Source organism: Lethenteron reissneri, chromosome 60 (genome assembly GCF_015708825.2).
Source record: "Lethenteron reissneri isolate LAM-NWPU_2019-01 chromosome 60, ASM1570882v1, whole genome shotgun sequence".
Classification (NCBI taxonomy): Eukaryota; Metazoa; Chordata; class Hyperoartia; order Petromyzontiformes; family Petromyzontidae; genus Lethenteron; species Lethenteron reissneri.
Genome location: NC_083838.1, coordinates 3,812,410 through 3,934,684, shown reverse-complemented (window position 1 = coordinate 3,934,684; position 122,275 = coordinate 3,812,410). Strand labels below are relative to the sequence as shown.

Genomic DNA, 122,275 nt, shown 5'->3' with positions numbered 1-122,275 from the left:
AAAATGCACAACTTTAAATTATTATAGACAACACGTTCTACTTGATTAAATAGACTTTTTAATAAATGTTTTCTCCTCCAACATCAGAGTGCAGCGCCATATTAAATACGCACTACAATGACAATAGTTTAAAGCGATTTGAAGCATCTTTGATTTGGGGGGGGGGGCAGAGCTTTGTGACGTCATAATTGAGGGGGGGGTCTGACTTTTTGTGACGTCATTTATGGACGGCCCCTAACTCCACCAATCACGATCACGCTGCCCTCAATTATGGTCGTTTGTAGTTCTAAAAGGGGCGCGTTGTTCTCATCGTTGAACGCACTTTGACGCAGTCCGCATTGTCATCAAACACATTCCTGCGGAGGGAGCTGGTAGGAACGTTGGGTTGCTCGGTCAATGGCCAGGGTCAACGGCGGCGTGGTGTATTCCGCAAATATGGTTGACTGTGAGGGTGGGCACAAGCCGGCGTGAGTAGGTTAAACGTTGAGTTTTATAAGGCACCACGGGGTGACCAGCCCCTCCCCACCCAGCCCCACCCCTCCACCCCCCCACCCAGCCCCACCCTCCCCACCCAGCCCCACCCTCCCCACCCAGCCCCATCCTCCCACCCAGCCCCACCCCTCCCACCCTCCACCCAGCCCCACCCCCCACCCAGCCCCACCCTCCCCACCCAGCCCCACCCAGCCCCACCCGCCCCACCCAGCCCCACCCTCCCCACCCTCCCCACCCAGCCCCTCCCCACCCTCCCCACCCTCCCCACCCAGCCCTCCCCACCCTCCCCACCCTCCCCACCCAGCCCCTCCCCACCCTCCCCACACAGCCTCTCCCCACCCTCCTCTCCCCACCCAGCCCCTCCCCACCCAGCCCCTCCCCACCCTCCCTCCCCACCCAGCCCCTCCCTGCACGACGGACGGACGGACGCAATAATCTCCTGTGGGCTGGTGTAACCAGGAGGTTCCTACCAGTATATGTCTATACTAGCTGTACTACCCGGCTTCGCCCGGGACTTGTATCACCACGGCCGGCCGCCTTTGTCTCCCCAGTGGCGATGTTAATACGCCACACCAGTTACTCGTTTTGCGGCTGAGTCCCTCCCTCACCACTCTCCCTCCCTCACCACTCTCCCTCCCTCACCACTCTCCCTCCCTCACCACTCACGCACGGCCGCCTTTGTCTCCCCAGTGGCGATGTTAATACGCCACACCAGTTACTCGTTTGAGGCTGAGTCGACCTAGGGGAGGTTCAAATAATCGTCACCGGTGGTGGCCGTGAGCGGGAATGGAACTCGGTTCGCCGGGTTTGTAGCGCAGCGTAGCGTTAACCACTACACCCACCGCTCCTCACACACCACACACGCACAGACACACACATAGACACACACACAGACACACGCAGACACACACAGACAGACACACACACACAGACACACAGACAGCACGCTAACCACTACACTACCGCTCCCCACACACCACACACGCACACACACAGACACACAGACACAGACAGCACGCTAAGCACTACACTACCGTTCCCCCTACACAACACACGCGCGCGCGTCCATAGGTACACATACACGCGCTTGCTGCAGACACACACGACTGTCAGGGTGCGTACGGCAGTAAACGACTGAAAAAAGAAAGCGGCAATGCTGCGCGAGGAACGCCTTAGACCTGCAACACATTTGTGTAATGCGAGCGTAAACACACAAACACAAACACATACAAACACATACACACACATACATACACACAAATACACACAAACACATACACACACACATACATATACACAAAAACATAGACAATGCACACACACATACATGCAGACACACAGACAGACACATAACACACATACATACACACAGATACATACACAGAAACACATACACACAATACATAGACACACACATACATACACATCCACAGACGTACATACACACATACATACAGACACGCAGACATACACATAAACACATACAAAAAAACCCACATACATACACACACACACACACAAACACATACACACACATACATACACACATGCATACAGACACACAGACATACACAAACATATACAAACATACACATGACCCGGCTTCGCCCGGGACTTGGATCCACCACGCCCGGCCGCCTTTGTCTCCCCAGTGCCGATGTTAATACGCCACACCAGTTACTCGTTTGAGGCTGAGTCGACCTAGGGGAGGTTCAAATAATCGTCACCGGTGGTGGCCGTGAGCGGGAATCGAACTCGGTTCGCCGGGTTGGTAGCGCAGCGTAGCGTTAAGCACTACACCCACCGCTCCTCACACACCACACACGCACAGACACACACACAGACACACACACAGACACACGCAGACACACACAGACAGACACACACAGCACGCTAAGCACTACACTACCGCTCCCCACACACCACACACAGACACACACACAGACACACACACAGACACAGACAGCACGCTAAGCACTACACTACCGTTCCCCCTACACAACACACGCGCGCGCGTCCATAGGTACACATACACGCGCTTGCTGCAGACACACACGACTTTCAGGGTGCGCACGGCAGTAAACGACTGCAATAATAAAGCGGCAATGCTGCGCGAGGAACGCCTTAGACCTGCAACACATTTGTGTAATGCGAGCGTAAACACACAAACACATACACACACATACACACACACACACATACACAATACACACACACATACACATACACACACAGACACACAGACATAGACATAAACACATTAAAAAACCCACATATATACAACAACAACAACCGCCATTCGCCACTAAGTGGCGGTGACGTCACCACGATGCTTGTGCCAGGCCAAGTGCACCTTGAGGCCACGTGAAGTGTCGAAAGCCCGCTGGCAGGAGGTCACGGGGCAGACCCAGCAGGTGCCACGGGTCGACTGACCGAGATGACCGAGATGACTGGCTGATGCACCACCTGTGCCCCCTACTGTGCCAACTTGCTGTGCTTTAGCCACCCGGCGCTCCGCTCGTTGTTGTGAGCGTCGCTCCTCCGCCCTCCGTTGTTGTTGGAGGGCGACTGCCTCCAACTGCCCAGTAGCGTCCTTCACGAGCCTCCTCCACTGAGGCCGATCTTGACACCGCTGGTACCAGTCATCGGCAAGTCCACTCAGCTCCACGTCCTCCTGTACCACATCACTCCATCTCTTCTCCAGCCCGTGCCGCGCCCGTCTAGCCCCCTCGATCCGGCCGAACAAAAGCTGTTTAGGCATGCGGTGGCTGGGCATGCGGGCTACATGACCCAGCCAACGCAGCCTTGCCTGCCGGAGGAGCTCACTGATGGGACTTTGCCCAGATCTTTCAAGGATTTATATACACACACAGACATACACACAAACACATACACACATACATACACAGAGACAAACACACACACACAAACACACACATACATACACACAAACACACACACAAACACATACACAATACACACACACATACATACATGCAGACACACAGACACACACATAACACACATACGTACACACGCATACATACACAGAAACACATACACACACGTACATACACACATACATACAGACAGACACGCAGACATACACATAAAGACATACAAAAAAACCGACATACATACACACAAACACATACACACACACATAGAGACACACAGACATACACATAAACACATACACACATACACATGACCCGGCTTCGCCCGGGACTTGGATCCACGATGGCCAGCCGCCTTTGTCTCCCCAGTGACGATGTTCACACACGACAGCAGTTACGCGTTTGAGGCTGAGTCGACCTAGGGGAGGCCCAGGTCCGTTTCAAATAATCGTCAGCGGTGGTGGGCGTGAGTTGGAATGGAACTGGGGTCGCTCAACCAGCTTAATGACTATTTGTACAAAGAACATATAAAGAATCGATTATAATAACCAGGCTACAGTCCACATTATAGACTGGCAGTACACGCACTCAGCTTCATAAGCAGGCTAGAGTGTACATGATAGAGTGGCAGTACGCTCACCGAGTTTAATAAGCAGGCTACAGTCTACATGATAGACTGGCAGTACGCTGACCCAGCTTAATGACTATTTGTACAGTGAACATTTAAGTAATCGATTGTTGGCGCGTTGGGTTTAAAAGTAATATAAATTGCACACATTGTGGTGGGGGTGGAGTGAATAGTAGGAAAAACTTTGATGAATTTACCTCAGAGTGGCGTGGTGGGTGTCGAGGCCTAGTAGCGTGCAGAGCCTGCGGCCTCGCCAAAATTGTCCAGCCGGCAAAGGCAGGGTACGGGTGGCGTGCCTTCCCCCCCCCTCAGCGCTCCAACAATACTGTGTAATGGCTATTATTTAATTATTTACGGAGCCTATGAAAGTGGTGAAGGCGTGGCTAGCCGTTGGCAGGGGCAACCGCCGTCCAATGAAACTGCAGCCCTTGGCGAAGGCGTCGCTAGCCGTTGCCAGGTCCAATGAAAGCGGCGAAGGCGTCGCTAGCCGTTGCCAGGGGCAACCGCCGTCCAATGAAAGTGCGTATGGTCCGAAATCCACACACAGACAGACAGACATGCACGATTTTATATATATATAGATCAGTCAAATCCTGAAGTGAAAACGCGGGCATCTCATTTACGTACAATTATCACAGCAGGGGGTTGTGGTGTCGGCTGCGAGTGACCATGTAGATTTCAATTAGTTCGTCCCCGTGCAAACTCCTCCACTCGCTCCACCAAGCGCCCGCTTGATGACAATGCTGGGGCCGCTTGGCACGCGCCTCCCAGTGAATTGCCTGCGGATGTTGTTGCCGCAGTGCTCAGACTTCCCTTGTAAATTAGCCGGGAAACTGGATGAACGGGACCAATCAAAGAGATAATCACTCAATCGCACAATGAGAGCGAGCACGTGTGAGTGGTGACGTCACTGGACACGCTTCATAAAAGCTGCGACGGGGGCAGCAGCAGTCGTTGTTCAAGTTGCAGACGTCGCTTTCAGGTCTCTGTGCCGCCGCTGTGTTGGGGAAGACGCCTCGTGCTGTGGGGCTCTCTGTGCGACGCGTGGGGTTTACCTGGGTTCGATGAGAGCAGAGCGCAGCACTGGCTGAGGTTTAGACCCAACAAATTGTGTTTGTTGTACTCAAATTTTAAATGATGTTGATTCGCTCAAAACACCGGTGGGATAAGTAGTGAACTGTTTTTTGTCCTTTGTAAACGTGGCACTTTTTACTGTTTGGCTGTGTCGGGTGGTGGAGGGTTACGACACATTTATAAATAACGCGATCTAACCCAAAAACCTTTAATTATGAAATTGTGTTTGGCACAAAACTGGGGGTGCTACGTGGTGGTGTTCGGTCGTTTTGCCATTCATAACATGGTGTGTAGAGGTGAGGTGCCGTGTGCATGATTTGAAGACCGTATTGTTGTTTGTCGTGTCCTCGCAGATTTCTCTTGCGTACTGACTCGACCGTGCATCTCCTCTGCCAAGATGTGCGACCTGCATGCAGCCACCCTGAAGCTCCTGTCCATCTTCCATGAGCTCGCCCACGACAACGCTGTCAAAGATTGTCTGAAGAAGGGAAAGTTCAGGAGCTTCCTGAAGGGGGATAAGGGCAAGAGTCTCATCCAGGTGAGACGTGGCTTTTTTGATATTCGTCTGGACCAGTCCCCATGCTCATGATCCCATTTTGAGTCTCCGGTTTTATTTTTTTAACGTCCGTGTTCTGCATAATAAAGGTTTCTGGATTGGACCGCGCAAATAACAGGTCCCTGCGGGGTGGGCTGGTAGGAACGAATAACCAAAGAATATAAACATAATGTATTATTACACTTGTTTAGCCAGGAAAGCCCCACTGAGTCTGAAGGTTTTTGAAGGGTCATGCCACGTTTGCAGTAGGGGGCGATGTTGCTACACCTAATCGGACATCGGACGGACGATATAATCTATTGTCGGCTGGTTCACTTCGTTCCTACCAGTATATAAATGCCCGTTAAACTCGACACGGCCAAATTGGTGTGGGTGGTTATGTAAAGCGTGCCGATCGGTTGCTGCTTTAGCACACTGGTGTGAAAAGCTGGCAACATGTACTTGTAGAGTACGACGTTTCGCTGGTTTCTAAAATCGCATTTGAGGCGCTAGCCATAATTGTGCCAAGTGGCGTTTCGGCCTTGTAGAGATGGTTTCTGATGGGGCCTAATCCGGGGCGAATACCAGTAAGGGATTAATGTCGTCTTAAAGGCTCGAATGGATCCTGTTTAATTCTGAGACTGCAGTACATATTGTTGTGGTTGGCTTTGTTAATCAACATGCTAGACTTGCCTGCATTAGCATGTAATTAAACCGTGTCTCACTTGATTGCTAGAGATTTCACCCGTTCTGCAGTCGGTCCAGTTCCAGGCTTGTCTAATTCTTGCTGTTGTGATTCCATTTCAGAATCCCGTGGATGGGTTCGTGGTGAGCCGCATCCTGAGGGACCTTGGCGATGACAAAGATGGAGAAGTCGACTTCCTCGAGTTCGTGATCACCATCGCGGCCTTAAAATTCTGCTGCCACCCCAACTTCCGAGCGCACCACGAGCGGAATGGCAGGATCCACGCGCTGACCGCATTCAAGAGTAACGCGGCTGTTTGAATGATACGGATACTATGAAATAAACATTTGATCGCATCAACGTGGCGTGCTTGTGACTTGGTACTCTGGTTATAAAAAGTTCTGCAGTGGTTACTCGTGTGCTGTCTGTAGCAATGTCCACGATGGGCGGCTACCAGGATAAGTCTGGCGATCAGGAATCCGTTAACCTAGTTGTGTTTTTCATAACTGGAAGGCTAAATCAAATTAACTAGATCTGTTCGACGTAAGCTAGGGTGCACTCAACTTTATACGTGATTGCTTTAACAAGATATGCGCAATAGCAACAGCACGTATCTAAATATGACCAAGATGGTTATCTGTGTTTACAACCTCAACATTACTATAATCGTAAAAGCTCAGTTCCCACGACTCGCATAACTGCAACCAACGTGTGCTGTGGAAGGTGTCTTGAGGGCTGGTTTCCAGCCAAATTTGGGGCCGTTCAGAGTCTGAAATGGGAGGGGGGGGGTAGAAATGAGATTGGTTGCACATTTTTGTTTGCTATTTTTTTCAGGGTTTCTGCACGTTCATTTGAATAATAAAATAACGAGTTGTGCATATTAGCAGAGTTTTCGAAATTTTGCCCAAGACCCCAGAAAGCACGGTGTTTGCATGTTTCCCTCGAACATGCCAAGTATGAAATTCAGGGAATGGTTGGACACGTGAATGTGTTTATAGATGACCTCTGAGATGTTGGTGCATGTCCTTGTCTTCCGTTATTGTGGGAATGTGACGGAAGGGTTTAAGTCAGCTTCGTTCATACCGAATTCCTTTCATCCCACATGACTGAACTTCACCTTGACTTAAATGTTTTGATTATTGAGTGATGGTTTCATGTGTAACGCCTACTGAAACTGTACATAACACGACTTTCCAATTGTAATACAAGGCCTAAAAAACAACTAATTAAACGTAGTTGGGGGAACAAACAATTACACTGAAGGAAACCATGAACTAAAGGTAATTCTAACACTTGAAAGTTATCTCGAGAGCTGCTCACCCTGTTGAAATTGCGGTTGGGCCAAGAAATGCATCGATGAGTAGAATTTACTCGTGACGGTTCAATTAAATAATTATTATACTTGCAAATACAATTGAGTTTGAGACTTTATTCCGAATAAAACTAATGTATACTGATAATATTTAAGAACTATAAAACCAACCCGTACAAAGACAATCTGCGTCTCAAAAACCTCTCGGGTACTTCCAGACATGGTTGAAAGTTGAAGTTTGGTACATGGGTAGTTTTAAGACACTAGGAAACATCTGAAAATTCGAGATTTTTAATTTTAAGGCCCCAAAATCTCGATGTGAAGTGCCCTAAAACATGTTTGTGCGTGTCATATAGAAACTTCAAAATATAATATTGTGGGGTTTTCTTGTTTCATAGAGCGTTAAACAGCAAATAAAATGAAGGGAGAACCATTGTCCAATCTTTAATTGCTTTTGAGGTATTTCAGATTCAAGAGGTTTTGAACGAAAAAAACGCGTTTTATGCTGTTCAAATCTGATTCATAAATAAAACGTAAAAAAATATTAGCCTTCCCTCGGAGTATTAAGTTAATTAATTTTTGAGTAGTTAGTGTCTGATCGTAGATAAAAATTGTAAAAAAAATCATTTGAGGTGAATTATTATACTCTGGTTCTTTGAGTAAAGTCACGTAGATATATTTTTTTTTTATAAAAGAAACACGACGTTTCGATCGCATCACAAGCGTCCATCATCAGGTTCATTATTATATTTATTGAAAACTTTTCCTAGCAAAGGCAGGCTTTATTAACTCGTGATATAAAATCTTTTGCCAAGCTAAATATTAATCCGGGCTCTTTTCTCAGCCACGCGGGGGCAACACGAGTCTTGCCGCCTGTGACGGCATCCCAGTGCCGAATGGGAGACGCGTGCTTTGGGGCCGTCCATAAATGACGTCACGCACTTGGGGGGGGGGGGGGGTCAGACATTTGTGACGATGTGTGACGAGGGGGAGGGGGTTGAGAAATGTGACGTCACATCAAAATGCACAACTTTAAATTATTATAGACAACACGTTCTACTTGATTAAATAGACTTTTTAATAAATGTTTTCTCCTCCAACATCAGAGTGCAGCGCCATATTAAATACGCACTACAATGACAATAGTTTAAAGCGATTTGAAGCATCTTTGATTTGGGGGGGGGGGGCAGAGCTTTGTGACGTCATAATTGAGGGGGGGTCTGACTTTTTGTGACGTCATTTATGGACGGCCCCTAACTCCACCAATCACGATCACGCTGCCCTCAATTATGGTCGTTTGTAGTTCTAAAAGGGGCGCGTTGTTCTCATCGTTGAACGCAGTTTGACGCAGTCCGCATTGTCATCAAACACATTCCTGCGGAGGGAGCTGGTAGGAACGTTGGGTTGCTCGGTCAATGGCCAGGGTCAACGGCGGCGTGGTGTATTCCGCAAATATGGTTGACTGTGAGGGTGGGCACAAGCCGGCGTGAGTAGGTTAAACGTTGAGTTTTATAAGGGCACCACGGGGTGACCAGCCCCTCCCCACCCAGCCCCACCCCTCCACCCCCCCACCCAGCCCCACCCTCCCCACCCAGCCCCACCCTCCCCACCCAGCCCCATCCTCCCCACCCAGCCCCACCCCTCCCACCCTCCACCCAGCCCCACCCCCCACCCAGCCCCACCCTCCCCACCCAGCCCCACCCAGCCCCACCCGCCCCACCCAGCCCCACCCTCCCCACCCTCCCCACCCAGCCCCTCCCCACCCTCCCCACCCTCCCCACCCTCCCCACCCTCCCCACCCTCCCCACCCTCCCCACCCAGCCCCTCCCCACCCTCCCCACACAGCCTCTCCCCACCCTCCTCTCCCCACCCAGCCCCTCCCCACCCAGCCCCTCCCCACCCTCCCCTCCCCACCCAGCCCCTCCCTGCACGACGGACGGACGGACGCAATAATCTCCTGTGGGCTGGTGTAGCCAGGAGGTTCCTACCAGTATATGTCTATACTAGCTGTACTACCCGGCTTCGCCCGGGACTTGTATCCACCACGGCCGGCCGCCTTTGTCTCCCCAGTGGCGATGTTAATACGCCACACCAGTTACTCGTTTTGCGGCTGAGTCCCTCCCTCAGCACTCTCCCTCCCTCACCACTCTCCCTCCCTCACCACTCACGCACGGCCGCCTTTGTCTCCCCAGTGGCGATGTTAATACGCCACACCAGTAACTCGTTTGAGGCTGAGTCGACCTAGGGGAGGTTCAAATAATCGTCACCGGTGGTGGCCGTGAGCGGGAATGGAACTCGGTTCGCCGGGTTTGTAGCGCAGCGTAACGTTAACCACTACACCCACCGCTCCTCACACACCACACACGCACAGACACACACATAGACACACACACAGACACACGCAGACACACACAGACAGACACACACACACAGACACACAGACAGCACGCTAACCACTACACTACCGCTCCCCACACACCACACACGCACACACACAGACACACAGACACAGACAGCACGCTAAGCACTACACTACCGTTCCCCCTACACAACACACGCGCGCGCGTCCATAGGTACACATACACGCGCTTGCTGCAGACACACACGACTGTCAGGGTGCGTACGGCAGTAAACGACTGAAAAAAGAAAGCGGCAATGCTGCGCGAGGAACGCCTTAGACCTGCAACATATTTGTGTAATGCGAGCGTAAACACACAAACACAAACACATACAAACACATACACACACATACATACACACAAACACATACATATACACAAAAACATAGACAATGCACACACACATACATGCAGACACACAGACAGACACATAACACACATACATACACACAGATACATACACAGAAACACATACACACAATACATAGACACACACATACATACACATCCACAGACGTACATACACACATACATACAGACACGCAGACATACACATAAACACATACAAAAAAACCCACATACATACACACACACATACACACAAACACATACACACACATACATACACACATGCATACAGACACACAGACATACACAAACATATACACACATACACATGACCCGGCTTCGCCCGGGACTTGGATCCACCACGCCCGGCCGCCTTTGTCTCCCCAGTGCCGATGTTAATACGCCACACCAGTTACTCGTTTGAGGCTGAGTCGACCTAGGGGAGGTTCAAATAATCGTCACCGGTGGTGGCCGTGAGCGGGAATCGAACTCGGTTCGCCGGGTTGGTAGCGCAGCGTAGCGTTAAGCACTACACCCACCGCTCCTCACACACCACACACGCACAGACACACACACAGACACACACACAAACACAGACAGCACGCTAAGCACTACACTACCGCTCCCCACACACCACACACGCACACACACAGACACACAGACACAGACAGCACGCTAAGCACTACACTACCGTTCCCCCTACACAACACACGCGCGCGCGTCCATAGGTACACATACACGCGCTTGCTGCAGACACACACGACTGTCAGGGTGCGTACGGCAGTAAACGACTGAAAAAAGAAAGCGGCAATGCTGCGCGAGGAACGCCTTAGACCTGCAACACATTTGTGTAATGCGAGCGTAAACACACAAACACATACAAACACATACACACACACATACATGCACATACACACAAACACATACACACACATACACACAAACACATACACAATACACACAGACATACACATACACAATACACACAGACATACATGCAGACAGAGACACACAGAGACACACATACATACACAGAAACACATACACACACGTACATACACACATACATACAGACACACAGACATAGACATAAACACATTAAAAAACCCACATATATACACACACAGACATACACACAAACACATACACACACATACATACACACATACATACACAGAGACAAACACACACACACAAACACACACATACATACACACAAACACACACATACATACACAACACACACACACATACATGCAGACACACAGACACACACATAACACACATACGTACACACGCATACATACACATACATACACACACATATACATGCACACAAACACATGCACACACGTACATACACACATACATACAGACACGCAGACATACACATAAAGACATACAAAAAAACCGACATACATACACACAAACACATACACACACACATAGAGACACACAGACATACACATAAACACATACACACATACACATGACCCGGCTTCGCCCGGGACTTGGATCCACGATGGCCGGCCGCCTTTGTCTCCCCAGTGACGATGTTCACACACGACAGCAGTTACGCGTTTGAGGCTGAGTCGACCTAGGGGAGGCCCAGGTCCGTTTCAAATAATCGTCAGCGGTGGTGGGCGTGAGTTGGAATGGAACTGGGGTCGCTCAACCAGCTTAATGACTATTTGTACAAAGAACATATAAAGAATCGATTATAATAACCAGGCTACAGTCCACATTATAGACTGGCAGTACACGCACTCAGCTTCATAAGCAGGCTAGAGTGTACATGATAGAGTGGCAGTACGCTCACCGAGTTTAATAAGCAGGCTACAGTCTACATGATAGACTGGCAGTACGCTGACCCAGCTTAATGACTATTTGTACAGTGAACATTTAAGTAATCGATTGTTGGCGCGTTGGGTTTAAAAGTAATATAAATTGCACACATTGTGGTGGGGGTGGAGTGAATAGTAGGAAAAACTTTGATGAATTTACCTCAGAGTGGCGTGGTGGGTGTCGAGGCCTAGTAGCGTGCAGAGCCTGCGGCCTCGCCAAAATTGTCCAGCCGGCAAAGGCAGGGTACGGGTGGCGTGCCTTCCCCCCCCCTCAGCGCTCCAACAATACTGTGTAATGGCTATTATTTAATTATTTACGGAGCCTATGAAAGTGGTGAAGGCGTGGCTAGCCGTTGGCAGGGGCAACCGCCGTCCAATGAAACTGCAGCCCTTGGCGAAGGCGTCGCTAGCCGTTGCCAGGTCCAATGAAAGCGGCGAAGGCGTCGCTAGCCGTTGCCAGGGGCAACCGCCGTCCAATGAAAGTGCGTATGGTCCGAAATCCACACACAGACAGACAGACATGCACGATTTTATATATATATAGATCAGTCAAATCCTGAAGTGAAAACGCGGGCATCTCATTTACGTACAATTATCACAGCAGGGCGTTGTGGTGTCGGCTGCGAGTGACCATGTAGATTTCAATTAGTTCGTCCCCGTGCAAACTCCTCCACTCGCTCCACCAAGCGCCCGCTTGATGACAATGCTGGGGCCGCTTGGCACGCGCCTCCCAGTGAATTGCCTGCGGATGTTGTTGCCGCAGTGCTCAGACTTCCCTTGTAAATTAGCCGGGAAACTGGATGAACGGGACCAATCAAAGAGATAATCACTCAATCGCACAATGAGAGCGAGCACGTGTGAGTGGTGACGTCACTGGACACGCTTCATAAAAGCTGCGACGGGGGCAGCAGCAGTCGTTGTTCAAGTTGCAGACGTCGCTTTCAGGTCTCTGTGCCGCCGCTGTGTTGGGGAAGACGCCTCGTGCTGTGGGGCTCTCTGTGCGACGCGTGGGGTTTACCTGGGTTCGATGAGAGCAGAGCGCAGCACTGGCTGAGGTTTAGACCCAACAAATTGTGTTTGTTGTACTCAAATTTTAAATGATGTTGATTCGCTCAAAACACCGGTGGGATAAGTAGTGAACTGTTTTTTGTCCTTTGTAAACGTGGCACTTTTTACTGTTTGGCTGTGTCGGGTGGTGGAGGGTTACGACACATTTATAAATAACGCGATCTAACCCAAAAACCTTTAATTATGAAATTGTGTTTGGCACAAAACTGGGGGTGCTACGTGGTGGTGTTCGGTCGTTTTGCCATTCATAACATGGTGTGTAGAGGTGAGGTGCCGTGTGCATGATTTGAAGACCGTATTGTTGTTTGTCGTGTCCTCGCAGATTTCTCTTGCGTACTGACTCGACCGTGCATCTCCTCTGCCAAGATGTGCGACCTGCATGCAGCCACCCTGAAGCTCCTGTCCATCTTCCATGAGCTCGCCCACGACAACGCTGTCAAAGATTGTCTGAAGAAGGGAAAGTTCAGGAGCTTCCTGAAGGGGGATAAGGGCAAGAGTCTCATCCAGGTGAGACGTGGCTTTTTTGATATTCGTCTGGACCAGTCCCCATGCTCATGATCCCATTTTGAGTCTCCGGTTTTATTTTTTTAGTTTGTATTTTTTTAACGTCCGTGTTCTGCATAATAAAGGTTTCTGGATTGGACCGCGCAAATAACAGGTCCCTGCGGGGTGGGCTGGTAGGAACGAATAACCAAAGAATATAAACATAATGTATTATTACACTTGTTTAGCCAGGAAAGCCCCACTGTCTAAAGGTTTTTGAAGGGTCCTGCCACGTGTTTGCAGTAGGGGGCGATGTTGCTACACCTAATCGGACATCGGACGGACGATATAATCTATTGTCGGCTGGTTCACTTCGTTCCTACCAGTATATAAATGCCCGTTAAACTCGACACGGCCAAATTGGTGTGGGTGGTTATGTAAAGCGTGCCGATCGGTTGCTGCTTCAGCACACTGGTGTGAAAAGCTGGCAACATGTACTTGTAGAGTACGACGTTTCGCTGGTTTCTAAAATCGCATTTGAGGCGCTAGCCATAATTGTGCCAAGTGGCGTTTCGGCCTTGTAGAGATGGTTTCTGATGGGGCCTAATCCGGGGCGAATACCAGTAAGGGATTAATGTCGTCTTAAAGGCTCGAATGGATCCTGTTTAATTCTGAGACTGCAGTACATATTGTTGTGGTTGGCTTTGTTAATCAACATGCTAGACTTGCCTGCATTAGCATGTAATTAAACCGTGTCTCACTTGATTGCTAGAGATTTCACCCGTTCTGCAGTCGGTCCAGTTCCAGGCTTGTCTAATTCTTGCTGTTGTGATTCCATTTCAGAATCCCGTGGATGGGTTCGTGGTGAGCCGCATCCTGAGGGACCTTGGCGATGACAAAGATGGAGAAGTCGAGTTCGTGATCACCATCGCGGCCTTAAAATTCTGCTGCCACCCCAACTTCCGAGCGCACCACGAGCGGAATGGCAGGATCCACGCGCTGACCGCATTCAAGAGTAACGCGGCTGTTTGAATGATACGGATACTATGAAATAAACATTTGATCGCATCAACGTGGCGTGCTTGTGACTTGGTACTCTGGTTATAAAAAGTTCTGCAGTGGTTACTCGTGTGCTGTCTGTAGCAATGTCCACGATGGGCGGCTACCAGGATAAGTCTGGCGATCAGGAATCCGTTTACCTAGTTGTGTTTTTCATAACTGGAAGGATTAATCAAATTAACTAGATCTCTTCGACGTAAGCTAGGGTGCACTCAACTTTATACGTGATTGCTTTAACAAGATATGCGCAATAGCAACAGCGCGTATCTAAATATGACCAAGATGGTTATCTGTGTTTACAACCTCAACATTACTATAATCGTAAAAGCTCAGTTCCCACGACTCGCATAACTGCAACCAACGTGTGCTGTGGAAGGTGTCTTGAGGGCTGGTTTCCAGCCAAATTTGGGGCCGTTCAGAGTCTGAAATGGGAGGGGGGGGGGGTAGAAATGAGATTGGTTGCACATTTTTGTTTACAATTTTTTTCAGGGTTTCTGCACGTTCATTTGAATAATAAAATAACGAGTTGTGCATATTAGCAGAGTTTTCGAAATTTCGCCCAAGACCCCAGAAAGCACGGTGTTTGCATGTTTCCCTCGAACATGCCAAGTATGAAATTCAGGGAATGGTTGGACACGTGAATGTGTTTATAGATGACCTCTGAGATGTTGGTGCATGTCCTTGTCTTCCGTTATTGTGGGAATGTGACGGAAGGGTTTAAGTCCGCTTCGTTCATACCGAATTCCTTTCATCCCACATGACTGAACTTCACCTTGACTTAAATGTTGTGATGGTTTCATGTGTAACGCCTACTGAAACTGTACATAACACGACTTTCCAATTGTAATACAAGGCCTAAAAAACAACTAATTAAACGTAGTTGGGGGAACAAACAATTACACTGAAGGAAACCATGAACTAAAGGTAATTTTAACACTTGAAAGTTATCTCGAGAGCTGCTCACCCTGTTGAAATTGCGGTTGGGCCAAGAAATGCATCGATGAGTAGAATTTACTCGTGACGGTTCAATTAAATAATTATACTTGCAAATACAATTGAGTTTGAGACTTTATTCCGAATAAAACTAATGTATACTGATAATATTTAAGAACTATAAAACCAACCCGTACAAAGACAATCTGCGTCTCAAAAACCTCTCGGGTACTTCCAGACATGGTTGAAAGTTGAAGTTTGGTACATGGGTAGTTTTAAGACACTAGGAAACATCTGAAAATTCGAGATTTTTCATTTTAAGGCCCCAAAATCTCGATGTGAAGTGCCCTAAAACATGTTTGTGCGTGTCATACAGAAACTTCAAAATATAATATTGTGGGGTTTTCTTGTTTCATAGAGCGTTAAACAGCAAATAAAATGAAGGGAGAACCATTGTCCAATCTTTAATTGCTTTTGAGGTATTTCAGATTCAAGAGGTTTTGAACGAAAAAAACGCGTTTTATGCTGTTCAAATCTGATTCATAAATAAAACGTAAAAAAATATTAGCCTTCCCTCGGAGTATTAAGTTAATTAATTTTTGAGTAGTTAGTGTCTGATCGTAGATAAAAATTGTAAAAAAAATCATTTGAGGTGAATTATTATACTCTGGTTCTTTGAGTAAAGTCACGTAGATATATTTTTTTTTTTATAAAAGAAACACGACGTTTCGATCGCATCACACGCGTCCATCATCAGGTTCATTATTATATTTATTGAAAACTTTTCCTAGCAAAGGCAGGCTTTATTAACTCGTGATATAAAATCTTTTGCCAAGCTAAATATTAATCCGGGCTCTTTTCTCAGCCACGCGGGGGCAACACGAGTCTTGCCGCCTGTGACGGCATCCCAGTGCCGAATGGGAGACGCGTGCTTTGGGGCCGTCCATAAATGACGTCACGCACTTGGGGGGGGGGGGGGGTCAGACATTTGTGACGATGTGTGACGAGGGGGAGGGGGTTGAGAAATGTGACGTCACATCAAAATGCACAACTTTAAATTATTATAGACAACACGTTCTACTTGATTAAATAGACTTTTTAATAAATGTTTTCTCCTCCAACATCAGAGTGCAGCGCCATATTAAATACGCACTACAATGACAATAGTTTAAAGCGATTTGAAGCATCTTTGATTTGGGGGGGGGCAGAGCTTTGTGACGTCATAATTGAGGGGGGGTCTGACTTTTTGTGACGTCATTTAGGGACGGCCCCTAACTCCACCAATCACGATCACGCTGCCCTCAATTATGGTCGTTTGTAGTTCTAAAAGGGGCGCGTTGTTCTCATCGTTGAACGCACTTTGACGCAGTCCGCATTGTCATCAAACACATTCCTGCGGAGGGAGCTGGTAGGAACGTTGGGTTGCTCGGTCAATGGCCAGGGTCAACGGCGGCGTGGTGTATTCCGCAAATATGGTTGACTGTGAGGGTGGGCACAAGCCGGCGTGAGTAGGTTAAACGTTGAGTTTTATAAGGGCACCACGGGGTGACCAGCCCCTCCCCACCCAGCCCCACCCCTCCACCCCCCCACCCAGCCCCACCCTCCCCACCCAGCCCCACCCTCCCCACCCAGCCCCATCCTCCCCACCCAGCCCCACCCCTCCCACCCTCCACCCAGCCCCACCCCCACCCAGCCCCACCCTCCCCACCCAGCCCCACCCAGCCCCACCCGCCCCACCCAGCCCCACCCTCCCCACCCTCCCCACCCTCCCCACCCAGCCCCTCCCCACCCTCCCCACCCTCCCCACCCAGCCCCTCCCCACCCTCCCCACACAGCCTCTCCCCACCCTCCTCTCCCCACCCAGCCCCTCCCCACCCAGCCCCTCCCCACCCTCCCCTCCCCACCCAGCCCCTCCCTGCACGACGGACGGACGGACGCAATAATCTCCTGTGGGCTGGTGTAACCAGGAGGTTCCTACCAGTATATGTCTATACTAGCTGTACTACCCGGCTTCGCCCGGGACTTGTATCCACCACGGCCGGCCGCCTTTGTCTCCCCAGTGGCGATATTAATACGCCACACCAGTTACTCGTTTTGCGGCTGAGTCCCTCCCTCACCACTCTCCCTCCCTCACCACTCTCCCTCCCTCACCACTCTCCCTCCCTCACCACTCACGCACGGCCGCCTTTGTCTCCCCAGTGGCGATGTTAATACGCCACACCAGTTACTCGTTTGAGGCTGAGTCGACCTAGGGGAGGTTCAAATAATCGTCACCGGTGGTGGCCGTGAGCGGGAATGGAACTCGGTTCGCCGGGTTTGTAGCGCAGCGTAGCGTTAACCACTACACCCACCGCTCCTCACACACCACACACGCACAGACACACACATAGACACACACACAGACACACGCAGACACACACAGACAGACACACACACACAGACACACAGACAGCACGCTAACCACTACACTACCGCTCCCCACACACCACACACGCACACACACAGACACACAGACACAGACAGCACGCTAAGCACTACACTACCGTTCCCCCTACACAACACACGCGCGCGCGTCCATAGGTACACATACACGCACTTGCTGCAGACACACACGACTGTCAGGGTGCGTACGGCAGTAAACGACTGAAAAAAGAAAGCGGCAATGCTGCGCGAGGAACGCCTTAGACCTGCAACACATTTGTGTAATGCGAGCGTAAACACACAAACACAAACACATACAAACACATACACACACATACATACACACAAATACACACAAACACATACACACACACATACATATACACAAAAACATAGACAATGCACACACACATACATGCAGACACACAGACAGACACATAACACACATACATACACACAGATACATACACAGAAACACATACACACAATACATAGACACACACATACATACACATCCACAGACGTACATACACACATACATACAGACACGCAGACATACACATAAACACATACAAAAAAAACCCACATACATACACACACACATACACACAAACACATACACACACATACATACACACATGCATACAGACACACAGACATACACAAACATATACACACATACACATGACCCGGCTTCGCCCGGGACTTGGATCCACCACGCCCGGCCGCCTTTGTCTCCCCAGTGCCGATGTTAATACGCCACACCAGTTACTCGTTTGAGGCTGAGTCGACCTAGGGGAGGTTCAAATAATCGTCACCGGTGGTGGCCGTGAGCGGGAATCGAACTCGGTTCGCCGGGTTGGTAGCGCAGCGTAGCGTTAAGCACTACACCCACCGCTCCTCACACACCACACACGCACAGACACACACACAGACACACACACAGACACACGCAGACACACACAGACAGACACACACAGCACGCTAAGCACTACACTACCGCTCCCCACACACCACACACAGACACACACACAGACACACACACAGACACACACAGCACGCTAAGCACTACACTACCGTTCCCCCTACACAACACACGCGCGCGCGTCCATAGGTACACATACACGCGCTTGCTGCAGACACACACGACTTTCAGGGTGCGCACGGCAGTAAACGACTGCAATAATAAAGCGGCAATGCTGCGCGAGGAACGCCTTAGACCTGCAACACATTTGTGTAATGCGAGCGTAAACACACAAACACATACAAACACATACACACACATACACACACACACATACACACAGACATACACAGAGACACACATACATACACAAAAACACATACACACACACATACATACACACACATACACACACGTACATACACACACACACATACAGACACACAGACATAGACATAAACACATTAAAAAACCCACATATATACACACACAGACATACACACAAACACATACACACATACATACACAGAGACAAACACACACACACAAACACACACATACATACACACAAACACACACACAAACACATACACAATACACACACACATACATACATGCAGACACACAGACACACACATAACACACATACGTACACACGCATACATACACAGAAACACATACACACACGTACATACACACATACATACAGACACGCAGACATACACATAAAGACATACAAAAAAACCGACATACATACACACAAACAGACACACAGACATACACATAAACAGATACACACATACACATGACCCGGCTTCGCCCGGGACTTGGATCCACGATGGCCGGCCGCCTTTGTCTCCCCAGTGACGATGTTCACACACGACAGCAGTTACGCGTTTGAGGCTGAGTCGACCTAGGGGAGGCCCAGGTCCGTTTCAAATAATCGTCAGCGGTGGTGGGCGTGAGTTGGAATGGAACTGGGGTCGCTCAACCAGCTTAATGACTATTTGTACAAAGAACATATAAAGAATCGATTATAATAACCAGGCTACAGTCCACATTATAGACTGGCAGTACACGCACTCAGCTTCATAAGCAGGCTAGAGTGTACATGATAGAGTGGCAGTACGCTCACCGAGTTTAATAAGCAGGCTACAGTCTACATGATAGACTGGCAGTACGCTGACCCAGCTTAATGACTATTTGTACAGTGAACATTTAAGTAATCGATTGTTGGCGCGTTGGGTTTAAAAGTAATATAAATTGCACACATTGTGGTGGGGGTGGAGTGAATAGTAGGAAAAACTTTGATGAATTTACCTCAGAGTGGCGTGGTGGGTGTCGAGGCCTAGTAGCGTGCAGAGCCTGCGGCCTCGCCAAAATTGTCCAGCCGGCAAAGGCAGGGTACGGGTGGCGTGCCTTCCCCCCCCCTCAGCGCTCCAACAATACTGTGTAATGGCTATTATTTAATTATTTACGGAGCCTATGAAAGTGGTGAAGGCGTGGCTAGCCGTTGGCAGGGGCAACCGCCGTCCAATGAAACTGCAGCCCTTGGCGAAGGCGTCGCTAGCCGTTGCCAGGTCCAATGAAAGCGGCGAAGGCGTCGCTAGCCGTTGCCAGGGGCAACCGCCGTCCAATGAAAGTGCGTATGGTCCGAAATCCACACACAGACAGACAGACATGCACGATTTTATATATATATAGATCAGTCAAATCCTGAAGTGAAAACGCGGGCATCTCATTTACGTACAATTATCACAGCAGGGGGTTGTGGTGTCGGCTGCGAGTGACCATGTAGATTTCAATTAGTTCGTCCCCGTGCAAACTCCTCCACTCGCTCCACCAAGCGCCCGCTTGATGACAATGCTGGGGCCGCTTGGCACGCGCCTCCCAGTGAATTGCCTGCGGATGTTGTTGCCGCAGTGCTCAGACTTCCCTTGTAAATTAGCCGGGAAACTGGATGAACGGGACCAATCAAAGAGATAATCACTCAATCGCACAATGAGAGCGAGCACGTGTGAGTGGTGACGTCACTGGACACGCTTCATAAAAGCTGCGACGGGGGCAGCAGCAGTCGTTGTTCAAGTTGTAGACGTCGCTTTCAGGTCTCTGTGCCGCCGCTGTGTTGGGGAAGACGCCTCGTGCTGTGGGGCTCTCTGTGCGACGCGTGGGGTTTACCTGGGTTCGATGAGAGCAGAGCGCAGCACTGGCTGAGGTTTAGACCCAACAAATTGTGTTTGTTGTACTCAAATTTTAAATGATGTTGATTCGCTCAAAACACCGGTGGGATAAGTAGTGAACTGTTTTTTGTCCTTTGTAAACGTGGCACTTTTTACTGTTTGGCTGTGTCGGGTGGTGGAGGGTTACGACACATTTATAAATAACGCGATCTAACCCAAAAACCTTTTGTTAAAAAATTGTGTTTGGCACAAAACTGGGGGTGCTACGTGGTGGTGTTCGGTCGTTTTGCCATTCATAACATGGTGTGTAGAGGTGAGGTGCCGTGTGCATGATTTGAAGACCGTATTGTTGTTTGTCGTGTCCTCGCAGATTTCTCTTGCGTACTGACTCGACCGTGCATCTCCTCTGCCAAGATGTGCGACCTGCATGCAGCCACCCTGAAGCTCCTGTCCATCTTCCATGAGCTCGCCCACGACAACGCTGTCAAAGATTGTCTGAAGAAGGGAAAGTTCAGGAGCTTCCTGAAGGGGGATAAGGGCAAGAGTCTCATCCAGGTGAGACGTGGCTTTTTTGATATTCGTCTGGACCAGTCCCCATGCTCATGATCCCATTTTGAGTCTCCGGTTTTATTTTTTTAGTTTGTATTTTTTTAACGTCCGTGTTCTGCATAATAAAGGTTTCTGGATTGGACCGCGCAAATAACAGGTCCCTGCGGGGTGGGCTGGTAGGAACGAATAACCAAAGAATATAAACATAATGTATTATTACACTCGTTTAGCCAGGAAAGCCCCACTGAGTCTAAAGGTTTTTGAAGGGTCCTGCCACGTGTTTGCAGTAGGGGGCGATGTTGCTACACCTAATCGGACATCGGACGGACGATATAATCTATTGTCGGCTGGTTCACTTCGTTCCTACCAGTATATAAATGCCCGTTAAACTCGACACGGCCAAATTGGTGTGGGTGGTTATGTAAAGCGTGCCGATCGGTTGCTGCTTTAGCACACTGGTGTGAAAAGCTGGCAACATGTACTTGTAGAGTACGACGTTTCGCTGGTTTCTAAAATCGCATTTGAGGCGCTAGCCATAATTGTGCCAAGTGGCGTTTCGGCCTTGTAGAGATGGTTTCTGATGGGGCCTAATCCGGGGCGAATACCAGTAAGGGATTAATGTCGTCTTAAAGGCTCGAATGGATCCTGTTTAATTCTGAGACTGCAGTACATATTGTTGTGGTTGGCTTTGTTAATCAACATGCTAGACTTGCCTGCATTAGCATGTAATTAAACCGTGTCTCACTTGATTGCTAGAGATTTCACCCGTTCTGCAGTCGGTCCAGTTCCAGGCTTGTCTAATTCTTGCTGTTGTGATTCCATTTCAGAATCCCGTGGATGGGTTCGTGGTGAGCCGCATCCTGAGGGACCTTGGCGATGACAAAGATGGAGAAGTCGACTTCCTCGAGTTCGTGATCACCATCGCGGCCTTAAAATTCTGCTGCCACCCCAACTTCCGAGCGCACCACGAGCGGAATGGCAGGATCCACGCGCTGACCGCATTCAAGAGTAACGCGGCTGTTTGAATGATACGGATACTATGAAATAAACATTTGATCGCATCAACGTGGCGTGCTTGTGACTTGGTACTCTGGTTATAAAAAGTTCTGCAGTGGTTACTCGTGTGCTGTCTGTAGCAATGTCCACGATGGGCGGCTACCAGGATAAGTCTGGCGATCAGGAATCCGTTTACCTAGTTGTGTTTTTCATAACTGGAAGGATTAATCAAATTAACTAGATCTCTTCGACGTAAGCTAGGGTGCACTCAACTTTATACGTGATTGCTTTAACAAGATATGCGCAATAGCAACAGCACGTATCTAAATATGACCAAGATGGTTATCTGTGTTTACAACCTCAACATTACTATAATCGTAAAAGCTCAGTTCCCACGACTCGCATAACTGCAACCAACGTGTGCTGTGGAAGGTGTCTTGAGGGCTGGTTTCCAGCCAAATTTGGGGCCGTTCAGAGTCTGAAATGGGAGGGGGGGGGGGGTAGAAATGAGATTGGTTGCACATTTTTGTTTACAATTTTTTTCAGGGTTTCTGCACGTTCATTTGAATAATAAAATAACGAGTTGTGCATATTAGCAGAGTTTTCGAAATTTCGCCCAAGACCCCAGAAAGCACGGTGTTTGCATGTTTCCCTCGAACATGCCAAGTATGAAATTCAGGGAATGGTTGGACACGTGAATGTGTTTATAGATGACCTCTGAGATGTTGGTGCATGTCCTTGTCTTCCGTTATTGTGGGAATGTGACGAAAGGGTTTAAGTCCGCTTCGTTCATACCGAATTCCTTTCATCCCACATGACTGAACTTCACCTTGACTTAAGTGTTTTGATTATTGAGCGATGGTTTCATGTGTAACGTCTACTGAAACGGTGTACATAACACGACTTTCCAATTGTAATACAAGGCCTAAAACTCAACTAATTAGATGTATTTGAAAAAATTACACTGAAGGAAACTATAAACTAAAGGTAATTCTAACGCTTGAAAGTTCGCTCGAGAGCTGCTCACCCTGTTGAAATTGCGGTTGGGCCAAGCAATGCATCAATGAGTAGAATTTACTCGTGACGGTTCAATTAAATTATTATTATACTTGCAAATACAATTGAGTTTGAGACTTTTTTCCGATTCTAGATTTGAAGCTTTCGTGACTGCAATGATTCATATTCTTAGGTTTTTTCGGTAAAGTCACGTAGGTAAAACATTAAAATTAATAAAAGTGAAATAAAATAAAAATCACGACGTTTCGGAGGCAACACAAGCTTCCGTCTTCAGGTGGAACCGTCACAGCCACGACAGCTGTATCAAGTTAATGAGAGATTGCAGGAGCTACCACTCCGTTTATATAATGGTTGGAGAGGGGGGGGGGGAGGGCCAAGTACTTTATTCCGAATAAAACAAATGTATACTGATAATATTTAAGAACTATAAAACCAATCTATACAGACAATCTGCGTCTCAAAAACCTCTCGGGTACTTCCAGACATGGTAGAAAGTTGAAGTTTGGTACATGGGTAGTTTAAAGACAATAGGAAACATCTGAAAATCCGAGATTTTTCATTTTAAGGCCCCCAAATCTCGATTTGAAGTGCCCTAAAACATGTTTGTGCGTGTCGTACAGAAACTTTAAAATATAATTGTGTTTTTGTTTTGTTTCGGAGCGTTAAACGGCAAGTAAAAAAGGGAGAACCATTATCCTATCTTTGATTGTTTTTGAGATATTTCAGATTCAAGTGGTTTTGAACGAAAAAAATACACATTTTATGATGTTCAAATCTAATTAATAAAAAAAACCGTAAACGATGTGAGCTTTCCCTCTTAAGTTCATTCATTTTTGAGTAGTTAGTGTCTGATCGTAGATAAAAATTGTAAAAAAAATCATTTGAGGTGAATTATTATACTCTGGTTCTTTGAGTAAAGTCACGTAGATAGATTTTTTTAAATAAAAGAAACACGACGTTTCGGTCGCAACACAAGCGTCCGTCATCAGGTTCATTCTTATATTTATTTAAAACTTTTCCTAGCAAAGGCAGGCTTTATGAACTCGTGATATAAAATCTTTTGCCAAGCTAAATATTAATCGGGGCTCTGTTCTTTTCTCAGCCACGCGGGGGCAACACGAGTCTTGCCGCCTGTGACGAAATCCCAGCGCCGAATGGGAAACGCGTGCTTTGGGGCCGTCCATAAATGACGTCACGCACGTAGGGGGGGGGGGATCAGACATTTGTGACGATGTGTGACGAGGGGGGGGGGGGGTTGAGAAATGTGACGTCACATCAAAATGCACAACTTTAACTTATTATAGACAACACGTTCTACTTAATTAAATAGACTTTTTAATAAATGTTTTCTCCTACAACATCAGAGTGCAGCGCCATATTAAATACGCACTACAATGACAATAGTTTAAAGCGATTTGAAGCATTGGGGCAGAGCTTTGTGACGCCATAATTGAAGGGGGTCTGACTCTTTATGACGTCATTTATGGACGGCCCCTAACTCCACCAATCACGATCACGCTGCCCTCAATTATGGTCGTTTGTAGTTCTAAAAGGGGCACGTTGTTCTCATCGTTGAACGCAGTTTGACGCAGTCCGCATTGTCATCAAACACATTCCTGCGGAGGGAGCTGGTAGGAACGTTGGGTTGCTCGGTCAATGGCCAGGGTCAACGGCGGCGTGGTGTATTCCGAAAATATTGCCAACTGTGAGGGCGGGCACAAGCCGGCGTGAGTAGGTTACACGTTGAGTTTTATAAGGGCACCACGGGGTGACCAGCCCCTCCCCACCCAGCCCCACCCCTTCCACCCCCCACCCAGCCCCACCCTCCCCACCCAGCCCCACCCCTCCCACCCCCCACCCAGCCCTACCCTCCCCACCCAGCCCCACCCAGCCCCACCCGCCCCACCCTCCCCACCCAGCCCCTCCCCACCCTCCCCACCCAGCCACTCCCCACCCTCCCCTCCCCATCCAGCCCCTCCCCACCCTCCCCTCCCCACCCAGCCCCTCCCCACCCTCCCCTCCCCACCCAGCCCCTCCCTCCCCTCCCCACCCAGCCCCTCCCTCCCCATTCAGCCCCTCCCTGCACGACGGACGGACGGACACAATAATCCCCTGTTGGCTGGTGTAACCAGGAGGTTCCTACCAGTATATGTACGTATCAGTGAAATCCTGAAGTGAAAACGCGGGCATCTCATTTACGTACAATTATCACAGCAGGGGGTTGTGGTGTCGGCTGCGAGTGACCATGTAGATTTCAATTAATTCGTTCCCGTGCAAACTCCTCCACTCCCTCCATCAAGAGCCCGCTTGATGACAATGCTGGGGCCGCTTGATGACAATGCTGGGCCCGCTTGGCACGCGCCTCCCAGTGAATTGCCTGTTGATGTTGTTGCCGCAGTGCTCAGACTTTCCTTGTAAATCAGCCGGGAAACTGGATGAACGGGACCAATCAAAGAGATAATCACTCGATCGCACAATGAGAGCGAGCACGTGTGAGTGGTGACGTCACTGGACAAGCTTCATAAAAGCCGCGACGGGGGCAGCAGCAGTCGTTGTTCAAGTTGCAGACGTCGCTTTCAGGTGTCTGTGCCGCCGCTGTGTTGGGGAAGACGCCTCGTGCTGTGGGGATCTCTGTGCGACGCGTGGGTTTTACTTGGGTCCGATGAGAGCAGTGCGCAGCGCTGGCTGAGGTTTAGACCCAGCAAATTGTGTTTGGAACAAAGCTGGGGGTTGCTACGTGATTATGTTCGGTCTTCTTCTTGGTTCTTTCGGTAAAGTCACGTAGAATGGAAAAAATAAAAAACATAATAAAATAATTTTTATTACGTTTTGGCCACAACGCAAGCAGCCGTCCTCAGGTGGCGAGCAGGTCTGTCGCGTAGACTGTCTTCTCGACATTTCAGACTGTCTTCTCGACAGACCTGCTCTCCACCTGAGGACGGCTGCTTGCGTTGTGGCCGAAACGTCGTGAGAATTATTTAATTAGGTTTATTTTTATTATTTTATTATTTCCATTCTACGTGACTTTGTGGCTGAGGGTTTAGACCCAACAAATTGTTTGTTGTACTCAAATTTTAAATGATGTTGATTCACTCAAAACACCGGTGGGTTAAAGTAGTGAACTGTTTGTCCTTTGTAAACGTGGCACGTTTTACTGTTTGGCTGTCGGGTGGTGGAGGGTTACGACACATTTATAAATAACGCGATCTAGCCCAAAAACCTTTTGTTATGAAATTGTGTTTGGCACAAAGCTGGGGGTGCTACGTGGTTTTCGGTCGTTTTGCAAGTCATAACATTGTGGTGTGTAGAGGTGAGGTGCCATGTGTGTGATTTGAAAACCGTCTCGTTTGTCGTGTCCTCGCAGATTTCTCTTGTGTACCGACTCGACCGTGCATCTCCTCTGCCAAGATGAGCGACCTCCATGCAGCCACCCTGAAGCTCCTGTCCATCTTCAATGAGCTCGCCCACGACAACGCTGTCAAAGATTGTCTGAAGAAGGAAAAGTTCAGGAGCTTCCTGAAGGGGGATAAGGGCAAGAGTCTGATCCAGGTGAGATGCCTATTTCATTTTCACATAGACGAGTCCATCCATTTATCGTCCCATTTTTATTTATTTGGGATCGTGCCTTTCCAATCTCCCCTTTCTGACCATGTACGCATACAGTCCACTGCTCCAAATGAGGGCGTTTCTCACTCGTTTGGTTTACACAAATGTTGCCAATATTGGCAGTGCGAGTTTAACCTGGGCGCATGCAAGGTGGGTTAAAAGCGTGTCGTAGAACCGTGAAATTCCTGCTCTAGTCATCTCCCTATGGCCTATAACGCCGGCTGTCCATGCAGTCGCCTGTCCCAACTGATATCATGCCTTGCTTAAAGGTCGAGCACAATATCATCTCAACCCATTTAGTTAACACTGCTTTTCGAGGAAAGGCGTGTTCAAGCGTACTCGTGGCACATACTCATTATCTTTGCATACTACATCGATGTGTATCGAATGTTCATAGGCTCCGGTTTCGGCAGGCATGTGGCGCAACTTCTGACCGTTTTTCAGTAATTTTTGAGTTTCATGCTCAATTTTCATCCCCTCCTAACCAATATTACATCTTCCACTCCTAAAGATAATCCTGTCCGACTCTGTAGTCTTGGGTAGTTCACCTGTGCCAAATCCCGTGTTTTAATCTCGTGTGCACATTTTTTATCCGCCATTTGCCTGAAGCATGCGTTTGTGGATGGTGCGAGGTGCATTGCGATACGTTTTCTCTATGCGCTGGGTTTGCTCTGCGTGTGCAACCGTTGTGAGCCTACCAAGCACCAGTTTTACTTGCTAAATATTTTGCCGATGTTCTGCAATCTGTCGCCTAAATCCAGGCGAACTCCTTGTCCTCTCCTTGCTGTTGTGCTTCCATTCAGAATCCCGTGGATGGGTTCGTGGTGAGCCGCATCCTGCGGGACCTTGGCGATGACAAAGATGGGCAAGTCGACTTCCTCGAGTTCGTGATCACCATCGCGGCCTTGAAATTCTGCTGCCACCCAAACTTCCGAGCGCACCACGAGCGGAATGGCAGGACCCACGCGCTGACCGCATTCAAAGAGTAACGCAGCTGTTTGAATGATACGGATACTATGAAATAAACATTATGATCGCATCAACGTTTCGTGCTTGTCATTTGGTACTCTGGTTATAGACAGTTCTGCAGTGGTCTCTATGCACTGCCGATTGCAATGGACAACTACCAATACTGAACATGCCACCAATACTGAACATGCCACCAATAGATTTCTTGCTTGCAGTTCTGTGGCTTGGTAACTGAAAAGGAAGCATACATTCATACCTCCAATTGGCCCTCCCTTTGCGTTTTCGTGGGCTAAATCGTTGAGTTGCAAGTGGTATGGGTTTCATTTGACTCGTTTAGCCTATCCTAAACAAACCAATGGTGTGGTATCACGTGATACATCAACTAGCCAAGTTTATTCTAGATTTGACGCTTTCGTGACTGCAAGGATTCTTACTCTTAGGTTTTTTTGGTTAAAGTCGTGTAGGTAAAAAAAATATGTAACAATAATAAAATGGCCACGTTACCCGGCTTCGCACGGGTCTCCGTACATAAAGGCTTGGGGGGGGGGGGGGGGCTAATTGAAAGCAGCTGAACCTTGCCACTGCAACAATATCCCTGTTGGTTCTACTATTCATGTCATTGCAGTAGCCATGTAAACAATAGAAACGAATGGATCAGAAGCGTAGACAAAGTGCGGGTAGTTGTGAATAAGCAGACTTTATCCAATAGGCTCCAGGGTTGGATGCTGTGTTTGCCGCAATTGCAGTGCTGTTTGTACGCTGCTTTGCCTATTGGTGGGCTTGAGGTTCACTCGCTGCAGCCATTGCAGTACTTGTAAAACGACATAAATTAGTGTAAACCAAGACCGTAATTATAATATACATTCCCCCCCCCCCCCCCCAATATTCAAATATGCTCAAAGTCCTCCCCAATATATTGCTGTAACAATTATAACCCGTAAAAACAAAGTTTTTCACTATAAAACGAGACGGTCTTCAAAATCACGCGCACGGCACCTCACTTTACGCACAATGTTACGAATCGCAAAACGACGGAACATCGTGGCACCCCAGCTTTGTTCCAAACACACTTTCATAACAAAGGTTTTTGGGTTAGATCGCGTTATTTATAAATGTGTTATAACCCTCCACCACCTGACAGCTAAACAGTAATAAGTATAACCAGTAAAAACATAGTTTTTCACTATAAATCCTTTATATGCGTGGCGGCTAGTCTTCTCGTCCTCTGGCTTGATGGCTGCCACCTATGGGTCAGATGATTGCATTGCACCATTAAGCAATTGGTAATTTAATATATTTTTGTCCTAAAAAGTGTACAATTTTGGAAAAGATTTTCACGAACATTAATTGTCTCGCACAACGAGTCTGGAAAATGTCAGTTCGTTGAATCACGGGAAGTGGGTTAAAAAAACGACCGAAAGATTTGCACGGTCGTAAGCAAGCAACCGAACTTAATATAAAGGATTTAAAAATGATATTATATGCAAATAAAAACAACAATTTGCTAAACCTTCGCCACTATCTGGACTTGTCTTCATAGAAATCAATGCGTAGATTTCTGTTTATATGATTGTGGTTATGGGTTGGACTTTATTAATCCACTAGCTGTACCACCTGGCTTCAGCCGGGACTTGGATCCACCACGCCCGGCCGCCTTTGTCTCCCCAGTGGCGATGTTCACACACCACACCAGTTACTCGTTTGAAGCCGAGTCGACCTAGGGGAGGCCTATGACCGGTTGAAATAATCGTCACGGGTGGTGGCCGTGAGCGGGAATCGAACTCGGGTCGCCGGGTTCGTAGCGCTGCGCGCTAACCACCACTACAATGAGTTACGCTTCCACATGCGCGGGTCACGTGACATTTGACATCACAGCTCACTTGCCGTGCAAAAAATATATGCATTATTGAGCTCCCCCCCCCCAAAAAAAATGTATATTTTTTTATAATTTTTACATGGTGTACAGTCTGGAAAGTACCCACATGGCAAATTTCAAGTTTGTTGCATGTCGGGAAGTACGCTAAACATTTGGAACGGACACACATTCACAAATTTCCCTTTTATATATATAGATAGATTGTCAACACCTTGTGTCTGTTGGTAAAATGTTTTTTTTTTTACAACCACAATATAACGCCACACATTTCCTGTGAACCTGCAACAGCCACGTTTCCACAACTGTTACCACAACATTGTGTAGGCATAGCCACCACTGCAACCAACATGCTTGTCATGGAAGGTAGTCTGGTGGTGTCTCCCACCAAATAATTTAACATGAACATTGGAACATTCATATTTTTGACAATTTATGCACGTTCATTTAAAGTTAAAATAAAAATAACTAATGTTAGCTGACGTTTCGCACAATTTCCCCACGCATATGTTTGGTGTTACGCATGCTTCCCTAAAACGTACCAAGCACGAGACAGATCACATGACTTCCGGGACCTGTGACCTTAACACGGTACAAGTCAACTTCATTCCTTTCATCCTGCAGGGCTGAATGAATACCTCACTCAAACCAGTTGTAATTAATATCCACTTATTGATGCATTCCTTGGCTCAACCCTCATTTCAACATGATTAGGGAAGCGCTTTTAAAATAATTTGAAGTGTTTGTATTATCTTAAGTCAATATCAAGTTACTTTGCGTGTATTTTTAGGCCTTGCAGTACAAGTCTAAGGAGTGTGGCGTTACATATACAAGTGTTCCAATAAGTTACACCATATTAAACTATCGCTCAATAAAAGAACAGGTTTAAATTAATGAGGCATTATTCTACAAGAAAAATGTTAAGTTTGAATGAAGCAGACGTGCATCGTTTTTTGGTCATCTACACACATGAAGACAAGGCCATGCATGGCCCCAAAGCCATTTGATAAAAGAAAAAAAAACATGTGTCCAGCCATGATATATTTACACGATCTAACGCCCCCCCCCCCCAAAACCTGTATTATGGATATTGGTCGCAGAAGCCTACAGATTTAAACCGTTATGCTCTAGATCTCCAACGTTGTACTCAATGGAAAAAGGTTCCAAACCAATAACTTGCTAGGGAGTTTTTCGTAGTGAGAAAAGCAAGGTAATATCCATAACAAATCTGCATGATCTTTTACTTTAAAAAAAGGTACCGAAACTAGCATTTAAATTTTTTTTGCCAATCTCATTCATAAATCCCATCTCAGATACTTGAAGTTTCCAGATTTGGCGAGGACGCCATCGGGTCACCTTCATTAGCACACCTCGATTGTGCCTAGGCAGTAAAACGTTGCGATTACGGCAATTGTGATGGACGTGGGTACATGCTCACAATGGTTAGCGTTAGAGTGTGGTTGTAAAGAGCCATCGTGGTAATGTTTGTGCACGTGGGTGTATCGTACCTAGGATTAACTTGTCACAACTGCAAAACACTTTCCAGCATGAAACCACAACTGTAAACCGGGCATGTTCCATATCGCTAGACACCTGGTAGCTTTCCATTCGCAATGGCCACGGTGGGCTCGGATGGAGACTATTCCAGTCGCATTTATACCCAAATTATCAAAGTCACAAGCACGCCACGTTGATGCGACCAAATGTTTATTTCATAGTATCCGTATCATTCAAACAGCCGCGTCGCTCTTGAATGCGGTCAGCGCGTGGGTCCGGCCATTCCGCGCGTGGTGCGCTCGGAAGTTGGGGTGGCAGCAGAATTTCAAGGCCGCGATGGTGATCACGAACTCGAGGAAGTCGACTTGCCCATCTTTGTCATCGCCAAGGTCCCTCAGGATGCGGCTCACCACGAACCCATCCACGGGATTCTGAATGGAATCACAACAGCAAGAGTTAGGAAAAAAAAGACTGGACTTAAGCGGACAGATTGCAAAGGACTGCAGAACACGGGTGAAATGTACAGCAATCAAGTGGTACACTGGTTAATTGCGTGGGGAGGCAGGTCATTCCAATGTGTGTTGATTAACAGAGCAGCCAACAATAGATGCTGAATATTCTCAGAACACAATGCAAGTAGATTAACTGCGAATGCCAACCAACAATTAAGCAACCCATTGCAGTATTAACAGGATCCATTGCAACCTATAGGACTAGATCTACTTTCCTTTTCTGCTCTTTGCACAGGATTCAGGCAGTCCCATTCCCTTCACCCCACACAGGAAAATGTTCTTCACAATTCTGGCCGTAGGCCGATGAAACGGATTGTATCGCCAGATAAACATCGTACTCAAATTGTAAATGTTAATAGTGGACCCTCAACCACATCAGTGTCCTAAAGTGGTGACAAACCTTCCGAATTGGCCGCGTCGCGTTTAAACGATACATTTATACGTTCTTGGTTCTTTCGGTAAAGTCACGTAGAAGGGAAATAATAAAAATAAAACAAAATAAAATAATTCTCACAAGGGTTCGGCCACAACGCAAGCAGCCGTCCTCAGGTGAAGAACAGGTCTGTCGGAAAGACAGCATCTGAGATTTATTTTATAATGTTTTATTTTTATTATTTTATTATTTCCCTTCTACGTGACTTTACCGAAAGAACCAAGAAGCTCAATCCCTGCAGTCACGAAAGCTTTAAATCGGAATGACACATTTATAATTAGGAGATCGCAAAAAAACGCCCTTTTTATTATGCAGAACAGAGTTACAGGTACAAGCTCAGAAATATAACCAGAGACTCCAAAATGGGATAATTAACCGGAGCGACGGGTCCAGACGAATATTAAAAGCCACGTCTCACCTGGATCAGACTCTTGCCCTTATCCCCCTTCAGAAAGCTCCTGAACTTCTCCTTCTTCAGACAATCTTTGACGGCGTTGTCGTGGGCGAGCTCATGGAAGGTGGACAGGAGCTTCAGCGTGGCTGCATGGAGGTCGCTCATCTTTGTAGGAGGAGATTTCACGGTCGAGTCCGTACACGAATAGAATCTGCGAGGACACGACAGACAAGACAACGGAACAGACGTTAGTCCCGTGAAGACAACGCACACGGCACCACATTTCACGCATCACAATGCGATGGCCCATAACACGACCTCAAGCCTGGCAACATCAAGTAGCGCCAGCTTTGCTCTAGACTCTAGAACTTTCCCCCCCGTCTGGCCTCATCAGCTGGGCACTGCTCTCACCGAACCCAGGCAAAACCCACGCGTTGCACCGAGCCCAATTACACAAAGCAGTTGCACCAGCAGAAGCGGCGGCACCGATTTAAAATGTATTCATTTCTCAATCATGGGCAGGCCTCTGCCTTGAACAGCCAAAAATAACAGGAAGAACAGGAGAACGCAGGACCATAACCCGAACAGGGGATCCTTTTGTAACAATCATAACCATTACAGAAAATACACCATTTGCTGCGGCACAGAGACCTGAACGTGACGTCTGCAACTTCAACAACAACGGCAGCTGCCCCCCTGTCGCAGCTTTTATGAAGCAAGGCCAGTGACGTCACCACTCACACCTGCTCGCTCTCATTGCGCGATCGAGTGATGAGTTCATTTGATTTGGGCCCGTCTAGCCAGTTTCCCGGCTCATTTACAAGGAAAGTCGTTGATGCGTGAGCACAGCGGCAGCGGCAGCAACAACGTCAACAGATAATTAACTTGGAGGCGCGTGCCACGCGGCGCCGCCATTGTCATCAAGCAGGCGCTTGATGGAGAGAGGAGTGGATGAGTTTGCACGGGACGAATTCAGCTTAAATCAATCTTCGTCGTCACTCGCAGCCAAGACCACGGCCTCTGCAGTGACTAAAATGACAATTAAATGAGATGCCCGCGTTTTCACTTCAGAATTTGATTGAGACTGAAGTATGCACGTGGGCCTGCCGTGGTGTCATGGTTTGCTCACTGGATGTGTAATGCTGTAGAGCATTGTAACGAGGCACACCACAAGTATTTGATCATACTCTTTGGTTTTTTCGGTAAAGTCACGTAGGTTAAAAAAATATACAAATAAATTAAAATGACTTTACCGAAAAATAAACAAAGAGTATGGATCCTTGCAGTCACGAAAACTTCAAATCTAGAAGTATTTGATCAGTTTGTTTTGCCAGCAGTAGCTTGACCAAGTAGTTACAAGGCTGCATATTTACCTTACACCTCCTGCATGTCAGACCAGAGAAAATGAACTCGGATTATTATTGTCAAACAGCCGGTTAACTGGCTAAACGGGACCAAATCAAATAAACTCATCACTCAATCGAGCAAAGCGAGCGAGCAGGTGTGACTGATGACGTCACTGGTCGCGCTTCATAAAAGCCGCGACGGAGGCAGCAAAGGTTGTTGTTGAAGCTGCAGTCGTCACGTTCAGGTCTCTGGGCGGCCGTTGGTTGGTGGGTTGTGTTTGGAATCAAAGCTGGGGGTTGATACGTGATGATGTTCGGTCTTCTTCTTGGTTCTTTCGGTAAAGTCCCGTAGAATGGAAATAATAAAATAATAACAATTAAACATAATAAAATAATTCTCGAGAGAATTATTTTATTATGTTTTTATAATTTTATTATTTCCATTCTACGTGACTTTACCGAAAGAACCAAGAATATGAATCCCTGCAGTCACGAAAGCTTTAAATCGAGATGTTCGGTCGTTTTGCGGTTCTTCACATTGTGGTGTGTAAGTGAGGTGCCGTGTGCGTGATTTGAAGACTGCGACGTAGGCAGCTGCTCTTGTTATTGAAGTTGCAGACGTCGCCTTCAGGTCTCTGCGTGCGGCTACCACTGCTGTGTTGGGGAAGATGCTTTGTGTAGCGGGGGTCTCTACAACGCGAGGGTTTTATCTGGGTTCGGCGAGAGCAGTTCCCTGGCTGAGGGTCGGGCCGTACGGGAAAATTGTTTGTTTTGTGGTTCAGCACAGTGGTGCATGAGGTGCCGTGTTTCATTGCCTTCACGGGCGTGAAGTCCGTCTTGCCGTCTGTCGTGTCCTCTGCAGATTCCTCTTGCGTACCGACTCGACCGTGCATCTCCTCTGCCAAGATGTGCGACCTGCATGCAGCCACCCTGAAGCTCCTGTCCATCTTCAATGAACTCGCCCACGACAACGCTGTCAAAGATTGTCTGAAGAAGGAAAAGTTCAGGAGCTTCCTGAAGGGGGATAAGGGCAAGAGTCTGATCCAGGTGAGACGTGGCTTTTGATATTCGTCTGGACCAGTCCCTCCCGTTAACACCATTTTGGAGTCTGGTTTTATCATTGAGCTTGTAGCCTTTAACATCCATTTTTCTGCGCAATTTTTCCTTTGGGTTGGAAGTCTCATGGTGTAAATGCTTACCCCGAGGTCTCTGCTCTGATGGTGCGTTGTCTTTGAGTTGTGCGTCCTCTGGTCCAACATCATGTGCGACTGGACTCCTAACAAAAGCTGTCTCTGGTGTGGACCAATCAATTTCAAGGACGGTGCATACATGATCAGAGTTGTCTTTTTGTTTGCCTTTTGACCACAAGTGTTGTGGTTAATGCAAACATGATCTCTTTGTGTAAAGGTGTCAGTTTTGTTGCCAGATGAAAGGGGGGAAAACCTATTGCTATAAATGGATCGTTAAACCCGACCGCCAAATTCGTAAGGTTTGTCGCGTAAACAAAACGTGCCAATTAGTTACTCCTCGCCAATGTGGAGCGCAAACTCGCCTTTTTATAATTTCAATTTTGCTGGTAATTGCAATCGGCTTCATCGGGCGACAGCCAGAAATGTGACTAAAGTCCTGTTAACATCTTCTTGGTTCTTTCGGTAAAGTCACGTAGAAGGGAAGACTGTCAAGAAGACAGTCTGAATGACTGTCTTCTCGACAGACCTGTTCACCTGAGGACGGCTGCTTGCGTTGTGGCCGAAACGGCGTGAGAATTTTATTATATTTTATTTTTATTATTTTATTACTTCCCTTCTACGTGACTTTGCCGAAAGAACCAAGAAGATTAATCTCTGCTGTCACGAAAGCTTTAAATCCTCTTAACATCTTAAGAGGGGATAAAGGTGACGTCATCGCTCTGCTTATCAGATGCGAAGACGGGTGGGTTAATGTCGTCTTACAAGTTACAATGGATTGTGTTCATCTGAAAATGCAGTACCTGTGTTTATCTGGGCATATGCAGTTTATATTAACTGCTCGCATTTGTTATCGACATGTAGTGAAATCCCCTGCATTGGCTTGCAATTAAACCACGTATCACTTGATTGCTATAGCTTTTACCCATGTTCCGCAGTTTTAGCACTCGTTCCAGGTCTAGTTTTTTCTAACTCTTGCTGCTGCGATTTCCTTTTCAGAATCCCGTTGATGGGTTCGTGGTGAGCCGCATCCTGAGGGACCTTGGCGATGACAAAGATGGGCAAGTCGACTTCCTCGAGTTCGTGATCACCATCGCGGCCTTGAAATTCTGCTGCCACCCAAACTTCCGAGCGCACCACGAGCGGAATGGCAGGACCCACGCGCTGACCGCATTCCAAGTGTAACGCGGCTGTATGATATGCGTACTATGAAATAAATCTGATGGTTGCATCAACGTGGTGGGCTTGTGGCTTTGCATTGTGGGTATATAAACTACTGCAATGGTCTCCCTGTATTGCTGCTGCAATAGACGACTACCATCAGTAGTCGTGTAATACTGAACGTGCCAGGAATGGATTCCATTGCTTGCAGTTCTGTGGCTCTATAACTGAAAGGATTCCTAAAGTGTGACCCAAGTAATTGGTAGGATGGGCTGCCCGGTTCTAGTTTGTACCTCCAATTGGAACTCCCTTTCCATTTTCTTGATAAATATTTGAATTGTATGTGATATGGATTCTTTGTACGTTTATTGACCAAGGTAACCTATCCTAAACATACAGATGCATTAACAATCGTATTACCAACACCACGTGTTTGGTCAAATATTTCCAACAAACTGCAAGAGCAACAATCCCACAACTTATCATAACCACAACATTGTATAGAGCCACCACTGCAACCAAAGGTGCTTGCCATGGAAGGTGGACTAATGGTGTTTCCTGCAAAATCGGGACTTCCAAACGTATGCAGTGCAGGCGTCATTGGTGAGCGTGAACATTGACAAATTCATATTTTTGACAATTTAGGCACGTTCATTTGAAGTTAAAACAACATTGTTAGCAAAACAACATTGTTAGCTGACCCAAAGAAAGCTTTCGTGACTGCAGGAATTCATATTGAGTAAAGATTTGGCTTCATCCCAGAGTTGACCTAGCAGAACAGCCCAGCTCTCTGTCCACACCCTGCTTATAACCACTCCGGCGTGGCCGGCTATTTTTTCTCTTATCATTTTTCTATTTGTGGCTTTACCGAAAGACCCAATTCCTGCAGGCACAAAGGCTTTAAGTCAAGCTTTAGACGTTTCACACTTTCCCTCAGTCTCGTGTGTGACTGCATGTTTCCCTCAAACGTACCAAGTATGAGACTGAGCAGATGGCCTTTGGGACATGGTGCTGCATGGCCGTCTTGATTTATTGTGGCAATGTGACCACAAGGATATAGGTCTGCTTCAAACTTAATTCATTCCATCGGCAGCATTGCGAATACTTCACCTGAACCCGTTTGAATTCTCGATTAAAATCCACTTGATGCATTCCTTGGCTCAACCGTCATTACAAGAGGATTTGGAAAATGAGGCAATTTGAAGTGTTTGTAATGTCTTAACTATCTTGAGTTACATTTCGATTTAAAACTATCCTGACTGCAGGGATTCATTCTTGGTTCTTTTGGTAAAGTCACGTAGAAGGAAAATAATACAAATTAAACAATCTCACGACGTTTCGATTGCAACAGGCAATTTTCTTGCCGTGGTTTTCACACCTGATGATTGCTTGTGTTGCAATCGAAACTTCGTGAGAATTTTAATGTTTTAATTTAATTATTTTATTACTTCCCTTCCACATGACTTTACCGAAAGACCCAAAAATATCTGAATTTGATTTAAACAATTTTTTTCCTTGCAGTACAATTATAAAAAGTGTGGTTACATATTAAAATGCGTTCAAATAGGAGTCGCACCATAAACTATAGCTCAATACAGCTAAAAATGCATGGGGCATTGTTCTGCAGGAATAACACGTTCCTTCGGAGTGGGCAGGTAGGAACTTGGTTGGACAGCGCATTCGTGCGATCCGTGTCACGCGGCACAAGCGGCGTGGGGCGGCGCGTCACGTGGTGATGAGACCGCCTGAAGCGCTCTACGAAATACAAATCGAGGGTGTGGCTATGCACGACAGACAGACAAATAATCTCTGGTGGGCAGTGTGGAACTGTTGTTCCTACCTGTATGAAGTTTGAATGAAGCAGACTTGCATCGGTATTTTTTGGTCATTCCCACAAATGAAGACAAGAGCATGCACGTGTAGTGGCATAAAATAATAGTAACGTAGCAGCATAGCGCTGGCTGCTGGCAGGGAAGGGGATCTGTGGCTTTGGCAGCCCTGACGTCAGCCCTGACGTCCCCAGGCCATGTTATTCACGACAGGGGGATCTCGGGGAAATGTCACAAGGGGCACACCAAGAAAGGGGATGTGGCCAGAGGCGGGGGCCAGGTCCTCTGACAGTCTAAGGGCCCAGATTTGAAGCTTTCGTAACTGCAAGGATTCATATTCTTAGGTTTTTTCGGTAAAGTCACGTAGGTAAAAAATTAAAATTAATAAAAGTAAAAAAAAAATTTAAAGATCACGTTTCGATAGCTGATACGGCTGTCGTGCTGTGACGGTCCCACCTGAAGACGGAAGCTTGTGTTGCCTCCGAAACGTCGTGATTTTTATTTATTTATTTATTCCTTTTATTCTTTAAATTTTTTACCTACGTTACTTTACCGAAAAAACCTAAGAATAGTATAAGGGCCCCTGTAGGGGACCTCGGGGCTGTCATACGGAGTGAGATCCCCGTTGTGCTACTGAAGTCTTCACCATTCTTCTCGTCGTTTTTCATTCTTCACCATCTCGTCTCCGTCTTTACCATCTCGGGGCGTCACCAGTCAGGCAGCCTACCAACTATTCTTTGGTTCTTTCGGTAAAGTCACGTATAAAGATAAAATAATAAATTTAATCATAGCATACTACGACGTTTCGATTGCAACACAAGCAATCATCATCAGGTATAAAAGAAATAGCAACAAAAATCTAACCAGAAAACTATAGACAGACACACAAGCAGACAGACATCACAAGGACACAGAGAGAGAGAACACGTATCGGCACAAAGAGAGAGGTCGTCTCTGTGACGAGACCTTAAATATAGAGAGGGGGCGGGGGCGGAGAGAGGGAGGGGGCAGAGAAAAAATGTGCATGTCAATGAGTGGACAACAACGTGGTATGGTACACAAGCTTGAAAATTACGAGAAAGACACACCAAAATAAAATAACCTAGTAAAATATCGAAATGTAATGTAATCCAACACAGAGAGTCGGTCATAGGACTTATTATAAAAGTGGTAATCCCCGATGGTACTTGTTGATAAATAAGCGCCTCTAACTCTTAATGTTTGTTAGTGTCGAATTGGTCACTACACATGCCCTCAGCCATCTGAAAAAAAAAGTGCAACTGTCATGCTCTAGATCTCCAATATGTATACTCTTTGGTTCTTTCAGTAAACTCACATAGGTATAAATAAAATAAATCACGAAGTTTCAGGCGCAACACAAGCGTCTGTCATCAGGTGGGAAAGCATGGTCTGGTGTGGAGGCAGACTGTTCTAAAATGTTTGAAATGGGTGTAGCTCACGGGTTATAAAGTGGCCGGGGCTAGTGATGTTAATGTGAGAAAACACATTCCTGCAGAGGGAGCTGGTAAGAACGTTGGGTTGCTCGGTCAATGGCCAGGGTCAACGGCGGCGTGGTGTATTCTGCAAATATGGCCGACTGAGGGCAGGCACAAGCCGGCGTGAGTAGGTTAAACGTTCAGTTTAAGGGCACCACGGGGTGATCAGCCCCTCCCCACCCCTACGTGCACGACGGACACAATAATCCCCTATGGCAGCGGTCGGGAACCTATGGCTCGCAAGCCATATATGGCTCTTCCATTGATGGCATATGGCTCCCAGACAATTGAGTTGAAAAAAATAATGAAAAAACAAAATATCAGTTTGGAACTGATTCTAAAATACTTGTGATATTGTTTAATAATACTGTGTAATTTTAAAGTAAACAGAAATTAGTTTTGAAGATAAATTTCACGGGTCACGCCTGCATGAAACTCAACCTCACCACGTATGAACCAGACAAGGCCATCAGCAAAACCATGCAGCACCAGAAGTCGCATTAAAAGTAAGACATATTTAATTTATTATACGTTAAAAATACTATATGGCTCTCAATGAAATATATTTAGAAATATTTGGCTTTTATGGCTCTCCCAGTCAAAAAGGTTCCCGACCCCTGCCCTATGGGCTGGTGTAACCAGGAGGTTCCTACCAGTATCAGCATAGGAGAGCGGCTTCGACGAGGAAGTGCAACCAAACGGGTGCAAGCCAATGAGCATGCGAGCATGATAGATGCGAGAGATATAGGATGGATCAAGATAAGTATGTGACGCGAGGGAAAAGCTCAAAACCAAACCCATGATTTGCTGGGGACTTTGGCAGTGTGCAACGTAAGGGCAAATCCATAATTATTTGAATTGTAAAGAACGTGCCGAAACCAGCATTGAAAGAAAGTATTGGCCAATTGTTCACGAACCCCCATTTCAGATACTTGAAAAGTCCAGATTTGGCAGGGATAATCAGGTGAAGTTGATTGTGCTCAAGCAGTAAAGTGTTGCAATTATGGCAATGTGGGCGCGATTACATGCTCACATCACGGCCAACATGGTAGTGTTGGGACACTGGGTGTATCGTACCTACATTAATTTGTCAGCTTTATATATAAATTAAAAAAACTTTCCATCATGAAACCACAGCAGTAAACAGGCAGACTCCTGGCACGGTTCATCTAGCCAAAATGCCTGGTAGTTGCCCATCGTAAATGGCAGTGCATGGCGACCACCGCAGTCGTGTCCATATTTAAAGTACCAAGTCACAAGCACTGCATGTTGCGATCAAGATTTATTTCATAATATCCGTATCATTCAAACAGTCGCGTCGCTCTTGAATGCGGTCAGCGCGTGGGTCCTGCCATTCCGCTCGTGGTGCGCTCGGAAGTTGGGGTGGCAGCAGAATTTCAAGGCCGCGATGGTGATCACGAACTCGAGGAAGTCGACTTGCCCATCTTTGTCATCGCCAAGGTCCCGCAGGATGCGGCTCACCACGAACCCATCCACGGGATTCTGATAAGGAAATCGCAACAGCAAGGAGTTAGAAAATTAACCCGTAAAAACTAAGTTTTTCACTATAAATTCTTTATATGCGTGGCGGCTAGAGTCCTCTGGCTTGAGATGGCTGCCACCTAGGGGTCAGATGATTGCCTGCCACCATTAAGCAATTGGTAATTCAATCTTATTTTTTTTTTTTTACCTAAAGTGTCAAATTTGGAAACAAATTTTCACGAACATTAATTGTCACGCACAACGAGTCTGTGTGGAAAATGTCAGCTCGATTGGATCACGGGAAGTGGGTTAAAAAACGACCGAAAGATTTGCACGGTCGTAAGCAAGCAAGCGAACTTAATATAAAGGATTCAATTAAAGAGTTAAAAAAGGTCCACATTTGTTTAGGTGACAAACCTTACTAATTGGGTGCATGGTGTTTAAAGCGACATGTATATTTCACGCCATCCAAACAAAAAAACACTTGATTGTGCTGAACGGAGATTCGAGGGTCCAAGCTAATAATTAAAAGGCAGTCGAAAATGGGACGATTAGAGGGACTCGTCCATACGATCAATCAAAAATCACGTCTCACCTGGATCAGACTCTTGCCCTTATCCCCCTTCAGGAAGCGCCTGAACTTTTCCTTCTTCAGACAATCTTTGACAGCGTTGTCGTGGGCGAGCTCATGGAAGATGGACAGGAGCTTCAGGGTGGCTGCATGGAGGTCGCTCATCTTGGCAGAGGAGATGCACGGTCGAGTCGGTACGAAAGAAGAATCTGCGAGGACACGGCAGAGCGAGACATTTCAGTCCCCAGAAGAAAACACACGAGGCATCTCATTTTACGCATCATTATGTGATGGACCACAAAACTACCTTAATCCTACTTTGGTTTTTTCGGTAAAGTCACGTAAGTAATAAAAACAACTACATTAAATCACGACGTTTCGGAAGCAACACAAGCCGCAATCTTCAGGTGGAACCGCCACAGCAAAATTACTGTAGTGAAGAAAAAAGTTATTTTTTTACCTACGTGACAAACCAAAGAGTATGGATCCTTGCAGTCACGAAAACTTCAAATCTGGAATTACCTTAATCCTAGCAATAGCACACGGAGCACCAGATTCCGTCCCTTCTAGCATCATCCTGGGCAGTGCACCGCTCTCACCGAACCCAAGTAAACACCACGCCCGGCAAAGATCCCCACAACACGAGGCATATTCCCCAACACAGCCGCTGTAGCAGCAGCGCGAGCACCTGAAAGCGACGTCTGCAGATGCACCACCAACTTGTCCTGCCACTGTCGCGGCTTTTATGAAGCGCGGCCAGTGACGTCGCCAATCACAGCTGCTCGCGCTCATTGCGCGATCGAGTGACCAGTTTCATTGATTGGTTCCGTTAATCCGGTTTCCCGGCTCAATTACAAGGGAATTCCGTGATGCGTGAGCACAGCAACAGCGTAAAGAGACAATGAGCTGGGAGGCGCGTGCCACGATGCTGCGCCATTGTCATCAAGCGGGCGTTTGATGGAGAGAGGCGTGGAGGAGTTTGCACGGAGACGAATTAAAGGTAATTCTGCATCGTTACTCGCAGCCCAGACCACCGCCTCCGCAGTGCCGACATTACAAGTAAATGAGATGCTTGCGTTTTAACCTCAGAATTTGATTGAGACAGGCGTATGCACGTGGGTCTGCCGTGGTGTCATGGTTTGTTCACTGGATGTGTCATGCAGAGGTCTTTGGTTTCATCTCCCAGAGCGGCAAGTTACAATAAAGCCCACCCATCAATACTCTTAGGTTTATTCGGTAAAGTCACGTAGGTAAAAAAAACTAACATTAAAAAGTAAAATAAAATGAAATAAAAATCACGACGTTTCGGAGGCGACACAAGCTTTCGTCTTCAGGTGGTACCGTCACAGCCACGAAAGCCGTATCAAGTAAATGAGAGATTGCAAGAGCCACCACTCCGTTTATATAATGGTTGGAGAAGGTGGTGGGGCAAGGGCCGCATACTTTTTATTAATATGGTAAGGTGAGGCTTAAGACTAAGAATAGACTGCATAACAAACTGAGCCTTTGTTTGGAGAGGCACGGCTTGTGACTCAACCTGTGACAGGGAGACACCACTAAACATGGTAAAACTGTAATAGTTGTCTGTTAAATAAGATTGGCAAATAAGTGTAGTTAAATCTTTTTTGCATGGTTAATCACATCTTTCCAATGATTACTCAGTTTGTAACCGTCATCACGGTTGAAATTATGTCTGCGTTTGTATATTTGTATGGCTTCGTGTACAAACCTTTGATGGTAGCCAGGAGGTTTGCAGAGAACCTCGGTCTCGGAAAATACAATTGCATGAGAGCCCACCGAGTTGTAGCAATGATCGGCAACGGCCGAAGAATCAGTTCTGCCGTGTTTCAGATCTGACTTGTGCTCGCGGACACGATCAGAAACATGACGTTTCGTTTCTCCAATGTAGCAATCACCACAAATGCAACTCAATTTGTAGACTCCAGGATACTGTAAGTCAGGCAACGACATCCTTCACAGATGGAATCAAATCACGGATGTTATGCACTGTACTGAATCGGACTTGGATCTTATGCTTGTTTAGAATTTTGGAGATCTTTTTGGTCACGCCTGCTATGTATGGCAACGTGATAGTTTTGGTCGGAGTTTCATGTGGCTGTTTCTGCATGGTGGGAGAAACAGCTTGGCGGATAGTGCGGTCAGAGTATCCGTTCATCCTGAGGGCCCGATGTACATGTCTTAATTCACCGGCCAGGTGGTGTTGGTCAGAAATGCCATGGGCTCTGTGGTATACCGTTTTGATGAGAGAATTCTTTTGAGATGGGTGGTGGTGGGAATCCGGTTTCAAGTAGGAATCTGTGTGGGTGGCTTTCCTGTAGACAGAATGTCCCAAGGATCCGTCAGGCCTCCTCTCAAACAGAATATCCAAGAATGGTAGTTTACCGTCTTTCTCCACTTCCATGGTGAATCTGATGGATGGGTGTCTAGAATTGATGTGGTTCAAGAAGTGGTTCAATGCTGGGAGGCCATGTGGCCAGATGACGAAAGTGTCGTCCACATACCTCTTCCACAAGGAAGGACGCAGGGTGGATGTCTGGATGGCGTCTGATTCAAACTTTTCCATGAACATGTTGGCATTTAACATTTAATGTTAACACAAAAAATGTCACCTTCCGATTGGAACCACGTTGATTACATGACTTCTGCTTCTGCTGACTCAATGTCAGCCAAATGCAAAGCTAACCTGATTTCTAAATTCAACCTCCTATCTAAGAAGAAACCAGAGCCACACATCGCAAAGCTGGATGTTAACAAGACCGTGATTAATCAGAGTAACATCCCAATTTCTGACAATCTAAAAACGGTACTGGCGGTGGGTCGGGAGCAAGCTTCACACCGGATCGTGCCAGGCGACACAACCGAGTCCGGGATGCCTTTAAGGAGAACGTGCCAGAAGCGGTGACTATGGAATCATACTGTTAGGTTTTTTCGGTAAAGTCACGTAGGTAAAAATTAACCCGTAAAAACAAAGTTTTTCACTATATAAATCCTTTATGTGCGTGGCATCGGTTTCATTTTTTTATTCATTTCTGTTTTTATTGAGTAAGAGTTTCATTTTTATCACATTGGTATTTTAAATTAAATATAAGGAAAGTCGTATATAAGGATTATAAGGTTTTCAGTTGTTGTATGATTGTTTATATTGTACATTTTTGTTGTTTTCTTGAATAATTTGCTGTGTTTAGGAAAAATATATGATTGTGTTAGTGAAAAAAAATTTTCTCCTAAAAAGTGGAAAATTTTGGAACAAAAATTTTCACGAAAATAAATTGTCACGCACAACGAGTCTGTGTGCAAAATGTCAGCTCGATTGGATCACGGGAAGTGGGTTAAAAACGACCGAAAGATTTGCACGGTCGTAAGCGCTGCAAGCAAGCAAGTGAACTTAATATAAAGGATTTTAAAAAGTAAAAATAAAATAATAAAAATAAAAAATAATAAAAGTAATAATTACTTTTATTAACTTTTATTTTTATTTTTTTAACCTACGTGACTTTACCGAAAAAACATAACAGTATGAATCCTTGCAGTCACGAAAGCTTCAAATCTAGAATGACTGTGGAACGCTCGATTTTTGTGCGAACTGGCGTTATAGGAATGCTGCAATTTGAGCCCATGGACCTATTTTGTTTGACAGCTCTGCCGGGCGGGCAGGGCCTTTGATGTCAGCTTCGGGACCAGCAATTTACTGCAACGCTTTCTGACACGCTTTGATGAGAAGGCAGGTGAAAGGCCTCTCTCTCTGCTCAAGCTGCATTTGCTGTCAGAATTGAACACGAAAATGGTGAGGGTCTTTCTGTACAATGAATCGCTGCCGGATCATGATGTGGAGGTGTGGCTACGACGGAATTTCCATCTGTTGTCGACCTGCAAACGTGTCCAGGACTCACTGGGCATCTGAACTGGTTGGGTTTTACCTGGGTTCTGCGAGGACAGTGCGTGTCGCTGCCGCGTGGCTGAGAATGAAAAGGGTCTGGATTGATCTCAGCTTGGCACAAGGTTTCATAATGTTTTTGGTGTTTTATCTTTTTCTTGAATGTAATGGGATCATATTGTGACCACTGTATTTGACGCAATTCACATTGTCTTCAACGGTGAGTTTTAACAATCTCAATTCATATTTTCTGCTCTGACATACTGGAGGTGTCAGGTAAAGACCCATCCTTGTGATTACTTTGTCAAGGTACTGCTGGCAAAACATACCCATCAAATACTTGCGGTGTTTACATTGATGGGTGGGCATTATTGTAACTTGCCGCTCTGGGAGATGAAACCAAAGACCTCTGCATGACACATCCAGTGAACAAACCATGACACCACGGCAAACCCACGTGCATACGCCTGTCTCAATCAAATTCTGAGGTTAAAACGCAAGCATCTCATTTACTTGTAATGTCGGCACTGCGGAGGCGGTGGTCTGGGCTGCGAGTAACGATGCAGAATTACCTTTAATTCGTCTCCGTGCAAACTCCTCCACGCCTCTCTCCATCAAACGCCCGCTTGATGACAATGGCGCAGCATCGTGGCACGCGCCTCCCAGCTCATTGTCTCTTTACGCTGTTGCTGTGCTCACGCATCACGGAATTCCCTTGTAATTGAGCCGGGAAACCGGATTAACGGAACCAATCAATGAAACCCGTCACTCGATCGCGCAATGAGCGCGAGCAGCTGTCAGTGGTGACGTCACTGGCCGCGCTTCATAAAAGCCGCGACAGCGGCAGCAGAAGTTGTTGGTGCATCTGCAGACGTTGTTTTCAGGTGCCCGCGCCGCTGCTAACGTGTCTGTGTTGGGGAATATGCCTCGTGTTGTGGGGATATTTGCCAGGCGTGGTGCTTACTTGGGTTCGGTGAGAGCGGTGCATTGCCCAGAATGATGCTAGAAGGGACGGAATCTGGTGTTCCCTGTGATATTGCTAGGATTAAGGTAATTCTAGACTTGAAGTTTTCGTGACTGCAAGGATCCATACTCTTTGGTTTTTTCGGTAAAGTCACGTAGGTAAAAATAATAAACTTTTTACTCGCTACTGTAATTTTGCTGTGGCGGTTCCACCTGAAGATGAAGACTTTGTGTTGCTTCCGAAACGTCGTGATTGAAATTTTTTAGTTCTCTTATATCTTTTTTTACCTACGTGACTTTACCGAAAAAACCGTAGGGTTAAGGTACTTTTGTGGTCGTCACAAAATGATGATGCCTCCGTGTATCTTCTGGAGACTGAAATCTGTCTCGTGTCCTCGCAGATTCCTCTCGCTTGCCGACTCGACCGTGCATCTCCTGCCAAGATGAGCGACCTCCATGCAGCCACCCTGAAGCTCATGTCCATCTTCACCTGAGCTCGCCCACGACAACGCCGTCAAAGATTGTCTGAAGAAGGAAAAGTTCAGGAGCTTCCTGAAGGGGGATAAGGGCAAGAGTCTGATCCAGGTGAGACGTGGTTTTGAATCTTCATTTGGACGTGTCCCTCTGTTAATCGTCCCATTTTGGACTCTGCCTTTATTTTTTAGCTTGGACCCTCAAATCTCCGTTCAGCGCAATCGTTTATTTTGGATGGCGTAAAATATGCATGTCGTTAAAAACAATGCAGCCAATTACGATGGTTTGTCACCTAAACCAAATGTGGAACTTTTTTACTATTTAATGACCCCGTTGTGGTTAAGAGTAAGCTAGCAACATTAGCAATTTGAGTACACCGTTTCTTTGCCGACCCAATTGGTTTCATCAGGCAATGCCGGATTTGTCAGTCTGAGGGTAAAGGGAATGTCATTGGGCCCAATCCGGTCAGAAAACCAGAGGGTTTTAAGCCGGTCCTGTCGGTTACGATGGATCATGTTAAAATTGAATGCAGTACTTGTTGGCATATTCGGTTAATCCACAAACCTCATGGTGATCTGTGCATATGCAGTACTAATATCGGCTGCTCCGTTAATCAACATGCAGTGGAATGACCTGCATATGCACGCGATTTAACGAGTGTCTCCCTTAATTGTTATACATTTATCTGCGGTCTGTCATTCGGTGCAGTCTTTTCTAACTCTTGCTGTTGTGATTCCCTTTTCAGAATCCCGTGGATGGGTTCGTGGTGAGCCGCATCCTGCGGGACCTTGGCGATGACAAAGATGGGCAAGTCGACTTCCTCGAGTTCGTGATCACGATCGCGGCCTTGAAGTTCTGCTGCCACCCCAACTTCCGAGCGCACCACGAGCGGAATGGCAGGACCCACGCGCTGACCGCATTCAAAGAGTAACGCGTCTGGTGCATGATACAGATACTATGAAATAAACATTTGATCGCAACATGCAGTGCTTGTGACTTGGTACTTTAAATATAGACACACCTGCGGTGGTCGCCATGCACTGCCATTTACGATGGGCAACTACCAGGCATTGTCTGGCTATATGAAACGTGCCAGAAGTCTGCCTGTTCACTGCTGTGGTTTCATGATGAAAAGTTTTTTGGTATATAAAGCTGACAAAATTAATGCAGGTACAATGCACCACGTGTCCAAACATGACCATGTTGGCGGTTTTGACAACCACCATTTAACGCCAGCCATTGTGAGCATGTAGTCACCGCCACAAATTGCCATCGCAACACTTTAGTGCATGGGCACAATCAAGGTGACCTTATGGTGTCCCTGCCAAATCGGTACACTTCAAGTATCTGAAATGGGGTTTGTGAACAAGATTGGCTAAACTTAATTCAATGCTGGTTTCGGCACGTTCTTTTAAATAAAAAATAATTATGCTTTTTATGGATTTGCCCTTACATTACACACTGCCAAAAATTCCCCAGCAAATCATGGGTTTGGCTTAAAGCATTTCCCTCTACCATTTTGGACATCTAGAGCATGACCGTTGCACGTGAAATATTTTTTTTCAGATGGCTGTGGGGGTATGTGTTGTGACCAACTCGGACACTAAGAGTTGGAGGCGCTTTATTAACACGCACCATCGGGGGTTAATACTTTAAAAGTAATTCCGTCTATGATAATCGACAATACTCATGACAGTTGGTAGGCTGCCTGACTGGTGACGCCCCGAGATGGTGAAGACGGAGACAAGGATGGTGAAGAAAGAACGACGAGAATGGTGAAGACTTCAGCGGCACGACCGGGATCCCACTCCGTATGACAGCCCTGAGGTCCCTGACAGGGGCCTTTGGACTGTCAGAGGACCTGGCTCTGGCCACACCCCCTTTGGTGTGCCCCTTCTGTGACCTTTCTCCTAGATCCCCCTGTCGTGAATAACCTGGCTGACATCAGGGCTGCCAAAGCCGCAGATTCCTTTCCCTACCAGTAGCCTGCAATATGCTGCTATGTTACTATTATTCTATGCCACTACACGCGCATGGTCGTGTCTTCATTCGTGGGAATGACCAAAAAATACAGATGCAAGTCTGCTTCGTTCAAACTTCATACAGGTAGGAACAACAGTTCCACACTGCCCGCCAGGGATATTGTCTGTCTGTCGTGCATAGCCACGCCCTCGATTTGTATTTCATAGTGCTTCGGGCAGTCTCAGCACCACGTGACGCGCCGCCCCACGCAGCTTGCGCCACGTGACACGAATCGCAACGAATGCGCTGTCCAACCAAATTCCTACCTGCCCACTCCGAAGAAACGTGTTGTTCCTGCAGAACAATGCCCCATGCATTTATAGCTGTATTGAGCGATAGTTTACGGTGCAACTCCTATTAGAACGCATTTTAATATGTAACCACACTTTTTATAATTGTACTACAAGGAAAAAAATGTAGTTTAAATCAACTTAAGATATTTTGGTTCTTTCGGTGAAGTCACGTAAAAGGTAAATAATAAAATAATTAAATTTTAACAATACAATTCTCACGACGTTTCGATTGCAACAAGCAATCATCAGGTGTAAAAACCACATCAAGAAAATTGATTGTGTTGCAATCGAAACGTCGTGAGAATTTTTTATTTTTTTTATTTTCCCTTCTACCTGCCTTTAGAACCAATAATATTAATCCCTGCATTCACGAAAGCTGTAAATCGATTTCAACTAAAGATAATTAAGACATTACAAACACTTCAAATTGCCTCAGTTTCCAAATCCTCTTGAAATGACGGTTGAGCCAAGGAATGCATCAAGTGGATTTTAAGCGAGAATTTAAACGGTTGCAGGTGAAGTATTCACAATGCTGCCGGATGGAAGGAATTACGTTTGAAGCAGACCTATATCCTTGGTCACATTGCCACAATAAATCAAGACGGCCATGCAGCAACATGTCCCAAAGGCCATCTGCTCAGTCTCATACTTGGTACGTTTGAGGGAAACATGCAGTCACACACGAGACTGAGGGAAAGTGTGAAACGTCTAAATCTTGACTTAAAGCCTTTGTGCCTGCAGGAATTGGGTCTTTCGGTAAAGCCACGTAAATAGAAAAATGATAAAAAAAAATAGCCGGCCACGCCAGAGTGGTTATTAGCAGGGTGCGGACAGAGCTGGGCTGTTCTGCTAGGTCAACTCTGGGATGAAGCCACATCTTTACTCAATATGAATTCCTGCAGTCACGAAAGCTTTCTTTGGGTCAGCTAACAATGTTGTTTTAACTTCAGATGAACGTGCCCAAATTGTCAAAAATATGAATTTGTCAATGTTCACGCTCACCAATGACACCTGCACACGGCATACATTTGGAAGTCCCGATTTGGCAGGAAGCACCATTAGTCCACCTTCCATGGCAAGCACCTTTGGTTGCAGAGGTGGCTCTACAATGTTGTGGTTATGATAAGTTGTGGGAACGTTGCTCTTCCAGTTTGTTGGAAATATTTGGCGTTGTGGTTGAAAAATAATCACTAAACACGTGGTGTTCCTACAACGATTGTTAATGCATCTATGTTCAGGATAGGTTACCTTGGTTTAAAACCACAAAGAATCCTCATACAATGCAAATATTTATTCTACGAAAATGCAAAGGGAGTGCCAATTGGATGTACAAACTAGAATCGGGCAGCCCATCCTACCAATTACTTGGTCACAACTTTTTAAATCTTTCAGTTATAAAGCCACAACTCCAAGCAAGAAACCATTCCTGGCACGTTCAACGACTATTGATGGTAGTCTATTGCAGTAGTAATACAGGGAGACCACTGCAGTAGTTTATACACACACACAATACAAAGCCACCAGCCCACCACGTTAATGCAACCATCAGGTTTATTTCATAGTACGCGTATCATACAGCCGCGTTACTCTTTGAATGCGGTGAGCGCGTGGGTCCTGCCATTCCGCTCGTGGTGCGCTCGGAAGTTGGGGTGGCAGCAGAACTTCAAGGCCGCGATCGTGATCACGAACTCGAGGAAGTCGACTTGCCCATCTTTGTCATCGCCAAGGTCCCGCAGGATGCGGCTCACCACGAACCCATCCACGGGATTCTGAAATGGAATCACGACAGCAAGAGTTAGGAGACACGGACTGGACCTAGGTGACAGACTGAGGAACACATGTGAAATCTACAGCGATTAAAAAACTCGTGATAGCGTGGCTCAACGCTAACACAGCCGGTTTCCGTGCAAGACACGGATTTGCTTCGGTTACCAAGCAAAGGGTTAAAACCCTCGCATTTTGGGATATTCTTATTGGAACGGCTCAAATGGATGAAAGCATATTCCAATACTCACACCATCCAAACTAAAGATGAATAGCCTTCGGGTAAAAGTGTCGGATAAAACAAGTTGGCACGCAATTAAAAGGGATTTGGCGCAGGTGCCTTACCCACAATAAATAGACCGGATTACTTGCACATGTAGGAAAACGTCATGTTGACCAGAGGGGATGAACCATTAATCCAAAACGCAAAGGACAGAAGCTGCACTACATGCCTGCCAAAAGAAAGACGACTCGACTAGCATTGATATACATCGATGTTTCATGCAAAACTAATTAGGATGTGTCACGAATGCATTTTTAGACACTTTCCTCCAAAGCAATATGCGCTCAAACTTTGAAGGCATTAGTTCAGCTGTGACGGGCAGCTACGTGACCAGCTGGCGCTATAGGCAAAGGGGGCCATGACTCGAGCAGGAATGCCACGGTTCTACTAAAAAAAAAAAGCTTTGAAGTCACCTATATGCTCCCTGGTTCAACCCACGATGCCAATAAATAGCAACATTTCTCAAAACCAGCAAAGGCGCGAGGAAGACCATTATCCAGCAGTTAACGGGCAAGGGGCTTTACGCACACATGATCAGGAAAAGGGAGACTAGAAGGTACAATCCCAAGTATTAAAATCGGAGACCGAAATTGGAGGATAAACGGAGGGCCTCGCCCATGCGAATCTCAAATCTGTGCCTCACCTGGATCAGACTCTTGCCCTTATCCCCCTTCAGGAAGCTCCTGAACTTTTCCTTCTTCAGACAATCTTTGACGGCGTTGTCGCGGGCGAGCTCATTGAAGATGGACAGGAGCTTCAGGGTGGCTGCATGGAGGTCGCTCATCTTGGCAGGAAGAGATGCACCTTCGAGTCGGTACGCGAGAATAATCTGCAAGGACACGATACAGACGGGGAGACAGATTTGAGTCCCGTAAAGGCAATGCACACAGCACCTCGTTTTACGCATCACCATGCGATGGACCACACAAAACGATCTTAAATCCTGGCAACATCGCGTCGCGCCAGCTTTGTTCCAGAGCCAATTTGTCCCGTCGGGCCTCATCCTCAGCAAGAGCTGAGCACTATTCCCTAAACATCAACAAAACCCACGCGTTACACAGATCCGCAAGACGTGTCCACAAGCAGCGATTTCAAGACCTGAATGTGACGTCTGCAGCTTCAACAACAACGGCTGCTGCTGCTGCCCCCGTCGCTGCTTTTATGATGCGCGGCCAGTGATGTCACCACTCACACCTGCTCGCTCTCATTACGCGATCGAGTGATGAGTTTATTTGATTTGGTCCCGTCTAGCCAGTTTCCCGGCTGATTTACAAATCCGTGATCCGTGAGCACAGAAGCAGCAACAACAACAACAGACGATTAACCGGGACGCGCCTGCCACGCGGCCCCAGCATTGTCATCAAACGGGCGCTTTATGGAGGGAGTGCCGAAGTTTGCACGGAGACTAATTAAATCAAATCTACATCGTCACTCGCAGCCAAGACCACAGCCCATTGCAGTGACGATAATTACACGTAGATGAGATGCCCGCCGGTTCCACTTCATAAATTGATTGATGCAGATCTACGTGGGTTTGCCCTCCTGTCATGGTTTGCTCACTAGATGTGTAATTTTCGATTTAAAGCTTTCGTGACTGCAGGGATTCATCTTCTTGGTTTTTTCGGTAAAGTCACGTAGAAGAGAAGTAATAAAATAATAAAAATAAAACATAATAAAATAATTCTCACGACGTTTCGGCTACAACGCAAGCAGCCGTCTTCAGGTGAAGAATGAGACACTGCCAAGCTAGGAGCTTATATATAAGCTGAGTTGGAGGTGGAAGAAGAGCGCCTTAACAAAAGAATGTGCATATCAAGAGGAATTTAGCATATTCATGGAAAATGCGTAGGAGGTGGGCGGGGGGGGGGGTTTCAAAGTCATATTATGCCAATGCATTACGCAGAGGTCTTCGGTTTGATATACCAGAGCGGCAAATGAACCAATGCCCATACAGCATTGTAAAAAGGGGCCGTCCATAAATGACGTCACGCGATTTTGGACGATTTTTACCACCCCCCCCCCCTCGTCACACGGCGTCACAAAAAGTCAGACCCCCCCTCAAAAATGACGTCACAAAGCTTTGCCCCCCCTCCCAAAAAAAATAAAACATGCTTCAAATCATTGTCATTGTAGTGGGTATTTAATGTGCCGCTGCACTCTGATGTTGTAGGAGAAAACATTTATTTAAAAGTCTATTTAATTAAGTAGAACGTGTTGTCTATATTTATTTAAAGTTGCGCATTTTTACGTGACGTCACAATTCACACCCCCCCCCCCCCTCGTCACACATCGTCACAAATGTCTGCCCCCCCCCCCTAGGTGCGTGACGTCATTTATAGACGGCCCCTAAGGTAGACCACAGGTATTTGATCAGTAAGTTTTACTCGCAGTGGCTTGACCAAAATTTTGCCATCAGTAGCTTGGTCAAGTAATTACAAGCCTGCATCTGTCCCTTACACCTCCTGTATGTCAAAGCAGGTAACATGAACTGAGATTATTAAAACTGATCATTGATGACAATGTGGATTGCGTCAAACTGTGTTAAACAATGAGAACACGTGCCTCGAGTCGAGCAACTCAGGCTCTTCATTGAGCCCAGCTTGATCGTGATTGGTCGAGTTGGCACGCGTTTCCCATCAGGGGCTAGGATGCCGTCACAGGCGACAGGACTCGTGTCGCCCCCGCATGGCTGAGAATGAAGAGGGCCCGGATTGTTCGGTGATTGGCACATCGGTGTTGCTTATTTTTAAATCCTTAATATTAAGTTCACTTGCTTGCTTGCTTGCGTGCTTGCGTGCTTGCTTGCTTACGACCGTGCAAACCTTTCGCTCGTGTTTTAACCCACTTCCCGTGATCCAATCGAGCTGACATTTTCCACACAGACTCGTTGCGCGTGACAATTAATGTTCGTGAAAACATTTTTCCAAAATGTTACACTGTTTAGGGAAAACTAATTAAATATTTAATTACCAATTGCTTAATACTGCAGACAATCATCTGACCCATAGGTGGCAGCCATCTCAAGCCAGAGGACGAGAGGACTCTAGCCGCCACGCATATAAAGGATTTATAGTGAAAAACTTTGTTTTTACGGGTTAATTTTTTCTGGACTATTATCAGAGCATATAATTATCAGTGACATGTGAACACTCAAATGAAGATGGTCAGGATAAATTTCCATACGATTGTTATTGTAATAATTTATTCCAGTCCAAATATATTAATGGTGATCCCCTCTTCCCAAATGTGTACAGATAAAGATGAGGATTGTGATACCCATGTATTTCTCCCCAATCCGTTATCACCACAGGTCGTGCTCTTGTATATAACAATATTTTAATGTGACCAGGAACAACCATCAATACAATGGAAAAACTAGTCTAGGGTTATATCTCTGGCTGCTGGCAGAAAGGGTTAACTGCAGTGTACGGGAGTACTCTCATCAGCAGGCCACAGGTTATACGGGAGGGGGGCATCTAGTGGAAAGTTCATAGAAAAGGTCAATCGGGAAGCTCCGGGAACCCGCTAGTAGGTTCCAGAAGGGGGCATGGCTGGACGGAGCTATGCTGGGAGCATAGGAAAAGGCCCTGAATGGGAGCTTAAAGCTGTTGCTGGAAGTGGAATCCCCGTCGTCGCCGCTCAACACAATTGTCATCGACATCTCGTTATCATCTCCTCGTCGTCATCGGTTTCTTCACCATCCAGAAATGCTGTTAGTCAAGCAGCCTACCAACTGTTCTTACCAAGTAGTACCACCGACAATAGATGGTCTTAATTATAATAGTATGCACCCAAGTAGGGTGTGTATATATCCCGATGGTGCTCGTTACACATTCCTGCGGAGGGAGCTGGTAGGAACGTTGGGTTGCTCGGTCAATGGCCAGGGTCAACGACGGCGTGGTGTATTCCGCAAATATGCCCGACTGATGGCGGGCACAAGCCGGCGTGAGTAGGTTAAACGTTGAGTTTCATAAGGGCACCACGGTGTGACCAACCCCTCCCCACCCAGCCCCCCTCCTCCCACCCCGCCCCATCCTCCCCACCCAGCCCCTCCCTGCACGACGGACACAATAATCCCCAGTGGGCTGGTGTAACCAGGAGGTTCCTACCAGTAAAAGTTTCAAATGAAGGTTCTGCAGGATGAAAGAAATTAAGTTTGAATGAAGCCGAATTGTAAGCGTTTTCTAATAACATTCCCACAAATCAAGAGGCCACGCACCAACATGTCCAGGAGGCCATCTGTACACAATTCGCACGTGTTCGTCACATTTTGAAAGAAACATCCGTAACGAAAGACATGGCGTTAAGGATTTGTCGGGTAAGTGCAAAGTGCCTGTTATTATACAAAGCTGTTTTATTACTTCAAATAAAGGTGCCAAAACCCTGCAAATTACTATTTTTGTCAATCTTATTTACCAAGAACCCCTCCCCGCATTTCAGACACTTGGAACGGCCCAGATTTAGTGGGAAACCATCCCTCACACCTTCTGCAGCACACCTTGATCGCAGTTGTGCCTAAAGTGTTGCGGTTAAGGTGCAGTTTGGGAACGTGGCTTTCATGGTTACATACTTTTTTTGGGGGGAAAAGGGGGAAGGGGGGGGGGGTCGTAGAAACGGATATAACCGTTGGTACTAGTTAGACACATTGTGTTTTGGTTAATATATTACTTGTCAAAGCATTTCCACTGATATTACAGATAAAAAGGCTAGCTTGTCACTGGAAAAGAACGTGCGAGAGCGCCAGATCACCGGCCAATCACCAAAGTTTGATCAAGAAAAACACCCAGGGAGTGTAAACCGAGGTATGACAATGAATAGTGCATACTCTTTGGTTCTTTCGGTAAAGTCACGTAGGTAGAATAGACCGTTTTCGATTGCAACGCAAGCAATCGTCATCGCCCAATGAGTACGATTCCTGCAGTCACGAAAGCTTCAAATCTTAAATGAATAGTGCAGCCTATCCGACGTATAGCGTTGCAAACTTTATTAATCCTTACAGTTATGAAACCACAGAACTGCAAGCAGGAAAGGGATTCCTGGCACGTTCCATAGACTTACCCTGGCAGCTGCCCACTGGCCATTGCATGGATAACCACTGCGGTTGTTTTTATACCCAGAGTATCAAAAGGTCAGAAGCACGCCACACGTTGATGCGATCAAATGTTTATTTCACAGTATCCGTATCATTCAAACAGCCGCGTTACTCTTGAATGCGGTCAGCGCGTGGGTCCTGCCATTCCGCTCGTGGTGCGCTCGGAAGTTGGGGTGGCAGCAGAATTTCAAGGCCGCGATGGTGATCACGAACTCGAGGAAGTCGACTTCCCCATCTTTGTCATCGCCAAGGTCCCGCAGGATGCAGCTCACCACGAACCCATCCACGGGATTCTGAATGGAAGCACAACAGCAAGGAGTTAGAAAAGACTGGACTTCGTGATCGACCGCAAAAACACGGGCAAAATCTACAGGAAGCGATACCCGCTAAAAAATGGCGTGCCAATGCTGGTTATTCCACCATGTTGCTTAACTGAATAAGCCAACCACAACAATACAGCACGCGTTAGACAAGACTGGAACTGGACCGAATGCTAAAACTGCGGAACACGAGTAAAACCTACAGCAATCAAGCGATACGCGGTTTAATTGCATTCCAATGCAGGCGATTTCACTTCGAGTTAATAAAAAGTGAGCAGTCAATGTTTACGGCATAGTCCCACGTAACATAATGGACATGCATTATACATAGGTACTGCATTCTCAGGATGAACACGACCCATTTTAACTTCTAAGACTACATCAACCCATCTCTGGTCTTCGCATCCGAGAAGCACAGAGCGATGACATCACCTTTATCCCCTCTTAAGACGTCAACAGGGCTTTCTTCACAATTCTGGCTGTCGCCTGCAGCCGATTGTAACTACCAACAAAACGTCACCGAAATCGTAAAGGTGGGTTTGCGCGCCACATTGGTGTGCTGGAGTAACCACTTGGCAAGTTTTGCTTACACGACAAACCTTGCGTATTTGGCGGCCGGGTTTAACGATGCATGTATATTTTCACGAACCAACCCAAAACTACATTCAAGCAGAAACGGATGTTAGAGGCGACACGCTCCATGATAAAACCGGAGACTCCAAAATGGGATTATTAACGGGAGGGACTGGTCCAGACGAATATCAAAAGCCACGTCTCACCTGGATCAGACTCTTGCCCTTATCCCCCTTCAGGAAGCTCCTGAACTTTCCCTTCTTCAGACAATCTTTGACAGCGTTGTCGTGGGCGAGCTCATGGAAGATGGACAGGAGCTTCAGGGTGGCTGCATGGAGGTCACTCATCTTGGCGGAGGAGATGCACGGTCGAGTCGGTACGCAAGAGGAATCTGCAAAGGACAAGGACAGACAGAGCGAGACAGACCTCAGTCACAGGAAGACAAGACACACGGCACCTCATTGTACGCATCACATGCGATGGACAACACGTTGTGTCCCTTTTTGCGCCAGAGCCGCTAGACTTGCGCACTGCTCTCAACGATCCCAGGCAAAAACCCACGTGTTGCGGCACAGAGCTATTTAAATTTTAATTCATTTCAATCATGAGCAGGCCTCTGCCTTGAACAGCCAAAAAGAACAGGAAACAAGTATAACCCGTAAAAACAAAGTTTTTCCACTATAAATCCTTTATATGCGTGGCGGCTAGAGTCCTCTCGTCCTCTGGCTTGAGATGGCTGCCACCTATGGGTCAGATGATTGCATTGCACCATTAAGCAATTGGTAATTAAATATCATATTTTTGTCCTAAAAAGTGTAAAATTTTGGAAAAAAATTTTCACGAACATTCATTGTCTCGCACAACGAGTCTGTGTGGAAAATGTCAGCTCAATTGGATCACGGGAAGTGGGTTAAACTACGACCGAAAGATTTACACGGTCGTAAGCAAGCAAGCACGCGAACTTAATAAAAAGGATTTAAAAACAGGAGAACACATGATCATAACCCGAACAGGTGATCCTTTTGTTGCAAGCAGCACAGAGACCTGAAGGTGACGTCTGCAGCTTCACCAACCACGTCTGCAGCCCACCACCCCCCCCCGTCGCGGCTTTTATGAAGCGCTGCAAGTGACGTCACCACTCACACCTGCTCGCTCTCATTGCGCGAACGCGTGATGAGTTCATTCGATTTGGTCCCGTCTAGCCAGATTCCTGGATATTTTCCAAACAATATCTTTGGTACTCTGAGTTCTTTCGGTAAAGTCACGTAGGTAAAAAATGAAATTAAAATTAATAAAAATTAAAAATTGAAAACAATAAAATCACGACGTTTCGGAGGCAACACAAGCTTCCGTCTTCGGGTGAAACTGTCACAGCAAAATATCTGTATCAAGCTTGTGTTGCCTCCGATACGTCGTGATTTTATTTTTTTTATTTTAATTTTTTTATTAATTTTAATTTAATTTTTTACCATTCGTGACTTTACCGAAAGAACTAAGAGTATGAATCCTTGAAGTCACGAAAGCTTCAAATCTAGAATTAATATCTTTGGTGCGTGAGCAGAGCAGCAACAGGAACAAAATGCGATTAACTGGAAGACGCGTGCAACGCGATCGCCCCCCCCCCCACCCACCTCATTGTGATGACGCGTGCCCTTGGTCGAGTGAGGAGTTGAATATATTGCACGGAGACAAATTAAATGATAATTATTCAATTTACATCGCCGCTCGCGGTAATCTGGGACAGGCGGCGCGACTCGTGTCACCCCCGCGTGGCTAAGAATAAAGACGAGCCTGACATGCACTCAGATAACATGGTCAGACTGAATTTTCATAGAAATTATATATTTCGATTTAAAGCTTTCGTGACTGCAGGGATTCATCTTCTTGGTTCTTTCGGTAAAGTCACGTAGAAGGGAAATAATAAAATAATAAAAATAAAACATAATAAAATACAATTCTCACGACGTTTGTGTAGTAGTGACTACTTGTGTAGTAGTGACTAATCCCATATCTGCATTTCCCATAAATATGCTAAATTCCTCTTGATATGCAAATCCCTTTGTCAAGGTGCCCTTCCCCCTCCAACCCAGCTTAAATATACGCTGCCAAGCATGGTGTTGCTCATTCAGACGCTGTCTTTCCGACAGACCTGTTCTTCACCTGAGGACGGCTGCTTGCGTTGTGGCCGAAACGTCGTGAGAATTGTATTTTATTATGTTTTATTTTTATTATTTTATTATTTCCCTTCGACGTGACTTTACCGAAAGAACCAAGAAAATGATATATAAATTTTATATCCCAGCACGGGTGTGTGAACTCTTGACCTCCCTCTTCCCAACTGTTTACGTTAAAGATGAGGGCTGTAATCACAATTACCTTTCCCTAAACTGTCAAGTAACACCACGGTCGTCCTTTTTTAAAAATCTTATATATAAAAGTCTCCACGCGCTCGCGCTTGCGGGGGATTTGGCTCTCGGACAGTGGCCTTCATGTAGAAAAAAATTTGCCGGGCGGCACGCCCTAATCCCCGCGGTGGGAATAAGCTATTCCGTTTTCCCATCCGTAAACGTTAAAGTACTTTAATTAACAAATTTTAGCCGTTTCTATTATTAATTATTTACTTATTGCGGGCCGTCGACCATACCATGTGACGCCACTTGCGTGGGGGGCGGACCCTACCAAGTACTGCGCGTTCGCTCTAACTCACGGGGACATTTTATTTCACGCGTTTAACATGGAATAAATATACACATCACGCTGCCGATTTCTCTTCACAGTGTGATGTCCCCTTCCCCCCCCCACCACCCCAATGCGTGGAGGTACTGCTATAAAGTTCTTAGATATTAACTCATATTCTTAAAGCGCTTACATAGTATTATTCTGCCTCGGGTGGGGGGATGGTGGGGGGGGGGTAGCGGCCCAGCCAGCAGCCTGGCAATGTCTCACCTCCTCCGGCTTGCCAATCTAGGCGAGGCCGCGGGCTCTGCACGGGACGAGGCGTCACCACGCCAATGTAAAGTACAATTTTATTGCATCTTTCGCTAAGAACTGAGGTTTATTGTTTACTTTTATTAAACAAATAAGTTTACAAATATTACAATGATAATGTTTGTGTGCACATAACAACTCTGATTCGTTTACTATTATGAAACTAATAATTTGCCTAATATTACAATTATAATGTTCCTGTGCAGACACTACGTGTCCCCCTAAAGTCGATGTCTGTGTGTGTGAGTCCATATGTGTTTGTGTGCGTGTAAGTCGATGGGTTTCTACGTGTGTGGGTCCATGTCTGTGTGTAAGTCCATGTGTGTGTCTTTTTCAAACGGACAACGCCCCATGTGTGTGTGTGCGTACAAGTGTGTGTGTGTCAGTCCATTTGTGTGCGTATCTGTCGCTGTGTGTGTGTTAGTCCACATGTGTGTGTAAGTCCATACATGTGTGTCACTCGATGTGTGTGTGTAAGTCAATGCGTGAGTGTGAGTCTATGTGCCTGTTAATCCATGTGTATCTAAAGTACATGTCCGTGTGTCACAGTCCATATGTGTATGTGTGTGTAGGGCAATGTGTGGGTCAGTGTATGTATTTGTGTGCAAGTCCATGTGTGTGTGTGTCTTAGTCGATGTGTGTGTGTAAGTACATGTGTGTTTAGTCAATGTGTGTGAGTCCACGTATGTCCGTGTGTGAGTCGATGTATGTGCGAGTCGCTGTATGTGTGTACGTCGATATGTGTGTGTAACTCCATGTGTGTGTATCTCAAGTGGATGTCTATGTGTGTGTGAGTCCATATGTGTGTGTGAGTCGATGTGTTTGTGTGTGAGTCGATATGTGCATGTGTGTTAGTGGCTGTGTGTGCATGCGTCCATGTTAGTCAGTGTAAGTCAATTTTTTCGCGTGTCTGTAGGTCCATGTGTGCGTCTTAGTCCATCTGTGTGCTTTATAGACCTGCTCAAGGCCTATGACACCATCAGTAGGCCTGGGCTCTGGGTTGTTCTTCGTGCTTTCGCAGTCCCTCACCCTTTGCTCATGATCCTTAAGGACCTTTCTGCTGGTGAGCGGCCCCACGTCAAACTACGTGGCCGTCAGTCAGAGCCATTCCCTCTAAACCTTGGGGTGTGACAGGGATGTCCTCTGGCTCCCACATTATTTTACATATCTTTTGACCACGTAGTTCGTGAAGCCTTCAATGGCTGTACCGGAGGAATTACCATATGGTACAGATACAATGGGAGGCTGATCGATGCCCGGGTGCGGTCAAGGGATGGCTCTCTATTGCTCAACCATGTTATGTATGCTGATGCTTTGGTGATTGCCTCTCACTGCTGCTGAACCTGGAGCTTGCCACTAAGAGGTGGGGCCTTACCATCAGCCCCACCCAAAACTAAGCACCTGCCTGGGTATTTTATACCATGGAACAATCTACCCCCACAACTCACAATTGCTGATGTGGCAGTTATGGAGAGATTGCCGAGATTCCCATACCTGGCCAGTGTGCTCATGACCGGCTCCGGTTTAACAGCAGAGGTCTCACTCCAAATCAGTCGAGCGCCATTCTCTTTTCATCGGTTGCATTACGCTGCATGGAAGCTACCTGGTCTCTCGCTCTGCATGAAGCACCAGGTCTTCTCGGCCACGGTAATACCCTCCCTTCTCTATGCTTGCGAAACGTGCACCCCCCTAATGGAACATCTTCGCCGGTTAGAAACATTTAGGCTGGCCTGCTAACGATCCATCCTGGGTTTAACCATATATGTGTGTGCGTCTAAGTCGATGTGTTTCTATGTGTGTGGGTCAATGACTGTGTGTAAGTCCATGTGTGTGTCTGCCTTTTTCGCCCGAGCAACGCCGGGTACTTACCGCTAGTCCTTTATATTAAGTTCACTTGCTTGCTTGCGACCGTGCAAATCTTTCGGTCGTTTTTTAACCCACTTCCCGTGATCCAATCGAGCTGACATTTTCCACACAGACTCGTTGTGCGTGACAATTAATGTTCGTGAATTTTTTTTTCAAAAATTTTACACTTTTTAGGACAAAAATATTATATTTAATTACCAATTGCTTAATGGTGCAATGCAATCATCTGACCCATAGGTGGCAGCCATCTCAAGCCAGAGGACGAGAAGACTCTAGCCGCCACGCATATAAAGGATTTAGAGTGAAAAACTTTGTTTTTACGGGTTATACTTGTTATTACACACGTTTACGACACACTTTTATTAAAATTGCCCTGTTGTCTGTTTATATATTTTCAAATCTTCGACGCTTAATATCTTCGGATCTTCGAAGTCTAACGGGCGTGAAAATTCAAGATTTAATTTAAAGAACCCGTCCAGGTCCACCGATCCTTGGCCTCTTCGTGTTTTTTTACTTATTTTTTTTTATTGCACTATTTCAAATGTATAAAATTATTCAGACAATAAAGGACCGGTGTTATTGTATGGATTGAGATCTTAGAATGAATATGTACATATACAAAACATTAAAATAAATTAGTTAACAAACAAGTTTTTCAATGCACACACGTTAATTTGTACTCAAGCAGTAAAACATAAATTATTTTGACCCCAGAATTAATAACATTTAATGTGCTGAATAAAAGTATGTAGTTTCCTTTCCATATGTTTAATTTTATTTATGCAAGGGAGGGAGGGAGGGGGGGTTGAAAAATGTGACGTCACATCAAAATGCGCAACTTTAAATAAATATAGACAACACTACTTAATTAAATAGACTTTTTAATAAATGTTTCATCCTACAACATCAGTGCAGCACCACATTAAATACGCACTACAATGACAATGATTTGAAGCATGTTTAATTTTTTGAGGAGGGGGGCAGAGCTTTGTGACGTCATATTTGAGGGGGGGTCTGACTTTTTGTGACGCCGTGTGACGAGGGGGGGGTAAAAAATCGTCCAAAATTGCGTGACGTCATTTATGGACGGCCCCTTTTCCCTCAACATTTAGAAACATGCGTTTAGAGTATTTGGCTTTTATACATTTCCACATCATAAGCCACTTCATTGTGTCATTTGTGGGCAGGTCGCTTCTGAAAAATAACCAATGGGCTTCAACTGGTAAAATCTCCAGTATAAATAAATATTCTGATTCTGAAATGAAATTAAAAAAATTGTTACGTTTTAAATTTCGATTTAAAGCTTTCGTGACTGCAGGGATTCATCTTCTTGGTTCTTTCGGTAAAGTCACGTAGAAGGGGAAGTAATAAAATAATAAAAATAAAACATAAAACAATTCTCACGACGTTTCGGCCACAACGCAAGCAGCCGTCACCTGAGGACGGCTGCTTGCGTTGTGGCCGAAACGTCGTGAGAATTGTTTTATTATGTTTTATTTTTATTATTTTATTACTTCCCCTTCTACGTGACTTTACCGAAAGAACCAAGAAGAGTTACGTTTTAGTTTATTTATAGTGATTTTCCTACCCTTCCTATACTTTACAATACCTATCGTTTTTTGTTGTTTTGTTTGCTGTTGCAAATCTCCAACCCAACCTGACTGGATATTTGAGAAAAACATACCTGTCAACCCCATCTCTGAATTGGTCTGAATTGGTCTGGAACCCGTGCCCTTATAAATCTCAACGTTTATCCTAAAAAAACCCATCACAAGGGAGAAACACAAACAAATAGACACAACACATTTATGATGCCCATATTGAAACGGTATGGACCTGAAAACTCAAATTCCCTGTACAAGAATAGGGGTAAACCATATGAGTTGACAAGAATGGAAAAAGAGTTTCACAGCTCATTGGATTTCTCTTCCACTCTGAAGATTCCCCACAGCGTTTCCCCCTACAACAGTGGTTCTTAACCTGGGTTCCATCGAACCCCAGGGGTTCGGTGAGTCAGTCTCAGGGGTTCGGCGGAGGTTAAGACACACACCCGACTCATATGATTCGTGATGACACGTCCGGCTTGGCCATCATTGGCTGCAAGTGATCACGCTACATCGCTTGGCCTATCTGTGCTGCAGGGAATTTGGTGCGCTCCGTAGTCGACTTGTGACTGTCGTGATGGTACGTGGTGTGATTTCTTTCTTCATATTTTAATCCCTTCATACTATGTCGAGCAAAAAAAGAAAGTGGTCGGACGAATATGTACAATATGGATTCACATGTATAACGGAACGTGATGGGAGTCAGCGTCCTAACTGCATGATTTGCAATGCCAAGTTGAGCAATTCTAGTCTAGCACCGGCAAAACTAAGGGAACACTTCCTTAAGCTGCATGGAGATGGGGAATACAAGAACACAACGCTCGCTGAATTCAAGGTGAAGAGAGCCAGATTCGATGAAAAGGCTACTCTGCCTGTTCTCGGCTTTGTACCCATCAACAAACCGATCCTCACAGCATCGTACGAAGTTGCTTACCTGATATTCTTAGTTTTTTTCGGTAAAGTCACGTAGGTAAAAATTTTTAATTAATAAAAGTAAAATAAAAATAAAATATTATTTTACTTTTATTAATAAAAATAAAATATTATTTTATTTTACTTTTATTAATTTAAATTTTTTACCTACGTGACTTTACCGAAAAAACCTAAGAATATGAATCCTTGCAGTCACGTAAGCCTCAAATCTACAATTGCTTACCTGAGTAGGACCTACAAAGATAGCGACCGGGGGGGAGGGGAGGGGCATCGGAAGTTGCGTCACACGGCGCCGGAAGTGGTCGAGGAGGGAGGAGGAGCAGCAGCGGAGGGGGGTGGAGAAGGAGCTTGAGGCAATGGCGGGCGTGAGTTTGGAGTTCGTGGCCTCGGCCGGTGCCAGCGACCCCCAAGAGCGACCCGTGGTCTTCCTGGGGCAACTTCAGAACCTGCAGAAGCTGGCGTGGGCTCAGATACGTGGCAAGCTCGAGCCTCGCGTTCCCGAGGAGGTACGGCCCGTGTACATTGTGTGTGTGTGTAGAGTTCGCTGTACGTGCCGCGGTGAGTTGCATAAAAGGTGACGTTCGTCGCGGGAGATGGAGCGACGGGGTCATTCTCGGCGTGCAGGATTGTTGGTGATCGCTGGCTTGCGGGAAGCCGTCAGCCAGCAGCGCATTAAGCGTGGCTGACGGTTACGTAATTGCCCTGGGATGTACTGGACCGTCATGGTAACGGGGAGTTGACGGCGCCCGAAGTGTGGGCTCTATGTCAGCTGAGGACACTGACGCGGGGAGACGCTTTGATTTAATGTCACTGCAGCGCTGGGAGGAGGAGTGGTGCCGCAGTGAACTCGAGTTTGTTAAACCGGTTGCTTGCGTTAAAAACCGGTAACCGCATGGGGTAAAAAATTAACCCGTAAAAAGGATTTAGAGTGAAAAGTTTTTCACTCTAAATCCTTTATATGCGTGGCGGCTAGAGTCCTCTCGTCCTCTGGCTTGAGATGGCTGCCACCTATGGGTCAGATGATTGCCTGCCAGTATTAAGCAATTGGTAATTAAATATTTTTTTTTCCTAAACAGTGTAAACATTAGGAAAAATTTTTCACGAAAATTAATTGTCTCGCACAACGAGTCTGTGTGCAAAATGTCAGCTCGTTTGGATCACGGGAAGTGGGTTAAAAAACGACCGAAAGATTTGCACGGTCGTAAGCAAGCACGCAAGCAAGCGAACTTAATATAAAGGATTTAAAAATGGTGAAAACAGTTACAGGTTTTTTCCGCTTATCTGCAAATATTTAGCAATTAATATACTTTTTTTTTTAACCGAGAAACTGTGGTTTTGATGGTTAGTGCAATGGAGTTGCAATCCAGATGTCGCTGGTTCAATTCAATCGCCCGGCGCCTCTGTCGATCGACAGATGGCGTGTGGTGCGGAGCAAAGTGTGGGTACATCCAATTTAATTCTAGAGTTGAAGCTTTCGTGACTGCAAGGATTCATATTCTTAGGTTTTTTTCGGTAAAGTCACGTAGGTAAAAAAAAATTAAATTAATAAAAGTAAAATAAAAATAAAAATCACGACGTTTCGGAGGCAACACAAGCTTCCGTCTTCAGGTGGAACCGTCACAGCCACGACAGCTCTATCACGTGAAACGTCGTGAATTTTTATTTTACTTTTATTAATTTTTTACCTACCTGACTTTACCGAAAAAACCTAAGAATATGACATCCAATCTACTTTCAAGAAGTCTCTGCTCACTGTGGCAAGTAGTCTAACGACTCGTAATCATGCAATAACTCTCGCTCATTAGAGGAGTCTTCTGCCAGCAGTGGCGTTAGCGAGTAGTTTCAGAGTTGCGCCTTTACCTGGTAGCTCAGGGGTCGGGAACCTTTTTGACTGGGAGAGCCATAAAAGCCAAATATTTCTAAATATATTTCATTGACAGCCATATAGTATTTTTAACGTATAATAAATTAAATATGTCTTACTTTTAATGCGACTTTTGGTCACGGGACCCGTGACCCGAGAAATTTTATCTTCAAAACTAATTTCTGTTTACTTTAAAATGGCACAGTATTATTAAGCAATATCACAAGTATTTTAAAATCAGTTCCAAACTGATTTTATTTTTATTATTATTATTTTTTTCAACTCAAAATTGTCTGGGAGCCATATGCCGTCACCGGAAGAGCCATATATGGCTCGCGAGCCATAGGTTCCCGACCGCTGTGGTAGCTGAACAACGATTGGGAAATGCACCACGCGGTGACTCGGGCCGCGTGGCAATTCGTGCGTACAGACATTCCAGTGGCAATGTATCCCGCCATAGGAATATGGAGTTGCCACCATTGGCTCAGTGGCTCTGACATGTATTCTTGAGTGGACCCAGCCTAGAAATATAATGCAATATAACACAGAGAGTCGGCTAACACAACAGTCAACACCCTAAGTTTACTAGGTTTGTTTTCTCTTTCATTTGTACCTGATGATGATTGCTTGTGTTTCAATCGAAACCTCGCATGCTATTATTTCAAGTAATTCCTGCAGTCACGAAAGCTCCAAATTAAGTTTGGACCCAGCCTATTAAGGTTGAAAAACAACAGTACCCTTTTGTTGGAAGTTAGTACTGTTCTAATAAGCTGTTGGATGGACTCGCCCCCGTCGTAGGAATGTGGAATGGTCATTGCCAATAGATATTAGCGGCTCGCAGTTTCTCGTTAAGACAGGTTACATTGATTTTCCAATGTAAACCTCAATTATTTAAATATATGAAAGACTGTATTTTTATTTAATCGCGTCTCTCCTTGTCATTGACACCTCTTAACTTAAAATGTTGTCGTCTTTTCCCCCAATAGTATCTCAATTGTGTTATCAGTGTCACCTCATGAGATGAAAAAACCCATTTGAAACTCTCGCAGAGCGGTGTATCCCCCCCGTGTTAGAGAACGGCTCATAAAAGTAGATATCACAGAGCTACCCTCAAATCCCTTCAAGAAATAATCATACTGTAACTTATAAATACGTGATCTCTTACGCAGTAGGGAGCAGACGCCTTCCCACCTGCCCTGTCGGAGTAATGTTCTGTTTTGTCATGTGGCCGTCAAGTTGATATTTTTATTCCTTCTAGATTTGAAGCTTTCGTGACTGCAAGGATTCATATTCTTAGGTTTTTTCGGTAAAGTCACGTAGGTAAAAAAATGTAAATTCATAAAAGTAAAATAAAACAATATTCAGGGCCTACCTTGGCTCCTCCCACCCTCAACCAGTATATATATAAAAAAACGGGTTTCTTGGAATTTCTCTCACTTGATACAGCTATTGTGCTGTGACTGTTCCACCTGAAGATGGAAGCTTGTGTTGCCTCCGAAACGTCGTGATTTTTCTTTTCTTTTTCTTTTATTAATTTAAATTTTTTACCTACGTGACTTTACTGAAAAAAACCTAAGAATTTGACATTTTTAATTCTCAGAGCTGGAATTCAGTTCAATTAGGTGCAGAACTAAATTTAATGTGATAGTTTTATTTTTGTTGTTGTTGACAGTCATTGGCAACCTGGCTGAAACCAGCAAATGGCTGCACTTGAGAACCCGGCCGGTTTAATGACAGAATGCTGGATTCGAACCCAGGTGCTCAGCGGCGCCGACTTGGCGTTCCGACTCCTGAGCCACATGAGGCAGTACAGTATTTGTTAATTATCACTGACGAGAAGAATTCTCAGACTCTGATCATCGACTCTCTTTATGAGTGGGGGAACTCTGTCCTCTGGACTTCTGAGCTGGACTCTTTTTCATGCACGCTGCAGTTTATCCCCTAAACCCCAAGCCTGCACAGTTACAATGTTCAACTCTGTACGCTACAATATCCAACCCTGTACAGGACAAGAAAAGACATATTTTGTGAGTGAACAAGTTTTTAAAAGAAGGCAGCCTAATGGGCCTGACTTGGGATAATTCTCCTGCTATTCTTACATTCTTCAACCATATTCTTAGGTTTTTTCGGTAAAGTCACGTAGGTAAAAAAAATTTAAATTAATAAAATTTAAATAAAACAAAATTAAAAATTCACGACGTTTCGGAAGCAACACAAGCCTCCGTCTTCTGAAACGTCGTGAATTTTTTAGTTTGTTTTATTTTACTTTTATTAATTAAAAAAATGTTTTACCCACGTGACTTTACCGAAAAAACCTAAGAATATGAACCCTTGCAGTCACGAAAGCTTCAAATCTAGAATTCTTCAACCATTGTCTTTAATTTTGGTTGTCGTAAGCCTGTGCCATTTACACCGAGTGGTGGGAATCCTAAACATGGTCTGATGTGACTTTGGCAATTTGCAGCACAACCCACGTTTCTTAGCTACGGTGGTTGTGAAGGTACTTATTCTAGACCACCCACTTGCCACACGAGAGATCCCGGTTTAATCGCAGGCGGCTGAAATCTGGATTTGAAGCCAGGATCTCAGCGGTGCCAGTAATGCGCTTTGACCTCTTTGAATCACCTGGCCACCTCGTCAGAGGTCGCAACCGAGTACCCGATACCCATACTCTACCCGATACCCAGCTACCCGTACCCAGCCGGGTACGGGTACGGGTACCCGTTTGCGACCCTGGTGCGGCCGGGTACGGGTAAACCGTGAGTCACTCATTTCCCAACGTCTTGTCTCTTCTCACAATTCAAGTTCCTAGAATCAACCCACCCACACCTGCAACATGGCTTGATCCCAGAGGTCGCAATCAGGTACCCGATACCCGTACCCTACCCGTACCCATACCCAGCCGGGTACGGGTAGGGTACGGGTACGGCCGGGTACGGGTACCCGTTTGCGACCCTGGTGCGGCCGGGTACAGGTAAGGAATCAAAACCCGTTTGCGACCTCTGCACCTCGTGTATCATAGCCTTGAGGCTTCATTAATCGACTGGCTTGGCAGGTTTTGTTGTTCTTGTAAGTGCCGCTTGTTACAGAGGTTCGTGGTTCGAGCCCAGTAGCTGCCCTGGTGGTTCATACTGCCGGGGTACGAACCATAAAATACACGCCAGTCTAGTTCACAGTAGCCGTTAAAGACCCCCCCCATATGTATGTTGCACTTCTTTCACACCGTACTGTAGCCAACCTGTGCTATTCGAATCGGGTAGGACATTGTAGGCCGTCATCATGATCCAAATTTGTCAAATTCACCAGAAAATTAGTTGGATGAAATCAAATAGCAACGTCGCCCCTTACTGTGAAACTTGCGAAGACCTCATCCATCTGTGAAACATAGCACCTTCGTAATAGCCTTGCGCGATAATAATGGTACAAATATCAATTAAATAATATTTTTATAGTCGCGTAAAAATATAATTAAGGAAAAGTATATACCGGGGCAGGCCACCCCTGACGATGTAAAAGGCACATAACCTACACAGACGCGTACGCAAGTGAAAAGGGATATATTTCAAGACGCAACCTAAAAGACTCAACCAACTGAAAGTACCTAAATGTTCTGGGGAAGAGCGCCATTACATACATGAGAAGGAGACACCTGGCTGCTGCTGTTGAAGACTCTTATTTGTCCCGCGACTGTGGCGATGAGGCACGGTGGTGGCGTCATTGGTTTTGGCTGCAACGACGTCTTGACCTCTCCTCCTCTCCTAGACGTGGCAGGCGGCGCTCAGCTCCCTGAACCCGAATCCCAGCGACTCGTGCTCACTGTGGCTCAACAACGCTACCGTGGCGGCCCTGCCGTCGCGCGTCAGCCGGCACAACTCCCCGTCCGCCGCCACCTTCATCCCTCGCCTGCTCCGCTCGGGGCTCCCCGGGGGGGTCTCGCAGTGCGTCGTGGTAAGTGCCGCCGGTTGGACTCCCACATCTGAGCTTCTCTGCCTTTGCGGACCCGCCACCGAACCAGCGCGGTGAATCTTCTTGGTTCTTTCGGTAAAGTCACGTAGAATGGAAATAATAAAATAATAAAAATGAAACATAATAAAATAATTCTCACGACATTTCGGCCACAACGCAAGCAGCCGTCCTCAGGTGGAGAGCTGCTTAAATAGTCGCTCCAAGCCTGGGGCTTGTCATTCAGACTCTGTCTCCTCGACAGACCTGTTCTCCACCTGAGGACGGCTGCTTGCGTTGCGGCCGAAACTTCGTAAGAATTATTTTATTATGTTTTATTTTTATTATTTTATTATTTCCATTCTACGTGACTTTACCGAAAGAACCAAGAAGATGAATCCCTGCAGTCACGAAAGCTTTAAATCGAAATTCAGCGCGGTGAAGTTCGGTACAATATCTCCCCCCCCCATCGGCCTACACAGGCCCCTCATCCAGCAGTCAATTGACCAAGTGCTGTACGATGTGAACTTGCAGAGATTGGTAAAATGCATTCAAATGTGAGGTTAATGGAGTAACCTAGATACAAATGATCAATTAACATTGTTCAATGTGTCGTGATTGTGGTGGTCATCGTGGTGATGGTTGTTTTCGTGGTGGTCATTGTGATGGTTGTGATTGTTGTGGTCGTGGTGGTTGTGATGATGATTGTGTTTCGATTTAAAGCTTTCGTGACTGCAGGGATTCATCTTCTTGGTTCTTTCGGTAAAGTCACGTAGAATGGAAATAATAAAATAATAAAAATAAAACATTAAATAATTCTCACGACGTTTCGGCCACAACGCAAGCAGCCGTCCTCAGGTGAAGACCAGGTCTGTCGAGGAGACAGCTGTCTTTACCGAAAGAACCAAGAAGATGATGATTGTGGTCATGGTGATGGTTGTCATCGTAGTGGTGATGGTTGTGGACGTGGTGGTGTTGGTTGTGGTGGTTGTGATGATGGTTGTCATCGTAGTGGTGATGGTTGTGGACGTGGTGGTGTTGGTTGTGGTGGTTGTGATGATGGTTGTCATCGTAGTGGTGATGGTTGTGGACGTGGTGGTGTTGGTTGTGGTGGTTGTGATGATGGTTGTGGACGTGGTGGTGTTGGTTGTGGTGGTTGTGATGATGGTTGTCATCGTAGTGGTGATGGTTGTGGACGTGGTGGTGTTGGTTGTGGTGGTTGTGATGGTTGTCATCGTAGTGGTGATGGTTGTGGACGTGGTGGTGTTGGTTGTGGTGGTTGTGATGGTTGTCATCGTAGTGGTGATGGTTGTGGACATGGTGGTGGGCGTGCAGGTGGTGTGCGAGCGTGCCGATGTGCTGGCCTGCTGTGGCGCCGTCTCCCGCACGTTCCCTCTCTTCTCGCGCCGCTCGGTAGTGACTCGACGTGCAGAGAAGCGCTCTGTCTCCGTCGAGTTCATCCTCGTTGGACTCAACAATGGTCCCCTTGACACGGGTGCCCTACAGGTGAGGTCACGGAGGTCGCGGAGCTTTGGAGGGCTTAGGGACTCACACAGTTTGTGCAGCCTGCGGACGTCGGCATAAACAGAGATCTTCTTCTTGGTTCTTTCGGTAAAGTCATCACGTAGAATGGAAATAATAAAATAATAAAAATAAAGTATAGTCAAATAATTCTCACGACGTTTAGACCACAACGCAAGCAGCCGTCCTTAGGTGGAGAACAGGTCTGTCGAGAAGACAGTCTCATCCCAGCTTAAATAGACGCTCCAAGCCTGGGGTGTGTCATTCAAACTCTGTCTCCCCGACAGACCTGTTCTCCACCTGAGGACGGCTGCTTGCGTTGTGACCGAAACGTCGTGAGAATGATTTTATCATGTTTTATTTTTATTATTTTATTATTTCCATTCTACGTGACTTTACCGAAAGAACCAAGAAGATGAATCCCTGCAGTCACGAAAGCTTTAAATCGAAAAATAAACAGATGTATTATCATGCGAGGGCTGTGGGAGAAGTCCCGTGTGCCGACACAGAGAGCGGTGGCGAGTGGGCCGTAACGGTGTTTTCTACGGTGTTTTCCTAGCCGTGTGCCGAATACGATTTCTCCTGTGGTGGGAATTGCACATCAGTTGATACGAAGGGCGGCACCGCGGCCCAGGGGTGGCGTTGCGTTCACTGCTTGGTGCAGACGTTCGCGATTCGATTCCACCAGGCCGTTCTGATTGTTTTACTTACGTTTCACGCGAACCTTGAAATTCTGCGTGCTGTCTACTATGAAGTGGAAGTTTAGGATCCCCTGGCAAGACCGACCAGCCTCGTGTGCTGTGCCAGGCTAACATCGGTGGCAATTGTTATCAGAATTTGTCCCGGGCCTCCCCAAGGTCGACTTAGGCTAGCCGTCGAACGAAGACGGTCAACGCATCGTGCACTTTCAGACGCGTGCCTGCGGCCATCTGGAACGCTCTTCCGATGTTAGGAAGCCACTGGAGTGATGCATTTTACATCATCTAGATTTAAAACTTATTTGTTTAGAACTGCTTTTTGTGTTAAGTTTGTAATGCTTCTTCCGTTTAGCATGGTTGGCTACGTACAGTGCGAAAGAAGTTCATCATACATATAAACTAAACTATTGTTATATTACCAGGTAAGACCCGCTGAGCTCTATAGCTTTTTTTCAGAAGCGACCTGACCACAAATGACAACTCAGCGAAGTGGCTTATCACGTGGAAATGCATTGCCGCCAAATAGTCTAAATGCATGGAGGGAAAAACCGGAGTATGCGGAGAAAAATCACAGCAGGCATCAGGGTCGGGATCGAACCCATGACCTCCTGTATACCAGGTGAGGTATTTTAACATCTCGCCATCGTGGCACCCCAAATGAGTAGTATCCCACGCGGCTTGTGTGTGTGTGCGTGTGTGTGTGCGTGTGCGTGCGTGTGTGCGTGTGTGCGTGCGTGTGTGCGTGCGTGCGTGTGCGTGCGTGCGTGTGCGTGTGTGTGTGTGTGCGTGCGCAGTGCCTGACAAGCCTGGCAGAGGGAGTGCGTCTCGCCGCGCGGATCGTCGACATGCCCTGCAGCGAGATGAACACCGACCACTTCCTGGAGGTTTCCCCCCCTTCTTCTACCCATTGGCATTTATACAAAAAATATATCGTCGGTACCATGCGAGGGTGGCAAACGCTATCAAGGATTTTCTTGAAAGTATCTCTCGGTTGGATTGCAAGCCGAGTATGATAGCAAGGTAGCCATGGTAGGCTTCATGAGAAAAATGTTGTAGTAGGTTTTTACCCTTTAAACTGGTACAAAACTGACACCTTTATACAAGGCATCATGTTTGCAATAACCACAACACAAGCAGTCAAAATGCAAACAAAAAGAAACAACTCTGATGATGGTAAGGACAGTGCATATCATTACCATCATCAGAGTTGTTTCTTTCTGTTTGCATTTTGACTGCTTGTGTTGTGATTATTGCAAACATGATGCCTTGTATAAAGGTGTCAGTTTTGTACCAGTTTAAAGGGTAAAAACCTACTACTATATTTTGCCACTGGTAAAGGAGGTCTCTCAGAGAAAAATGTTGTTAACAGAGGGTACCGGAGTATGTCTGAATATCGATTTGGAAAATAAAAACTCGTTTGATATGAAACATCCGGAATATGAAAATACATGCGTCGATACAACAGTGTGTACACTAAGCTTCCTACCCATGATGGACACTGCTCATGCCCGTGGTGGACATTACCCGTGGGTGGACATCACGTGTGGTGGACACTGCCCACGGTGGACACTGCCCACGGTGGACACAAAAATGTGTCCACCAGCATTTCACGAAGAACTGCATTGTGCTCCCTCTTGTCTTAGGTCAAAAGCAAATTAAGTTTCGGCAAAATGTGACCACCGATTTACAGCAGCAGTAGTACTGTGATAGGGGGAGGGGGGAGGGAACTCTGTCCTCTGGACTTCTGAGGAGCTAGAATCTTATCTGACATTCTACTGGAATTGGGTTACCGACTCTTTCGGAACCGGTAACCGATTCTAGATTTGGTTACCGGTTTAAAGGTTAACGGCCCAAGTCGCGTGGTTACGTAACCTACGCCCTCTGCCTCCGGCGCTCGGTGCAGGAAATCGCGGTGGTTGGCAAGGAGCTGGGATTGACACCGACTGTGATCCGCGGAGAGGAACTCAAGGAGCGCGGGTTCGGAGGTGATTGACGGCGCGCACACATCGCACCGCTCCCATCCACGGCCTCGCCCTTCCGCTCGCTCACTCGCTCGTCAATCCACTCCGCTTCGCTCGCTCACTGGCAGTCAGTCACCTCCTCGTGACCCTTCCGTCGCTACTACGACCACCATGGTTTCCATTCTCGTGAATGTCGTTAATTCCTCCAGCCTTGCAGAGGACTCGATCGACCAGACACTTGACTGTGTCGTCTCATCCATCACACGGAGTTGAACCACCCCACTGCAATTCACAACATGCTCATTCTCCGACCCGCTCGCTCGCTCGCTCACTCACCTACTCGATAACCAACCCATTTGTCATAACAGGACCCTGCGGGGTGGGCTGGTAGGAACGAATAACCAAAGAATATAAACATAATGTATTATTACACTTGTTTAGCCAGGAAAGCCCCACTGAGTCAAAAGGATTTTGTAGGGTCCTGCCAAGTGTTTGCAGTAGGGGGCGATGTTGCTACACGGACGGTCGGACGGACGGACGAAATAATCTATTGGTGGCTGGTCCACTTCGTTCCTACCAGTTACAACAAACTCAATCACCAGCTCACTCACCACACCGCAGGCCACAACAGTTTGCTTTCTGTTTCTTCCCTCACACTGCTCCCATAGTCTCTCTTTACACCGATAACCTTGTGCAAATCAAGAATCGCCTAAACTTTTATCATCCGATACAACTTTAATACTCTTAGGTTTTTTCGGTAAAGTCACGTAGGTAAAAATTAAAATAATAGAAATAATAATAGAAATTAAATAATAAATCACGGCGTTTCAGAGGCAACACAAGTCTCCGTCATCAGGTGGGACCGCTGTGACGGTCCCACCTGATGACGGAGACTTGTGTTGCCTCTGAAACGCCGTGATTTATTATTTAATTTCTATTATTATTTCTATTATTTTTATTATTTATTTTTACCTGCGTGACTTTACCGAAAAAACCTAAGAGTAAGAATCCTTGCAGTCATGAAAGCTTCAAATCTAGAACAACTTTAATAGTTGTGTTTTGTACTGGCCGCGCTTGGCCAGACTAGGTGCACTTTGTCCACGAGTCGGACCCAGGTGCTATGGGGGTCGACTGACCCAAGGTGAGGGGGAGATGCAGCGGCACCCGCGCAAGGTGCTGCTCCCCTCCCCGTGCGTGCACCCAGCTTGGTACGGCAACCTGTGTGCCTGCGTAGGCATCTACGGCGTGGGCAAGGCGGCATGCAACCCGCCGGCGCTGGCCGTGCTGAGCCACAAGCCCGAGGGGGCGACGCAGACGATCGCCTGGGTGGGCAAGGGCATTGTGTACGACACGGGCGGGCTCAGCATGAAGGGCAAGGTGGGGCCTCGCTCACAATCACTCGCTCTCACTCGCTCTCACTCGCTCTCAATCACCAGTCCTAGGCCTCTCCTAGATCGACTCGGCTTCGAATGAGTACCTGGTGTGGTGTGTAAACATCGCCACTGGGGAGACGAAGGCGGCCGGGCGTGGTGTTGGCCACCCACCCCCTCGCGTGCCGCGCCGGCCTTCATAGGTGCTCGCTAACATCACTTGTACAAGCGGTCTGTTCAGGCCAGAGGTCGCAAACGGGTTTTGATTCCTTACCCGTACCCGGCCGCATCGGGTACCTGATTGCGACCTCTGGGATGAAGCCATGTTGCAGGCGCGGGTGGGTTGATTCTAGGAACTTGAATTGTGAGAAGAGACAAGACGTTGGGAAATGAGTGACAAACGGTTACTCACCAGTGACTCACGGCCTACCCGTACCCAGGCCGCACCAGGGTCGCAAACGGGTACCCGTACCCGTACCCGGCTGGGTACGGGTAGCCGGGTATCGGGTAGGGTACGGGTATCGGGTACCCGGTTGCGACCTCTGGTTCAGGCTAATCCGGGGATCTTTGTCTTTTGTGCGCGTGTGCAGACTGCCATGCCCGGCATGAAGCGGGACTGCGGTGGGGCAGCCGCGGTGCTGGGCGCGTTCAGAGCGGCCGTCAAGCAGGTACAGGCGCATGCTAAATGGAAACGCAGCCGCTCTCTCTCACGTGTGAGCCACACGGCCCAGCGGTGGCGCATTTGCCGCTTGAAAGTAAACTCTTTTGTTTATTTACCAGGTAAGGCCCACTGAGCTATGAAGCTCTTTTTCAGAAGCGACCTGGCCACCATTGATAGCTCAACGAAGTGGCTTATCACGTGGAAATGTATAACAGCCAAATACTCTATAAATGCATGACGTTGATTCTAAATGTGGAGGGGAAAAAACGGAGGACCCGGAGAAAAATCCACGTGACCATGGGTAGAGAGACATGCAAACTCCAACTATCCAGCAGGCGTCAAGGGTTGGGATCGAACCCACGACCTCCTGCATCCCAGGCGAGGGAGTTACCATTTCATCACCACAGCGCCCATTACAGAGGCTTGTGGTTGGAATCCGATCGGCCACGCCAGCTAATAACGCGGTGTGTATTAACTGTAACGTACTACGCGCCGTCTGCTTCACTCGGTGAACGTTAGAAATCCCCCCCGGTGACATTTGAAGCGAGTAGGCTATTCTGTCAGTGTCATGGTTCAATTAGCCAAAATGCTACATTTTACTGCAAATTACCGAATTGTTTTTTTCTTGCTTACGATGGAGTTAAATGCCAATGTCGAGGTCTGCTGGCCATAGGAGGGCTTCAGCGTAGAGAATTCGCATACGAGGACACCCCTGCCATGCATAGTCCCATGGGATGTTGGCTATCAACAACAAGGCAACTCCTATGACTAATTGGGAATGGGACGCAAGCGTAGGATTGATCACCCTGTCGCTGGCCGCCTTTGGGGAGGGTGTATAGTATGAAAGGCCGAAACACCCTAGGAACCAATGGTTCACTACTGACGATGCGCTCCCCAAATTTCACCAGGCTCACTGTTCCGGCTGAAAACCAAATCGGTGGGGCGTATGTGTGCATGCGACAACACGATTGGATTGCCTCCGGTCGGTGGTGGTGGAGTGTTTATAGTTAAAAAAAAATGACAATACGCCTACACAATTATCTAACCCCAAAAGAAACCAACTACAAATTCTAATATTGGTTGGTCACGAAAGCCTACGTATAAGCCTTCCCCGCACCTCCGATTAACACGGTTGGCTACGTACGGTGCGAAAGAACTTCAAGACAGCCGACTTGAACCACTGTGGGTTACACGACCGCTGTAATGAGTTTCACCCCAGCCGGCGGGGAATCTGCGAGTGATCAGCGTCGCCCACCTCTCCTGTGCCTCCGCGTCCACGCGACCAACCCCCACCACCCCACCTCTTGTCGTCGCCGCAGGGCTTCTGCGAGAACCTGCACGCCGTCTTCTGCTTGGCGGAAAATGCGGTGGGGCCCAACGCCACTCGGCCAGACGACATCCACCGCCTCTACTCGGGAAAGTGAGTCGTCCCACCCTTCCGCCCGACTGCCACCCCCACGTGGCGCAACGGGACGTGCGGTAGTGCGGCGTCGCTGAACGGGAGGGTCGAGCCACTGCACAGACTCTCGTTGCTGTGCACCATCATCATCATCTGCCACCACCATGAACTTCAGAAATGTCACTCCCATCGTCATCGTTACTGTCATCAACCTCATCATCGGCACCGTCATGAACACCAACATCATCGCTGCCGCCACCACCACAAACCTCATCAACATCACTGCCATTTTCTTGGTTCTTTCGGTAAAGTCACGTAGAAGGGAAATAATAAAAAAATAAAACATAATAAAATAATTCTCAAGACGTTTCGCCCACAACGCAAGCAGCCGTCCTCAGGTGAAGAACAGGTCTGTCGGGGAGACAGCGTCATTCAGACGCTGTCTTCCTGCTTGCGTTGTGGCCGAAACGTCGTGAGAATTATTTTATTATGTTTTATTTTTATTATTTTATAATTTCCCTTTTACGTAACTTTACCAAAAGAACCAAGAAGATGAATCCCTGCAGTCACGAAAGCTTTAAATCGAAATCACTGCCATTGTCGTTACTACCATCCTCAACCTCGTCATCTACAATGTCAAACTGCCATCATCACCATGACTGTTGGCCTAATTGTCGACATCTTCATACACCGGAGTTACTTTCGCATCTGAGACTATCCTACTCTCTGGAGCTCACAACTGATTAAACAAAATCAACTTGAATCGCCAACAGGGATGATAACGATGCTGACGGGAATGATGCTGCTTGTGCTGACAATGACATGGACGACGACGACGATGGTGAACATGTTGCGGTGATGATGACACTAATGATGATGATGTTGCCATCTCGGTTTCCGCAGGACGGTCGAGATTAACAACACGGATGCGGAGGGCCGCCTCGTGCTCTCGGATGGCGTGGTGTTTGCTTCCCGCGACCTCGAGGCCGACATCATCCTGGACATGGCCACACTGACCGGGGCACAGGTGAGCGTCAAGAGGTCGCAAACGGGTTTTGATTCCTTACCCGTACCCGTACCCTACCCGTACCCATACCCGGCCACACCAGGGTCGCAAACGGGTACCCGTACCTGGCTGTACCCGTACCCTACCCGTACCCGGCCGGGTATGGGTAGGGTACGGGTATCGGGTACCCGATTGCGACCTCTGGGATGAAGCCATGTTGCAGGCGCGGGTGGGTTGATTCTAGGAACTTGAATTGTGAGAAGAGACAAGACGTTGGGAAATGAGTGACAAACGGTGACTCACCAGTGACTCACGGTCTACCCGTACCCGGCTGCACCAGGGTCGCAAACGGGTACCCGTGCCGGGTACAGGTAGCCGGGTATCGGGTAGGGTACGGGTATCGGGTACCCGGTTGCGACCTCTGGTGAGCGTGTGCCACTGACATACGCGCGGTCTAAACAACAAAACAAACTACCCCCCCTTTCCCCCTCCGTGCGATTGGCGTCACGTCACGAGATGAGACGACCACTCGGAACACCTGCACAGGCCACACGGGGCGGATGGTCTTTTGTGCCATGTGTATGTTGTGTGTGCGTACGTGTGTGTGTATATCTTCTTGGTTCTTTCGGTAAAGTCACGTAGAAGGGAAATAATAAAATAATAGAAATGAAACATAATAAAATAATTATCACGACGTTTCGGCCACAACGCAAGCAGCCGTCCTCAGGTGAAGACAGCGTCAGACGCTGTCTCCCCGACAGACCTGGTCTTCACCTGAGGACGGCTGCTTGCGTTGTGGCTGAAACGTCGTGATAATTATTTTATTATGTTTTATTTTTATTATTTTATTATTTCCCTTCTACGTGACTTTACCGAAAGAACCAAGAAGATGAATCCCTGCAGTCAAGAAAGCTTTAAATCGAAATGTGTGTGTATACTTGTGTGTTGCTTTCATTTGTATGTTGTGTGTGCCATGTGTATGCTGTGTGTGTGTGTGCATACGCGTGTGTTTCGAAACATCTACACTGGATTGAAACATTCAGGCTGGCCCTGATTACAATCCATCAAACTGGATTGTGGGAGGAGCTCACAGATCCTTGAAAGGCCTGGACACAGTCCCATCGCTGAGCTCCTCTGGCAGTCGAGGCTGCGTTGGCTGGGTCATGTAGCCCACATTCCCAGCCGCTGCATGTCTAAGCAGCTTCTGTTTGACTGGATAGATGGGGCAGAACGGGTGCAGTGCAGGCTATAAAAGAAATTGGCTCATGTGGTACAGGAGGATATGGAGCTGGGTGGGCTTGCTGATGCCTGGTATCACTGGTGTCAAGCCTCTGTAGAGGAGGCTCGTGAAGGACGCTACTGGTTGGTTGGAGGCAGTTGCCCTCCAGCAGCAATGGAGGGCAGAGGAGCGGTACTCATAACAAGCGGAGCACTGGGTGGCTAAAACGCAGCAAGTTGGCACTGTGGGCAGTAGTTGGTGCATCTGTCGGTCATCTCAGCCAGTTAACCCATAACACACGGATCTGTTCCAAGACCTTTGACACTTCACATGACCTCAAAGTGTACCTAGCCTGGCACAAGCACTGTCGTTACGGCACCGCCACCTAATAACGAATAGCAGCTGTTGTTGTTGTGCTGTGCGCAATGTGTTTGCTGTATGTTGTGTGTGCCAGGTCATATATTCCGTATGTGTGTGTACATGTGTGCTATATGTGTGTGTGTATACATGTGTCTGTGAGAACGTGTGTGAGAGAGCGTATGAGGGCGGGAAGCGGTAGTGTAGTGGTTAGTGCACTGCGGTACGAGTACGGTTTCCCACTCGCGACCAACAACAGCGTTGAATAGCTGAACTAGTCCCTGGCCTCCCTTAGGTTGAATCAGCATTGGGGAGACAAAGGCGGCTGGGCGCGATTGGCCACCCACCTCTGCATGTGCCGTGCCCGGCCTCCACATACGTGCTCACTAACGGCACTTGCCCTGACGGTCTGTGTGTTTCAGTTTTCAGTTTCATTTATTTGGAATAACCCTGTGAGCCATTCGGCTCTTGATTCGGGTGCAACCACAACAAACAATAAAATTACAAGATACATTTAAAATTTACTGTACGCAATTTGAAACATCCCCAGCAAAAAACAATAAAATCTTCCAGAAAAAAAGCACCGTTTGTTTATGCTGCGTACTAAACTGTGCAAAAAAAAATCCCATTTTGATGTTAGTTCACAATAACAATCAAAATACAATTTAGATACAAAATGTAAGTCTAACTCTATACTACGTAAAAAAAAAATCTGTGGGGAGGAGGGGGGGGGCACCTTTTGTTATCTGTTTGCGTGCGCCCGTGGGTAGGGCATCGCCACGGGGAAGCACCACGCGGCAGTGCTCACCAACCGCGCTGAGTGGGAGCTGGCGTGCTGCGTCGCGGGCCGGCGCAGTGGAGACCTGGCCCACCCGCTCGTCTACTGCCCCGAGCTGCACTTCAGCGAGTTCTCCTCCTCCGTCGCAGACATGAAAAACTCCGTCGCGGTGAGAGCCTCCCCTTGCTCCCCTGGGTCAGAGGTCGCAACCAGGTACCCGATACCCGGCTACCCGTACCCGGCTACCCGTACCCGGCCGGGTACGGGTACCCGTTTACAACCCTGGTGCGGCCGGGTACGGGTAGGCCGTGAGTCACTGGTGAGTAACCATTTGTCACTCATTTCGGGTAGGGTACAGGTAGGGGTAGGGAACGGGTACCGACGGGGACCCCCTTGACTCTTCCACAGACTGACCAGCCTCGTGAAATATGGTCAAACATACCACGACCGACACAGCTTGGGGGGACGTCTTCTTCCAGCAGTAACCCGACGAGGGCTGTAAACACATCTGTCATCGGGGCTTCTGTGTCACTTCTCCCATCTCCCGAGCATCTATCTCCGAGGTCTGTGCTCAAATGCTAGCACCGGCACTTGTGTTGGAGCTGCGTTGTTTCGGCAGCGACTCTGCACACCAACCAAATTTACCAAATTCGATTGGGATTTACACACAGCAATCATTACCTCCTCCTTCCAGATTGCTGCTTGTTTTCAGGCCACCTGCCGAGTCACCTTGTGCTCACATGGTTTGCTGCCATTGGGGGGGGTGCCCTTTCAATTGTTTTGAGACATGATGTAATGTAAAGTGCTCAGAGATACCCCGGCATATTAGAGGGCGCTTTATCGTAAAACAATTGTTAATACTGGTAGGAACCGCCAGGTTACACCAGCCCAAAGGGGATTATTTTGTCCGTCGTGGAGGGAGGGGCTGGGTGGGAAGGGAGGGGCTGGGTGGGGAGGGTGGGGCTGGGTTAGGGAAGGGGCTGGTCACCCCGTGGTGCCCTTATAAAACTCAACGTTTAACCTACTCACGCCGGCTTGTGCCCGCACTCACAGTCGGGCATATTTGCGGAATACACCACGCCGCCGTTGACCCTGGCCATTGACCGAGCAACCCAACGTTCCTACCAGCTCCCTCCGCAGGAATGTGTTTTTATCCCGCTGACCGCCGTAACGCTGTCCCCGTCCTTGCTGCCTGCCAGGACCGGGGCAATGCCCAGAGCTCGTGCGCTGGCCTGTTCATCGCGGCGCACCTCGGCTTCGACTGGCCGGGTGTGTGGGTGCACGTGGACATCGCGTCTCCCGTGCATGTGGTGAGTCTTGGCTACCTCTCCCCCTCCCCCCCCCCCCCATGTATTGCCTGTCTCTCTGCCCAAGTCTTACACTGTCTCATCACGCCTTGCCCTCGTCACTCAATTGTCAGGCCATATGTCGGATCGTGTCTCTCGCCCGTCTCCTTCGAGCCTTCCGAGTGTCTTAATCGTTTCTCCCCTGTCCACCCCCTCGTGTTTCTCTCGTCTCCTCTCGTCTCCTGTGTCCTCAACGGTGTATTCCCCCCCCCGGTCTCCCTCTGGCTCACTCGCTCACCTGTAGGGCGAACGTGCCACGGGATTTGGCGTGGCGCTGCTGCTCTCGCTGTTTGGCAGCGCCTCCGATGACCCCCTGCTGCAGCTCGCGTCTCCCCTCGGTGCCGAGCAACCGGGGCAGACGCCACCGCCCCCCTCTTCTGCCAACGCTGCAGCCACCAACCAATCCAAGCGACGCCGCCTCATCTAAGACTCGGCGCACTCGTCCGTTTAGTCTTCCGGAAGCCCCTGCGTCTTGACTTTGTCTTTCGCGACATTGTAAACGCGTCTGTTCCGCCACGACCTACGCAGTATTCACCACTTGCTCCTTCTTGTGATTCCACAAATATAATCCCGCAATGCGGTGGTGCCTTCTTCTAAAACGCTTTTGATTGTTTCGGTTGAGAAAATTATGATTTGTTTTTGATGGAATGTCTTCCGGGCCATCTCGGAGCGCCTCTGCACGCGATAAGCGACTTGCATCACATCTCATCTCGAACATACGAAGGGCGCCGCCTTTGGCAGCTGTCCCTTGGTGGCATTAAGTGGCTCAGCACCTGACTGACAAGCGGTCATTTGGTGGCCAGTTTGGGGCCAATGATTGTCCTCTCAATTGAGTAATATGAGTCATCCGAATTTGCGGGTAATTCGCTTTCGGCAAATTTGGACAATGACGCCGGCACGCAATGGCCTACTTGTTTCAAGACCCAGAATATCATTTTGCGTTGCCGTTTTGAGATTGACCCCCATTTGAGGAGTATCCCATAATCATCGAGAGGTGCGACCCCCCCCCCCCCCCCCCCCCGTGGTTGCTGTGCCACGGCCCTCAAGGGTCAAACGTCAATCCGCTGCCCAGCGTTTGAGATCCATGTGTGATAAGCATATTTAGCGCGGACGATCGAGTGGTTCGTGATGACGCCGAGACATCTTCGTCGTGACAATCGGGAGACGGTGATTGCAAATTGCGTCAGACAGCGGTAGTCGCCACCCCCCCCCCCCCCGTTCAACGTGAAGCAGCAGCCGTTGTGTTTTGCCGTTTGCAACCGCGTGTGTCGGCGGGCACGATGGTCCAGAACGCGGACCGAAATTTCGGGACGTCGTGCCGAAACACCACGCGGTAAGAACCCGACGACGCCTCGGGAGAGCTGTACGGAACAATCCGCGAAAACTTAACCCAGTATTCATCGACGGTGAAACGGCGATACCATGCGTAACGTTGCCGTTATTACTGCTGCATGTTAAAGTTTACTGCCGCAATGTTGAACAATGTTAAAGAATTCTAGATTTGAAGCTTTCGTGACTGCAAGGATTCATATTCTTGTGTTTTTTTCGGTAAAGTCACGTAGGTAAAAAATTACAACTAAAATTAGTAAAATAAAAAAGTAAGCTATCGTGCTGTGAAGTAAAATAAAAATCACGACGTTTCGGAGGCAACACAAGCTTCCGTCTTCAGGTGGAACCGTCACAGCACGATAGCTGTATCAAGTGAGTATCAAGTGAGTATCAAGTGATACAGCTATCGTGCTGTGACGGTTCCACCTGAAGACGGAAGCTTGTGTTGCCTCCGAAACGTCGTGATTTTTATTTTACTTTTATTAGTTTTAATTTTTTACCTACGTGACTTTACCGAAAAAACCCAAGAATATGAATATTAAAGAAGTTCTAAAGAACCGAGGTGTGTCAAACATCCAAAGGGATAGAAGAGGTTCATCTGATCATGCCTGGGTCTCTCTAAAAATGCGTTAAACCTGTTGGATTTGTTCACCTTTGGAAATAAACCCGAGCGATATAACGAAGTGAAGTGTGTACCAATAAAAGAGGAAAGTCACAGATTTCTTAATTTACAAGTTCTCCGGTGGTATTGACAGTTTTGGATACTCCCCTTTGGCGTGTCAGCACCCCCATGAGTGATTACCAAAGTCCTGGTGGTGAGTAGCGGTGGTGGCCGCTCACCTCAGGGTGGCCACACCTAGACGACATTTTTAGACACGGGCAGACAAACTCAACAGCCACATAATACACGGGGTGACGGATTCTAGTCACGGCTTTGTGTGTTTCTGGTAATATATTCTCAGTCTCAACTCGTGAATTCTCATCGTCCAAATTCTAATAAACCACGGGAAAGTTATACAAAGTCTCTGTTACTTTTGTCTCGAGCCATGGGCCCCACGCCCCACCAAAAAAAAAATAACAACCTCATACCAGGGCAAGGCTTAAGGCCAAGAGAAAATAACGTTGCATTTAAACAAGACAGACACCACAAGTCAAATAGACCAGACCAATGCCAATTGCAGTTAAGCGTCTCCAAAATATGGCAGTTCTAAGCTAATTTATGGGGGTGTGGGGGGGGGCATTTTCACCGATAAGACATCAGTCAGTGTGAGGGCCGCCACACATTTGAAAGCATTGGAGTTTGACGGCAGCGCATTGATGGGGCATTTTCACACAAGTGTATTGTTGGGGGCCAACGTGAGTGGCTACCAGTGGCCTGCGGTCCTTGTAATGAAGAACACTGCCTTCAGGTTTAAACGCCCGGGGCCTTAAGTGTCCAGCGATGGAACAGATAGATCACTACAATTAGTAACAAAATAAGCAGACAATGCACCTTCACATATCTTTCGGTAAAAACAATTTTTAAACAAATCCTCAGCCTTCTGGGAGTGCTCTTGTAATTTGTTGACCCGCCCATACTGGACATCTGTGATTAAAAAGAGCTTCATAGCTAATCGGATTCCTCCTGCAGTCGAAACAAGGATTGCGATTCTGAACAGGAGGAAGCCGGACTGCTGTTGAGACAATGAACACTGAAACCGGTTTGAAGTTTGCTTGTTTAACCAGTGCTGCTGGAATCACTCCCAGAAGGCTGTTTAACCGATAGGATGTGTAAAAATACGTACATTGATGTACGTGGAGGGACAGATGGGAAAGTGTATTGTTTATTTTGTTCATGTGAATAAGAGGTCACTTGAAGTAGTTGTGCAACAGGAGGATCGTGACGCACCACTCTGACAGTTTCGGATGGACACATTGAGAGCACAATTGGAAAATATTTTAAAGGGGAAAAAAAATATCCCCCCAAGAAAATGTTTAGAAATTTATTGTCGGTATCAAGCGTTCCTTAAAAAAAGAGACCCACATGACTACAAGCACTGGGACATCAGTCCTCCAGTAAAATAATTGTCTACATTGATACAGAGAACAATATAACATTTAAGGATGACGAAACAAAATATACATTTAGAAAACAATGCATTGGAATGCTGAACGATTGCTGGTCTAGTTTAAGGGTCACATTGGCATGCTACCAGAGGTCGCAATCGGGTACCCGATACCCGTACCCTACCCGATACCCGTACCCTACCCGATACCCGGCTACCCGTACCCGTTTGCGACCCTGGTGCGGCCGGGTACGGGTAGGCCGTGAGTCACTGGTGAGTAACCGTTTGTTACTCATTTCCCAACGTCTTGTCTCTTCTCACAATTCAAGTTCCTAGAATCAACCCACCCGCGCCTGCAACATCGCTTCATCCCAGAGGTCGCAATCGGGTACCCGTACACGTACCCTACCCGATACCCGGCCGGGTACGGGTAGCCGGGTATCGGGTAGGGTACGGGTACCCGTTTGCGACCCTGGTGCGGCCGGGTACGGGTAAGGAATCAAAACCCGTTTGCGACCTCTGCGTGCTACCGACACACTCAAAACCAGTGGACAGGAGGACGGGTGGCTCCGGTCCAACACGGCGAGCGGGTATCGCTAAAATCCTGGGCTCGAATCCCGCATTTCAGACACACCGGGGCTTTCAAGTGTGGAGATGATGGTCACGGACAACTTACACATAGAGACCCACACATTGTATGGAGCCCGAGCCACAACCCTCCCATAGAATTAGCACAGAATGAGGTGGGAAATGGGCCGGGTGGCCCGTATTGAGCGAGTACTGCTAAGGGTCTGGGTTTTGAATCTGGGTTTCAGCCGACTGATCCAACTGGGTGCTTAAATGTCGAGTTGGCGGAGTTAGACTGGTCACCAAAGACAAAGATCCCTCGAATAGCCTTCACAGACTGTTGGGGCAAGTGCTGTTATTGAGCACCTATGAAGGCCGGCGCAGCACACGAGGGTGTGGGTGGCCAGCACCACCGCCCGCTGGATTTGTCTCCCCAAAGTTGATGTTTACACACCGCACCAGGTACTCATTTATGGCCAAGTCGACCTAGTGGCGGGAATCGAAATCGGGTCGCCGGGTTGGTAGCGCATCCCACTAACCACTACACTACCGCTCCCCACCGGTCACCAATGACTTGTACACACACATTGATAAATAATCCATAGACGTAGCTAATTGAGTTGTGATCAAACGGGCGTTAGATGTAATGGGTTGATGGTCTCAGAGTCGTCACTAATGACTGCTAAAAAAAAGCCACCGTGTGAAATTTGATTTTGTGACTTGGCTAAATTCCAACTCTGAGAATTCATGTTTTTTTTTACAGTTTAAATGTTACGTGACAATATCAAGCAGAGTGTGGGGGTCGTGGGCCATCTCCCGTGTAAAAGATAAACAGGCCACTCCAAGCAGTGTTCGGGTGGTCCTGGAGAAAAAAACATCTTCTGCACTGCTTTGCAAGTTTAATGAATGATTTTTCATTTCATGGCAAACAAAAAGCACAATTGGAATAAATTGGGGGGAGGGGGGGGAAGACCAACAAATATTTCAAAACAAAAACAGTGGTTAGACCCTAATACATATTTCAAGCATCCTAACGCGAGATTGTCCTTTTAGCGTATCTTGTTTAGGATGTTTTGTAAATACTTCACTACTCTTGACTTTATTCAAGGACGTGATCTCAACGAGTGTTGCTGATGCCACCATCCCACGACATCGCTTCCCTCCTCCTGTTCAGCAGATTGATGATCTCAAATCCAGCCACCGATGAACGCGCATGCAAAAAGCATCACATTTGCTTGTTTACGTAACTTGGCAACAATTCCGGCTCAAATGAAAAATAAAATTCGGCCCGACTGCCCACACGATGACCATTACACGCTGCAGCAGGGCATGTGGAAACGTTCAGCGCCCCCCCCCCCCCCCCCCCCCCCCACGTGTCAGAAGTAGTGCTGCAATATTAAACTAAAACTATTCAACTATTTCACCAGGTAAGGCCCACTGATCTACGTAGCTCTTTTTCAGAAGCGACCCGGCCACAAGTGACGGCTCAACGTGTAGCAGCCAAAAACTCTCAAACGCATGTTTGTAAATGTGGAGGGCAAAACCGTAGGGCCTGGAGAAAAGAATCCACGCGATCACGGGGAGAACATGCAAACTCCAAATATACAGTCGTCAGGATCGAACCCACGACCTCCTGTATACCAGGCGAGGGAGTTAACATCTCCTAGTCACCGCAGCGTCCGTTTTCAGATACGCTTCCGTGGCCGTCTGGAACTCTCCCTTCTGATATTAGGAAGCCACTGGAAGTATGCACCTTTAAATATACATTGAAAACACATTTCTTTACAACTATTTTTTCTGTTCAGTTGTCCTTCCCCCACACCTACGGTTAGCACGGTTGGCTACGTACGGTGCGAAAGAAGTTCAACACATTTCGATGTAAAGCTTTCGTGACTGCAGGGAATCATCTTCTTGGTTCTTTCGGTAAAGTCACGTAGAATGGAAATAATAAAATAATAAAAATAAAACATAATAAAATATTAAATTTCGATTTGAAGCTTTCGTGACTGCAGGGATTCATCTTCTTGGTTCTTTCGGTAAAGTCACGTAGAAGGGAAATAATAAAATAATAAAAATAAAACATCATAAAATAATTCTCACGACATTTCGGCCACAACGCAAGCAGCCGTCCTCAGATGAAGAACAGGTCTGTCGGAAAGACAGTGTCTGAATTTCAGACACTGTTTTATTTGTATTATTTCCCTTCTACGTGACTTTACCGAAAGAACCAAAAAGAAGTTCAACACACATACACGCATGCACCGCTGTGAGTGCGAGGTCACAGCTGATGTTGAGTTTCACCACGCAACACCCAAGAGCACAATAGGAATACAACATGAATGTACAAACCGCACAGATGCCACTGACATGGTTGCACTTTTATCTATCAAATACACACAGGATTGTGAGGTGGCCAGGAGATGACAGTACAGCGAGCAGTTTCACGAATGCTTGAGCGGCATTCCCTTGCACGCTTGGTGCTTTTTTTTTGCGGTGCCCCAGCAAGTTGTTTCCTCGCACATGCAGTGTTCTTAGAAATCACAATAAATGTTGTATCATGTATATGTTGAACTTCTTTCGCACCATACGCAGCCAACCGCGGCATAATCGGGAGGTGCGGGGGAAGGCTAACGAATAATGCAATTCGGAAAATGAAAAAAATCTTTGAGCTCTTCAGAATTGAAACATTTAGCGATTTTCCAAAACAGCGCAAGCGAAGGATCCTCCTGAAAGAGAGAACTAAAAACCTGGCGAGACCTTTGCTGGGTAAATAAATGACGTTCATCGTGAGATGAATGCTAACACTGGGGCGCAGTCGGCATGACCTATTCCTGAAGATTCTCGTTCTCCACAATGTTTGACCTCTTGTTCGCACACAAACGAATGCGTGCACGTGTATACGTGCAACTATATACAATTGTCTACTGCTATGCATGTAAATATATATCATATTACACTCACCCATTCAAGTGGATACTTGTCGACAAGCATCATGCAGTTCACCAGCATTTGTTCAAGAAAGTCTGGCTCTGCTCATGAGACGCTATGTCAAATGCAGCACAGAGTTTTGCTTAAGTTGAACCAATGCTGCTGAAATTATGTTGCTGCCAGACCGTTTGGCTAACGGGATGAGTATTTTTTGTTTAAATTTCATTTCACGGAGGGGCAGATAAGTGGAGGCGATTTGGCGGCTTGTTGTGTTACTTATATGTTCAATTGTTTTGTGTTAACAAGTCTTTATACAGCCCTGCATCCAACCACTCACGGAGGGGAAGCCCTCCCCATGCCATGTTGGTCGAGGGCAATGTTTGACCATACTTCACCACGCTGACCAAGTGTGGGTCGGCGAAGGGAGAAGCCAGGAACAGTTTCGGATATGACTAATCACCGATGTTGCCCGTGGCTGGAATTCGAATTTGGGTTTGTTGTGCAACGTGCTAACCACTGCGCCAACGCTTCACCCATAATCTGACGTATGTAATGATTCTAGATTGAGGCATTCGTGACTGCAAGGATTCATACTCTTAGTTTTTCGGTAAAGTCACGTAGGTAAAAAATGAAATTAATAAAAATAAAATAATAATAAATCACGACGTTTCGGAGGCAATACAAGTCTCCGTCATCAGGTGGGACCGTCACAGCCAGATTTGCTGCATCAAGTGACAGTCCCACCTGATGACGGAGACTTGTGTTGCCTCCGAAACGTCGTGATTTTTTTATTTTATTTTTATTAACTTTAATTTCATTTTTTACCTACGTGACTTTACCGAAAAAACTAAGAGTATGTATATAATGATGATCGTGCTAGCACGCATATGTAGTAGCACGTGTTATCTATCTTGCTTTGCTTCCAAGATCTGAAGGGAACGTACATTCTGTATGCATAAACATTTGGTCCACATTTCAGTGTTTCCTACGGACTTAAAGTCGAAAAACGTTCACGTACATTCACAAATAATTATACTGAATTCTCTGGATTATAAGAGACACTCCCAACACCACCCAAACCCCCCCCAAATTTCAAAGCAAACGTAGGAGGGCGTGCGTCACATAATTCGAGTAGCTGCGCTGTGTGACTTTGTCTTGTCTTTGCGAGCGCCGGGTGGCTAAAGCACAGCAAGTTGGTACAGTAGGGTGCACAGGTGGTGCATCAGCCAGTTATCTCGGTCATCTCGGTCAGTCGACCCGTGGCACCTGCTGGGTCTGCCCCGTGACCTCCGGCCAGCGGGCGTTCGACACTTCACGTGGCCTCAAGGTGCACTTGGCCTGGCACAAGTGTCGTGGTGACGTCACCGCCAATTAGTGGCGAATGGCGGTTGTTGTTGTTGTCTTTCAGATGGAAACTGCCTCGGTAGCGCACGATCACAATCACTCATTACTTCCATACAAAAATTTAATTGCAGCACCACACCTGCCACCACCATTAAGGGGGGAAAAGGTGATCGGATCTCCAACCCCCCAGGAACAGGTCTGCAGGTTTGCAGAGAATTTCATAAGTCTTGGGAAAAAGGAAACCCCTCAGCTTAGATAATATCATACTCTTTGGTTCTTTCGGTAAAGTCACGTAGGTAGAAAAATAACAGATCACGACGTTTTGATCGCTACACAAGCAATCGTCATCAGGTGGGACAACCACAGCAAGAAACACTTCTGAAGTAGACGAAAGATCTACCGTGTTTTACTTCAGCAGTTTTTTCTTGCTGTGGTTGTCACACCTGATGACGATTGCTCGTGTTGCGATCGAAACGTCGTGATCTATTATTTTTCTACCCACGTGACTTTAGCGAAAGAACCAAAGAGTATGGATTCCTGCAGTCACGAAAGCTTCAAATTAAGATAGATAATATCATGTTGAAAGATGGGGTTGACCCTGATTTGGGCTGCCATGCCTCAAATATTAAGAGGAAGGAGCCGCTCCCTGCGAGTGGCTGGCTGATGTGCCATCTGTTGAGGAAGTACGAAGGGTGATCCAGATCCTGAGACCAGAAAAAGCGCCGGGCAGAGATGACCTCTCAAGAAAACTGCCGTGGGAGGGTTGTGTGCAGGCTATATCATTGCAACTGTCTGGTGCACAGAATGGGTTCTGCAGGATGGGAAGGATGCCCAATGATTGCAACTATCATCACGGCATCTCCCTCTATGCCAGGAAATATCCTGACGATGATTAGTCAACATCCCCTTTGCTGAGGAGAGGCCTGTGGAACCCCATTGTGGTTTCAGACCAAGGCGTTTCTGCAAAGATGCCAAATTCTCCATCTCATCGTCTACACCAGAGATGTGCGGAATGTCAACAGGACCTACATCTCTTCTTTATTGACCTAGTCAAGGCCTATGATATATTCATGCTTACAGGGTCCCTGACGCTCTGCTCACAATCATTAAGAACCTTCATGCAGGCCCCGGTCAAGTTTTAGATGGGAGTCAAAGGCATTTTCTGTTCACCTTGGGGAGCGACAGTGATGTTCTCTAGCCCTTACACTATTTAACATCTTCTTTAACCACCGAGTTCAAGATGCTTTCCATGGCTGTACTAGGTGATTTTCCATCAGGGGCTGATCGATGCCTTGGTTTGATCAAGGAATGGCTCCATATTAGTCATCCATGTTAGTTACGTTGATGAACTGGTATTTTTTGTTCACTCTGAGAAGTCGTTGAAGACTCTGCTGCTGACCCTGGGGCCTTACCATGAACCCTGCCTGGATATTTTAGGACATCAAATATGCCAACCAACTCAACTCCCCATCAGTAATGGGGCAGTTGTGTATTGAGTGGAACGTTTCCATATCGGGGCAGTGTGGTTACGGCCAACTCTGGTTTGGCAGTGGAAGTCTCACTCTGAATCAGTCGAGCAGCATTATCTATTCATCAGCCGCGAAACACTGTGTGAAAGGTACTCGGCCTATAGTTACAAACAAAGCTCGAGGTCTTTTACGGACATTGAGGCTGGCCTGCATACACTCCATCCTGGGTTTAACCAGACTGGAATGGACATAGAGTCCTATCAGTGAGCTCCTCCAGCAGGCAAGGCTGCATTGACTGGATTAACAGTCAACGCATGTAGCCTGCATGGCCAGCCACCGTATGCCCAAGTAGCTTCTGTTTGGTCGGACAGAGGGAACTAAACGGGAAAGGCACAGGCTGGAGATGAGATGGACCGATGCGATACGGGAAAATGTGGATCTGATTGGACTTGCTGATGAGTGACACCAGTGGTGTCAAGATCAGCCTCTGTGGAAGTGATTCGTCAAAGACGCTACTGGGAAACTGAAAGCTTTGCCCTCCAACAACAACGGAGGAGTGACGCTTACTACAACGTGTGAAGCACCGGGCGGCTAAAAAGCAGCAAGTCAATCAACCCACGGCACCTTAACGTGGTCTAAAAGTGCACCGAGCCTGGTACAAGTGCTATGTTAATGGCTGTTGTTGACCAGATATTTGTATAACTTTATTGACCACGAGGCACACGTTTGGGGTGCATCTCACTTTTTCCAGAATGTTCTTATAATCCGTCGGTAGGAATGCGTGAAAACTCATCGATTAAAAACCCAACCCCTACACCGCAGCTTACCACCCAGGCCCAACCCTCCAACATAGCTCGCGACCCGGACCGAGACCCAACCCGGGCCCCGTAGATTATGAAGCAAGCAACACGAGCACAGGCCCTTAACACCGGTTTCACACCCCGAGCAGTTGGATGCACACAACTAAATTGCTCTATGTGGGAGTGCCTCTGCAATCGGTTGCTTATTCTTGGATGAGAGCACAGACTTCGCCTTCCCGATGTATAGCGATGCGTTCCATCGCGTGACGCATTCACAAACTGCGTTTGATAACACTGGTCAACAAAAAAAAACATTTCTGGCCTGGACTTTTGCAGCTGTTTTAGACTAATTTCAGGGTGCTGATTCCAAATCTAATCTCAGATTTTCTCTATCAGATCTCATTTTTATGCTATCGGCATACCCCATTTTCATTGATTTTACCCGAAATTAACTGTGTCACTTATGATTGCAAGTTGTTGCGAGTCAGTGACTGCTTTAGTGTTAAAATATGGTGCTGTATTTTTAGGATAGTGTGTTTAAAATATAATTTTATGTAGATATCCACACTTATTTAATATTTTTCTTCTGCAGTTTATATTGAAAATGCATTATTTGATATCTCAAAAACCTGATGTGATAGACAAAAACTGATGCCAGATTTGGAATCAGCACCCCAAAATTACATTAAACCCGTTGAAATACCTTATGCCAGAAAAAGTGTGTTGACCAGTGTTATCAACTTAAATAAGTAATCCAGAATACAGGGTGACCCAAAAAAAACAGGCCCCAACTCTAATAACTCTAATAGGCACGGGGCCCGTTTTTTTTGGGTCACCCTGTACAAGCGCCATTCAATGTTTGTTGTTGTTGGCGCATCTACTACTCGCCGAGAAGTGGAAAAAGCAGTTGCAGGCGATCGATAAGGTTACGCAATTTCGAGAGCCATTAGATAGCCGCAACTCCTCGCGGAGACGTGGACAAAGCAGTTGTGTGCCGGCGAGTTGCGCGATTTGGTTACGGGACGGATTGCTCGGGTGTTAGGCCCGGTTTTAAGCGGGCAAGCGCGAGACCCCTTCCAACCTGCATAGTGCATTATCCCTGCTGCATGCGGGTGGGGAGGGTGGAAGAAAACAAAAAAGCCAGTGCAAATATATATACCAACAATACAGCGTCACATATCCCACTCGTTGGGGACTGGCATATGGGGCAGAGGCGAAGGACGGCCACGTGGCACGGTGAGTCGCACTACGTGCGCGCAAAACGGGTCACGGGACGAATTCAAGTGCGGCTCGATTTAACGCGGGGGAAACGCTTGACTGCACGCTAAGGAATTGCTCAATTGGGACGACAACATTGGAATCGGCGCTCACCCACAAGCAGAACAACGGAGTCGCCTTGCGTCGACGCACAGGGACAGCTGCCACTGAGGGGGGGGGTGCCCATCGAATGGTTGAGATGCGTTGCGATGCAAGGTGAGTTGTTGGGGTATATTAAGCCAAGTGTTATATAAATGCAAAGATATTATCACGATACTTTTGTGAAAAGGTCGGATTTGTTATTAGCTGTGGAAACTAGTATCTTGTTACAACCATGCACAGCTACCGCACGGGTGGTTAATTGATCGGGTCGGATATGCGACGCTGCACTGCGTTAAAACAATTTCCGTAGAGTATTCAAAACAATATGCATATTTACGAGTTGACCTTTTTAGAGGTAGAGCTATCTACGTTTGCAGGAGCGCATTCGTGACCTAGGCTAAAAATTGTGCATCGTCGTTGTCTAGCGATGTGCGTAACCCACCGTGTCCCTGCGTATAACAGGGTGGGAGCGGGGGTCCCAAAATTATGATAAAAAAAACATTGGAAATTTGACGATCACAATTACACCCAGCTGCCCTGGCGCAGTTCGGCAGCGACGGCCTTGTCACTTTGGAGTGTGCAGGGTCCAGAATTGTCTTGTGACATTTTGGTGATTTTTTTGCAGTGGTTTATATCTTTACATTGTTTTTTTCAATTTTTATACAAAAAGCCATCGTAATAATAATAATAGAAATAATTAATTATTGTAAATGGGTAACGTTTGTTCTTCACGGAAATATCTGGATTTGTAAAGAGGACGGATTTAGTGTATTGCCCGCCCAACCCCCTTCACTCAGCATTTTCCCCACTATCTCGAAGGCGCGCTTTACGATCACCGTGTCATTAACGTAACTGTCCCTACCCACCCGTGTGATTCGACGAGCGGTGGTACGACTGCCGTAGTCTCGTTAACTCCTTGATGTCCATTTTTTTAATCCAAGAGCCATTCAGGGGAAGGATGTGGCGCATGAATGAGCGACGAAACCCGTTGCACGCATTAACACATTCTCTGTAAGAATTAGCATAATGCTATAAACGATCAAACGATTTATGGCAACAATTAAATTTGCGCCGCTGTGAGCGCAGTAATCTTTCTCGTTGTCCCCTACAGCCACCGCTGTCCCCGTAATGCAGCCAGCGCAACGGTCACTACAGCTCATCCTTGTCGTCGTCGTCATCCCCACCATCATCAAGGCCATGCGCGCCTGCTCGGGCATCGTCCCCAGTTTCCGAGTTCAGCTCTCTGGCGATTTTGGGCCGTATCTCATGTCAGTCGACGCGATGTGCCGACGTTTCGCTTGGCGTGCCACGAAAAAGCTTTTTCAGCCTCGGAGCGGAACGGTGACAGGTGTGGCTCCATCAGCAACTGAAATCGAGCGCCGAAGAAGCTCCCCAAACGTGAGAAGCGAGACGCCGGGCACCACGTCAAACAACGCGCGACACAAGTCGTCATTGTAACAGTCACCGCCCCCCACCCCTCCCTGTACCCCCCCCCCCCGCCCAAACCTCATCACCCACCCACCATCACCGCCGCTCGCCAAACAAAGCACGGTAAGCGACGAACAGCAGGGCCGGCAAAATCACCGCGGCCAGCTGGTATAGCAACGGGTACGGCGCAGCGCGTCTGCCGCGGACCTGCGGGGTCCCGTCCACCTGTCGCACTAGATTGCCGTTCGGCCCGTCCGCGAAGACTCCGTCCGCGCGTTGATTCTCGACGCGGCGTTCCGCCTGTCCGACCGCGCGCAGCCTGGGCTTCCCATCCACATCTCCCAGCCCGTCTGCACGCACGCCGCCACCTCCGTCCGCGTGCACGTCCCCTGCTGCGTCTTCCCGTCCGGCCTCGCCCTCGCCCGCCCGCACTTCTTCCCGTCCGTTATCTGCGTCTCCCTCCAAGTCCGAGTCCGCTGGAGGCGGCGGTAGCTCGTCCCGTCCGTCCGCTCGTCCGTTTGTCCGCGAATCCCTCGGAGCGTCCACGCAATCGTCCGTTCGCGGCTTTGCCCGCTCGTCGGCAAGCTCGCCCACCGGCGGCTCTCCCCGTCTCCCAATCTGCGCGTCTCCCTGCGAGCCGTCGCCCGCCTCTACCTCTTCCCGTGCGTCGCCTGGCCCGTCCGACTGTCCGTTAACGCACCCGTCCACCAGCATTCCACTCGCCGGGCCCGTCAGGGGTCTGTCGGGGAGTGCGGGGGGGTTTGCTTTACCCTCTGGGGTTGCCGGGAAGAAGGGGGGCGACGTAGGCTCGAGCGAGCGGCGGGGGGGCGGGAGCGGTGGCGTGTTTGGGGGGGGTGGCAGCGGGGTGAGGCGGAGCATCTCGGTGTCCTCATCTTCAGCGTCGCTGTCTTTGTCATCGTCCTGCCAGGAATAAAAAAGAAAAAACTGAAATTTTGTTTCATTTGCTCATATTTCTATTCGCTTCATTGTCGTACTCGATTTTTTTCATCTTGCAAGCTTCTGCCACTGTGGCAACCCACTACTCACCTGGTTAAACAAAAGCAGTGCAAGCTTTACGCGAATATTTCACGTATTTATTGCGCGCCCGTTACAAGTTTGTTCAACCAGCTCAAGAGACAAGGTCCGAGTCTCATTTATTTTCCTTCCCCCACGCGTCTGATCAAGGTAACTAGGCCCAGGGTTCCATTCCTGACTCAGGCGCCTTTCTGTGTGGAGTTTGCATATTATCCCCCTACTTTGCATGGGTTTCCTCCCAGGTTGTTTGATTTCCTCCTTTAGCAAAAAAACAACACAATTTAACTGGTGTTGAATTGAAAAATTACCTGGGATCAAAGACAAAGATCCCCGTACAGTCTTAATAGGCTGTTGGGGCAAGTGCTGTTAGCGAGCACCTATTAAGGCCTGCACGCACACATGAGGAGGTGGGTGGCCAGCATCACGCCCGGCCGCTTTTGTCTCCCCAGCGGTGATGTTTACACACCGCACCAGGTACTCATTTGAGGCTGAGTCGACCTAGGGGAGGCCCGTGACCGGTTCAGATGATCGTCACCAGTGTTGGCCGTGAGCGGGAATCCAACTCGGGTCGCCGGGTTCGTAGCGCAGCGTGCCGACCGCTACACTTCCGCTCCCCATTGTGGGATCACACACAGTGGCTGCAGGGTTTTGGTAGTACATGTTGTTGATGCCATTTATTGTGAAAATTCCGTCACAGTTCCTATGATTGCTTTTTCATTGCTTTCATGGCTTTATTTTGGTGATTTCGAAAAGTGTATTGGTTTAGCCATGTTTGTTTGTTGTAGTACAGAGTTAGACTGATGGCCTTAATCTAAGTTGTCTTGTGGTTGTTGTTGCTGTTGTTTGACTTGCATCCCACTGGGATTTTTGCACACAGCGTTGGTGTACGGTGTTTTTTCTGCAATATTTTGCTGTCTTTTCTTGGATTTTCTGTTTGCACTTAGTCACATATTCACTTTAAGATGTTTTTTGTTCATGTTTTTGTTTTTTTTTGTTGCGGTTGCACCCGATTCAAGAGCTGAATGGCTCACAGGGCTATACCTAATACATGAACTTGAACTTGAACATCGCCTCCCCTACTGCAAACACTTTAACGCATGCAAACTTAAAATGTAGCAGCAGCAGCGGTGGTATGACTGTGATGCTCACCTGGGAGTGCGCGTCTTCCCCCAGCAAGGCGAGGTATGAGAAGCGCAACTGGTCGGCTGTCTGGATGAGGCCCATTCGGGCGCGTCGCATCGACAGCAGCTCGGCTCGCACGTCCACCTCGCCTCGCTCCGACAGCTGCAAGAGAGCGGAGGAGGGCGACAAATGGAGCGTAACAAGGCACAACAATCGCCCACCGTCCCTCGCCAAGATCGCTTGGGAGGTCATCGGGCGCCAAGGTGGCGAGATGTTAACTACCTCGCCTCGTGTACGGGAGATCGTGGTTTCGATCCAGACCCGGACACCTGCATATTTGGAGTTTGCATGACCCTCTCCCTGTGGTCGTGTGGATTTATTCTCCGGGGTCCTTCGGTTTTACCAATTAAGCCTGGTGCAGCACATGAGGGGGTTGGTGGCCAGCACCACGCCTTTGCCTCCCCAGTTGCGATGTTTACACACTGCACCAGGTTTTCATTTGAGGCCAGAACCGGCTCAGATAATTGTCACTGGTGTTGGCTGTGAGCGGGAATCGAACTCTGGTCACCGGGTTCGTAGCGCCGCGCGTTAACCGTGACACTACCGCTCCTCACATACATACACACGCACACCCATGTACACAGATACAGATCAGAGATCCCCCGTATAGCCTTAACAGACTGTAGGGGCAAGTGCTGTTAGCGAGCACCTATGAAGGCCGGAACGGTACACGAGGGGGTGGGTGGCCAGCACCACGCCCGACCGCCTTTGTCTCCCCAGTGGCGATGTTTACACACCGCACCAGTTACTCATTTCAGGCTGAGTCGACCTGGGGGAGGCCCAGGACCGGTTCAGATAATCGTCACTGGTGTTGGCCGTGAGCGGGAATCGAACCCAGGTCTCCAGGTTCATAGCGCAGCGTGCTAACCGCTACACTATCGCTCCCCACACACCTGTGGGGAGCGATACACACACAGACAAGCTGACACCACGACCACCACCGCCGTCGCCGCCACCAACGCGTTTAACTGTCCCTACCAGTGCCAGGCAGGCGTCGACGAGGCAGAAGGAGCCGGAGCGGCCGATGCCGGCGCTGCAGTGCACGACCGTGGGGCCATGGCCGCTGTGCAGGACCCCCGATGCGCGCACCGCCTGCAGGAAGGCGCGGAAGCGAGCGGGCGACGACGGGACGCCGAAGTCCGGCCACGCCGTGTAGTGGAACTGCAGCACCTCGCGGCGCTCCCCGCTCTGCGCGACAACACAGTCGCGGACGTCATCAGATGTGCGTACGTACGTACGTTTAACTTCGTTCGCGCTGTACGCAGCCAACCGTCGTGATCGTAGGTGCGGGGGGCAAGGACCAACTAAACGGAAAAAGCAGTTCTCAAGAAAATAGTTTTCAAACCTAGATAATTTAAAAGCTTCTTATACCGTGGAAATGTATAGCAGCAAAACAATCTAAATAATCTAAACGCATGCTGAGGTTTCATTGGTGTGAGGTCAGTAGTCACGGGGGTTGGGGTGTGAGTTGCGGGAGCGAGGGGGAGGTGGTGGGTGGTTGTGGGGGATGGTGGTGGGGTGGTGGGTGGTGGGGGGGTGGCAGAGGTCGCAAACGGGTTTTGATTCCTTACCCGTACCCGGCCGCACTAGGGTCGCAAATGGGTACCCGTACCCGGCCGGGTACGGGTAGCCGGGTATCGGGTAGGGTACAGGTATCGGGTACCCAGTTGCGACCTCAGGGGGGTGGTGGTGGGGGGTGGTTGTGGGGGGTGGTGGGGTGGTGGTGGGGTGGTTGTGGGGGGTGGTGGTGGGGTGGTTGTGGGGGGTGGTGGGGTGGTTGTGGGGGGTGGTTGTGGGGGGTGGTGGTGGGGTGGTTGTGGGGGGTGGTGGGGGGTGGTGGGGTGGTTGTGGGGGGTGGAGTGGTGGTGGGGGGGGGGTGGTGGTGGGTGGTTGTGGGTGGTTGTGGGGGGTGGTTGTGGGGGGTAGTGGGGGGTAGTTGTGAGGTGGTGGTGGTGGGTGGTTGTGGGGGGTGATGGGGGGGGGGACACAGGCACCGGCAGGAACTCCAGCTCGAGTCGGCGCATGGTGAAGCTCTGGCGTTCGCGCTCGCGACGGAGCACCACACGCACGCCCGTGTCGTCGAAAATCATCTCGGGGTGGTCAGGCAACGGCCAGTACCGCTCGCACTTAATCTGCAGCAGCGCACACACAAGGCAAAGATCCACCGTGCATCGTCTTAACAGCAGACTTTTGGGGCAAGCGCGGTTTGGGAGCACCTACGAAAGCCGGCACGGCACACAAGGGGGTCGGTGGAAAGCAAAGCACGAAGACATAAATCCCCTGTGTGGCCTTAACAGAGTTTTGGGGCAAGTGCTGTTAACGAGCACCTATGAAGGCCGGCACGGCACGGTGTTCATAGCATTAAAAATCAGCTACTGTGCAGGTGCTGGGTGACTTGTTACATCGCAAGATCGTGGGAGGTTCAAGTTCAAGTTCATTTATTAGGTAGAGCCCTGTGAGCCATTCGGCTCTTGAATCGGGTGCAACCGCAACAAACAAAAACATGAACAAAAAACATCTTAAAGTGAATATGTGACTGAGTGCAAACAGAAAATCCAAGAAAAGACAGCAAAATATTGCAGAAAAAAACACCAACGCTGTGTGCAAAAATCCCAGTGGGATGCAAGTCAAACAACCAACAACAACCACAAGACAACTTAGATTAAGGCCATCAGTCTAACTCTGTACTACAACAAACAAACATGGAGGTGGCAGCAGCTTGAGGAGACCCTTCATCCAGCAGTGGATTGACCATGGCCAATGATGATGATGATGATGTCCAGAGGCAGCGCTGGGAAACTCACCGAGTTGTTTTCCACGAGCCGGTTGAGCATGACCACGGCCCGCGAGCCCTGCTCCCACACCATCTGCCAGAAGTGACCGCACGTGTGTGGCAGAGGTCCCTGTGTGGAGGGAGCAAAGGGAGTCGTGGAGCAAGACGGGTGGGGGCGGTTGTTAAAATTGAGATGAGCCGCGTGTGGTGGTGATAGTCGTGGTTGGTGGTGGTGGGGAGCGGTAGTGTAGTTGGGTTGGCAGCTGCGCTACCAATCCAGCGCCCCGCGTTCGATTCCCACTCACGGCTACCATCACCAGTGATGAATATCTGAACCAGCCCTGGGCCTCCCTAAAGTCGACTGAGCCTCAAATGGGTATCTAGTGCGATGTGTAAACATCGGTACGTGGCAGACAAAGGCGGCCAGGTATGATGCTGGTCACCTTCAGAGGTCCTAGCGAACAGCACTTGCAACAAATAACAGGGCATCTCCCTCCTCAGTGTGCCGGGAAAGGTCCTGGCAAGGATGATTCAACGTAACCTCACCAGTCACACTGAGGAGAGGCATGCAGAGCGCCATTTTGGTTTAAGATCAGGGCGGTCCTGCACAGATGCCATATTCTCTGTCCGCCTGCTTCAGCAGAGGTGTAGGGAATTTCAACGGGACCTCCACCCAGGACCTCCATCTGCTTTAATGACCTGGTCCAGGCCTATGATTATATCAATAGGCCAAAGCTCTGCGTTATTATTCGGGCTCACAGATCCTTGAAATATTGTAACACAGTTCCATCGGTGAGCTCCACCGAGAGACTGCATTGGCTGGGTTATGTAGCCCGCACGCCCAGCCACTGCATGCCAAGAGGTGGAAGAGCAACGCTCAGACTGAGCGCCGGGCGGCCAAAACGCAGCAAGATGGCAAATTGGAGAGGACAGGTGGGGTCATCTATCAGTCATTTAAGTCAGTCGACTCTTATTCTCTTGGTCTGTGCTGTGAACTCCCGACAGCAGAAACCCTTCCACACTTCACGTGATAGCCTCAAAAGTGCATCTAGAATGGCACAACCGCTGTGGTGACGTCCCCGCCACTGAGTGGCCAACAGATGTTGTTTATGATTTCTACGTAGGTATATGCTAAACTATAGACTATTTTTATTCAACCAGGTAAGTCCCACTGAACCATACATCTCTTTATCAGAAGCAACCTGGCCACAAATGATAGCTCAGAAAAGTGGCTTATTACATGGAAATTTATAGCAGCCAAATATTCTCAAACACATGTTGATTCTAAATGTAAAGGAGGAAAAACCGGTAGGACCTGGAGAAAAATCCATGCGGCTACAGGGGAGAATACACAAACTCCATACAAACAGGCATAAGGGTCAGGATGGAACCCATGACCTCCTGTATACCAAGCGAGGGAGTCAACATCTTGCCACCATGGCAAGAATGCTTGTAGGTGTACGCGTGTATGTGCGTAGGTATCCGTGCGATCATGCGGGCACCTGTGTGAGTATGTATTTGCGGCCGGCTTGGGGCACGCACACCAGGCTGGCATTGATGTAGTCGTTATCTCCCCTCTGCAGCTTCACCCGACTGTCGTCATCTGGTCCCCAACGTCGCAAAAATACAAACACCCCCCCCCCCCCCCCAAACAAGTAAACACCAGACAAAGCAACGCCCTCCGGGTGCGCTATCAAAAACACGGGGCGAGGAGGGCGCTGACAATGCGGCCCAGCGGGAGCACGCTCGCCGCTCATTGCAGAGGTTCATGGTTTGAAATCCAGCGGCCGTCCCAATAATTAATGCCGGTCTAACAGCTGTAATACTGCACGACGTCGCACGTAAGAGTGCAGACCATTGCATCGTGGCGTTATTGGTCCAAATTTGAAAAATTACATCGCAACTGACTGAACTCTAACCCCGCATACACAGAATCAACCACGCACACACACAGAATCAATCCCGCACACACAGACTCAACCACGCACACACAGAATCAACCACGCACACATACAGAATCAATCACGCACACACACAGAATCAACCACGCACACACACAGAATCAACCACGCACATACAGAATCAACCACGCACACATACAGAATCAACGACGCACACACAGAATCAACGACGCACACACAGAATCAACCACGCACACACAGAATCAACCACGCACACACACAGAATCAACCACGCACACACAGAATCAACCACGCACACAGAATCAACCACGCACACAGAATCAACCACGCAAACACACAATCAACCACGCACACACACAGAATCAACCACGCACACACAGAATCAACCACGCACACACACGGAATCAACCACGCACACACACGGAATCAACCACGCACACACAGAATCAACCACGCACACACAGAATCAACTACGCAAACACACAGAATCAACCACGCACACACAGAATCAACCACGCACACACACAGAATCAACCACGCACACACAGAATCAACCACGCACACACACACAATCAACCACGCACATACAGAATCAACCACGCACACACAGAATCAACCACGCACACACACAGAATCAACCACGCACACACAGAATCAACCACGCACACACACGGAATCAACCACGCACACACACAGAATCAACCACGCACACACAGAATCAACTACGCAAACACACAGAATCAACTACGCACACACACGGAATCAACCACGCACACACACAGAATCAACCACACACACACAGAATCAACCACACACACACACGGAATCAACCACGCACACACACAGAATCAACCACGCACACACAGAATCAACCACGCACACACACGGAATCAACCACGCACACACACAGAATCAACCACGCACACACAGAATCAACTACGCAAACACACAGAATCAACTACGCACACACACGGAATCAACCACGCACACACACAGAATCAACCACACACACACAGAATCAACCACGCACACACACGGAATCAACCACGCACACACACAGAATCAACCACACACACACAGAATCAACTACGCAAACACACAGAATCAACTACGCACACACAGAATCAACCACGCACACACACAGAATCAACCACGCACACACACACAATCAACCACGCACACACAGAATCAACCACGCACACACAGAATCAATCACGCACACACAAAATCAACCACGCACACATACAGAATCAACCACGCACACACACAATCAATCCCGCACACACAGAATCAACCACGCACACACAGAATCAACCCCGCACACACACAGAATCAATCACGCACACACACAGAATCAACCACGCACACACACAGAATCAACCACGCACATACAGAATCAACCACGCACACATACAGAATCAACGACGCACACACAGAATCAACGACGCACACACAGAATCAACCACGCACACACAGAATCAACCACGCACACACACAGAATCAACCACGCACACACACAATCAACCACGCACACACAAAATCAACCACGCACACACAAAATCAACCACGCACACACAGATTATGGACACACACACACAGACTCAACCACGCACACACACAGAATCAACCACGCACACACACAGACTCAACCACACACACACAAAATCAACTACGCACACACAGAATCAACCACGCACACAGATTGGGGGACACGCACATGGGCTGACGTCGCGGTAACGGTTCAGCGTGCGGTTGAGCGGTAGGTGAGCCACGCGGCACGAGAAGTTCGAGCTGTCCCGGGCCAGGTCCTGCACACGTGCACACACGCACACAGACCTTAGGATGCACGGACATCAACCAGTGAGAAGCGTGCAGAGCAGCTCAAGCATACACCACGTGTATAGAGACATCACCACGCACACGGATAACGTGCACACAGACAGCGTCACACGCACAGATTGCTAAGTGTACACAGTGCCACGCGTACACACCTCGTGTACACAGTAACAGACCCGAACATGTGCAGACAGCACACAGACATCACACAGGCATAATCACACAGACATCACACAGACAGCACACATACAGCACACAGGCATAATCACACAGACAACACACAGGCATCACACATACAGCACACAGGCATAATCACACAGACAGCATACAGGCATAATCACACAAACACACAGGCATAATCACACAGACAACACACAGGCATCACACAGACAACACACAGGCATCACACAGACAATACACAGGCATAATCACACAGCCAGCACACAGGAATAATCACACAGACAACACACATACAGCACACAGCCACACAGGCATAATCACACAGACAACACACATACAGCACACATACAGCACACAGGCATAATCACACAGACAACACACAGACAACACACAGCCACACAGGCATAATCACACAGACAACACACATACAGCACACATACAGCACACAGGCATAATCACACACACAACACACAGACAACACACAGGCATAATCACACAGACAACACACATACAGCACACATACAGCACACAGGCATAATCACACAGACAGCACACATACAGCACACAGGCATAATCACACAGACAACACACATACAGCACACAGCCACACAGGCATAATAACACAGACAGCACACATACAGCACACATACAGCACACAGGAATCACACAGACATCACACATACAGCACACAGGAATCACACAGACATCACACATACAGCACACAGGAATCACACAGACATCACACATACAGCACACAGAAATCACACAGACATCACACATACAGCACACAGGAATCACACAGACATCACACATACAGCACACATACAGCACCCCCTCACAGCAAACAGGCAGCACACAGACAGCACACAGCCAGCACACAGCCAGCCACAGGCAGCACACAGGCATCACACAGACAGCACACAGGGATCGCACAGACAGCACAGCACACAGGCATCGCACAGACAGCACACACATGCATCACACAGGCATAATCACACAACCAGCACACACAGCACACACACAGCACACAGACAGCACACAGACATAATCACACACACAGCACACACACAGCACACACACAGCACACAGACAGCACACAGGCATAATCACACACATAGCACACATGAATCACACACACAGCACACAGATATAATCACATACACAGCACACACACAGCACACATACAGCACACACCCATAATCACACACACACAGCATACAGGCACAATCACACAGCCCCCCCCCCCCCCATCACAGCAAACACACAGCACACAAGACAAACACACAGCACACAAGACAAACACACAGCACACAAGACAAACACACAGCACACAAGACAAACACACAGAGCACACACGACAAACACACAGAGCACACAAGACAAACACACAGAGCACACAAGACAAACACACAGCACACAAGACAAACACACACAGCACACAAGACAAACACACAGCACACAAGACAAACACACACAGCACACAAGACAAACACACACAGCACACAAGACAAACACACAGAGCACACAAGACAAACACACAGAGCACACAAGACAAACACACACAGCACACACAAGACAAACACACACAGCACACACAAGACAAACACACACAGCACACAAGACAAACACACACAGCACACACAAGACAAACACACACAGCACACACAAGACAAACACACACAGCACACAAGACAAACACACACAGCACACAAGACAAACACACACAGCACACAAGACCAACACACACAGCACACAAGACAAACACACACAGCACACAAGACAAACACACACAGCACACAATACCAACACACACAGCACACAAGACAAACACACACAGCACACAAGACAAACACACACAGCACACACAAGACAAACACACAGCACACACAAGACAAACACACACACACAGCACACAAGACAAACACACAGCACACACAAGACAAACACACATAGAGCACACAAGACAAACACACAGCACACACAAGACAAACACACACACAGCACACACAGCACACAAGACAAACACACAGAGCACACAAGACAAACACACACACACACAGCACACACAAGACAAACAGACACAGCACACAAGACAAACACACACACACAGAGCACACAAGACAAACACACACACACAGCACACACAAGACAAACACACACACAGCACACACAAGACAAACACACAGCACACAAGACAAACACACAGCACACAAGACAAACACACACACAGAGCACACAAGACAAACACACACAGCACACAAGACAAACACACAGAGCACACAAGACAAACACACAGCACACAAGACAAACACACAGAGCACACAAGACAAACACACAGCACACAAGACAAACACACACAGCACACAAGACAAACACACAGCACACAAGACAAACACACAGCACACAAGACAAACACACAGCACACAAGACAAACACACAGCACACAAGACAAACACACAGCACACAAGACAAACACACAGCACACAAGACAAACACAAACACACACAGCACACACAAGACAAACACACACACCCAGCACACACAAGACAAACACACACACACACGACAAACACACACACACAGCACACAAGACAAACACACACACACACAGCACACAAGACAAACACACAGCACACAAGACACACACACAGCACACAAGACAAACACACAGCACACAAGACAAACACACACAGCACACAAGACATACACACACAGAGCACAAGACACACACACAGCACACAAGACACACACACACAGAGCACAAGACACACACACAGCACACACAAGACAAACACACACACACACAGCACACAAGACACACACACAGCACACAAGACACACACACAGCACACAAGACAAACACACACAGCACACAAGACACACACACAGCACACAAGACACACACACACAGAGCACAAGACACACACACAGCACACACAAGACAAACACACACACACACAGCACACAAGACACACACACAGCACACAAGACACACACACAGCACACAAGACAAACACACAGCACACAAGACAAACACACACAGCACACAAGACACACACACAGCACACAAGACATACACACACAGAGCACAAGACACACACACAGCACACACAAGACAAACAAACACACACACGGCACGTGCACACTGTACACAGTCCACGTGTGCCCCGCGCGAGTACAACAGCGGGCGACCTGGAAGGCGCGCTCCCAGCCTCCCTGCCCGCGCTCGATGGCCCTGAACGCCTCCTCCATTCCGCCCGGGGGGGGAGGGGGGGGGAATCGCGGCGAGGCCTCACGGAGTCGCGGCCTCAGACCGCCGCCTCCACACCGACTCGCACAGGCCACCACGCCCTCCCTTGCCCAACCGTCCAACGGCCCCGCCTGTTGCGCGGTGACGTAGAGCCCCTGCGCGATGACGTAGAGCCCCTGCGCGGTGACGTCGCGTTGCAGCGCGGTGACGTAGAGCCCTTGCGCGGTGACGTGGCGTCCCTGCGCGATGACGTAGAGCCCCTGCGCGATGACGTAGAGCCCCTGCGCGGTGACGTAGAGTTTCTGCGCGGTGACGTAGAGCCCCTGCGCGGTGACGTAGAGCCCCAGCGCGGTGACGTCACGCTTCTGCGCGGTGACGTCGAGTTCCTGCGCGGTGACGTCATGTTCCAGCGTGGTGACGTCACGCCCCAGCGCGGTGACGTTGCGTTCCCTGCGCAGGCGCGCGCGCGCTCGCGCCGCCGCCCTGCGCGATGACGCAATGTCAGCGCGATGACGTACGTTGAAATGACGTAATTGCACAGTGGACGTTTTTCAATCGAGTGGGTTTGCCGACGTTGAAATATTTGTCAGAATCTGTTATTTATCCTGGAGGAATCCGATGAGATAGAAAGCTCTCTTTCACAAGTGTCCAATAAGGAGCGGATCAAAACGTTACAACAACAAACAATAAAAAAACTATAGGATTTCAAAGTTAAATGTTTTACCGAAAGAACCATTTAATAGGATTGCAAAGTATAGGAAAGGTAAGAAAATCGCTTAAAAATATATACAAAAAAACTAAACAAACTAAAGATTCTGATATCTGTATTATTTTTTACGCCACTACCGTACGCAATGACGTACCAGTCCCCAAAATACGTCATCACGTAAAGAGTAATGCGTACGTTGTGACGTCATCACGTCGAGCCACCACTACCATCCGCTCTGCCCAATCAGCGGCGTGTTTACACGAACCCCGCGTGTGGGATAGCCAATGAACGCACATCACGCAACGACTCACCTGATTGGTGGATGCCGGAGAACGTGGGAGGGTAACGGCGTTTCCCATTGGCTGAAATGGGCACCGGAGAATGGGGAGCGGTGTCGGGAGGGGGATTTTGGGGGGCGGTGTCGTCCCATGCGCATGCGCAATAGAGGAGGGGTGTTGGGAGGGGGGTTAGGGCGGGGCAGTGTTGCCCCATGCGCATGCGCAGTAAGAGAAGGAGTGTCGGGAGGGGGGTTACGGGGGCTGGTGTCGTACGATGCGCATGCGCAGTAGGGGAGGGGTTTCGGGAGGGGGGTTCGGGGGGGGGGCCGGTGTCGTCCCTTGCGCATGCGCAGTGAGTAGCGGGTGACGCGACAGCTCTAGCAAGGGTTTGTGTGGGCCCTGTGTGGATAATCCTTTACTAGTTCATTTTTTTTGTAAGTTTCCTTCAGTTGAGTTCACATATATTCTTGTTTCGTCCGTTGTACCGTGGGTTTTTGCGGCCAAGCCGAGATGTCATACGCCTATCTCTTCAAATACATCATCATCGGCGATACGGGTGAGGCCTGGCCCGGGAGGCCTCACTCAGGCCGGCAGGCGATCAACATCGTTAAATACTAACGGAGCCCTTATAACTACAAATACACAGCGTGTCGTGTGAACGGTAGTTGTTGATGTTTATTTCCTTTACGCTTTGTAAGTAGTTAGTCGTAATAACCCGTAATGTGCCGATCAACCGCTTCGATCTGATCAGAGAAAGGGTGAAAAACCGACGTCGCCTATTATGTATTTATTTGCTTGGTTTTAAGGCCACTTGGTTCTTTCGGTAAAGTCACGTAGAAGGGAAATAATAAAATATACTTATTTTATTATTTCCCTTCTACGTGACTTTACCGAAAGAAGCAAGAAGATGAATCCCTGCAGTCACGAAAGCTTTAAATCGAAATTTAAGGCCACTGTCATTGACGAATTCGTCGAGTTTTTTGTGTTGATTATAATGGAAAGTATAACTTAAAATGTGTAGCAATTATGGTAATGGTTACGATGGCACTAGTTGGTTTTGCTCAATTATATTGAAATGTGTAGCAATTATAGTAATGATTACGATGGCACTAGTTTATTGGTTTTGCTCCATTATATTAACGCTACTAGGCAAAATACACTTGGCATAGTAATAATGAGTTGTAATGACGTAGGCGGTAATGTTTAACATAATTACGGTAGTTAGGATAGTTATTCTACGTATAGTAACATAGTACTGACCCTTATAATAATCGTCATAAATAATTGAGGTAGAAATAGGCGTTATTACAGTAATCGTGTTGTGCAGTCATGATAAAAAACTATCTATAATCGAATTTAAACTAATTTTGCTTGTATATATGTAATCAATGCTGCATAAATGTTAATTGTGCACTCACTGCAAGGAGAGACGGGTGCTTGAATGAGACATTGTCTAATTGTTGATGTTATTGATTTCCTTTACAACTATGCAAATGATTATTGTGTACGAGTAATATAGTTGTAATCTTGACTTAAAGCTTAATATAGTTGTGTTTATATGTAATTAAAATCGTGATGGTAGTAGGTACTTGCACAATAATGTAGGAATGAAGTGCACTGGTGTGGTGATAGCATGTATAAATGAAGTTACAATCCTATGTAATAGTTACGATGACAGTAACGAGATCATTGTACAATTCGAACTCATTAATATGACCATTCGATAAACGTGGTCATGACAATGCTAGTGCGGCTATGATAATAGTTGTGATGTTGTCATCGGGCCAAGCAGTGCTCTTTAGTGAGAGGGGAGAGCTCGACTCGGTCTGAAGGTCAGACTAAATAGCTCTTGTCGGGCGTCGCTCTGAGATCATCATCCTTCCAGAGTAAAAAAATATATATACACGAGTTCCACATTGTAGAAGGGCAACTTTCACTGTTCATAAGTGAATTGGGCCCCGCCATACGAATATGGAATTTGCACTTCTGTATCGTTGCCCTCGACAGAGATGAATACCGCCCCCCATTGCTCGTTGGTGAACAGGGAGGTGATTTGGCTAAGATCGGTGGCTTTGCCCTTTTAAAACAAACAAGATAGGCATACGCATGGATTCTGGAATGCAACACACACACCAACCCACTCGTATAACCCATGTACACACAACCCACACGACACACGCGTATAACCCACACACACATTTAACCCACACACACGCAGATCCCGCATACACAGAGAACATACACACAACCCATACCGCACACAATCTGCACCACACACAGAACCCTCACCACACACACACAACCCACACCACTCATATGGAACCCGCACACACACACAACCCTGCCACGCACAACCCACACACACATAGAGCCTACACCACTCATACATAGAATGCACATCTATAGAACTCACACCACACACAGAACCCATACCACACATATCTATAGAACCACACCACACACAAAACCTACACCAAACCTACACAATACACACACAACCCACACTACACACACCTACAGAACCTCACCACACACACACAGAGCCCACACCGAACCTATAACAACACACAGAACACACAGAAAAACGTAGAACTATGTGAGATGGTGATAATGTTGCGAGCAGTGAATTTATTATGGCTGATGGTGGTAAAGATGATGGGAGACATGCTGACAGCCCCTCTTGTCTCCCGCTTGCCCGAAACGCACGTGCAGGTGTGGGGAAGTCGTGCCTGCTGCTGCAGTTCACAGACAAGCGCTTCCAGCCCGTGCACGACCTCACCATAGGTGCGTCTGCCCGTCCCCATCTCGCCCTACTCAACCCCACCTGTCCATGCCATGAGTTCCGTGTCTGAGCACTTGCATTGCCTGATCAGCTATGGGGGTGATTTTCAGTTTATGAAAATTATTGTAATTCTGCCTGTGTATGGTTGTTTGATTTGTTGTCATGTTCAATGTGAGCGTGCTGATATGAGTGTGTGTGCTTCTCTCCGAGTTGGCTTCCCTGTGCCTGTGAAAATGCATGTTTATTCTCTGCTCTGTGTGAATGCTTCTTCGTGTGTGTGAAATTGTGATTGTGTTCTTCGTTGGGAGCAGTAAAGTGGTGTTTAGTGCTAAGTGCACAGTGGTACATTACAGGTGGTCAGAAGTGGACTCCCGCTCCCGGCCAACGTCAGTGGCGAATATCTGAACGAGTCTCCTTGGTAGACTCAGCCTTAAATGAGTACCTGGTGCAGTGTGTGAACATTAACACGGGGTAAACAAAGGCGTCCAGGTGTGGTACCAGCCACATCACCCCTTCATAGATGCGCCGTGCCGGCCTTTCATAGATGCTCACTAATAGCACTTGCCTCAGAAGCCTGTGTAGGCAATACGGAGGATCTTTGTCTTGTTGGTGTGCTCTTCTGTGTCTGAACTTTTTTGTGTAAACATGCACGTGTGTGTGTTGGCTCTGCTTTTTTTATTGGAGTGTATCTGTGAGCGTGCAAATGCTAACATTGGTTTTATTGAAGTATGTATGCGTAGATCACACAAATGGATGATATAGCACGGTCACCATGGCAGCTTATCAAGGAGCATTTTGTTAAAGAAGGGCAGCATGGTACGCTTGAAATATAATATCATTGTGAAAGGAAAAAAACATAAAATAGCAAGTACATACACTCAGCTTTCTGCCTATGGTGGGCACTGCCCATGGTGTACACGAGTAGCATTTGCCACCCCAGGTGATACCGATCATCTCCCTTTTGCTCATGACCTCATCGGAACCAGTCCTGTGCCTCCCCGAGGTTTACTGAGGCTTAAATACGTATCCGGTGTGTTGTCTCAATATCAGCACTTGTGCATAGTGCTTTCCACAGGACCACCTCGTGCACCGTGCCAGTCTGCATAGGTGCTCACTAGCAGCACTTGCACCTGTGGGGTTTGCAAGGCTAAATGGGGGAATACTTTCTATTTGTTTACAGGAGTCGAGTTTGGTGCACGGATGATCAACATTGATGGGAAGCAGGTGAAACTACAAATATGGGACACGGTACGTGACGCCAGTTGTTACTCGTTGCACAACTGCAGTAGGGACAATATGGGGTCGGAACCATTGGCCTAGGCAGCAGAGGCATGAGGATTGAATGTGGTCCGAGTGTGTTTGTTGATCAAGAGGTGTGGGGGAAGGACGACAAACTTAACACAAAAAGCAGTTTTAAAGAAATGTGTTTTCAATATAGATTTAAAAGTGCAGAGCTCCAGTGACTTTCTAATATCGAACGGAAGAGCATTCCAGATGGTCGCAGAAGCGAATCTGAAAGCGCATTTCCGCTATGGACAACAACATACAACTTTATAGTATGGTTCACAACACGCTAGTTTGAGAGTTTTTAGTTATATATTTACATGAACATAAATGGCACAGAGCAGCATGTGTTCATGGTGAAAAGGTGATTGCGGATTCTGGAGGCTCCAATATTGAAAATGCATATACGTAATTAAAAACTCACAAGCTCTTTGGTTTGCGAGCTATAATTTCAAGTCGTATGCGTGTTACCATAGCATATATGTATGAACACTAGTATCTGTTTCTGGAGAATCTGTAAATGCAGCCACATCCGAAAGAACAGTAATCATTACATTAAACTATAAACTAAACTGTTTATAATTTTCAAGTAAGGCCCACTGAACTATATTGCTATTTTTTCTGAAGAAACATGGCCATCACAAATGATAGCTCAACTAGTTTAGCTTACGTGACATGTTTCTCAATATGGAGGGAAAAATCAGAGGACCTGGAGAAAAATCCATGCGACCGCGGGATGAACATGCAAACTCCAAATATGCAGCAGGCGTCAGTCGGAATCTAAACCACTACCTCCCGTATACCAGGCGAGGCAGTTAACATCTCGCCACCATGGTGCCCCTAACACGGCGCATCTACGCAAAACCATGACATACCACCTCGAAATTTGGTTACTTGGAAAAGCGGTTGAGCGCTGTTAGTGAGTGAGCACCTGTCGAGGACGAGCCGTGTGACCCCACGTGTGCCGCGTGTAGGCGGGGCAGGAATCGTTCCGCTCCATCACGCGCTCCTACTACCGCGGTGCCGCCGGGGCCCTCCTGGTCTACGACATCACCAGGTGATCGCGGCCCTCGATGCCCTGGGTTACACACCAAGGCCATTTCAGCGCAATAGTCTCCGGCACCGCAGTCGCTGCGAGTAGCAGCGGCGACTTGGTATAGCAGTGGTGCGGAGTCATGTCTGGCCAATGAAAACAGAGTTCGTGGAACAGTGTTTTTAACGGACAATGATAAATGAGCGAGTGGGCATGAGTGCCAGAAGGCTCTTTTTAAGGACGCTCCTTCCAAGTTTTTCGCAGTAGGTGGCGACGTTGCTACGTACATTCCCAGTAATTTGCAGCGTAATTTTTCTAATCTGGACCATGACGCCGACAATTTTTGAGTACAACGTTTCGCTGGTAATTCGCCAGAATTCTGGCGAATTGCCCGATGATGCTGGATGCAATTACCAGCGAAACGTTGTACTCAAAAATGTAAAATGTTGTGGTTTCACTCTTCAACACACCGGTGGGGTATAAGTAGTGAACTCTTTGTCTTTTGTCAACGTGACACATTTTTGCTGATTGGCCGTGTCGCGTGGTGGAGGGTTACGACACATTTATAAATAACGCGATCTAACCCAAAAAACTTTTATTATGCCTCATGATCGACACAAGTGTTGTGTGCACTGAAGCCCACATATTAAATAGACATTGATGGAGTTGGCCAAAGGTCCAAATATAGAACCACAGTTGGGCTCTTTAGCCAGTGGACACATAGGCCACATCTAGCCCATGACAGCTGTTCGAGTGGTCCGCCAAGCTGTGACCTGCCGAGGGATGTGGCTTACTGCGAGATAAACGGTTCGGATTTCTGAGATGAATCGGACTAGAGAGGACCATGCCAGGTTTGAGTTTGATGTTATTTTGGTTAACCCGGTGAGAACTTAATAGACCAGGATAATCTTGTTTGTAAGAGTTTGACCTGGGTTATCTAAATGACGAAAGAAATGCAAGTACAACAATGAGGCAAATAGAAATCGGGGCAAAAACGCCCACATTACAGAAGGCGTTTTTAAAAGTGCACAAACAAAATCAGAATTTGTAATACATTTCCAGAAGCAAAACTTGGTTCGGACAAATTACTGTTATCAATCATGCATGGTAAAATTACCGAAACATCGAACATAGATTAAGGGTGACAATTGCAGCAGTTTTTAAATGGTCGAGGACTGCGTCAAATAATAACTGCAAAATGAGGTCATCGCTAATTAATCGACAGCTCGGCATAAACATTTTCATGCCGTCACGTCTAGAGCGCGGAGCCTCGGGCAGTCGTAAAGCTACCTCTCGTTTTACGTGGTGGGGTTTTGTTCTTGAAAAACGGCACGTAACTCAAAATCGCGTAAATTAAGCGTAATTTTCCCATAAGAAATTAAGAGAAATAGTTGGGGTTATGGGGAGCATGCTATCAAACACCTCATTATTACGTCTACATATTTCACCGGTTACAATACGTATTACAGTCACAATACTACCATACATGTATTGCAGATAGTAACAGCCGAATTAAAGAATAAAGAAAAAAAATACATTTTTAACACGTAGTGAGATGCTTGAGTGTGGTGTACTGGGGCTAGTGGATGGGAGGAGTGGAGAGTGGCACGTAGGGAGATGCTGATGATGCCCGCGCTTGTGGTTGTCAGTACTGCGCCTTGGGTATCGCTCATGAATTTTGCTGCCTGGCTAACAATTAGCTCGCAAGCGCGTTCCATACACCGTGACCGACGCTCTGGAGTGCGTTATTTCAACAATAGTACATTTATAACAAAATGAGTGTAAGTTAATCTCGCGCGCTATTTCATAATCGCGTTATGTAAACTGCTCGTAAAATTCCAGGCAACTATTTGCCTTCGTAGTTTGATTGTAAATACCATCCCAAGTGTCCACTAGGGGGTGCAGTGATCACATTTGTCCAAAGTTTGGCGGCTTTGTGTATTTTTTTGACAATAGGGATTGTTGGGTGAACAAATACCGGTGGTAGTGGTAACTGCTCCGTTGTTGCGTCCGCAACCCTCCTCTGCCCCCGCCCCCCACCGCACTGCTGACGTCAGGAGAGACACGTTCAACCACCTGACCACATGGCTGGAGGACGCTCGCCAGCACTCGAGCTCCAACATGATCATCATGCTCATCGGCAACAAGAGGTGCAGCCACTACATTTGTCGGCGGAGGGGAAAGGCAGAACAGGTGCAGGGATAGAGAAAGGAATGAGGGGCGAGGGGGACGGGGGGAGAGATTGATAGAAGGAAGAGAGAGGGGATGAGAGTTAGCCAGGCTGGCAAAGAGAGGAAGGAGGAGATGGGTATGATAGGAGGGATATGTATGTTGAACTTCTTTCACACCTTATGTAGCTGGCCGTGCTAATCGGAAGTGCAGGGGAAGTACAACAAACTAAACACTAAAAGCAATTTTAAAGAAATGAGATAGGCTGAGAGACGGAGTGGAGTGTGAGGGTAAAACAGGAAAAGAGGGAGAGGCGAGACAGGAAGGGGGGGTGGTGGAGAGGCATTTATTAGAGACATGAGTATAGACGAAGTCGAATTGACACCATTGGAACCTCATTTGCCAGTAAAAAATATGATAATTGTTTTTTTACCCTTTTATCTGGCAACAAAACTGACACCTTTTTTTTTACAAGGAGTCATGTTTGCATAGACCACAATACCTGCAGTCATAATGCAAAAAAAAACATAACTCTTATGATATATGCACTGTCCTTGAAGTTGATTGGTCCACACCCGAGACAGCTTTCCTTAGAGCCTAGTCTCACATGGTGGTGTGCGCCTTTTGGCGTCATCATATAGAGGGATAGACAGAGGATAAGAGACCAGGAGAGGCTGAGAAAGCGATATGAGAGAGCGTGATGAACAAGGATAGACGGACAAGTAGAGTTGGAGACACATTTCCAGAAACAGATACAGGGGGGGAGTGATGGAGATTGACTTACAGATAAAGAAAACACAATATGATCATTGACATCGTTGTGTAGAATATAAGTCACAAAATAAATACAAAGGTAATACATACCTCCTTCCCATGTCTGTTTGTCCAATGTTTTGTGTACTATACAGTTGTGTATTCAACTAACCGCCATGCCTAACAAAGATGGTCCTTGATTGTGAACGTCTGGCACTTCAACCGGAATTATTCCAAGCAAGCCCGACTCGTGATAAGACACTGAATTTCTAAAACGCCGCAGAATTTACATGCGTTTACATGCGTTGAACCAAATACCGCTGAGGGAAGGGTCGTATGGCTAATGGACAGATATACGTGAAGGAGCTGGGGTCTATTAGAGGTGGAGGAGACAAGTGATGCCCCCCCCACCATGTGTGCAGTGACCTGGAGTCCCGACGTGACGTGAAGCGCGAGGAGGGCGAGGCGTTTGCACGCGAGCACGGCCTTGTGTTCATGGAGACATCCGCCAAGACTGCGGCCAACGTCGAGGAGGTGAGGGCACCGGCGTCATCCGGAGGACAAAGTCGCAAAGACTCCTCCTTGCAGTCGCTTCACGGAGAGGCCTCTTCACTCGTGGCGTAACAACACCTCGTCGCCGTCATCCCTTGCGGCGACGTGTTCGCTGCGTGACTCGCTGCGGAGAGCCGTAGCGACACGACCGCGCGCTACGATTAGCCAGCGCTGAAATGTGGCAAAAGGGTTAATTGGCTCAAAACAAGTTGCGTTTAGTGTTTAGCGACACGACCGCGCGCTATGATTAGCCGGCGCCGAAATGTGCCAAAAGGGTTAATTGGCTGAAAACAAATTGCGTTTAGTGTTTAGCGACACGACCGCGCGCTACGATTAGCCGGCGCCGAAATGTGCCAAAAGGGTTAATTGGCTAAAAACAACTTAATATGTAGAGGACCGCAGAGTTTGGGATATTGTTGGCATCGGCTCACCGCGTTGCTGCTGGCTCTCCTCGCTTGTTTGTGGTTCTTGCTAGCGACTCCGAGGCGTTCTGTCTTTGAGAGTGAGCGAATACTGTGCGGCCCGTTACACTGGTTGACGTTATTTTCATTGATGCCTTCTAAAAGTGTTGTTTACGATTGACGTGTTTAATGTTTGCATACCGTTTATTCAAATAAATGCTTATTCTGATTTTAATCTCCCCCCGCCCATAGGCCTTCATCAACACAGCCAAAGAGATCTACCAGAAAATTCAAGAAGGAGTATTTGACATCAACAATGAGGTGCTTACCTATGTAACAGCCTTGTATCACACCGTAGGCCCACAGTTGTCGGCACGTGCATAGCATCGCTGATTACGAGAACATTTGATTTGAAAGTTAATCTTCTATGCTAAACTAATAACTTCTTGGCAAGACTCCATTGAAATTGAGAAAAAATGATTCAAACAGAGCTGACAGGTATAGACTGAAGGGTGGCTTGGAAATGCATGATTAAGTAATCACATGACAACCTTAATATAATATTGTATTAACATGTACTGAAACGAATGCAGCACCAACATACTTATTCTCACACAGATTTGTGAAGAAGTCCTGTTTCGGTCTTAAATAGGGGCGTAAAGGCGTCATCACTGAGAGCCTATCAGGTGCGGCGACCAGAGGGGTGGGCGGGATTAGTGCGCCTTTTGGCGTCATCTGGTCCAACCCATGTGAGACTAGGCTCTAAGGAAAGCTGTCTCGGGTGTGGACCAATCAACTTCAAGGACAGTGCATATATTATCAGAGTTATGTTTTTTGTTTGCATTATGGCTGCAGGTATTGTGGTCTATGCAAACATGACTCCTTGTAAAAAGATGTTTTGTTGCCAGATAGAAGGGTAAAAAACCAATGATCATATTTTCTACTGGCAAATGAAGTTCCAATGGGGATTAATGTCGTCAAATAAATCATGTAATAATTGATTTTTTAACCTTCTATCTGGCAACAAAACTGACACCTTTTTTTACACAAGGAGTCATATTTGCATAGACCACAATACCTGCAGTCATAATGCAAACAAAAAACATAACTCTGATAATATATGCACTGTCCTTGAATTTGATTGGTCCACACCCGAGATAAGTATTTTTTAGAGCCTAGTCTCACATGGGTTGGACCAGATGACGCCAAAAGGCGCACAACTCAAAGACAATGCACCATCAGAGTATGAGAGCTAGGGTAAAGCATTTACACCATTGGAACCTCATTTGCCAGTAAAAAATATGATAACTCATGTAAGTTTGTAAGACCACACCAGGGACCTCACGCTCCGCGTAACTGTGCATTCGTATGTTTCTCTGGCAGGCGAACGGCATTAAGATCGGGCCCCAGCACACACCGGTGGGTTCGGCTGCTCCTGGTGCAGCAGGCAGCGCCCAGGGTGGCGTGGGCTGCTGCTAGTGCCTCCTGGGAGAGATGACGGTAGTGGCGATGGCGGCGGCAGCGGCGGCGATTGCGGTGTTGGTGGTCACGCGTACGTGTGGTGCTGGAGGTGGGGAGGGGTGGGCGGAGGGTACTCCAGAGAACGAGAGACACCCACCCAACCGTGGCAGCGATCGGGCACGAGGGGCAGCGCTTGCCCTATTTTGCTTTGCGTGATGTCACGGTGCGTGCGTGTGTATGTTACGTGCGTCGTGACAAACCCGTTTCCCCCCCCCCCCCCCGTCGACCCCACGTGAACCCCGCTTCCCCCATACACACCACACTCGATACACCGCTGTGTATTCTGCGAGTACTGGCTGCCCTTCCACCCACATCCCTCCGTACATCACTCCACAGCCCAGCTGACATCTCCCTGCCTAAACCTTTGTCCTCTGCCTTCCAACCCCCCCTCCCCTCCCCGCCTCCCCGCCTCCCGTTATCCTGTGACGGGTTTTTGCACTCCGGTTTGAGTTTGTGAAAATGACAGCGCTGCGAGTGTTCTCCGTGCGGGAGAGGGGGTCACCTGCAGCTGAGCTGCCCAGGAAGTTGTCGGGTTCGGTTGGAGTCTTGAGTAGGTGGCGGTGACGCATCTGTTTTCTTTTGGCCATTAGACGGAATATTGACCACTGCTTGTTTTTTTGTTGTTGTATTATATGCAGATTAAAGACCACGATGCTTTTCGTTAATGATGGTGATTATTATGATTTGTTGACATTGATAATAAGGGTGGTAATGTTGGTGATAATTATAATGATGTAACAAGCTTGTTTTTTTATGTTTTCGTACATTCCCATGACCTTGTTTGTGTGCAAAAATGTTGGATTTAGGCTCAAGGTGGCTGGGAGAGTGTGGGGAAGGGTGATTTAAGGAGATGGAGCAAAGTTAGAAACTTCTAAATTCTACGATTTTTGCTTTGCACAGGAATATTTTTAGTGCCATGCAAGTGTCTGTCTTGGGCATGGACTTTGTGTTGAGCGAGACATCTGTTCAGATTTGTTTGATTTAAAACATGGTATAGTCGTCTCCATGAGCATCGGTTTGGATCGGGGTTTTTGTTTTGTATCTCCGGATTGAAATTTTTCCGAACCAGAAGCTGTGGATAGGGAGTGGTCGTTAGCGTCGCCAAAAAAAAAAAGCATTAATTTCCCCGGGTAACCAACTAAAGCGATGGCTCACGAAACGTTAAGTTGTGACCGCGTGTTGCTGCAATGCTCGCACGTTTTACATATAAAGGCACTACAGTAGCGATCCCTATGCCCCCAAATTGTAGGCAAGCGCGTATGCGGTGGGATGATGGTGACAAATGAAGTGTACCGTCTTGTTATCGCTGCTCACCATTGGGTATCAAATGCAGCGCTTTCACACGTTTTACACATGGCGCACTCGACACTATGTATGCATACGTATGTATGTTGCACTTCTTCCGCACCGTACGTATCCAACGGTGATAATTGGAGATGCAGGGGATGGACAACAAAAACACAAAGCAGTTTTAAAATTACTCTTTGGTTCTTTCGGTAAAGTGACGTATAAAGAGAAAATAATAAATTAAATACTAGCATTCGACGTTTCGATTGCAACACAAGCAATCATCAGGTATAAATGAAATAGAAACACAAATCTAGTATTCTTAGAAATGTAATGTAATACAACAGAGAGTCGGATATCATAACGGTCAACACCCTACCTGGTTGATTACGTTCTTCCTGAGAATGCTACATTTGAGAGAGAGATAAAACACAGTTCTAAAATGTCGTGCTCAAGTTGATGGAGAGACGTCGTGGGCATTAGGCAATTTTGCGTGGGTTCCCTCTCCGATTTGTGCCCACTTGTTCCAACCTCTGTCGTCGTCGGCTGTCTCGGAGACGGTGCAAAGCAGCCTCGTACAGCCCCCAACGTAAACGTCTTGAGATGCTCGCAAGCTTAGGCTGCTCC

General features: G+C 47.5%; 12 protein-coding genes and 1 pseudogene across 14 annotated transcripts; 8 read left to right on the top strand and 5 right to left on the bottom strand.

Annotated features, from left to right (window-relative positions):
- Nucleotides 1-5,488: 5,488 nt before the first annotated feature.
- Nucleotides 5,489-6,631, top strand: LOC133357847 (protein S100-A1-like). Its single transcript, XM_061575991.1, has 2 exons — nucleotides 5,489-5,629; nucleotides 6,434-6,631. The coding sequence occupies exons 1-2, from the start codon at nucleotides 5,489-5,491 to the stop codon at nucleotides 6,629-6,631; spliced, it is 339 nt and encodes a 112-aa protein (XP_061431975.1).
- Nucleotides 6,632-13,648: 7,017 nt separating this feature from the next.
- Nucleotides 13,649-14,797, top strand: LOC133357846 (protein S100-A1-like). Its single transcript, XM_061575990.1, has 2 exons — nucleotides 13,649-13,789; nucleotides 14,609-14,797. The coding sequence occupies exons 1-2, from the start codon at nucleotides 13,649-13,651 to the stop codon at nucleotides 14,795-14,797; spliced, it is 330 nt and encodes a 109-aa protein (XP_061431974.1).
- Nucleotides 14,798-21,736: 6,939 nt separating this feature from the next.
- On the top strand, nucleotides 21,737-22,896 carry LOC133357845 (protein S100-A1-like). The gene is made up of 2 exons (XM_061575989.1): nucleotides 21,737-21,877; nucleotides 22,699-22,896. The coding sequence occupies exons 1-2, from the start codon at nucleotides 21,737-21,739 to the stop codon at nucleotides 22,894-22,896; spliced, it is 339 nt and encodes a 112-aa protein (XP_061431973.1).
- Nucleotides 22,897-27,284: 4,388 nt separating this feature from the next.
- Nucleotides 27,285-28,479, top strand: LOC133358021 (protein S100-A1-like). Its single transcript, XM_061576296.1, has 2 exons — nucleotides 27,285-27,433; nucleotides 28,294-28,479. Exons 1-2 carry the CDS (start codon nucleotides 27,293-27,295, stop codon nucleotides 28,477-28,479), a joined length of 327 nt encoding a protein of 108 aa, XP_061432280.1. The 5' UTR covers nucleotides 27,285-27,292.
- Nucleotides 28,480-32,062: 3,583 nt separating this feature from the next.
- LOC133357844 (protein S100-A1-like) lies at nucleotides 32,063-33,958 on the bottom strand. The gene is made up of 3 exons (XM_061575988.1): nucleotides 33,820-33,958; nucleotides 33,193-33,379; nucleotides 32,063-32,260 (listed from the first exon to the last, which is right to left on the bottom strand). Exons 2-3 carry the CDS (start codon nucleotides 33,331-33,333, stop codon nucleotides 32,063-32,065), a joined length of 339 nt encoding a protein of 112 aa, XP_061431972.1. The 5' UTR covers nucleotides 33,334-33,379; nucleotides 33,820-33,958.
- A 786-nt stretch (nucleotides 33,959-34,744) lies between these two features.
- On the top strand, nucleotides 34,745-36,886 carry LOC133358019 (protein S100-A1-like). 2 transcript variants are annotated; one of them, XM_061576295.1, is made up of 3 exons: nucleotides 34,745-34,759; nucleotides 35,377-35,561; nucleotides 36,701-36,886. In XM_061576295.1, the coding sequence occupies exons 2-3, from the start codon at nucleotides 35,421-35,423 to the stop codon at nucleotides 36,884-36,886; spliced, it is 327 nt and encodes a 108-aa protein (XP_061432279.1). In that variant the 5' UTR covers nucleotides 34,745-34,759; nucleotides 35,377-35,420. The 2 variants fall into 2 exon arrangements, with proteins under 2 accessions (XP_061432279.1, XP_061432278.1); XM_061576294.1 differs by having other exon boundaries at nucleotides 34,745-34,781.
- A 4,606-nt stretch (nucleotides 36,887-41,492) lies between these two features.
- On the bottom strand, nucleotides 41,493-46,858 carry LOC133357843 (protein S100-A1-like). Its single transcript, XM_061575986.1, has 3 exons — nucleotides 46,708-46,858; nucleotides 42,265-42,449; nucleotides 41,493-41,690 (listed from the first exon to the last, which is right to left on the bottom strand). The coding sequence occupies exons 1-3, from the start codon at nucleotides 46,748-46,750 to the stop codon at nucleotides 41,493-41,495; spliced, it is 426 nt and encodes a 141-aa protein (XP_061431970.1). The 5' UTR covers nucleotides 46,751-46,858.
- On the top strand, nucleotides 43,115-48,503 carry LOC133358018 (protein S100-A1-like; annotated as a pseudogene).
- Nucleotides 48,504-51,470: 2,967 nt separating this feature from the next.
- Nucleotides 51,471-52,718, bottom strand: LOC133358026 (protein S100-A1-like). Its single transcript, XM_061576300.1, has 2 exons — nucleotides 52,578-52,718; nucleotides 51,471-51,656 (listed from the first exon to the last, which is right to left on the bottom strand). The coding sequence occupies exons 1-2, from the start codon at nucleotides 52,716-52,718 to the stop codon at nucleotides 51,471-51,473; spliced, it is 327 nt and encodes a 108-aa protein (XP_061432284.1).
- Nucleotides 52,719-57,121: 4,403 nt separating this feature from the next.
- On the bottom strand, nucleotides 57,122-58,266 carry LOC133357842 (protein S100-A1-like). Its single transcript, XM_061575985.1, has 2 exons — nucleotides 58,126-58,266; nucleotides 57,122-57,319 (listed from the first exon to the last, which is right to left on the bottom strand). Exons 1-2 carry the CDS (start codon nucleotides 58,264-58,266, stop codon nucleotides 57,122-57,124), a joined length of 339 nt encoding a protein of 112 aa, XP_061431969.1.
- Nucleotides 58,267-65,611: 7,345 nt separating this feature from the next.
- Nucleotides 65,612-85,082, top strand: NPEPL1 (aminopeptidase like 1). The gene is made up of 12 exons (XM_061576108.1): nucleotides 65,612-65,816; nucleotides 70,937-71,122; nucleotides 72,452-72,622; nucleotides 74,130-74,219; nucleotides 75,239-75,320; nucleotides 76,531-76,673; nucleotides 77,257-77,334; nucleotides 78,647-78,747; nucleotides 79,630-79,753; nucleotides 82,079-82,255; nucleotides 83,286-83,396; nucleotides 83,677-85,082. The coding sequence occupies exons 1-12, from the start codon at nucleotides 65,667-65,669 to the stop codon at nucleotides 83,857-83,859; spliced, it is 1,596 nt and encodes a 531-aa protein (XP_061432092.1). The 5' UTR covers nucleotides 65,612-65,666; the 3' UTR covers nucleotides 83,860-85,082.
- Nucleotides 85,083-93,787: 8,705 nt separating this feature from the next.
- LOC133357920 (tyrosine-protein phosphatase non-receptor type 1-like) lies at nucleotides 93,788-109,000 on the bottom strand. Of its 2 annotated transcripts, XM_061576102.1 has the most exons (8): nucleotides 108,822-109,000; nucleotides 105,331-105,421; nucleotides 103,194-103,294; nucleotides 101,723-101,821; nucleotides 100,913-101,050; nucleotides 99,897-100,106; nucleotides 98,886-99,020; nucleotides 93,788-97,622 (listed from the first exon to the last, which is right to left on the bottom strand). In XM_061576102.1, the coding sequence occupies exons 1-8, from the start codon at nucleotides 108,879-108,881 to the stop codon at nucleotides 96,798-96,800; spliced, it is 1,659 nt and encodes a 552-aa protein (XP_061432086.1). In that variant the 5' UTR covers nucleotides 108,882-109,000; the 3' UTR covers nucleotides 93,788-96,797. The 2 variants fall into 2 exon arrangements, with proteins under 2 accessions (XP_061432086.1, XP_061432087.1); XM_061576103.1 differs by lacking the exon at nucleotides 103,194-103,294 and having other exon boundaries at nucleotides 108,822-108,859.
- A 1,204-nt stretch (nucleotides 109,001-110,204) lies between these two features.
- Nucleotides 110,205-121,026, top strand: LOC133357996 (ras-related protein Rab-2A-like). Its single transcript, XM_061576256.1, has 8 exons — nucleotides 110,205-110,422; nucleotides 112,579-112,650; nucleotides 113,829-113,896; nucleotides 114,907-114,989; nucleotides 117,023-117,115; nucleotides 118,310-118,421; nucleotides 119,093-119,161; nucleotides 120,224-121,026. Exons 1-8 carry the CDS (start codon nucleotides 110,377-110,379, stop codon nucleotides 120,317-120,319), a joined length of 639 nt encoding a protein of 212 aa, XP_061432240.1. The 5' UTR covers nucleotides 110,205-110,376; the 3' UTR covers nucleotides 120,320-121,026.
- The last annotated feature ends 1,249 nt before the right edge of the window (nucleotides 121,027-122,275 follow it).

Bases quoted from the DNA above. Each gene is read 5' to 3' on its own strand.
- LOC133357847 (XM_061575991.1), top strand. From the start codon at position 5,489: ATGTGCGACCTGCATGCAGCCACCCTGAAGCTCCTGTCCATCTTCCAT. The intron at 5,630-6,433 runs GTGAGACGTGGC...ATTCCATTTCAG, and splicing joins AGGGCAAGAGTCTCATCCAG to AATCCCGTGGATGGGTTCGT.
- LOC133357846 (XM_061575990.1), top strand. From the start codon at position 13,649: ATGTGCGACCTGCATGCAGCCACCCTGAAGCTCCTGTCCATCTTCCAT. The intron at 13,790-14,608 runs GTGAGACGTGGC...ATTCCATTTCAG, and splicing joins AGGGCAAGAGTCTCATCCAG to AATCCCGTGGATGGGTTCGT.
- LOC133357845 (XM_061575989.1), top strand. From the start codon at position 21,737: ATGTGCGACCTGCATGCAGCCACCCTGAAGCTCCTGTCCATCTTCCAT. The intron at 21,878-22,698 runs GTGAGACGTGGC...ATTCCATTTCAG, and splicing joins AGGGCAAGAGTCTCATCCAG to AATCCCGTGGATGGGTTCGT.
- LOC133358021 (XM_061576296.1), top strand. From the start codon at position 27,293: ATGAGCGACCTCCATGCAGCCACCCTGAAGCTCCTGTCCATCTTCAAT. The intron at 27,434-28,293 runs GTGAGATGCCTA...GCTTCCATTCAG, and splicing joins AGGGCAAGAGTCTGATCCAG to AATCCCGTGGATGGGTTCGT.
- LOC133357844 (XM_061575988.1), bottom strand. From the start codon at position 33,333: ATGAGCGACCTCCATGCAGCCACGCTGAAGCTCCTGTCCACCTTCCAT. The intron at 32,261-33,192 runs GTGAGACGTGGC...GATTCCATTCAG, and splicing joins AGGGCAAGAGTCTGATCCAG to AATCCCGTGGATGGGTTCGT.
- LOC133358019 (XM_061576295.1), top strand. From the start codon at position 35,421: ATGTGCGACCTGCATGCAGCCACCCTGAAGCTCCTGTCCATCTTCAAT. The intron at 35,562-36,700 runs GTGAGACGTGGC...TTTCCTTTTCAG, and splicing joins AGGGCAAGAGTCTGATCCAG to AATCCCGTTGATGGGTTCGT.
- LOC133357843 (XM_061575986.1), bottom strand. From the start codon at position 46,750: ATGGAGAGAGGCGTGGAGGAGTTTGCACGGAGACGAATTAAAG. The intron at 42,450-46,707 runs GTAATTCTGCAT...GTGTCCTCGCAG, and splicing joins TGCACGGAGACGAATTAAAG to ATTCTTCTTTCGTACCGACT. The intron at 41,691-42,264 runs GTGAGACGTGAT...TTTCCTTATCAG, and splicing joins AGGGCAAGAGTCTGATCCAG to AATCCCGTGGATGGGTTCGT.
- LOC133358026 (XM_061576300.1), bottom strand. From the start codon at position 52,718: ATGAGCGACCTCCATGCAGCCACCCTGAAGCTCCTGTCCATCTTCAAT. The intron at 51,657-52,577 runs GTGAGGCACAGA...ATTCCATTTCAG, and splicing joins AGGGCAAGAGTCTGATCCAG to AATCCCGTGGATGGGTTCGT.
- LOC133357842 (XM_061575985.1), bottom strand. From the start codon at position 58,266: ATGAGTGACCTCCATGCAGCCACCCTGAAGCTCCTGTCCATCTTCCAT. The intron at 57,320-58,125 runs GTGAGACGTGGC...GCTTCCATTCAG, and splicing joins AGGGCAAGAGTCTGATCCAG to AATCCCGTGGATGGGTTCGT.
- NPEPL1 (XM_061576108.1), top strand. From the start codon at position 65,667: ATGGCGGGCGTGAGTTTGGAGTTCGTGGCCTCGGCCGGTGCCAGCGAC. The intron at 71,123-72,451 runs GTAAGTGCCGCC...GTGGGCGTGCAG, and splicing joins GGGTCTCGCAGTGCGTCGTG to GTGGTGTGCGAGCGTGCCGA. The intron at 75,321-76,530 runs GTGATTGACGGC...GTGCCTGCGTAG, and splicing joins CAAGGAGCGCGGGTTCGGAG to GCATCTACGGCGTGGGCAAG.
- LOC133357920 (XM_061576102.1), bottom strand. From the start codon at position 108,881: ATGGAGGAGGCGTTCAGGGCCATCGAGCGCGGGCAGGGAGGCTGGGAG. The intron at 105,422-108,821 runs GTCGCCCGCTGT...GCACGTGTGCAG, and splicing joins GCTGGGAGCGCGCCTTCCAG to GACCTGGCCCGGGACAGCTC. The intron at 100,107-100,912 runs GTGCCTGTGTCC...GTTGTCGCGCAG, and splicing joins TCGAGCTGGAGTTCCTGCCG to AGCGGGGAGCGCCGCGAGGT.
- LOC133357996 (XM_061576256.1), top strand. From the start codon at position 110,377: ATGTCATACGCCTATCTCTTCAAATACATCATCATCGGCGATACGG. The intron at 110,423-112,578 runs GTGAGGCCTGGC...ACGCACGTGCAG, and splicing joins CATCATCATCGGCGATACGG to GTGTGGGGAAGTCGTGCCTG. The intron at 117,116-118,309 runs GTGCAGCCACTA...CCATGTGTGCAG, and splicing joins ATGCTCATCGGCAACAAGAG to TGACCTGGAGTCCCGACGTG.